The sequence below is a fragment of the Lepus europaeus genome, chromosome 7 (assembly GCF_033115175.1).
Source record: "Lepus europaeus isolate LE1 chromosome 7, mLepTim1.pri, whole genome shotgun sequence".
NCBI lineage: Eukaryota > Metazoa > Chordata > Mammalia > Lagomorpha > Leporidae > Lepus > Lepus europaeus.
Genome location: NC_084833.1, coordinates 15,784,920 through 15,929,098, shown reverse-complemented (window position 1 = coordinate 15,929,098; position 144,179 = coordinate 15,784,920). Strand labels below are relative to the sequence as shown.

Genomic DNA, 144,179 nt, shown 5'->3' with positions numbered 1-144,179 from the left:
AAGCTATAAGTTGTGGGCCTCAAAACAGAGTTTCAATTCAGCAGGTTGATGAAGGGACTGGAGAATTTGCAAACCTAAGAAATTCCCACATGATGCTGCTGTTGCTGCTGATTTCAGAATCACACTTTGAGAGCCATTGTTTCATACCATTGCTCACACAAAACTATTTCCTCTCTTTGTTTCTCCTTCCTATTCAGTTCTACTTTTCAGAATTAACTTTTTTTTTTCTTTTTTAAAATCCAATAGGAATCATAATGCTATTTCAAGGAAATCAAAGCAGCAGACCCCGTTTTATTCTCTTGGGATTTTCAGAATACCCACGACTCCAGCTTCCACTGTTTTTCTTTTTCTTGTCCATCTACACAGTGACTGTGGTGGGGAATTTGGGCATGATAATAATCATCAAGATCAATTCAAAGCTTCACACAATCATGTACTTCTTCCTTAGCCACTTGTCATTTATAGATTTCTGTTTTTCCACTGTAGTCACACCGAAACTGTTGGAGAACTTGGTTGTGGAAGATAGGAGCATTTCTTTTTATGGTTGCATCATGCAATTTTCTTTCATTTGCATTTTTGGAGTGGCAGAAACTTACATGCTAGCAGTGATGGCCTATGACCGGTTTGTGGCGGTTTGCAATCCCTTGCTCTACACGGTTGTTATGTCCCAGAAGCTTTGTGCTCTTTTGGTGGCTGGGTCTTACATGTGGGGAATTGTGTGTTCATTGACACTCACCTATTTTCTTCTTGGATTGTCCTACTGTGAATCTAGCATCATAAACAATTTTATCTGTGATCACTCTGTAATTGTTTCTGTCTCCTGCTCAGACCCCTACATCAGCCAGATGCTATGTTTTATTACAGCCGTGTTCAATGAGGTGAGCACTCTGATGATTATTCTTGTGTCATATATTTTCATTTTCATCACTGTTATGAAAATTCCTTCTGCAAGAGGGCGTCAGAAAACCTTCTCCACGTGTGCTTCCCATCTGACTGCCATCAGCATTTTCCACGGAACCATTCTTTTCATTTATTGTGCTCCTAATCTTAAAACTTCTTGGCTGTTAGTTAAAATGGCTTGTATGTTTTATGCAGTGATGATTCCCATGCTGAACCCATTGATCTATAGCCTTAGGAACAAAGATGTGAAGGACACATTAAAAAAATTGGTTGTCACCTATTGGATTGTCATTTGATATGATATTTCTACATTTATTTATTTTTTTACTTCTGAAAAAAAGATTCACCTATGCTATGCTACAGATTTCCCAATTTTTGTAGTGTAACTTATGATTTAAATAGATAATAATTGTATATATTTATGGGTCAGGTGGAAGGCTTTGTTATATTTTTACTTTGTGGAATAATAAAAGCAGACTGATTAATATACCCATAACATTGCATGCTTATTTTTATGATGAGAACATTTAAAATCTATTCTTTTGGCAATTTTCAACTTTGAAATGTATTATTAGCTGTGATCACCAACTGTGAAATAGATCATTAAAACTTTTTCTTCTTATTTACCTGGAGCTTTTGCCCTTTGACCACCATCCACTTTTCCTATCCACCCTTTTTCCTCTCCTCTTGTAATCACTGTTTCACTCAGATCCCGTGTGTTTGGCTTTTTAGATTCTAATAAGTCAGATCATATTGTCATAATGGAACTCATATGGTCATAAGGGAACCCTGTACTCTGTTGGTGAGCATATAAATTAGTGACATCATTTTGGAAAAATATATAAAGATTCCTCAAAAAAGTAAAACAAGATCTTCATGTGACCCAGCAATTCTCCTACTGGAAACAAGAACTGTAATCAGCATGTTAAACAGGTATCTTCCATACACACTCCCATGTTCATGCCAGAATTATTCATCTTAACCAACACAGGAACAGGCTGTGTCCATTAATGGATGAATGATGAAGGTAGTGCAGTACATAGACACAGTGGGTGACTGTATGATCTCAAGGAAGACATTATGTCACTATGACAACACAGATGAATTGGACGACATATTCACACTGAGCTTTCTTTTTCTTTTTACTTGTTGAACTATCTATTTAATGGAACATCAAACCTTTGACTATAATGTAAACTAAAAATATATTATTTCAAAAATTAAAAAGCCAGGAAGAAAGGAAAAAAGAAAGAAAAAGAATGGGAGGAAGGGAGGGAGGGAGAGAAGGAGAGAAGGAGGAAGGGAGGGAGGGAGGGAGGAAGGGAGGGAGGAAGGAAGGAAGGGAGGAAGGAAGGAAGGAAGGAAGGAAGGAAGGAAGGAAGAAAGAAAGAAGAGAGGAAAGTCATAGTAGAGAGAGGAAGGAAGGAAGGAAGTCATAGGAGAGAGGAAGGAAGGAAGGAAGTGCCATTATACTGTTAGGACTGTATCTTCAAGCTGCATTGAATTTGTTCTCTTTGTATTAATATCACATTAATATTAGAATTTCTGAGAACTATGTTGTAGTAACTATCATACATTTGCTGTGACCCTGAAAATCTAATGTACTAATAAAAAGTTATTATGGGAAGACTTTGCTCTGCAGTTATCTTCTGTATCCTCTCTGGAGTAGGATGTGATTGATGCATCAGAGAAAAAAATGAATAAGTGAATGATTGACATTGATTTCTATTTAATTTTTTAATTTATTTTCACTTTATTTGAAAGACAGAGATGAGAGAGAGGGACAGAGACAGAGTCAGAGACAGAAACAGAGATAGAGGAAGGGAAATAGCTTCTATACACTGGTTCACCCTCCATCCAGTCTTCCATGTGGGTGACAATCACCTCCTACTTTCAAAGGTTTGTATTAGAAGAAGCTTGATTAGAAGCAGAACCAGAATTTGAACATGGGCACTCTGATATAGGATGTGGGCATCCTTAGAGACAACTGAACCATTGTTCAAAGGTTACAGTTATGGAAAAAATTAACAGAATTTTCCTGTACCTAAAAATAATGTGTCAAAATATATATGCAACAAAGGTTTTTCAGATCAAAAACGCTAAAAGCATATGCTTCAGTGGAATTGAAGATAAATAGCTCATAAGGGAAGTCCTTCAAACAGAAGGAAACCAGATGGACCTTGGAGATGCCTATAGATATAGTAGGCCTTGAGTAGATAAATAAGGCTTAAAGCACACTTATTCAACTTAGATTGTAAAATGTGCTATTTTCCTCTCTACTTTTAAAGATAATCGAAAACAATTCACATTTTCATGGAATGGATAAAAGTGTTGATTTAGGATTTTGCCTGGGGATATGCAATCTTTCCAACTCTCATTATATATATTATTTTTATGATGAGAACATTTAAAATCTATTCTTTTGGCAATTTTCAACTTTGAAATGTATTATTAGCTGTGATCACCAACTGTGAAATAGATCATTAAAACTTTTTCTTCTTATTTACCTGGGGCTTTTGCCCTTTGACCAACATCGACTTTTTCTATCCACCCTTTTTCCTCTCCTCTTGTAATCACTGTTTTACTCTGAAAACATATGGGCCACCTGAACATGACACAGAACATTCCCCTCGTCCATTACATTGATAGTGTCATTCTAATCAAACAGGGTAAACAGATGTAGCTAGTATTCTGGGGCCCATGGTTAGGCTTAGAGGATACAGGAAGCTCTGTGACTGCCACTTCACTGATGTGGTTATGGTGCAAGTAATCTGGAGGCATTCCTGAGGATTCACTCCAAAACAAAGATAAATAAAGTGTTTTATTATTGGACCCCATCAGAAGTGAGGAAGCACAGCTCTTGGAAGAACTCTTTTTAAGGTTGTAGAGACAACATATCTCAGACCCTATAATACATTTGCAGTCCTTATTGATATCAGGCATGATGGTGAAGGTGATGACAGCCACTTTCTAACACATAGGTGACTGTGCATTCTCTTCTTATTGTGTGGATTGCTTCTAAACAGTACAATGCAACAAAGTCAGTCGAAGGCCCCTTCATTTGATTAGGTTAGTTGATTTTGATGTGATTTAGTAGAAAGTTATCATAGATGATTTTGATTTGATCATGGAAATCCCATAACAGAGAGACTGAGCCTTTACTGTCTATGAAGCAACTGCCATGTTGCAAGAGACCCTGGAGAGGGAGCTGATATGCAAGAACCTGCAGGTGGCTTGTGGCAGCTGAGAGTACTGCAGAACAGGTATCATGATGAGGGAACCTTACTCCAACATTTGCAAGGAGATGAATTCTTCTAACAACTTGAGGAGCTTGGATGTACTTCCTTCCTTAATCTAGCCTATGATGAAACTGTGGCTTAATTGCAGCCAGATGAAACTTTCAAGACTACCAAAAATCCAACTAAGATACGTATTGACTTCTACAGAAACTGTGATATAAAAGTGTATACTAATTTAAGCCACTGATCTGGTGACCTGTTAGTAATTTTGTTGTTGTTGTTGACAGGCAGAGTTAGACAAAGAGAGAGACAGGGAGAAAGGTCTTTATTCTGTTGGTTCATCCCCCAAATGGCCGCTACTGCAGGCACGCTGCCAATCCAAAGCCAGAAGCCAGGTGCTTCCTCCCAGTCTTCCACGTGGGTACAGGGCCCAAGGACTTGGGCCATCCTCCATTGCCTTCCTGAGCCACAGCAGAGAGCTCCACTGGAAGAGGAGCAACCAAGACAGAATCCTGCGCCCCGACTGGGACTAGAACCCGGGGTGCTGGCGCCACAAGAGGATTAGCCTCGTGAGCCACGGCACCAGCCAATTAATAAATATTAAAAAAAAAAAAAGAAATGGCCCGCCAATATTTTGATGAATGATTTTAATACCACATGTAACCATACCCTGATTATTTCTTTTAAATTATGAGTTCTAAAATAAGTCAGGTAGAACTGCTCTTTATATGTTTAAAGGTTAATTATGGTTCCTTTTTATGAAATATTTAATTGTGTCTTACTTCCATTTTTCAATAGGATTATCATTTATCACTTTATATATGTATAATAGTTTTCTCAGTTTTTAATTTCTTAACTAATTTTCTATTTTTTTCAAATAAATTCTACATGTTAATGTAATCTAAATTTTAGACTTTTATTTTAGAACTTTTTGTTGTGTATGAAATAAGAATGTGAGCTAATATAATGTTTTTTTATTTGGCTATGTATTTGTTCTAATATGATACTGTTTTAAAATAGAAATTTTATGATTTATGTCAAATTAAAGTTGGACATTTAAAAAAATTTACTTTAATTTTACAGTGTTATCAGATATTTATGTTTGTTTAGTCATACAAACCTTAGAAAATAGACTACAATATGGTCCTTCAGGAGTCGAGGTAAAATGTTTATTTGTGTTTATTTTGCATGAACTACATTAGACAGCACTTATGGATACTTTTAGACCTGATAATTGTGGAACTGCAACATTTTGAGAAATAACATACAAATAGAATTTAGAATTAATGCAATGGCTCCAGTGACTGTCACAATTTCTATGACTTACTCTAACAACACATGATTACTGAAGAAAAGTCACCTGATCCAAAATAACATGTTTAATTTCCTGTTTTAACTCAGTAATGTCAGTCATTTCTGGACTATGCCCTTGCACCTGTGTCATAGCTATACAACACATGTGACTGTGCCTGTCCCATATCCTCTTAGCAGTGTGGTGACAGGTTTAAGTACAAGCTTTCAATTCATAGAATTCACACAACTCTAAGAATAAGTGTAACAGAAAGGAATCACTCCACATTTTAACATAGAGCATATTTTTGTTTCCCAAGAAAGACACAAAACTTCAATGACAAAACTGTAAAGTCAAGGCACCTAATTTATTCATAACAAACCAGAAAAGCCTTTTCTATAGTAAGTTAACATTTTCTCCGTAACTTCATTCACAACATTGAAAGATAAATTGTAGTGCTGGCATTGTGGCATAGTGGGTAAAGCTGCGGCCTGAAATGCTATTATCCTTTTTGGTGCTGGTTCAAGACTCAGTTGCTCTCCTTAGACCCAACTCCTGCTAATGTCCCTGGGAAAGCAACAGAAGATGGCCCAAGTGCTTGGGCCCCTGCACACACATGGGAGATCCCAAAGAAGCTCCTGGTTTCTGGCTCCTGACTTTGGCCTGGCTCAGCCCTGGCCATCATGGCCATTTGTGAGTGAATCAGCAAATGGAAGACCTCTCTGTCTGTTTCTCCCCCCCCCCCCTCTCTCTCTGACTTTCAAATAAATAAAATAAAATAAGAAAGATAAATTGTGTTTAAATTATTTTTGTGTGTTCAAGACTTTGAAGACATACATATTTTTTATGGATTGAAAACCCATGGAATTCATCCCACAATTAAGCTTCTTTGGCTCCTTCCAGAGATTGACCTTACCAATTCATACATTACTGTCATCTAGAAAAACCTCACACAATGTGTAGCATAAATTTTTACAACATTTTAAGCTATGTTCAGGTTGCTCATTACAGCTGAAAGCATTTTTTAGGCGTTGGTTCAGTAATGTGGCATTTTTATGTCTATTAATTTCCGGAAGGCATCTTTCACATCTTTATTTCTCAGGCTGTAGATCAGAGGATTCAGCATGGGGTTGACCACTGTGTAAAACACAGAGGCCACTTTCACAGTTTGGCGAGAGTTTTTGGAGTTGGGCACACAGTAGAGGGACAGTATGGTCCCGTGGAAGATGGTGATGGCAGTCAGGTGGGAGGCACAGGTGGAGAAGGCTTTGCGATGCCCACTGGCAGAACGGATTTTAAGCACAGTCACAAAAATAAAGATGTAGGATGTGAGGATGATGAGTAATGTGCTCACCTCATTGAAGGTGGCAAAGCCGAAAAGCAGCAGGTGGGGGATGTGTGTATCTGAGCTCGAGACAGTGATGAGAGCAGTGTATTCACAGAAAAAATGATTGATCACGGAGTGTCCGAAAAAGTTAAGCTGGAGAGCATAGAAAAGGAGCACCAAGGGGCCAAACATACCCCAGAGGTATGACCCGGCCACTAGTAGGACACAGAGCCTCTGTGACATGGCCACTGTGTACAACAGCGGGTTACAGATGGCCACAAAGCGGTCATAGGCCATCACCGCCAGCAGAAAGGACTCAGTTACGACAGCAGTGCAGGACAGGAAGTACTGCAGCATGCAGCTAAAGTACAAGATGCCTTTATCTGCCACGACCAAATTCTCCAGCAACTTGGGAGTGATGATAGTGGAGTAACAAAAGTCCACGAATGAAAGGTGGCTAAGGAAAAAGTACATGGGAGTGTGAAATTTGGGGTTTACCTTGATGATCACTATCATCCCCAGGTTTCCTACCACAGTGATAATGTACATGAGCAGAAATAGGAGGAAGAGAGGAAGCTGCAGCTCTGGGTAATCTGCGAAACCCAAGAGGGCAAAGGAGATCTTCACGCTCAGATTCCTTGCACTCATCACCATAATTCCTTTTAATGAGAGGGTGGGGTTGATGAGACTTGCTCCCAATAAGGACAAGATCCTGACAATTACATCATGGTTTTCTGTGGTAAAGAAAAGAAAAGGAAAAGCAAGAATTATTAATCCCAGTTTTCTCCATGAAGGGTGTGCCTCTTGCAGAGAGCTGCTGTGCATAGAGCAAACCAAGCTGAGTCTCTGATGTTTCTTGGTGTTTCTGCTGCACTTTGTGTTTACATCCTCATTTTACCTAGTGTCAAATCAAGCACATAACTGATAGAAAATGTGAGTAAATGCATAAATACATAACCTAGTGTAAACATGAAATACCTCAAAGAATGACATGCAATGCTAATCTGTTTAGCTTTTATACATACATCAATCAAAGTATTTAAGATGCTATGTTTCCACTGTAAGGATGAAGTAAATATTAGAGAAATGCATGAAAAGAACATAGTAATCCCACTTTGACAATTTCTTTTCCACAAAGAATTCTTCTCTCATTGAATTTCTTAGTGACTTAGAGAAGTTGATGAGGATAATAGCCTACTTTGACCCTGGGAATAGAGTGTATATATATGTTTTTGGGGTTTATGGCCTAAGGGTTGGTTTCTATATCCCAGGCATCACACATCGAACTCTTGAGAGTAGCAAGCTTACCAGTTAAAGCAATAAGTTCATTACTGTGAAAATGTATGTATCAATGGATGTCACACATAAAGAGAATAAGGATAAATGTTCATTTCTAGGCAGGAATTTATTCTGTTCTTTGTGAAATGGTATTCATTGGACCTAAGGCCAAATAGTCACATGAACATTAACTTCTCTCTTTAATATTATTGGGTTCAGAATTGGATAAGCTTTATGGTGACAACAGAAACATAAAAATCAAAGAAAACTGCAGATATATTAGAAAAATAGTATTTTCATAGTTGCACAGGAAACTTGAATAAACTTACCCGTTACAGAGAAACAGGCCACCAACCTCCTGTTTCTCTGTAGGCTGAGTACAACTGGGGCAGGAGGCTCTTATGCATGACTTTATAGCCCTGGGGACTCGAACTCTGGAGACTTCCTCACATCTCAGTGCTCAGGAGCATCAAAACAGATCATTAAGGCAAATATCAGGTCCCTTGTACCATCTTGAATGACTAAAATTTCCTCGAAATCACACAGAAAGATTACAGCAGGAAGTCGACTCTCAGACATTGCACATAATCGAAATGTCCTTAGTTATTAATAAAGCCAAGCACTGAAATATGACCTCATTACTTCAAAAACCCAGTTATTCTCAGAATTTTGGACATAGCATGTGCCACATTTAGGCAAGTTATGCCAGCACATTTGCAAAGTTCGCCAAAAGACTGTTCATTCTGAGAGGACTCAAGACAAACATTCACAGTCTCACTTCTCCATGAAAGATGCTCTATTTGTGGCATGTGGCCTGGTGCATAGGATTGTCCTTGAAGTGCATCTGGCACTTACACACGGTTTAGAGGTCGCTAATGCCAATTTCAAGTCATGCCTTTAGGATTTTCATACAAATCAATAACTTTCTCCAAAGATCACTATTCATCTTTTGATAAAATGTTTCCGGCTTTTAATGGGCCTTGGTAGAGACTGAATGGTTGACAATAGGTCACAAAATTGCCATGCTACCCATGCTTCTCATAATTAGTGGAGCGTTGTCTATCCTACCATTTCATAAAATTGATAGGCCAAACAGGTGGCAGCACTCCTATTCCTGAACATGAAAGTAAGGAACTGAAGCAAGTGGTAAAAACACCCAGGGTCCATACCCTTGCTGTATTGCCTCCTTCTCAGCTTTGTTAGGATTCACTATTCTGTGAACTGACCAGTTGGTGGTTTGTTAGTCTCACCTGAGCTCATTCACTTTACTGCCATTCTATGGGCATTCAGCCAGGGCTAAATCGTCCAAGACTATAAGACCAATAGAGAAAAACTCAAGTATTAGTTTCCAAAATTTAGATAACACATGCATTTTTCATACTTCAAGTGTCCATCAACGTGTTTATATTTTCATAAGAAGACATTTGGACAGAGAAGGGGTGTGTGTGTGTGTGTGTGTGTGTGTGATAAATAGAACAGGGAACAATCTATAGTGAGCCACTCTCTGTATACTGAGAACTTGTATCTCAAGACCATTAATAGCTGATTTCTGACTTAGGGTAATCAGAGAAAAATAGCATGCTGTTATTCTTTATATCCATAGCTGAACTCATTATTGAGCTATTCCTTCATCCAATTTGTATAAATTAAGAAACTAAATAGATTTTGCTTCCTATGGAGCTCACAAAATTATTTTGCGAAACCTTACAGTATTTTCCATTTGATTTTGTAAATGTATTTTATTTATTCAACATTTACTTATTTTAAAGGAAGAGTGATAGAGAAGGAGGGAAAAGAAAGGAAAAGAGAGAAAAAGAAATCTATCTTCTGTCCACTGGTTCTCTCTTTATAGGCCACAACAGATGGGCTGATGTCAAGAGCCAGGAGCTTCATCCAGGTCTCCCACGTGGGTGCAGGGACCCAAGTGCTTGGTTCATATCTGCTGCCTTCCCAGGGGCATTCACAGGATGCTGGAGAAGCAGAGTGGCTGGGATTTAAACCACTCTATTGTCGAATGCCTGCATCTCAAGTAGCATCTTCATTTGCTGCACCGCAGCACCAGCCCCTGAAAGTGTATTTCTAAATGCCATTCAAGGGGTAGAGTGTTATGAAGCACACGTTTATTTTAAATTTCAATAAAGTGTACAAATGTTTTGACTGCTACCATGAATACAAATACTTACACAAACCTCTGCCAGTTTTTATAATCAGTTTAAGGACTTGTCACTAATATAACTGCAGCCTCCTGCCCTTTCTAGGAATAAGGAGCTGCTCTGCAGGCTGTTACTCTACAGGCCTTTACAGGAAAGATACTCACTCTTTTTTCCCCTACACTGTTCCTAAAGAGAGGCCAGTCCAAGTAGCAGAGAGCTGTTTTTAAAATCTTGATTTCCTGGAATGAGTTGTAGCAAATTTGCTTTATTCAGGTTTCCCAATAGCCTTATGGTATCCTTGTGCCATTCCCTTAAGGAAACATTAATCAATTTCTGAACTCATGGCCATATTTACAGTTTCTACTTAAATGCCTTTTAAAGGTATGAATTTTTAAAGGTTTATTTGAGAGACAGAGAGAGAGAGACAGAGGCGGAAAGAAAGGTCTTCTATCCACTAGTTCATTCCCCAAATGGCTGCAATGACTGGAGCTGGGACAATCCAAAGCCAAGAGTCAGGAGCTTCCTGTGAGTCTGCTACATGGGTGCAGGGGCCCAAGCACTTGGACCAATCTTTCACTGCTTCCCAAGCCATATCAGAGAGTTGGATCAGAAAAGGAACGACCAGGACATGAACCTGCATCCATGTGGAATGCCAGCAGAGTGGGTGGAGGCTTAATCTACTATGCCAAGGCACCGGCCCCAAATTTACAAATTTTTAGAAAGGTAATTAAATAGTTCCCTATTACTCAAAAATAAATTATACAAACTTAGTAGTTTCAAATAATACAAATTTATTATCTCACAATTTTGGAAGTCATTAAGTTCGAAACGTGTTGTATGGGGCTTGAATCAAGTTATCTGCAGCACTGGTTCCTCTGGAAGATGTAGGGGGGGGAGTCTGCTGCTTCCAGATTGTTTCTGCTTCTGGCCATTGTCGGTGTCCATGCCTTATGAAGTATTACTGCAGTCTGTTCCCACTGTCATGCTGCGTTCTCCTCTCTATCAAGTATCCCTTTACTTACTACTTATAAGGACATGGAAGGACATTCAGAACCCACCATATTTCAAGGATAATCTTCCATTTCACAGTCCTTAACTTTGTTTCATCTCTAACATTTCTTTTGGATACAAAGCAGCATTCACAAGTTCTGAGGATTAGGAGCTAGATGTCTTTGGGCATTCTTATTCATCCTACCATAGTAACCCTTAACTTTTGCCCACTGCAGAAGTTGCATCTTCTTCTCCCTTTTGTGATGCTGACAAATGTAAGACAGTCAAGTGATTTTAGACCATCCAGCTAAAACTAAATAATTAAAAGTAGACAAAAAAAACTTTACTGATTATAATAGTAGCATAAGCGTTTGTTTATATAAGCATCATGATCTTTCAGTACGTTATTTCTATTATTTGGTTTCTAAAATATTAGGTGTGAGAGCGCCAGCATTGTGGCATAGCAGGTTAAGCTCCTGCCTAGGATGCTGATATCTCAAATAAAAGTGCTGATTTGAGTACTGGGTGCTCCACTTTCTGATACAGCTCCCTGCTAATTCACATGGAAAAGCAACAGATGATCTAATTAATTGGGAACCTACTACCCACCCGGGAGATTGTTATAGAGTTCCAGGCGCCTGGCTTTGGCTTGGTACAGCCCTGACTGTCACAGTCATTAGGAGAGTGAAGCACTGGATGTAAGATCTCTTTATCTATGTCCTCTCACATTCTGTGTATTATTCTGCCTTTCAAATAAATGAAATAAATCTTTAAAAATATTAGTTGTGTGTTACATTCATTAACAAAATCCCCACAAGTCTTATCATGGTAACAGAACATAATACTAAGTAGCATAAATTTAGCCCCCAATTGTTAAATGTTTTTTCATTTATTCATATAGTAGGTACTCATTGAATGCTACAAGTGTGTTCTATGCCCTTTTAGAGGCATTGTAGCCTCAAATACAGTAAAATAATTTCCCTCTGACCTCTGAGTTCTTATATCCTATTAGAAGAAATACATAACAAATAATTACATCATCCCCTGTATTAAAAATATCTTCTAATCCTATGAGAATAAAACATATAAATCACATTAAGAGGGTGAGGGATGACTATCTTACATTCAGGGAAGGATTTCATGTGAAAGTAATATTTGAAAATAAATATGAACAATCCCATAGAAATAGGTTTAGAAAAAGCACTTTGAATACTAAAATACTCTGGAGTCTATTACCTTTCCATAAAGTTTCTCAGATTTTCATACCTCCTGTTTTAAGCCTGTTAGCAGACAGGTTAGTCCCATGTGCATCATGGATCCTGTAGTCACCATTCACCACGTGCTTTTGGAGTTAAAGGGTGATAGCAAGGTGGGAATGACTGAGATGTTCAGTGGTAGAATGTGTGGCTAATGACAGAGTGGAAAATGAAATTCATGAAGTGATGACTATAAGATTTCCTAAATCAATAGATTAGCTAAAGTGAAAAAGAAATACCTGGATGTAGTAAACAATATCCAGCAGAATATTCTCATGAAATGTATCGAACATGTTGGATCCACAATAGGTAATACACAGAGAAGCTGAGTATCCCGCACAATTCATTTTTTTGACAGGGTAGACAGTGAGAGAGAGAGACAGAGAGAAAGGTCTTCCTTCCGTTGGTCCACCCCCAAATGGCTGCTATAGCCTGTGTGCTGCCCAAATCCGAAGCCAGGAACCAGGTGCTTCCTCCTGGTCTCCCTTGCGGGTGCAGGGCCCAAGGACTTGGGCCATCCTCCACTGCCTTCCTGGGCCACAGCAGAGAGCTCGACTGGAAGAGGAGCAACCAGGACAGAACTGGCGCCCCAACCGGGACTAGAACCCTGAGTACCAGCACCGCAGGCAGAAGATTAGCCTAATGAGCTGTGGTGCTGGCCTCCAGCACCATTTTGACTGACATTCAATTACAAGGCAGGGACAAAAACCCATCAAAAGACCTGATTTACAATCTTTTATCCTATCTGACTTGCTCATGATAAAAACAAAACAAAACAAAACAAAAAAATCCAGAATTGTGGGAAAGGTAACTTGTTTTCACAATAAACTGTGAGCTCAGGAGGATGGAGTGAACACTCCCTGCTATTCTCATGGTAAATTTGGAAGCTCCCAAGGAGTGGGTAAGTGGGCTCTTCTGACCTTGCTAAGGAAACTTTTGGGTTAACATTTTCCAACCTTGATTTCCAGACTGCCTATTAAACCATGACTCCTCAAATTCTACCTCCTCAACAAGAATGGACCCTAACCTCAGTTAGGGGGACTGGACGATGGTCGGTCTGGCTGCTTCATGCTGAAAAGGGGTTTCATTGGAAATGGCAGTCAAGATGTAAAATTTTAAATATTTATAGTACCCTTTGTGTTAGTTAGTGACCCAGGATCTTGGGACATATCAGTGAACAAAACAATAAAGAATTGCTGCTTTCCAAGAAGGTTTATTCTGACAGGGGAAACAAACATTTGATATATGCAATAAATCAGAATTTTGTTTCAAATATATATTTATTTGTTTTCAGATCAGAGTTACAGAGAAAAGGGAACAGAGAAAGTTACAGAGAGAAACAGATATTCCAACACTGGTTTATTCTCCACATGGCTACAACAGTCAAGACTAGGACAGGCTAAAATCAGGGGGCAGGAGCTTCTTCCAGATTTTCCACCTGAGTGGTAGAGGCCCAAACACTTGAGTCATCTTCCTATGCTTTTTTCAGGCCATTTTTTGGGGCTGGATCAAAAGTGAAGTAGCCAAGACACAAACCGGCACCCATATGGGATGATGACATTGCAAATGACAGCATTACCAGCTATACCACAACACCAGTCCCATAAATCAGTTTAAAAATGGGGCCTAACTGGGGACACTGCTGTGCAGTAGCAAGTGGGGCTGCTGCCTGCAGTACAAGCATCCCATGTGGGAGTTGGTTCAAATCCTGGCTGCCCCACTTCTGATCCATCTCTCTGCTATGGTCTGGGAAAACAGTAGAAGATGGCCCAAGTGCTTGGGTCCCTGCACCTGTGTGAGGGACCCAGAGGAAGCACCTGGCTCCTGGCTCCTGGCTTCAGATCAGAGCACCTCTGTCCAATGAGGCCAATTGGGGGATGAGCCAGCGGATGGAAGACCTTTCTCTCTCTCCCTCTCCTTCTCTCTCTGTGTAACTCTGACTTTCGAATAAAGAAATGAATTTTTTTTAAAAAAAATAGGGCTTAACTATTCTAAGTACTTCAGACATTAAAATTTGATTTTAGGGTAATCCTTCCAGAATAATGGTGGTTCATGGAATATTTTACTGAAAAGAAGCATTTGAACAGAAACTTAAGGGAAATACTTCCAGGACGAGGAAACACTAGAAGAGAAGACCATGAGGAGACAGGGAAGGAAGAGTAATCAATAGGACAGAAATTTAATGGAAACTATGTCATGAATGTTTACCTTTGTAAATATTTCTGCTTTAACTTTCAATGAGTTATAAAGAACTGAATGATAAATATCCATTCTCTTCCAACATGACAAGTACATTGTAGGGGAGGGGGAAAAGGGCTGTATCTGTCGAATAATAGTCACTCAATCAATGTTTGATGATAATTATTCTGATAGTTACATATATTTTTGTATTCATGGAAGGGTATGGGAGTAAGCAGATGACCGGGGAAGGTGACTTTAAAATATAATATTTAACATGAAATACTCCTCACGGTGCTATAATTTTTCAACTAGTTTTCTGGTATAAAAGAATTACATCAGATAAGGGTGATTAATTTTAATTGTTTTGTGACCTCAAGAGAACTGGGTGATGGTCTCCTGGGTTCATGTCTCCAAGGCTGTAACTATACATATAAGAATGCATGTGTCAGTCCCAGGTAGGAGAGGTCCTACATTTGCCATCAGCAGGTTTGTAATAAGATTCTAAATTCAGATTTTTATTCATTTCAATCTTGAAAACAACTTAGGAGGAAGGAAATTACCCCTCTATATCCTGACTGTTCTTGGGAAATATTAGTGAAGGCACAAAAACAGATATTGAGCTTTCTGCAGTTTTGTGTAGAGGGCATAGTTGGTAGATCCTCAATAGTCCCATGGAAAACAGATGGCTGAGGTCAGGGAAGAGAAGAGTTTTGAAAATTTGTGGAATGTGTATTGTCTTCTTTTTGTAAATTTTTGGAGGTGTCATTAAAGTAAAATGCATAAGTATTTAACTAAAATAAAATAAAATAAAATAAGATTGAATGTACTAACAAATGAATAAATAAAAGCAGCTATCTTTGAAATTACAAAGCAAGAAACACAACTGAACCCTGACAGCAAAATAACAACCAAATCTGGGAACAAAAACCTAGGGGGAGATTTCATTAATTTTATTTCTTGAACCCAAAGAGTTAGAAACTTTTACCAGAAATTTGATATACAGCCTTAGGGATATAAAAGCTGTTACAATAAATTTAGCATTGGTTTAAGTAATGTTTTAAGTGCCTAAGATAGTTGAAAAAAACTAAGAAAAATGTGATAATTAAAATGTCTGGCTATTGCTTTTTAAAAATTTGTATTAATTTACATGAACAGATTTCATGTATTTTGTAGTTATGATTCTAAGAAGATAATAGTACTTCCTTGAACTTATCTTTACTACTCAAATTCAAAAGAATAGGAACATGGGTAGGAGCCGTGGCTCAATAGGCTAATCCTCCACCTGCGGCGCCAGCACCCCAGGTTCTAGTCCAGGTCAGGGCTCCGGATTCTGTCCCGGTTGCCCCTCTTCCAGTCCAGCTATTTGCTGTGGCCGGGTAGTGCAGTGGACGATGGCCCAAGTCCTTGGGCCCTGCACCCTCATGGGAGACCAGTGAAGCACCTGGCTCCTGGCTTCGGATCAGCGTGGCGTGCCGGCTACAGCGGCCATTGGGGAATGAACCCACGGAAAAGGAAGACCTTTCTCTCTGTCCCTCTCTCTCATTGTCTACACTGCATGTAAAAAAAAAAATGATTTATTTAAAAAAAAAAGAATAGGAACATAAAGGGACACGAGTGACTAGGTCTTTCATGTGATAGCTTTATTGATGGACTATCTGAAATCTACGTTTTCTGTTGTGTGCCTGAAGATAGCATTAACAGAAATAATAGAGAAAGAAATTTCTGGGATGAGTGGATCTGAGACGTTCTGGGCACCAATAGAAATCAAAATGGTTTTTTTTTCAGACAACTGTTTTCTCATAAAGTATCTCCATAGCTAATGTTTTTAATCCTTCAGTAATAATAGTGATGGAATAAATATTCCAGATATCTTGAGGGGACAGATGGAAAAGTGACAGATGGAAAAGTGACAGAGACAGAATGGCTAGGGAGATAAAGGTTTTAATACTGAACCCTTACTCTCATTAGTTATTCCTTGTTGAGAAAATCTCCCAAACTCCAGTTCTTATGTATTTGACATTCATGGTGATTTCAGGTCATGAAGACTCTCATTGGTCTATTTCCTTGAGGTTAGTCTCTTGTCTGTCCATTGACTGAAAGTATGATGACTAATATAGGAAGTATGGTAGTATCTTCTCTGGGAACAGGGAGCTGATTTTGATCTAGAGGGACTGAAGCCTGACTATGGAGTCTGAGCAAACATGCAGCTTGGGATTCATCTGCATATCAATGAGAAAGTTCAGGTTTTTTGGCTTCTGGTATGTCACTTCTGGAGTAAGGGAGTAAGCTACATTATTTTTTAGATCTGTTCTAATTTTATTATTCTTCTGACAAAGAGCAAAGGTTGAAACTCCCAGAACTAAGGAAGATAATTGCTGTAACACACAAGTGAATCTTACTTTTTATCAGCTTTCCTGCCTGAGAGACAGACAGGCAAAGATTAAGTTGCCTATGGAATTAATAAAGGCACAAACATTAGTGTTACAATCCTTCATTTATAAAGTAATTCTGTGAATATTTGATGTAAAATTAAGTTGTTTAGAAATTACTGATTTTATTACTGATTAAAGTGTTGTGATCATACATCATGTTATGTTAGGCTTATGGTTCATGAATGTTTTTATGAATGACAGATTATAATATTATATGAAGATTTGATCTAAAATGGCCATAAGTAATTTTATCTCAATTTCCTACATTTGTACAAAATTATAATTGAGAGCTTAAAATTTAATACTGTAATTGTTTTCTCCCAAGAGAAAATTTTATAATGATTATGACGTTTTCAACGTGCCTTTTGTATGAAAAATACTAAGAGATAACTGGGTTTCCTACTTCTTCACTCACTTTAATGTTTTTGTTTTCAGGACTAACTTTCAGAGCTTCAATTAGAAATCATGTTACTGTCAGGCAGAAATAAAAGTGGGGCCACATTTATTCTCCTAGGCTTTTCAGAGTACCCAGAGCTGCAAGTCCCACTCTTCTTGGTTTTTATGGCCATTTACAGTGTCATTGTTGTTGGGAATCTTGGGATGATGATGGTCATCAAAATTAACCCCAAACTACACACTCCCATGTACTTTTTTCTCAGCCATCTCTCATTTGTGGATTTCTGCTATTCCTCAACTGTTGCTCCCAAGATGTTGCTCAACCTGGTTGTCAATGACAGAACCATTTCATTTTGGGGATGCATCCTGCAATTCTTTTTCTTCTGTACCTTTGTGGTAACAGAATCCTTTTTACTAGCAGTGATGGCCTATGACCGCTTTGTGGCCATTCACAACCCTCTGCTCTACACAGCGGCCATGTCCCAAAAGCTCTGTGCCATGCTGGTGGTGGGGTCGTATGCATGGGGAATAGCATGCTCTCTGATACTTACATGCTCTGCTTTAAAATTAACTTTCCATGGTTTTAACATTATCAATCACTTCTTCTGTGAGTTCTCCTCTCTCCTCTCCTTGTCTTGCTCTGACACTTCCACCAACCAATTGCTACTGTTCATTTTTGCCACCTTCAATGAAATCAGCACACTCCTCATCATTCTCATGTCTTATGTGTTCATCGTTGTGACCATCCTCAAGATGCGTTCAGCCAGTGGACGCCGCAAAGCCTTCTCCACCTGTGCCTCCCACCTGACCGCCATCACCATCTTCCATGGCACCATCCTCTTCCTCTACTGTGTGCCCAACTCCAAGAACTCCAGACACACGGTCAAAGTGGCCTCAGTCTTTTACACAGTGGTGATCCCCATGTTGAATCCTCTGATCTACAGTCTGAGAAACAAGGATGTCAAAGACACCTTCAGTAAGATAATGGGCATGAAAGGCTTTTCTTGTTGAGGATATTATTGTAGTGGATGTTATCCCTGACATCCACTATGATTACCCATATAAATATCTATAAAAATAATGTTTAGAAATGTTGATTTTAAAGATTTTTTTAAATCTAATAGAGTGAATGTTGAGCCACCGAATGGAGATGAATTTGGCTTCAAAATGCCAAGCTTAGTTCTGCCTTTCAGCAATTTTTCTCATCCTTAATATTTCATTTGTAAAATTGGGATAATGTGTTTTAGCTTATAATCTGATTGTGATGATTTTTTTTAAAAAAATCACATATGTATCATGTGAGAAACCTCATACAACTCAATTCCCCTTCTTTTATGATATCAGAAGCGGAGTAGATTCTCAATAAACATATGAATCTCTGTTATAAAAGAGCAAATAGCAGTTACATGCCTTCAAGAATGTGAAATCCAGTGTTGGTGGCATGGTAATAAGGTGAGCATTGTGTAAAACAGAAAATTATAGAGGTTTAGAGAGAAGAGAAAATTCAAATTCATTTAGAGGTGTCAGAGTGATGTCTTCATGTAAAAGATAATCTTTGAACTTGGCCTTGGAAAAGAGAATGTGTAGAGTTTTAGGAAACACATTATAGTGAAGATGGATCCTAGGATAAAATGATGAGTAAACTCAAGGATGTAAGAATATAATATTAACTCAAAGGTACAAGAAATATTTTATTAACTTATTGGGGTACAATGTGTGTGTGTTATATTGTGTATGCAGGATACATGGCATAAAGAGAAATGTGAATAAGTTATGATCTAAATCTTGAACACATTTTGAGGGATCTTCAGTGTGCTGTATCTATAACAGACACAACCAGAGGTTTAGAAAATCTTATACTCAAAATCAAGTATGATAGATGCCTACTCAAGCTGTTTTTTCATCCTATGAAGATGTCACAAATAACAGTATTTTAAAACCTTTTTTTTTTTGCCATAGACATAATATTTGAATCAATATCTGAAGTTGCACTGACTTTAAAAAAAATTTTAGACTGTTTAAGTAGTGGAAACTTATTACCTATGTAAATTTATTCAAAATAAGAAGAAAATTAATTAATTTTCTATGCCATTTCCAATTTAACACCAGGTTTTTTTTTTTTCATTTCCAATTATCTTTATATACAGAAGATCGATTCAGTATATAATTAGTAAAGATCTCATCAGTTTGTACCCACCCAGAAACACAAAGTGTAAAAATACTGTTTCAGTACTAGTTATAGCATCACTGCACATTAGACAACACATTAAGGACAGATCCCACATGGGATGTAAGTACACAGTGACTTCTGTTGCTGACTTAACAATTTGACACTCCTGTTCATAGCGTCAGTAATCTCCCTACGCTCTATTCATGAGTTGCCAGGGCTATGGAAGCCTTTAGAGTTCGCTGATTTTGATCTTATTCTGATAGGGTCATAGTCAAAGTGGAAGTTCTCTCCTCCCTTCAGAGAAAGGTACCTCCTTCTTTGATGGCCCCGTTAAATTGGAAATGGCATAGAAAATTAATTAATTTAAAAAAAAATATTATGTAGGATCTCTGTCTTTAATGTGCTGTACACTCTTATTTAATGCTATAACTAGTACTCCAACAGTATTTTTTTTTCACTTTGTGTTGCTATATGGGGGCAAACTGTTGAAATCTTTACCTAATATATACTAAACTGATCTTCTGTATATAAAGAGAATTGAAAATGAATCGTGATGTGATTGGAAGGGGAGAGGGAGTGGGAAAGAGGAGGGTTGTGGGTGGGAGGGAAGTTTTGGGAGGGGGAAGCCATTGTAACCCATAAGCTGTACTTTGGAAATTTATATTCATTAAATAAAAATTTAATAAAAAAAAGAAAGAAAAAAAATAAGAAGAAAATGAGACCTAGTTAACAGGATGGATCAAATACAAGATCTCCCTTATCTTAATAATATGCTTTCACTAGAACAACTTGAAAATCTTCTCCATTCAAATCAAACAATGATAAATATCATACAAAAATTATTTCTCATGTTTATTCATAAGCAAGAAAAATAATCTGAGGCAGAATTTCATATGGACTCAAAAAGTTATTTGAAATGTTCATATTTTGAGCTTATAATAATTATTTAAATATTTCATATACATTATTAAAGAGTTAATAAATACTAGTGCACACAGAAGATAAAGGTAAGAAAGAGTTTTTTACATCCTGAGTGATGAAGAAATGTTTTCTTGTTGTATTGACTTCTTTTCCTCCAACTAGTTAATCTTTCACACACATCTAACACTCATGCATTTACTTGTTTTGTTTAAAATTGGGAAATGATAAAAAGATTGGGAATGATTTATGTTAATTTAAAATAGAATCAACAATTGGTAGTTCTTTATATGAAATTTTCAATTACTTCTACTTTGTTTAGATTAAGGATAGTAACATTCAGAGGTATAAATAACACAAACTACTTAACTTTTATCTTAGCAACCTAAGGGTCATATATTTAAGTAATTTGATACAAGTTGTAAAACCAACTGTTGGCCGGCACACCGGGTTCTAGTCCCGGTCGGGGCGCTGGATCCTGTCCCGGTTGCCACTCTTCCAGGCCAGCTCTCTGCTGTGGCCAGAGAGTGCAGTGGAGGATAGCCCAAGTGCTTGGGCCCTGAACCCCCTGGGAGACCAGGAGAAGCATCTGACTCCTGCCTTCGGATCAGCGCGGTGCGCCGGCCATGCTGAAGGGTGAACCAATGGCAAAAAGAAGACCTTTCTCTCTTTCTCTCTGTATCTCTCTCTCACTGTCCACTCTGCCTGTCAAAAAAAAAAAAAAAAAAAAACTGTTGTCAGAATTAAGACCATCTTTTAAGACCCCAGCCATATGAGCGATCATATATATTCCACTAAGTAATGACATACAGTCTTGTATTCTTTCGTTTACAATTCCTTATACTTCAGATTCTATATCCTAATTTGATGACTTCTATGTAGCATAGAACTTATCTTCACAGTCTTTGCCATTTGCTTCCTAACTTGAAAGGTAAATAACCAAGAATTTAGATTTTTAGGTTGACATTTACAACACTTTTTTCACAAGTTTAAAATAGAAAAGATATAATTTACATTACATACAAATCATAAATCATTTAAAATACATAAATAAGAATATTTTTAAAGATATATTTTATTTATTTGAAAGACAGAGTTACTGAGAGAGAAAGAACCAGAGAGAGAGAGGTCTTACGTCCACTGGTTTACTCCTCAAATGGCTGCAAGGGCCCGAGATGAGCTGATCCAAAGGATTCAGGAGCTTCAGAGTTACACAGAAAGAGTTACCCAGAGAGAGAGGGAGAGGTCTTCCAACTGCTAGTTCACAACCCAATTGGCCACAACTGTTGGGGCTGCACCAATCTGAAGGCAGGAGCCAGGAGCTTTTTTTGGGTCTCCCATGTGGGTGCAGGGGCCCAAGGACTTGGGCCATCTTCTACTGCGTTCCCAGGCCATAGCAGAGAGCTGGTTTGGAAGCGGAGTAGTTGGGACTCAAACTGGCACCCATATTGGATGCCTGCAGGTCAGGGCTTCAACCAACTGGATTCAAATCAGTATCCTTGTGGGATACCTGCATTGCAGGTGGCAGCTTAACTCTCTATGCCACCACAACTGTTGCATTTATGGCTTTTTTAGACCAAGGAATTTGTGTGTGACTGGGTAGTTTACACATGTATGAGCTTTGGTCACTGGTAGCTTTGGGATCCGCAAGGAGGGAAGGCCTACACTTCCGGGAATGGAGAGGCCTACTTCCAGGGAAGAAAGTCCTTGTCAAGATCCCTGCGGGTGCCTAAAGGTCAACCAATGAGGATCAGACCCGCCACAACCTTTAACCCCCATGCCCTGAATCTACAAAATGAGCCCTCCCAATCTCTGACGCGCGACTTCCCTGGCCCCTGCTCTGTTTCTCTGTTGGGACCGGGGAACATCGCCCAGGAGCGGAGCCCCAATAAAAGCCTGTGAATTAATCGATTCGTCTGCCTGGGAAGATTGTTACGCACCAGACACCTTACAGGCACCTCATTTATGATGAATGGGGCCATGGTGATCTTCATATTTTAATAAAGATTCAAAGTACTAATAACTGCACTTAGAATAATAACTTGTACTTGGTTACAACTGTGAAAATGTGAGTAACTTTTATTACTTTTAGTAAATGGGGTTCATCATCCTCACTTCTTTCTGGTATTTCTGGGATAGCTTTAGCCCTCATGCCCTCCACAAAGTATCTGTAACAGAGAGTGAATAATAAGTCCCGTTTTTCTGTTTCCTAAGGCGATGTGAGTACTGGCTCATAGACGTGAGGCTGGAATGCAGCACGCAATACTCTGAGGTGCATCATGGACTCCCGATGGAACCATGCGTGATGATAATAAGGATCTCAAAGTGGAGAGTTTCACCCTGTGCTGGTTCCATCGTGATCCATAATTGACTCCCAAGATAGTGTGGTTTCCTTGATATCCCACAGAGATAAGTGGTTACTTTGGGAAGCTTGTTGAACAAGCCTCCCAAGAATACACACATGAACATAAAGCCTTAAACATTTTCCATCACAGCATCTTCAGAAATAGTAGAAACCACTGTTTCCCATAGGTTGGTTATCCCACACTTTGTTTTTAGTAATAGACTTGAATGATATTTTTTTGGAAACAGGAATGTTGTTCTTAAGTTTGTCATGGGGAAATTTATTCTAGGTAGAAGGAGGATTTGTGTAGTAGGGAGACTTGTTTTTAAATCTGTTTTCTTTCCTAATTAAAGAATATTTTGAGAATTCCATGACTTGAATATTCTTATGAAAATATTTTTCTCATTATATTTTTGGGAAAAATATGTATAGGAAACTGGAACAATTTAATCTGCAGAACCAAATATGTAACAATAGCTTTTTATGAGAGGGAAATCAGTGTGAACAAATTGGAATGAATGACCATTTTCTGTCTCCTTCCCCCTTTCTTCTTATCTCTTCCATGTAACATGGTAACCACTGCTGAAGATCTTACTGAGAGTCACCATGATGACTAGAGTGGCTGTAAAAGGGTGGCAGAACTATCTGTGAAGGTACAGGGATATGTGAACTCCCTCTGAAAACACAGAGCAAACGCGTTATTTTGACTTTGTACAGAAGACTTTGAAATGTCTCTTTATGGTAAGTTTCTCAACTATCGTGCTAATGGCATTTTAGTTCAGGTAAGGTTTTGTTGTGTGTGTTGAAGCTGGTGGTGGAGCCTGGCATGTGCATTTAGAGCATCTGGTAGCATCCCACATTAGATGTCAGTCACACTTTTTCTTTGTTATGACAATCAAAATGTCCTATTGCCTTTGGGTTCAAATTTATTCCTTGAAAGAAAGGAATGTTCTGTGGGCTATCCACAGACTGAAAACAAGAGAGTTTTCAGAACTATGTACCATTTAAAAACCGTCAAAAGATAAACAGCTTACTTTTCCTGGCCATTTGGAAAGAGAAAGTATTGTAATTATAGCGATTATTTGTTTTCAAAGTATTATGTGTTAATGTGTATATCATGTAATGATAATATACGTATCATCGATCACCATTTAGGTGATCCGTGAGGAAAATACCTTGTTCTGTTGGTCTCCATTCCCAATTATTTTTCCTCCAGAAATGCCTGACTGGTGCCCCTAGACTCATGGATGTGTCTATGAAGGGCCAAAGACAGAGAGTGAATGAGAGTGTCTCATTCTCCTCTTGTACTTGCTGTGTGTCAAGGCCTTGAATATGTGTGTCTTTCATTTTGAAAAAAAAAAAAAAAAGTCTCATTCTCCTTTCCTACTCTACTCCATGATACTTTTATTCTGTGAGAATTCAGGTAAATTTATAGATTACATTTTAGAAAATAATGGGAATGCTTTGATGATTAAATTATATACAATGCTTTTTGTTGTACACATAATGTACCTGTACAATGTGGCCTTCTTTTTCTAGATTTTCTACCACCATCATTTTTTCTGCCATTAAACATAAGTAAAATTATTATTTTAAAGATGCTTAGTTTCTAGCAAGTATTTGTATATATATAAATACAGAGCTCATTTCTGAATGTTAACATCACATATAATGTTTCAATGCAGCAGTGGACATTTTAAATAATTTCTTTTGTATTTCTTAATCAATTATTTACATAGATTAATAGCAATAAACTGATTCACCAAATAACCACAAATTGTTATGTGAAGTTTGTGTGTAGGAATATACAAACCATGAGTGGTCTGAACAATGAGTCATACTAAAGAGTATAATTTACAAAATAACGATGTCAATTTGAGAAAAATGTTAGTATTGAGTATAAAATTTATTTTCTTCAACTAAAATATTTCAATAAAATGTAAACATTGTGAGTTAATAATCCCAGTTATATTTTTTATCACTTTAGGGGAAAGTTCAGGGTAAGGTAATAGATGTGTTAAAATTATTTTCCTTTTTTAAAAAAAAATTATGTATTTATCTGAAAGTCAGTTTTTCAGAGAAAGAAAGGGAGAGACAGAGAGAAAGATATTCTGCCAGATGGTTCACTTCCCAATTGGCAACAGTTCCAGTGCTGGGGTGATCTGCTGCCAGGAGACAGGAGTTTCTTCTGAGTCTCCCAGATGGATGGCAGAGGCCCAAGGACTTGGATCATCTTCTGGTGCTGTCCTGGGCAAATTAGCAGGGAGCTGTATTGGAAGTGGAGTGGCTAGGACATAAACCAGAGCCCATAAATCATCCTGGCACTATAAGTAGAAGCTTAACCCGGTATGCACAGCACCAACCTTAAAATTATTTTTTAGGTACTAAATACTTGGAGTATTGCTTAAAGAGTCTGCCAGGGAAAAAAGATTTTAATTTTACACAGCAAGAAGGCTAATCAAATTATTCATTGATCTCTTTAATAGGGGAGTAATGTTAGGCTTTAAATTTTAAATAAATTAATTGAATAATTATATACTTTTACCTTCTTTGTCAAAGACTAGTTGGTTTTACATGTATGGATTGATTTCTGGGGATTTTATTGTATTCCATTGGTATACATGTCTATTTCTGTGCCAGTACCAGACTGTTTTGATTATAACTGTCCCATAGTATGTCTTGAAATCTGATCTTGTGATGGCTCTGGCTTTGTTTGTGTTGTTTAAGATTGCTTTAGCTATTCAGGGTCTCATATGCCTCCATATGAATTTTCACATTGTTTTTTCTAGATATGAGAAAAATGTCATTGGTGTTTTGATTGGGATCTGGTTGAATCTGTAAAGTACTTTCAGTAGTATGAACAGTTTGATGATATCAATACTCCCAGTCCACCAACATTGAAGATTTTTTACATTTTTTGTATTGTTTTATATTTCTCCTTTCTTTCTTCCTTCTTTCCTTCTTTCTTTCCTTCCTTCTTTCCTTCCTTCCTTCCTTCCTTCTTTCCTTCCTTCCTTCCTTCCTTCCTTCCTTCCTTCCTTCATTCCTTCCTTTATGTATCTTTAATTTTTTTTTGTAATTTTCATGGTAGAGATCTTTCACCTAGTTGGTTAAGTTTATTCCAAGGTATTTAAATTTTTTAGCTATTGTGAATGGGCTGATCTTACAAATTCTTTGTTAGTCATGTCCTTGTCTATGTATACAAAGGTTATTGATTTTGGGGTGTTATTTTTATATTTCACAACTTTACCCAGCTCTTATAAGTTCCAAAAGCCTCTTAGTTGAGCCTTTTGGTTTCCCTATATATATACATATATATGTGTGTGTGTGTGTGTGTATATATATATATATATATATATATATATATATCATATCATCTGCAAATAGGGATAATTTGACTTCAACCATTGAAACTTCTATCTCTTTATTTTTTTTCTTCTCTAATGGCTTGGCTAAAACTTCAAGGAATATATTGAATAACAGTGGTGAAAGTGGGCATCCTTGTCTGGTTCAGAACTTAGTGGAAATACTTCCAACTATTTCCCATTCAATATGATGCTGGCTGCCAATACCTGGAGAAAGGATAGTCTGTTCAGCTAATGGTGCTGGGAAAACTGGATCTCCACATAGAGAAGTATGACATAAGATCCCTACCTTACATCTTATACAAAAATCAACTCACAATAGATCAATGATCCACATAAATGATCTGATATCACTAACTTACTAGAACAGAACACTGGGGAAACTCTTCAAGACATTGGCATAGGCAAATACTTCTTAGAAAAGACCCCAGAAGCATAGGATATCAAAGTAACAATAGACAAACGAGGTTACGTCAAGCTAATAAGCTGCTTCACAGTAAAAAAAAAAAAAAAAAAAAGCACTCAACAAAGTTAATTAGTAAGCATTTGAAAAACTGGAAGAAAATATTTGCAATCTACGCAACTGATAAAGGATTAATATCCAGAATCTATAGAGCTCAAGAAACTCAACAATCATAAAAATTAAAAAAAATACTAGTTAAGAAATGGGCAAAAGACTTGAAAAGGCATTTTTCAAAGAGGAAATTCAAATAGTCAACACACACATACACACAGATACAGAGCACAGGATCATTAGTCATCAGGGAAATGCAAATAAAAACCAAAATGTGGTTTCACCTCATACACGTTTGAATGGACCACACACAGAAATCAAAAAACAATACCTGCTCGTGAGGCTGTGAGAAAAAAAAAAGCTCCCAAACCTACTGTTGGTGGAAATGCTGGCTAGTACAGGCATTGTGGAAGACAATACGGAGTTCCCTCAGAAAGCTGAAAACAGATCTATCATATGACCCAGCCATCCCACTCTTAGGAATTACCCAAATGAAATGAAATCAGCATATGGAAGAGTTATCTGTACCTCCATGTTTACTAAAGATCAATTCACAATAGCTAAGATATGGAATAAACCCAGATGCCCATCAAGTGATGACTAGATGAAGAAAATGTACATATACAGTATGGAATATTATTCAGCTGTTAAAAGAAGGAAATATTGTCTTTCATAACAAAGTGTATGCAACTGTAAATCATTATTCTTACTGAAACAATTCAGTCCCAAAAAATAAACATCATATGTTTTGTCTGATCTCTGGTAACCAATAGGGTACCAGAATATAATGTATAGTTATTTCCTTTGCAAGGCTGCATAAAATTATTCCTGTGCATAAACTGCTGAGAGGAAATGACTTACAGCCAAAATGAACTTGATCAATCTTTTATACCTGCACAGGGTATATTTAGATGTCACATTATCATTGGATATGTTTCATTGAAAGAAATCGTGAAAAACTAATTGATCAAAAAAACTGTATATGAGTGAAATGATCATTTATTCATTCAATTATTGTTTGTAGTTGTTCTGTAATTCCCACTAAACTTGGGTCCTTTTGCTTTTTGCTTGTTAAATTTCCTATTCAATGAAGTATTACATCTTTTCTATTTTAATGCATTTTTAAAGTGTTGCCTTAAAAACTAAAAAAAGAAAAAAGGTAGAAGAAAGGATGGAGGAGAGTAGTTAGGAAAGGAATATAGTTGTATTCTTACTTGTATCTACAAACTACAGTGGACCTGCTAAAATTAAAGTTAAAAATTAAAAAGGAAACATTTGCCTAAGTTATAAATTGTGCTAAAGTTCTAAAGTCAAAAAGGGTGTTTGTCAGTTTTGCTACAAATACAGTCTTTGTCAGATTTCATTTTAAAAGATTACATATTTTTAAATATTAATGATTTTTCATGATCTCTGAATGAAACTCTGGGCTTTTTGCAAAAAGAAAGTAAAAGGTAAGTTTATCAAAAAATGGCCCAAAATTTTGAGATAAAAGCATTGTTTTTTCATCATAGGCATTTTCATGAAACTTTGCCACTCTTGTACAATGTCTACATTTTGCCTATTTTTGTATTAAAAATATCCTGTTTATATACTAGAAAAGTTAACTAATTTACTTCTCCTTTTGTCTTATTTTAGGAGAGTGTCTAAACTAAATTTTAGATCATAAAATGGAGGGTAAACTTTAGATTTCTATTGCAGCTAACATATAAAGTGGGAACATGGTTGAGGAAAACTGCACCGCGGTGACAGAGTTCATTCTCCTGGGATTATCAGACATTCCTGAGTTGAGGGTCTTTCTCTTCCTGGTGTTTCTTCTCATCTATGGAGTCACGGTTTTGGCCAACCTGGGCATGACTGCACTGATCCAAGCCAGCTCTCAGCTTCACACTCCCATGTACTTTTTCCTCAGCCATTTATCCTTCGTGGACTTCTGTTACTCCTCAACCATTGTGCCAAAGATGCTGACAAATATCTTCAACAAGGACAAAACCATCTCTTTCCTTGGCTGTATGGTGCAATTCTACTTGTTTTCCACTTGTATAATCACTGAGGTCATCCTGCTGGCGGTGATGGCCTATGACCGCTTTGTGGCCATCTGTAACCCCCTGCTGTACATGGTCATCATGTGTCAGAAGCTCTGTGTGGAGCTGGTTTTTGGCTGCTACCTCTGTGCTTCACTGTGTTCCCTGATCCACTTGTGCTTAGTTTTTAAGATCCCATCCTATAGGTCAAATGTGATTAATCACTTCTTCTGTGATCTACCCCCTCTCTTAAGTCTCGCTTGTGATGATGTCACTATGAATGAGTTGCTTTTGTTCACCGTGGCCACATTCAATGAGTCGATTACTATTGTGGTCATCCTCACCTCCTATTTGTTCATTCTCATCACCATCCTGAGGATGCGCTCTGCAGAAGGAAGACGCAAAGCCTTTTCCACCTGTGCCTCCCACCTCACAGCTATTGTTGTTTTCCATGGTACAATCCTCTCCATTTATTGCCAGCCCAGTTCAGGCAACAATGAAGATATTGGCAAAGTGTCCTCTGTGTTCTACACAGTAGTGATTCCCATGCTGAACCCCTTGATCTATAGCCTGAGGAATAAGGATGTGAAGGAAGCTTTCAGGAAACTGGTGGGCTCCAGACTATGTCTCTAGGGAATATTTTTTTTTCTTTTTATTTATGTATTTATTTATTTGATGTGAACAGTAAGAATCTCTAATTAAAGGGTGAATCTTCTTATTCCCTCTTCTTTTTGCCTTTTTAATAGGTAAGCGTAGATTTGAACACATTTCCAAGTTTAAAGCCCATTTCTTTGCTTTTCTTCAATACATTGATACAGATGATAGTGCTATTCAAGCACACACATTTAGTTACCTCTACAACACTCATGAGTCTCATGAAACACTCCCAAAGTCACACTTCATTTCAGTATCTACTATAGAAACAATGCTTCTCTTCAAAACAGAATTGCTGTTGTGTTGTAATGAAGATCACAGTGTAGTCCAACAGTGTACGCCCAGAATGAGGATTTCATACACAAATGCAGTTTCTTACTCATTTGTTTTCTTTTGTTTCTTTATGTTTACTTATTTTATTTTCTCTTTATCAGATTTTGTAGTTGTTTTTCAGTTTCTAGTGTTCTTTAAAATTTGGATCCTACATTGTTTGATAAATGGAGAATATTAATAATAGCGATACACACACAGGAGCTTTGAATATATCCTAGAATATAACTACTTCCACTTCATTCTGTCTCTCCTTTTCTGACCTCATAGCTAATTCAGAACAGTTGTTGAAGAACAGCATTTCTGACTCATCTTCATTCTAACTCTATCATCATGGGTAAAGAGTTCACTGAAACTTGTAAGAGGATTTGTCACATCTCTTCATCTTCCTTACATATGTTTTATGAAATGACCTCTCGTCCCCATTTTTTCCATGTAAATAAACCGCATCCCTTCATTCAGTCCTCATTCACATGTACCACTAATGCTTTATTTGTAGTTCTGCTATTATTTAAATCAATTCATAAGTTTCATGCACTTGTTGAAATGAAGCTTCTCTCCTTGGATGTATATAGTGTTGGAAAACTAACAGATTTCAGTTTATGAAAACAAGAATGATGCTTTGATCTTTTTTTAAAATTTTTTTTGACAGGCAGAGTGGACAGTGAGAGAGACAGAGAGAAAGGTCCTCCTTTTTCCGTTGATTCACCCCCCAATGGCCGCTGCAGCCGGTGCGCTACGGCCGGCGCACCACGCTGATCCGAAACCAGGAGCCAGGTGCTTCTCCTGGTCTCCCATGCTGGTGCAGGGCCCAAGCACTTGGGCCATCCTCCACTGCACTCTCGGGCCATAGCAGAGAGCTGGACTGGAAGAGGAGCAACTGGGACAGAATCCGGCGCCCCGACCGGGACTAGAACCCAGGGTGCCAGCGCTGCAAGCAGAGGATTAGCCTATTGAGCTACGGTGGCGCTGGCTGATCTTGATTTTTAATTGGGTGAATATTACCTATTTCAACTCCAGTCATCCTCCATTTTGACAAAGGTTAAAATTGCTAACATCATGGACTTTTGCTGAGATTAAATTTTCAAAATGCTTATGTACTCATTGACACTGAGGAGATACTTACTCTGTGTACAAATGAAGCCATGAAGTGAAGAGTTATTTAGTCATTTTTCTGGTTTACCATAAATGGAACATGACAAGTTCTCGCTATTTTTCTTTTTTATTAAATGGGAGAATATATAAGTACTGGTGAATTAAAGATATGGAATTATTAAATGAGTCTAGAGCACATAGGATCTATTAATAATTTTGAATTGGCTCTGCATTATCCTACAGTATCATAAGATTTCTACCAATGTGGTCCACTTAAGAAAAAAAAATCCTCAGAAGGATTTAATATAAGAAATGTTAGATATTAGAGGACTGAGGGAATATACAGATTTATTAATTGAAGGACTGTTAACAGCAGGATGTAGCCATGGCTTTTGATGTTGGTGATCAATAGGAAAGAATCACTGTCAGTCAGAACCTCAGAGTTAAGAAGACCCACTCCATTCAGCTGCTTTTAATCTGCTGGAGAAGACACACAGCTCTCAGGGTTTCTGTGCCTCTGACACTAGGTCAGGATTTAGCACTTTTCAGGCATTGCTGATTGCCTTCATAAATGCCAATGGGACCATGCCAATGCTACACCTACTTCTGAAGAAAGCATCATAACTAATTAAAAGACGGCATTAAATATTTTGTACCTGGATTCACAACAATGGAAAATTAAAAGTATAGCTATTCCTTTGTTTTCCCTTATTTCCTTCTTTATTTTTTTAACTTTTATTTAGTGGATATAAATTACCAAAGTACAGTTTATGGATTAAAATGTCTTTTTCCCCAAAAAAACTTCCCTCCCACTCGCAACCCTCCCATCTCCTGCTCCCTCTCCCATTCCATTCTTCATCAAGATTCATCTATTATCTTTACATACAGAAGATCAATTTAGTATATATTAAGTAAAAATTTCATCAGTTTGCCCCCACACAGAACACAAAGTGCAAAATACTGTTGGAGCACCAGTCATATCATTAATTCACATTGAACGACACATTAAGCACAGAGATCCTACATGAGGAGTAGGTGCACAGTGACTCCTGTTGTTGACTTAACAATTTGACACTCTTGTTTAAGGCATCAGCAATCTCCCCAAGCTCTAGTCATGAGTTGCCAAGGCCATGGAAGCCCCCTGAGCTCTCCGACTTTGATCTTATTTTGACAAGGGCATAGTCCAAGTGGAAGTTCTCTCCTCCCTTCAGAGAAAGATACCTCCTTCTTTGATGGCCCGTACTTTCCACTGGGATCTCACTCACAGAGATGTTTCATTTAGGTTTTTTTTTTTTTTTTTTTTTTTTTTTGCCAGAGTGTCTTGGCTTTCCATGCCTACAATACTCTCATGGGCTCTTCAGCCAGATCCAAATGACTTAAGGGCTGATTCTGAGGCCAGAGTGCTGTTTAGGCAATCTGCCCTTCTCTGAGTCTGCTGTGTATCCCGCTTCCCACGATGGATCATTCTCTCCCTTTTTGATTACATCAGTTAGTATTAGCAGACACTAATCTTGCTTATGTGATCCCTTTGACTCTTAGACCTATCAGTATGATCAATTGTGAATTGAAATTGATCACTTGGACTAGTGAGATGGCATTGGTACATGCCAGCTTGATGGGATTGTATTTGAATCCCCTGGCACATTTCTAACTTCACCATTTGGGGCAAGTCCGATTGAGCATGTCCTGAATTGTATATCTCCTCCCTATCTTATTCCCACTCTTATATTTAACAGGGATCACTTTTCAGTTAAATTTAAACACCTAAGAATAATTGTGTGTTAATTATATCATTCAACAAATAGTATTAAGTAGAACAAAAAAATACTAAAAGGGATAAAGTATTAAATTACACATCAACAATCAAGACAAGGGATGATCAAGTCACTCTTTCTCATAGTGTCCATTTCACTTCAACAGGTTTCCTTTTTGATGCTCAGTTAGTTGTCACCGATCAGGGAGAACATATGATATTTGTCCCTATGGGTCTGGCTTGATTCACTCAGCATGATGTTTTCCAGATTCCTCCATTTTGCTGCAAATGACTGGGTTTCATTGTTTTTGACAGCTGTATAGTATTCTATAGAGTACATGTCCCATAATTTCTTTATCCAGTCTACTGTTGATGGAAATTTGGGTTGATTCCAGGTCTTAGCTATTGTGAATTGAGCTGCAAAAAACATTAAAGTGCAGATAGCTTTTTTGTTTGCCAATTTAATTTCCTTTGGGTAAATTCCAAGGAGTGGGATGGCTGGGTTGAATGGTAGGGTTCTATTCAGGTTTCTGAGGAATCTCCAGACTGACTTCCATAGTGGCTTAACCAGTTTGCATTCCCACCAACAGTGGGTTAGTGTCCCTTTCCCCCAACATCCTCGCCAGCATCTGTTGTTGGTAGGTTTCTGAATGTGAGCCATTCTCACCAGGGTGAGGTGAAACCTCATTGTGGTTTTGATATACATTTCCCTGATTGCTAGTGATCCTGAACATTTTTTTCATGTGTCTGTTGGTCATTTGGATTTCCTTTTTTGAAAAATGTCTATTGAGGTCCTTGGCCCATCTCTCAAGTGGATTGTTTGTTTTGATTTTTTGGAGTTTCTTGATCTCTTTGTAGATTTTGGTTATTAACTCTTTATCTGTAGCAGAGTTTGCAAATATTTTTCCCATTCTGTTGGTTGCCTCTTCACTTTCCTGACTGTTTCTTTTTCAGTACAGAAACTTCTCAATTTGAGGAAATCCCAAATGTTAATTTTGCTTTGACTGCCTGTGCTTCCGGGATCTTTTCCAAGAAGTCTTTGCCGGTGCTAATATCTTGCAGGGTTTCTCCAATGCTCTCTAATAATTTGATGGTGTCGGGTCATAGATTTAGGTCTTTAATCCACGTTGAGTGGACTTTTGTGTAAGGTGAAAGGTAGGGGTCTTGCTACATGCTTCTGCACATGGAAATCCAATTTTCCTAGCACCATTTATTGAATAGACTGTTCTTACTCCAGGAATTGGTTTTAGATCCTTGATCAAATATAAGTTGCCTGTAGATGATTGGCTTGATTTCTGGTGTTTCTATTCTGTTCCATTGGTCTATCCATCTGTTTCTGTACCAGCACCATGCTGTTTTGATAACAACTGCCCTGTAGTATGTCCTGAAATCTGGTATTGTGATGCCTCCGGCTTTGTTTTTGTTGTACAAGATTGCTTTAGCTATTCGAGGTCTCCTGTGTATACATATGAATTTCAGCATCATTTTTCCAGATCTGAGAAGAATATCTTCTGTATTTTGATTGGTATCACATTGAATCTATAAATTGCTTTTGGGAGAATGGGCATTTTGATGATATTGATTCTTCCAATCCATGAGCATGGAAGATTTTTCCATTTTTTGGTATTATCTTCTATTTCTTTCTTTAAGATTTTATAATTCTCATTGTAGAGATATTTAACATGCTTGGTTAAGTTTATTCCAAGGTATTTGATTATTTTAGTGGCTATTGTGAATGGGATTGATCTTAGAAGTTCTTTCTCAGCCGTGACATTGCCTGTGTATACAAAGGCTGTTGATTTTTGTGCATTGATTTTATATCCTGCTACTTTGCCAAACTCTTCTTTGAATTCCAATAGTCGCTTAGTAGAGTTCTTTGGATCCCCTAAGTAGAGAATGATATCTTCTGCAAAGAGGGATAGTTTTATTTCTTCCTTCCTAATTTATATTCCTTTAATTTCTTTTTCTGGCCTGATGGCTCTGGCTGAAACTTCCAGAACTATATTGAATAGCAGTGGTGAGAGTGGGCATCCCTGTCTGGTACCAGATCTCAGTGGGAATGCTTCCAACTTTTCCCCATTCAATAGGATTTTGATAGTGGGTTTTTCATAAATTGCTTTGATTGTATTGAGGAATGTTCCTTCTATACCCAGTTTGCTTAGGGTTTTCATCATGAAAGGGTGTTGTATTTTATCACATGCTTTCTTTGCATCTATTGAGATAATCATATGATTTTTCTTCTGCAGTCTGTAAATATGATGTATCACATTGATTGATTTGTTAACATTGAACCATCCCTGCATACCAGGGATAAATCCCACCTGGTGTGGGTGGATGATTTTTCTGATGTGTTGTATTCTATTGGCGAGAATTTTATTGAGGATTTTTGCATCATTGTTCATCAGGGATATTGGTCTGTAATTCTCTTTCAATGCTGCATCTTTCTCTGGCTTAGGGATTAAGGTGATGCTGGCTTAATAGAAACAATTTGGGAGGATTCCATCTTTTTCGATTGTTCTGAATAGTTTGAGAATAATTGGAGTTAGTTCTTCTTTTAATGTCTGATAGAATTCAGCAGTGAATCCATCTGGTCCTGAGCTTTTCTTTGTTGGGAGGCCCTTATTTACTGTTTCAATTTCTGTTTTAGTTATGGGTCTGTTTAGGTTTTCTATATCTTCCTGGTTCAATTTATGTAGGAGTATGTGTCCAGGAATCTATCCATTTCTAATTGATTTCCATGTTTGCTGGCATACAAGTCCTTGTAGTAATTTCTGATGAATCTTTTTTTTTTTTCCTGTGGTGTCTGTTTTTACGTTTCCTTTTTCATCTCTGATTTTCTTGATTTGGGTCCTTTATTTTTTAGTAAGTTGGGCCTATGGGGTGTCAATTTTGTTTATTTTTTCAAAAAACCAGCTCCTCATTTGGCTGATTTTTTTGTAATTTTTTTATTCAATCCTGTTGATTTCTTCTCTGATTTTAATTATTTCTCTTCTCCTACTAGATTTGGGTCTGGTTTGCTGTAGTTTTTCTAGATCCTTGAGTTGCATTGAAAGCTCATTTATTTGGTGCTTTTTCAATTTCTTGATGTAGGCACCTATTGCTACATACTTTCCTCTTAACACTGCTTTTGCTGTACCCCATGTTTTGGTATGTTGTGCTGTTGTCCTCATTTACTTCCAGAAATTTTTTGATTTCCCTTTTGATTTCTTCTATGATCCAGTGTTCATTCAGGAGCATGTTGGTCAATCTCCATGTGTTTGCATATGTTCTAGGCATTCCTGAGTTGCTAATTTCCAACTTGATTCCACTATGGTCTGAGAAGCTGCATGGTATGATTCTAATTCTTTTGAATTTGTTGCAACTTGCTTTGTGGCCTAGTATGTGGTCAATCCTAGAGAAGGTTCCATGTACTGCTGTGAAGAATGTAAATTCTTTATGTGTAGGATGAAAAGTTCTGTAGATACCTGTTAGATCCATTTGGGCAATAGTGTTGTTTAAATCTACTGTCTCCTTGTTGATCTTCTGTCATGCTGATCTCTCTATTTCTGAGAGTGGAGTATTGAAGTCCCCCAGTACTATTGTATTGGAATCTAAGTCTCCCTTTAAGTCCCTTAACGTATCTTTTAAATAAACTAGTGCCCTGTAATTAGGTGCATATACATTGATAATCATTATATCTTCCTGTTGAATTGATCCCTTAATCATTATCTAGCGCCCCTCTTTGTCTCTCTTAACAGTTTTTGTGTTAAAGTTTATTTTATCTAATATTAAGATGGCTATGCCCGCTCTTTTTTCATTTCTGTTGGCATGGTATATCTTTTTCCAGCCTTTCACTTTCAGTCTGCATGCATGTTTGTTTGAAAGATGTGTTTCTTGTAAGCAGCAAATAGATGGGTTCTGTACCTTAACCCATTCAGCCAATCTATGCCTTTTAACTAGAGAGTTGAGGCCATTAACGTTCAATGTGACTATTGATAAGTAGTAACTTTGCCCTGCCATTTTCCCAAAGATATTCTCTAATATATGCTTTGAACTTCCTGTGATCTTCTGCTGCGAGGTTTCTTTACTTTACCTTCTTTCATATTGATGACCGTGTTTCTGTGTTTCCGTATGTAACACATCTTTAAGCATCTTTTGTATGGCTGGACAAGTGGTGATAAATTCTTGCAATTTCTGTTTGCTATGAAAGGTCTTTATTTCACCTTCATTCACAAATGAGAGCTTTGCAAGATATAATATTCTGGGCTGGCAGTTTTTCTCTCTTAGTACCTGGGCTATGTCTTGCCATTCCCTCCTAGCCTGTAGGGTTTCTGATGAGAAGTCTGCTGTGAGTCTAATTGGAGATCCTCTGAGACTTATCTGACGTTTCTTTCTTGCACATTTTAGAATCTTTTCTTTTTGTTTCACTGTGGTGAGTTTGATTACAACGTGTCGTGGTGAGGATCTCTTTTGGTCATGTTTACTAGGGGTTCTATGATCTTCCTGTACTAGAATGTCTGTCCTTCTCCAAACCTGGAAAGTTCTCTGCTAGTATCTCACTAAAAAGGCCTTGTAACCCTTTCTCTCTCTCCAAGCCTTCAGGAACTCCTAGAACCCAAATGTTGGCTTTTTTAATAGTATCCTGTAGATTCCCAACAATATTTTTTTAGATTTCTAATTTCCTCTTCTTTTCTTTGGTTTGACTGTATACTTTCCTGTGCTCTGTCTTCTAAGTTCGATATTCTCTCTTCTGCTTACTGACTCTGTTTTTAAGGCTCTCTAATGTGTTTGTCATTTGAGCTATTGAGTTCTTCATTTCATTTTGATTTGTCTTCACTATCACACTTTCCTGTTCTACTAGTTTCTGCATTTTATTTTGATTCCTCCTTAAGATTTCATTTTCATGAGAGAAATTTTCTATCCTGTCCAGTAAGGATTTCCATAGTTCAAGAATTTGTTTTTGAAAACTTCTAAATGTTCTTATCATAAATTTTTTGAAATCCATATCTTGCATTTCTTCCATCTCATCATCTTCATAATCTTGGCTTGGGGTGTGTTGTTCATTTGAGGGTGTCATAATGTTTCCCTTGTTCTTGTTTCCTGAGTTTCTGTGTTTGTTGCTTGGCATTGTGTAGATATTCTTTGAATTCTTCTTCCCTCGCTGTGGTGTTTTTTCTTGTTAAACTATGACTGTATTAAGTGGACTGTCTTCTTTTGATGGAGCCTTAGAGCCTTGAGATGGGTGTGGCCAGAGAGCTCTGCTTGGTTCTTCAGGGTTAAGGGTGTGCCACAGGTGACACACTCAGGTTAGGCGTGGTAAATGTCTCTCTATTTATTTATTTATTTATTTTGATTCAGAAGGGAAGTGATACCACACAGCTGAGTGGAATTGAAGGTAGTCAGCTTCCAATCTCTGGCTTCTGTGGGTGTATCATTCGTCTGCTTTTTCCCAAGGTCCACACAAAGAATCTGTGCTGCCCTCAGTGTGGGCTCAGATTCTCCTGCAGTCTCCCACCGGGTTGCCAAGGTTACCAAATTGTAGCATCTCTGGAGAGTACTCACATAAACTCCGTGAGTCCTCTCACCCACTGTATCTTTTTTCACCACCTCAGTTCATTAGCTCCACCCGTCCACTAGGTCCTAACCTCCTGTTATTTCACCCCCCTAGAGTCAGGTTTTTCTGCTTGACTGAGGGCGGGTGCAGCTCTGAGGTCAAGCACAGCCCTGAGGTTGGGCGCCTTTTATGTATGTCCAAAATGGCAACTGCCCTTTGTCTCTTGCTTGCCTTTGCGAGGTGGGCGGAGAGAAACTCGTCCATACCTGTCCTTTTTTTTTCTCTCTCTACTCTAGTTAGCCTGGTGAACTTTCCCCAGTGGGGCTTCAAGCCTAGTTCCCTCTAGGCTCTATCTGCTGTTTCTCGTCAATGTCTCGGGTTACTGACCTCACCTCCCCTTCCAGTGCAGATGTGTAGACTCTGCTGTTGGGCTCCAGAGTCATGGGCATTCTTGCTCTCCCTGCAGGTTGTCCGTGTCACATCCACTAGTCCCAGAAGAGTTTCTTCAGCAATTTTTTCCCTGAGCTTTTCCCTGAATATCACATTCATTGCTTCCGGCTTCCAGGGACTCCAGGCATCGTTTCAGGGCCCTGCGCTGAGGGAAGTTCAGGGTAGAAGCATCTGAGCCCACTGGGGCTCTCTCAGGAGCAGAACCAGAAGCTGAACTTAGCGGCAACAGGCATTCCCTTATTTCCTACTTATCTTTTTTCTTTCCCTACCTCCTCTTTTCTTTCTTCCCATTAGCAAAATTGAATAGGAAGCCAGCAAGAAAGGGAATCAGAAGAATGCAGTTGGATAGTCTCTAGGCACTATCATAGCACAAATAGGAGAGTGAATGAGGAAAAGAAACAAGAGGCCACAAACCCAGCTTCTGAAGTACTTGCAATTTATGAGCAAGAATGATTTTTTTTAAGATTTATTTAATTATTTGAAAGACAGAGTTACAGATTAAGAGGGTGAGTCAGAGGGGGAGATCTTCCATCTTCTCACTCATTCCTCAAATGGACACAAGGCTGGGGCTGGGACTGGGCCAGGCAGGAGCCAGGAGCCAGGAGTATTCTTCTGGCTATCCCACATGGGTGAAGCAGCCTGAGAATTTGGGCCATCCTCTGCTGCTTTTCCTGGTGCATTAGCAGGGAGCTGGATTGGAAGTTTAGCATCTGGGACTTGAACCAGCACCCATATGGAATGCCAGGTGTGGCAGGTATGGCTTTACCCACTACCCTCTATCTTAATACCTAATTGTGTTAATTAATTAATTAATAATTAATTGCTTAATTATATAGATACAACTGATTCTAGATACCATTTGTAAACCAAATGCAGCATAAATTGTTGGTCAATCTTTAAAGTCAAGTATAGGAAGCTTCCATGGTGCAAATAATATGGCAAAACTAATACTTTCTCCACAATTTTGATAAAGTAAGGAAACTTACATTTTCCTTGGTTGTTCATGGAAAATACTGTGAAAACACTATGCATTGATTTCAAAACAACTTTGCACCAAGACAAAGTTATCTGGTAACTCAATTTTTCCAGAAAGCTTTGCAATATTCTCACATTAACGTTGATGAAACATTACAACTTCTTTCACAAATATAATAAATTCTAATACTTGTGGACTCTTGTTAAAAGTCTTTTGAGGGGCCAGCATTGTGGCACAATGGATTAAGCCTCTTTCTCTGCAATGCCAGCATCATATGCAGGTTCCAATTCAAGTCCTGACTGATTTTTAGAAACCCTGATGATACTCCACTGAGACTAATTATTTTTGAGTCTTAGATCACATATATTGTAGTTCAATATTTAGTTATGTTGTTGTAACTTAGAGGTTAATTATTTCACATTAGGGGCCCATTTCCCAGGAGCTTAAATTAGGTGATAAGTGTCTAACTGTGGACTCTACACATCACCATCTTCAGCATGAAGGAGTGAATGTCTGTACCTCAGGTTTGTACATGAGAACTAGACTCTGGAGATTAAACATTGAAATGAATGTATTTGCCAAGCAAAAAGTAATTACAAAGATGAGTCTAACGTTTTTCTTTTCTAAATAGAGACTGTCCCTCTACTTTTACTCTTAAAAATGATTTTCTACTTTTTTTTAGCTTAAGAAAGTTTTTATGAAAAAAATTTTCTCTGTTTTTGTTTCTGTTTTTGTTTTTCTGGACAGGCAGAGTTAGAAAGTAAGAGAGAAAGACAAAGACAAAGGCCCTCCTTTTCTGTTGGTTCACCCCCCAAATGGCAGCTGTGACCGGTGTTTTGTGCCGATTTGAAGCCAGGAGACTGGAGCCAGGTGCTTCCTCCTGGTCTCTGATGCAGGTGCAGGGCCATCCTCCACAGCCCTCCCTGGCCACAGCACAGAGCTGGACTGGAAGAGGAGCAACTGGGACAGAACTGGTGCCCCAACTGGGACTAGAACCTGGGGTGCTGGTACCGCAGGCGGAGGATTAGCCAAGTGAGCCGTGGCGTTGGGCTGAAAAAAATTCTCTCTGCAATATTAATACCTGAATGCATTTGTAAAAAATAGAGTAAACAAAGTTACAGACATTTTCCTTCCCTGTCTCCTCTTCCCTCATTATTCTACACCAACTTGTTTTATAAAAACCTATAATGACAAGAGAACTCCTAATTGTCTCTTTGGTTATGTAAGTTGAGTTAACGTACCTGTAGGCAGGTCATATGGAGTGAGAACCTGTGAATTTATTTTTAATATTTATTTATTTGAAAGTCAGAGTTACATAGAGAGAGGAGAGACAGAGAGAGAGAGAGAGAGACAGAGACAGAGAGAGAGAGAGAGAGAGAGAGAGAAGTCTTTCATTGTCTGGTTCACTCCCTAGTTGGCCGCAATGGCAGGAGCAGTGCTGACCTGAAGCCAGGAGCCGGGAGCTTCTTCCAGGTTTCCCACATGGGTGCAGGAGCCCAAGGAGTTGGGCCATCTTCTACTGCTTTTCCAGGCCATAGCAGAGAGCTGGATCGGAAGTGGAGCAGCCAGGACTTGAACCAGCACCCATATGGGACACTGGCACTGCAGGCAGCATCTTGACATGGCATGCCACAGCACCAGCCTCCCTTGAACTTTTTATTCTCACTAAAGGAGATGAATTGTTTGGATGCAGTTTAGATTCATAGGTTATTGTCTTTTTACCAGCATACAATATTGCAAACAAAAAATGCCAAGAAAATTTTCTCCCTATCCAAGCAAATATATCACCTTTTTTAGGGCTGGGGTCAGGTGATGAGAGACCAGCCCTGACTTTGAGACCATAATTTGTTGTCATTTCTTAAAAATTTGTTAAATATTGTTAGCAGGTAATCCTGATGCTGAAAAATGAAAAGCAGGTGCCGTACAAGAATGAAAGAGTTTAGGTGACTCACATATGGGATTCCAGATGGAGGTGGTAGGTGCTGCAGGTGTGGCGGCAGCAAGGCTTGCTCTGCTTCTTCCACAGAATAGTCAGGGTGCAGAGATTTTACACCTCTACAAACCTTAGGGATCTGGGGGTAGGAACGTGAGTCACAGCATCCTTTATCATTCTTTAGGAATGGCCCTTTCAGTATCTTATCGGGGTGTCCCAACTTAACAGAAAGTCTCCTGATAGCATTTACACTTTATGGCTGGAGAGAAGTTCCAGTTAGGACAACAGGCGGTCCACTTCCTTCTGTGAGAGAGGGAGACCCAATCTTGTGGCACTGTGGTTTGTTGTCACAAAGATATGGAGAAAATACCAAGTTGTATTGCTGGTCCAGGATGTCTCACTCAATTTTCCTCTCAACCTATTATTGAAGCCATGTAAAATTGTTCAACCTCTGTGTGTCTTTAACTTAAGGGAAAAGCCTGGGTGGCAGTTGGTCCTAAACAAACAACTTAACCACTTTCTTTTTTTTTTTATCTTTTTTAACTTTTATTTAATGAATATAAATTTCCAAAGTACAGCTTATGGATTACAATGGCTTCCCCCCCCATAACTTCCCTCCCACCCACAACCCTCCCCTCTCCCGCTCCCTCTCCCTTTCCATTCACATCAAGATTCATTTTCAATTCTCTTTGTATACAGAAGATCAATTTAGTATATATTAAGTAAAGATTTCAACAGTTTTTACCCACATAGAAACACAAAGTGAAACATACTGTTTGAGTACTAGTTATAGCATTAAATCAAAATGTACAGTACATTAAGGACAGAGATCCCACATGAGGAGCAAGTGCACAATGACTCCTGTTGTTGACCCAACAAATTGACACTCTAGTTTATGGCGCCAGTAACCACCCTAGGCTGTCGTCATGAGTTGCCAAGGCTATGGAAGCCTTCCAAGTTCGCCGACTCTGATCATATTTAGACAAGGTCATAAAAGACAGGGTGAGGGTAGTAACCAATGATCCTAAGAGTGGCATTAACCAGGTCTGAACAATTATAAAGCATTAAGTGGGGAAGAGGACCATCAGTACACACATGTTGGGAGTAGAGCCATTGGAGGTAGAGTAGAGTTTATGATTATGAAGGAATGAGGCCCAAGTGCGCTAGACAGGGTCTAGAACAAAGGACAGAGTCATTATTAGAGGAGCTAAGAAAGGTGCTAAGCTACAATTAAGTTTTCTGATTGAAAGGCAAATAGAACCTGACAGAAGGAGCTTGATAATAATCTGGTGGGCTTTAGGCCTTGTAAGTTAAGAGGCATAGACCTATCTATCTCTTCACATGGGGTACATCCTAAGGGAGGTGTGAAGCTCCTAGGGGAAGGCACTCTACTACTACAGAACATGCCTATGACTATAGACTTGTAGTTCAGGCCACCGAGATTAGAGATGGGACTTGGGCACTCCCTTGACTTGCATCCTCTGGTCTGCTTGAACAAAAACCAGGAGGAAAAGAAAGCTCGGCATCAGAAGCAATGGGTGGCAGGCCTATTAATGGCTGTTCTGTACAGTGATCTGCCCTCAAGGAGACCCAACAGGCCAGTCCACTGCAGTGGCATTCAATGTGGTAAGCCTGGGCTTCAGCAGAAGTCAACTTGTGAAGAGCCCTGGCAGCTCTGCCAAGAGTTGGATCACTGGAAATGGACCTGCCCTGGAGTCGAAGGATGCCCAGGTCAGAGCCACAGATCTTATTGGCTCTAAGCTGAAAAGCCCTTCACTCAGCCCAACTTCCAAAGTGACCACTGCAGCTGAGGGGACGGCCAAGTAGGGTCAGACACATTGAAGGCAGAACTGTAAATTTCTTGTTAGAGATGCCACCTGCCTTTACCTGGCCAGCTCTCCTCCCAGGCCAGCTAAGTAATGAAAGTCAACTTAACCACTTTCTAAATCAAAATTTTTATAAGAGTTTTGAGAGTTTCCACCTACTTCTATCTTAGTATACATTCATATTACAGGGTTGTGGCCCAATAAAATCATAACACGATATATATGTATGTATACCGATTTCTATATATACATTTAACTTTGTATCTACATATATACACATAAATATAATATGAATATCTACTTTTAAAAATCAAATTCCAACCGCATAATAATAAAATAATAAAAATAGAAATAATAAAACCAGAATAATTTTATACCAAAATGTGGTGCACTGGGTTTAACAATTCATCCACATTTCATAGGTTTTTTATTGTGAAAATCAAACAAAGATGCAATGGACCTCTTAGCATAGTTTTTCACAGCTATTTCAATATATTGTTTATCACATTAGGAAGACTAAACTAGCTTAATAAATCATTTATAATTTATTGTAATTATTCAGTTTGCACAAATATTAAGTAATGGCTTTTGCAAAAAGATTTACACAAACTTTCCATTTCTCTGAGTCATTGTAGACCTTCATAATTATATTTATTTTGAATTAAATAACCTTGTAAGTTAAAAAATAAAAATATGAATTCCAGTGTATGCTTTATAATCTCCCTTTTTATTATGTAAAATTAAAGATAAAGGTAAGAAGAGTGTTTTACATACTGAGTGATGAAGAAATATTTTCTTGTTGACTTCTTTTCCTCCAACTAGTTAACTTAACCTTCTATACACATCTAACACTCATGCATTTTCTTGTTTTATTTGAAATTGGGAAATGATTTATGTTAGTTTAAAATTGAATCAACAATTAGTAGTTCTTTATATGAAACTTTTATTTTCTTCTACTTTGCCTAGATTATGGATAGTCACATTCAGAGGTAGAAATAAAACAAACTACATAACTTTTATCTGAGCAACCCAAGGCTCATACATTTAAGTAATCTGAAACAAGTTGTAAAACCAACTCTCTGCTGTGGCCAGGGAGTGCAGAGGAGGATGGCCCAAGTACGTGGGCCCTGCACCCGCATGGGAGAGCAGGAGAAGCACCTGGCTCCTGGCTTCGGATCAGCATGATGTGCCGGCCGCAGCGGCCATTGGAGGGTGAACCAACGGCAAAGGAAGACCTTTCTCTCTGTCTCTCTCTCTCACTGTCCACTCTGCCTGTCAAAAAACAAAAACAAAACAAAACAAAAAAAACTAACTCTTGGCAGAATTAAGACCATCTTTTGAGACCCCAACCATATGAGCAATCACATATTCCACTGAGTAATGACATACAGCCTTGTATTCTTTCGTTTACAATTCCTTATACTTCAGATTCTATATCCTAATTTGATGACTTCTATGTAGCATAGAACTTATATTCACAGTCTTTGCCACTTGCTTCCTAATTTGAAAGGTAAATAACTAAGAATTTAAATTTTTATGTTGACATTTGCAACACTTTTTTCACAAGTTTAAAATAGAAAAGATATAATTTACATTACATACAAATCATAAATCATTTAAAATACAAAGATACAAAGATATAATTTACATTACATACAAATTAAATTTACATTACATACAAATCATACAAAGATACAAAGATATAATTTACATTACATACAAATCATAAATCATTTAAAATACATAAATAAGAATATTTTTAAAGATATATTTTATTTATTTGAAAGACAGAGTTACTGAGAGAGAAAGAACCAGAGAGAGAGAGGTCTTACATCCATTGGTTTACTCCTCAAATGGCTGCAAGGGCCTGAGATGAGCTGATCCAAAGGATTCAGGAGCTTCAGTGCTACACAGAAAGAGAAGGAGACAGAGAGAGAGAGAGAGAGAGAGAGAGAGAGAGGGAGAGAGGTCTTCCAACTGCAGGTTCACTCCCCAATTGGCTGCAATGGTAGGAGCTGCGCCAACCTGAAGGCGGGAGCCAGGAGCTTTCTCCAGGTCTCCCACATGGGTGCAGGGGTCCAAGTGATATCACAAGGACTTGGGGCATCTTCTACTGTGTTCCCAGGCCATAGCAGAGAGCTGGATTGTAAGTGGAGCAGTTCGAACTCAAACTGGCACCCATATGGGATGCTGGCAGGCCAGGGTTTTAACTCATTTTGCCATAAAGTCTGCCAATATTAACATTTTAAACAGTAGTATTTTCTTTCTTTCTTCCTTTCTTTCTTTCTCTCTTTCTTTCTTTCTCTCTCTCTCTCTCTCTCTTTCTTTCTTTCTTTCTTTCTTTCTTTCTTTCTTTCTTTCTTTCTTTCTTTCTTTCTTTCTTTCTTTTTTTTGACAGGCAGTTAGACAGTGAGAGAAAGAGACAGAGAGAAAGGTCTTCCTTTTTCTGTTGTTTCATTCCCCGAAAAAGCTGCTAAGGCCAGTGGGCTATGCTGATCCAAAGCCAGGAGCCAGGTGCTTCCTATTGGTCCCCCATGTGGGTGCAGGGCCCAAGCACTTGGGCCATCCTCCACTGCTTCCTGGGCCACAGCAGAGAGCTGGACTGGAAGAGGAGCAACTGGGACAGAACTGGTGCCCCAACTGGGACTAGAACCCAGAGTGCTGGTGCCGCAGGTGGAGGATTAGCCTAGTGAGCCATTGTGCCTGCTGAACAGTAGTATTTTCACTTTTCCTTCTCTTGAATTAATTTCAGTTCTAAATCCCCAACAACATTATAGCTTTATTAATTAGAATTAAACATTTTATTTTTTGAGATTATGTCGAACTCTTTTACTTAGTGTAGGCTTAACCTTACAACCATTTAGTAAACTGTAAGTAGATTTTAGTAAAATTAACAATGGGAATGGGAGAAAGAGAAGGAAGCAGGGTAGGAGCATGGGCAGGAGGGAGAATAGGGTGGTATTACTATGTTCCTAAATCTGTAAATATAAAATACATGAAACCTGTGTAACTTAAGTGATATTTAAAAACATAGTGACCATACAATAAGTGGGTGTTGCATTTATATTTTAATTTATTTATCTATCTGACAGTCAGAGTTAGACAGTGAGAGAGAGAGAGAGACAGAGAGAAAGGTCTTCCTTCCATTGATTCACCCCCAAATGGCTGCTACAGCCGCCACACTGCGCTGATCCAAAGGCAGGAGCCAGGAGCTTTCTCCTGGTCTCCCATGCGGGTGCAGGGCCCAAGGACCTGGGCCATCCTCCACTGCCTTCCCAGGCCACAACAGAGAGCTGGACTGGAAGAGGAGCAACCGGGAAAGAACTGGCGACCCAACCAGAACTAGAACCTGGAGTGCTGGCGCTGCAGGCGGAGGATTAGCGTAGTGAGCTATAGCGCTGGCCAGGTTGTTGCTTTTAACCAACAACTTTCGTAGTGGCTTGCTATTCAATGGTTGAGAGTCACTTTCTCAAATTTTGGAAAAACTATCACAATGATTTTCTGAAATTGTATCATACTCTAATTAGAGATTTTTTTTAATCTTCAACTTAAAAGTTATTTATTTGCTGCATCACAATTAAAAGGTATCATAAGCCGGCGCCGCGGCTCACTAGGCTAATCCTCCGCCTTGCGGCGCCGGCATACCGGGTTCTAGTCCCGGTCGGGGCACCGATCCTGTCCCGGTTGCCCCTCTTCCAGGCCAGCTCTCTGCGTGGCCAGGGAGTGCAGTGGAGGATGGCCCAAGTCCTTGGGCCCTGCACCCCATGGGAGACCAGGAGAAGCACCTGGCTCCTGCCATCGGATCAGCGTGATGCGCAGGTCGCAGCGCGCCTACCACGGCGGCCATTGGAGGGTGAACCAACGGCAAAAGGAAGACCTTTCTCTCTGTCTCTCTCTATCACTATCCACTCTGCCTGTCAAAAAAAAAAAAAAAAAAAAAGGTATCATAAATATAACTTGGTTTTTCCCTAATTTTGCTAAGTAGATTACTTATATTGTGTTAAATGGCTTAAATACATAATATCAAAAATTTGAAATAGTTACATTGCTTTATTTATGGATAGTGGTCATGAATTGCATTCAAATCAAAATTTTTTTAAAGATTTATTTATTTTTTTTGAACAAAGAAGGAGAGGCAAAGAGAGAAAGATTGAAATATTCCACCTGCTGGTCATTCTTCTAATGGCTGCAATGACCAGGGCTGGGCCAGACTGAAGCCAGGAGTCAGGAGATTCATCTGGGTCTCCTACGTGAGTGCAAGGGCCCAAACACTTGGGCCATCCTCTGTTGCTTTCCCAGGAGCATTAACAGGGAGCTGGAAGGAGGTGTAGGAGCTGGAACTGGAACTGGAACTGGCTCCCCTATGGGATGTCAGCACTGCAGGTGGTGGCATAACCCGCTGTGCCACAGTGGTGCCTCTCTAGTCAATTTTTAGAATTTAAATCAGCTTTTAAGACAATTTCCAAGATAAACAGAACTCGGACACTACTGTTATGATGTTTTTTGTGCACATGTGTTGGCCGTGTAGCCATGAGTTCTCTCTTTTGAGAGGAATGCATATCTGAGAACAGTTTGAGGGTGCACATAGAACAAAGTGAGCAAATATTAAACAGATATTTTCATCTCAGTGCAATATATCTCATTTTAAGACACTCCATTGGCTAAAGTCATTGTTTTCCATGTAAAGAAATTTACACACACCAGAGAGAAACAAGAAGTCAGACTATAGGCTTGAAGTATTTTGATCAGGGAGAACTTTAAGACTCAAGGGGAACAACTTTCCTGTAACTCTTGGTTTTAGGTTTTGTTTTTCTAATCAGGGTTATTTACATAGTAAGGTAGGTGAAACCCCTTGTTGTTAAATATTGAGAGAAAAGGGGTTGGGAAATGTTCAATATTCAACAGCAAGGGGTTTTTCCTACCTTACTGTGCAAATAACCCTGATTAGAAAAACAAAAGCGAATGCTTAAAACCTAAAACCAACAAGCCAGGGGCCTGGAACTTCTGGGTCTTCCACATGCTGGAGCCAAACACTTGGATCATCTCCAGTTGCTTTCCCAGGCACATCAACAGGGAGCTGGATGGGAAGTGGAGAACCCTGGATTCAAATCAGTACCCTTTTCGGATGCTGGCATTTCAGGTGGTAGCTTAACTCTCTATGCCACCAAGGAGGTTGCATGTATGGCTCTTTTGTACCAAGAAATTTGTGTGTGAATGGGTAGTTTATGTGTGTATGAGCTTTGGTCACATCACTTATGACGAATGGGACCATGCTGATCTACATATTTTTATAAAAATGCAATGTATTAATAACTGCACTTAGAATAATAACTTGTACTTGGGAAGTTCTGTGCAAATGTGAGCAACTTTTATTACTTTTAGTAAATGGGGTTCATCATCCTCACTTCTTTCTGGTATTTCTGGGATAGCTTTAGCCCTCATGCCCTCCACAAAGTATCTGTAACAGAGAGTGTATAATAAGTCCCGTTTTTCTGTTTCCTAAGGCGATGTGAGTACTGGCTCACAGAAGCGTGGCTGGAATTCAGCATGCAATACTCTGAGGTGCATCGTGGACCCCGATGGAACCACACACAATGATAATAAGGGTCTCAAGGTGGAGAGTTTTCACCCTGTGCTTGTATTCCATCGTGATCCATAATTGACTCCCAAGATAATGTGTTTTCCTTGATATCCCACAGAGATAAGTGGTTACTTTGGGAAGCTTGTTGAACAAGCCTCCCAAGAATACACACATGAACATAAAGCCTTAAACATTTTCCATCACAGCATCTTCAGAAATAGTAGAAACTACTGTTTCCCGTAGGTTGGTTGTCCCACACTTTGTTTTTAGGAATAGACTTGAATGATATTTTTTTGGAAACAGGAATGTTGTTCTTATGTTTATCATGGGGAAATTTATTCTAGGTAGAAGGAGGATTTGTGTTAGTGGCAAAACTCGTTTTTAAATCTCTGTTTTCTTTCCTAATTAAAGAATATTTTGAGAATACCATGACTTGAATAGAAATTGGAACAATTTAATCTGCAGAACCAAATATGTAACAATAGCTTTTTATGAGAGGGAAATCAGTGTGAACAAATTGGAATGAATGACCATTTTCTGTCTCCTTCCACCTTTCCCCTTATCTCTTCCATGTAACATGGTAACCACTGCTGAAGATCTTACTGAGAGTCACTTGATGACATGGGTGGTCATAAGGGTGGCAGAACTGTCTGTGAAGGAACAAGGATATGTGAACTCCCTCTGAAAACATAGAGCAAAGGCATTAATCTGGCTTTATACAGAGGACTTTGAAATGTCTATGGCAAGTTTTTCAACTATGGCGCTAATGGCATTTTAGTCCAGGTAAGGCTGTGTTGTGTGTGTTGGGGCTGGTGGTGGAGCCTGGCATGTGCATTTAGAGCATTTGGTGGCATTCCAGGTTAGATGTCAGCCACACTTTTTCTTTGTTATAACAATAGGAATGTCCTATTGCCTTTGGGATGAAATTTATTCCTTGAAAGAAAGGAATGTTCTGTGGACTATCCACAGACTGAAAACAAGAGAGTTTTCAGAACTATGTACCATTTAAAAACCGTCAAAAGATAAATAGCTTACTTTTCCTGGACATTTGGAAAGAGAAAGTATTATAATTATAGCTATTATTTGTTTTCAAAGTGTTATGTGTTAATGTATATATCATGTAATGATAATACATGTATCATCGATCACCATTTAGGTGATCCATGGGGAAAATACCTTGTTCTGTTGGTCTCCAGTCCAGATTATTTTTCCTCCAGAAATGCCTGACTGGTCCCCCTAGACTCATGGATGTGTCTATGAAGGGCCAGAGACAGAGAATGAGTGAGGGTTCCTCATTCTCCTCTTGTACTTGCTATGTTTCCAGGCCTTGAATTTTGAAAAAAATCTCTTTCCCCTTTTCCACTCTGATCCATGATACTTATATTCTGTAATAATTCAGGAAGGTTTATAGATTACACTTTAGAAAATAATGGGAATGCTCTGATGATTCACTTACATACAATGCTTTTTGTGCGTACACATAATGTACCTGTACAATATGGCTTACATTTTCTAGCACCATTTCTACCACCATCATTTTTTCTGCCATTAAACATACGTAAAATTATTGTAATAGTTACTTAGTTTCTATATATTTTTTGTGTGTATATATGTATATACATATTTATAGAGTTCACTTTTGAGTGTTAATGTCATAAATAATATCTCAATGCTGCAGTGGACATTTTAAAATAATTTCGTATTTACTCGTTAATCAATTATTTAAATAGATTAATAGCAGTAACTGAGTCACCAAATAAACACCCATGGTTGTGTGAAGTTTGTGTGTAGATATATACAAACCATGAGTGATCTTAACCATGAGTCATACTAAAGAATATAACTAACAAAAGAATGATGTCAATTTGATTTAGAAAATGTTAGTATTGGGTATAAAATTTATTTTATTCAACTAAAATATATCAATAAAATATAAACAATGTGGATTAATAATCCCAATTATCATATTTTTATTACTTTATTAGTGGTAAACTCAGGGTAAGGTAATAGATATGTTAAAATTATTTTTGTTTTTTAAAAAAATATTTATTTACTTATCTGAAAGTCAGAGTTATAGAAAAAGAGAGGAAGAGACAGAGAGTAAGATAGTCCACCAGCTGGTTTACTCCCTAATTGGCGACAGGACCAGAACTGGGTTGATCTACTGCCAGGAGCCAGGAGTTTCTTCTGAGTCTCCCAGGTGGGTGGCAGAGGCCCAAGGACTTGGATCATCTTCTGGTGCTTTCAAAGGCCAATTAGCAGGGACCTGGATTGGAAGTGGAGTGTCTGGGACACAAACCAGAGCCCATAAAGGATACTGGCATAGCAAGCAACAGCTTAACCTGGTATGCCACAGCACCAACCTTAAAATTATTTTCTAGGAAATAAATGCTTGGAGTATTGCTTAAAGAGTCTGCCAGGGAAAAGAGATTTGAATTTCACACAGCAAGAAGGCTAATCAAATTATTCTTTGACCTCTTTCATAGGGGATAAATGTCAGGCTCTAAATTTTGAATCAATTAATTGAAATAATGATATATTTTTACCTTCACTGTCAAAGACTAGTTGGATTTACATGTTTGGATTGATTTCTAGGGATTTTATTTTATTCCATTGGTTTACATGTCTATTTCTATGCCAGCACCAGTTTGTATTGATTATAACTAACCCAAAATATGTCTTGAAATCTGATATTGTGATGGCTCTGGCTTTGTTTGTGTTGTTTAAGATTGCTTTAGCTATTTAGGGTCTCCTGTGCCCCTATATGAATTTTAGTGTTTTTTTTTTCTAGATCTGAGAAGAATGTCATTGGTATATTGGTATTTTGATTGGGATCTCATTGAATCTGTAAATTGCTTTCAGTAGTACAAACATTTTGATGATGTTAATTTTCCCAATCTACCAACATGGGAGATTTTTTACATTTTTTGTGTCATTATATATTCTTTCTTTTTTTTTTATAATTTGCATGGTGGAGATCTTTCACCTCCTTGGTTAAGTTTATTCCAAGGTATTTAAATTTTTTGTAGCTATTGTCAATGGGACTGATCTTACAAATTCTTTGTTAATCATGTCATTGTCTATGTATATAACGTTTATTAATTTTTGTGTGTTATTTTTATATTCGGCAACTTTACCAAGCTCTTATGAGTTCCAAAAGTCTCTTAGTTGAGTCTTTGGTTTCCTTATATACATAATCATATCATCTGCAAACAGGGATAATTTGACTTCCACCATTACAATTTGTATCTCTTTAATTTCTTTTTCTTTCCTAATGGCTCTGGCTAAAACTTCAAGGAATACATTGAATAACAGTGGTGAAAATGGGCATCCTTGTCTGGTTCAGAACTTAGTGGAAATACTTCCAACTATTTCACATTCAATATGATGCTGGCTGCCAATACCTGGAGAAAGGATAGTCTGTTCAGCTAATGGTGCTGGGAAAACTGGATCTCCACATAGAGAAGTATGACATAAGATCCCTACCTTACATATTATACAAAAATCAACTCACAATAGATCAATGATCTACATAAATGATCTGATATCACTAACTTACTAGAACAGAACACTGGGGAAACTCTTCAAGACATTGGCATAGACAAATATTTCTTAGAAAAGACCCCAGAAACACAGGAAATCAAAGCAATGATAGACAAATGGGGAACACCAAGATTATAAGCTTCCGCACTGTAAAGAAAACACTCAGTGAAGTGAATTAATTAGCCATTGACAGACTAGAGAAAATACTTGCAAGCTATGAAACTGATAAAGGATTAATATCTAGAATCTATAAAGAGGTCAAGAAATTCAGTAACAATAAAATTTTAAAAATCCAGTTAAGAAACGGACAAAGGAGTTGAAAAGACATTTTTAAAGAAGAAATTCAAATGGTCAACACATACACACACATACACACACACACAGAACAGGATCATTAGCCATCAGGGAAATGTAAGTAAAAATGAAAATGTGGTTTCACCTCATACACGTTTGAATGGCTCTCCTACAGAAATCAGAAAACAACTCATGCTGGTGAGGATGTGAGAAAAAAGTTCCTGCGTCCACTGTTGGTGGAAAATCTGGCTAGCACAGCCATTGTGGAAGACAATATGGAGTTTCCTCAGAAAGATGAAAACAGATCTATCATGTGACCCAGCCATCACACTCTTGGGAATTACCCAAATGAAATGAAATCAGCATATGGAACAGTTATCTGTATCTCCATGTTTACTGAAGATCAATTCACAATAACTAAGATATGGAATCAACACAGATGCCCATCAAGTGATGACTAGATTAAGAAAATATACATATATAGTATGAAATATGACTCAGCTTTAAAAAAGAAGGAAATATTGTTTTTCACAACAAAATGGATGCAACTATAATCCATTATTCTTACTGAAATAAATCAGTCCCCAAAAAACAAATATTTTATATTTTGTCTAATCTGTGGTAACCATGAGAGCACAAGAATATAATGCACAGTTATTTGCATTGCAATTGTGCATAAAATTAGTGCTATGCATAAACTGCTGAGAGGAAATGGCTTACAGACAAAATGAACTTAACCAATATCTTATAACCACACAGGGTATATTTAGAATGAAATCATGAAAAACTAATTGACCAAAAAAATTGTATATGAGTGAAGTGATCATTTATTCATTCAATTATTGTTTGCAGTTATTGTGTATATTCCCACTAAACTTGGATCCTTTTAATTTTTACTTGTTCCATTTCCTATTCAATGAGGCATTATACCCCCTTTTTTTTTTTTTTACTGTAATTTATCTTTAAATTATTTTCTTAAAAACTAAACAAAGAAAAAAGGTAGAAGGAAGGATGGAGGAGAGCAGTTAGGAGAGGAATATCATTATATATATTTTTTTGACAGGCAGAGTGGACAATGAGAGAGGGAGACAGAGAGAAAGGTCTTCCTTTGCTGTTGGTTCACCCTCCAATGGCCGCTGCAGCCAGCGCGCTGCGGCCAGCGCACCGCGCTGATCCGAAGGCAGGAGCCAGGTGCTTCTCCTGGTCTCCCATGTGGGTGCAGGGCCCAAGCACTTGGGCCATCTTCCACTGCACTCCCTGGCCACAGCAGAGAGCTGGCCTGGAAGAGGGGCAACCAGGACAGAATCCAGTGCCCCAACCAGGACTAGAACCTGGTGTGCCGGCGCCGCAAGGCAGAGGATTAGCCTGTTGAGCTGTGGCGCCGACCTATCATTATATTCTTACTGTTATCTACAAACCATAGTGGACCTGCTAAAATTAAAATTAAAAAATTAAAAAGGAAACATTTGCTGAGTTATAAATTGTGCCAAAAATTCTAAAGATAAAAAGGGTGTTTTATCAGTTTTGCTACAATCTTTGTCAAACTTTAAAAAAAATTATATATTTTTAAATATTAATGATTTTTCATGATCTCTGAATGAAACTCTGGGCTTTTTGGAGAATGAATGCAAAAGGTAAGTTTATAAAAAAATGACCCAAAATTTTGAGATAAAAGCATTGTTTTTTCATTATAGGCATTTTCATGAAACTTTGCCACTCTTGTACAATATCAACATTTTGCCTGTTTTTTGTGTTAAAAATATCCTGTTTATATACTAGAAAAATTAACTAATTTACTTCTCCTTTTGTCTTATTTTAGGAGAGTGTCTAAACTAAATTTTAGATCATAAAATGGAGGGTAAACTTTAGATTTCTATTGTAGCTAACGTATAAAGTGGGAACATGGTTGAGGAAAACTGCACCGCGGTGACAGAGTTCATTCTCCTGGGATTATCAGACATTCCTGAGTTGAGGGTCTTTCTCTTCCTGGTGTTTCTTCTCATCTATGGAGTCACGGTTTTGGCCAACCTGGGCATGACTGCACTGATCCAAGCCAGCTCTCAGCTTCACACTCCCATGTACTTTTTCCTCAGCCATTTATCCTTCGTGGATTTCTGTTACTCCTCAACCATTGTGCCAAAGATGCTGACAAATATCTTCAACAAGGACAAAACCATCTCCTTCTTGGGATGCATGGTGCAATTCTATTTGTTTTGCACATGTGTGGTCACTGAGGTCTTCCTGCTGGCGGTGATGGCCTATGACCGCTTTGTGGCCATCTGTAACCCCCTGCTGTACATGGTCATCATGTGTCAGAAGCTCTGTGTGGAGCTGGTTTCTGGCTGCTACCTCTGTGCTTCACTGTGTTCTCTGATCCACTTGTGCTTAGTTTTTAAGATCCCATCTTATAGGTCAAATGTGATTAATCACTTCTTCTGCGATCTACCCCCTCTCTTAAGTCTTGCTTGTGAGGATGTCACTATGAATGAGCTGCTTTTGTTCACTGTGGCCACATTCAATGAGTCGATTACTATTGTGGTCATCCTCACCTCCTATTTGTTCATTCTCATCACCATCCTGAGGATGCGCTCTGCAGAAGGAAGACGCAAAGCCTTTTCCACCTGTGCCTCTCACCTCACAGCTATTGTTGTTTTCCATGGTACAATCCTCTCCATTTATTGCTGGCCCAGTTCAGGCAACAGTGAGGATATTGGCAAAGTGTCCTCTGTGTTCTACACAGTAGTGATTCCCATGCTGAACCCCTTGATCTATAGCCTGAGGAACAAGGATGTGAAGGAAGCTTTCAGGAAACTGGTGGGCTCCAGGCTATGTCTCTAGGGAATATTTTCTTATCAGGATTCCAAGTTGAGACAGAGGAGGGGTCGTGAGGTACACTGTAGTGTTGATGTGAACAATAAGAAGCTCAGTAAGTAAAGGGTGAGTTGTAGTCACTCTTCTTCATGCCTTTTTAGTATGTAAGTGTACATTTGAACACATTTCCAAGTTTGAAGCCCATTTCTTTGCTTTTATTCAACACATCAATACAGCTGATTGTGGTATTTAGGCACACATGTTTAGTTTCCTCTACAACACTCATGAGTCTCATGAAACCCTCCCAAAGTCACACTTCATTTCAGTATCTACCATAGAAACAATGCTTCTCTTCAAAACAGAACTGCTGTTGTGCTGTTGTGTTGTAATGAAGATCGCAGTGTAGTCCAACAGTGTATGCCCTGAATGAGGGTTTCATACAGGTATGCAGTCTCTTACTGTTCTATTTTGTTCCTTCATGGTCACTTATTTTATTTTCTAGATATTAGATTTTGTAGTTGTTTTTTCAGTTTCTAGTGTTCTTTAAAGTTTCGATCCTACATTTTTTGATAAATGGGGAATATTAACAATAATGACACACACAAAGGTCTCTGAATAAACCCTGGAATATAACGAGTTCCGCTTCATTCTGTCTCTCCTCTCCTGACCTCATAACTACTTCAGAACAGTTGTTGAAGAACAGCATTTCTGACTCATCTTCATTCTAACTCTTTGTCGTTATGGGTGAAGAGCTATCTGAAACTTGCAAGAGGATTTGTCACATCTCTTCATCTTCCTTGCATATGTTTTCTTGAAATGACCTCTTGTCCCCATTTTTTCCATGTAAATAAACCACATCCCTTCATTCAGTCCTTATTCACATGCATACTGATGCTTTATTTGTAGTTCTGTTATGATTTATGTCAATTCAAAAGTTCCATACACTTGTTGAAATCAAGCTTATCTCCTTGGATCTATAGAGTGTTGGAAAACTTACAGATTTGAGTTTATGAAAACAAGAATGATGCTTTTATCTTGATTCTTAATTAGGTGAATAGTACCTACTTCAACTCCAGTCATCCTCCATTTTGACAAATAACTTCATGGACTTTCGTTGAGATTAAATTTTCAAAATACTTATGTACTCACTGACACTGAGAAAATACTTACTCTGTGTACAAATGAAGCCATGAAGTGAAGAGTTATTTAGTCATTTTTCTGGTTTACCATAAATGGAACGTGACAAGTTCTCATTATGTTTCTTTTTTATTAGATGAGTGAATATGTAAGTACTGGTGAATTAATGATATGGAATTAATAAATGAGTTTAGAGCACTATAGGAGCTGTTAAGAATTTTGAATTGGCTCTGCATTATCCTACAGTATCATAAGATTTCTATTAATGGTGTTCACTCAAGAAAACAAATCCCCCCTTGGCCGGTGCCACGGCTCACTAGGCTAATCCTCCGCCTGTGGAGCTGGCACTCCAGGTTCTAATCCTGGTTGGGGCGCCAGATTCTGTCCCGGGTGCTCCTCTTCCAGTCCAGCTCTCTGCTGTGGCCCAGGAAGGCAGTGGAGGATGACCTAAGTGCTTGGGCCCTGCACCCGCATGGGAGACCAGGAGAAAGTACCTGGCTCCCGGTTTTGGATCCATGCAGCGTGCCAGCCATAGCGGCCACTTGGGGGGTGAACCAATGAAGGAAGAACTTTCTCTCCGTCTCTCTCTCTCTCACTGTCTAACTCTGCCTGTCCAAAAAAATCCCCAGAAAGATTTAATATAAGAAATGTTAGGTATTAGAGGACTGAAGGAATATACAGATTTATTACTTGAAGGACTGTTAACAGCAGGATGTAGCCATGGCTTTTGATGTTGGTGATCAATAGGAAAGAATCACTATCAGTCAGAACCTCAGAGTTAAGAAGACCCACTCCATTCAGCTGCTTTTAATCTGCTGGAGAAGACACACAGCTCTCAGGGTTTCTGTGCCTCTGACACTAGGTCAGGATTTAGCACTTTTCAGGCATTGCTGATTGCCTTCATAAAGGGCAAAGGGGACCATGCCAGTGCTACTCCTACTTCTGAAGAAAGCATCATAAGTAATTAAAAGACGGCATTAAATATTTTGTACCTGGATTCACAACAATGGAAAACTAAAAGTGTAGCTATTCCCTTGTTTTCCCTTCTTTCTTTCTTATCTTTTTTCTTTCCCTACCTCCTCTTTTCTTTCTACCCATTGGCAAAATTGAATAGGAAGCCAGCAAAAAAGGGAATCAGAAGAATGCAGTTGGATAGTCTCCAGGCACTATCATAGCACAAAGAACAGGAGAGTGAATGAGTAAATGAGACAAGAGGCCACAACCCAGCTACTGAAGTACTTGCAATATATGAGCAAGAATGATTCTTTTTACTGCTTCTCATATCACCGAATTGTTTTGTGAATCTTTACTATTTTAAAGATTTATTTAATTATTTGAAAGACAGAGTTACAGATTAAGAGGGTGAGTCAGAGAGGGAGATCTTCCATCTGCTCACTCATTCCTCAAATGGACACGAGGCTGGGGCTGGGACTGGGCCAGGCAGGAGCCAGGAGCCAGGAGCCAGGAGTATTCTTCTGGCTCTCCCACATGAGTGAAGCAGCCTGAGAAATTGTGCCATCCTCTGTTGCTTTTCCTGGTGCATTAGCAGGGAGCTGGATTGGGAGTTCAGCATCTGGGACTTGAACCAGCACCCATATGGAATGCCAGGTGTGGCAGGTATGGCTTTACCCACTACCCTCTATCTTAACACCTAATTGTGTTAATTAATTAATTAATTAATAATTAATTGCTTAATTATATAGATACAACTGATTCTAGCTACCATTTGTAAACCAAATGCAGCATAAATTGTTGGTCAATCTTTAAAGTCAAGTTTAGGAAGCTTCCATGGTGCAAATAATATGGCAAAACTAATACTTTCTCCACAATTTTGATAAAGTAAGGAAACTTATATTTTCCTTGGTTGTTCATGGAAAATACTGTGAAAACACTATGCACTGATTTCAAAACAACTTTGCACCAAGACAAAGATATCTGGTAACTCAATTTTTCCAGAAAGCTTTGGAATATTCTCACATTAACGTTGATGAAACATTACAACTTCTCTTACAAATATAGTAATTGTCCAGTAAGTGTGAACTCTTGTTAAAAGTCTTTTGAGGGGCCAATATGTGGCACAATGGATTAAGCCCCTTTCTCTGCAATGCCAACATCATATGCAGGTTCCAGTTCAAGTCCTGACTGTTCTAATTCTGATCCATCTCCCTGCTGGAAAGCAGTGAAAGATGGCTCAAGTCTTTATGACCCTGCACTCACATTTGAGACCTGGATGGAGTTTCAGGCTCCCAAATTCTGCCTAGGCAAACCCACACTGTTGTGGCCACCTGGGGAATGAAACAGCAAATGGTAGATCTTTCTCTTAGTCTCTCCCTCTATAAGTCTCTCCCTCTCACTTGTAATCTACCTTTCAAATAAAATAAATAAATAAACATATTTAAACATATTTTCTTTTCTTTTTTTTTTTGACAGGCAGAGTGGATCTTCCTTTTTGCCGTTGGTTCACCCTCCAATGGCCGCTGCGGCCGGCGCATCTCACTGATCTGAAGCCAGGAGCCAGGTGCTTCTCCTGGTGTCCCATGCGGGTGCAGGGCCCAAGCACTTGGGCCATCCTCCACTGCACTTCCGGGCCATAGCAGAGAGCTGGCCTGGAAGAGGGGCAACCAGGATAGAATCCGGCACCCCAACCGGGACTAGAACCCGGTGTGCTGGCGCTGCAAGGCGGAGGATTAGCCTATTGAGCCATGGCGCCGGCCCATATTTTCAAAAAGAGTCTTTTAACCACCAGGTTCTGATTTTGAAGGAATCTGATAGAGGATTTATATAATCAGCCTTGTCAGAAATCAGGGGATTTGGTTATATTATGAGATAAGGAAGGTTCTTGGCACCAATTCATGTTGTTCCAGAATGACAGTGTGAGCCATGGCTCAGATACTCAACTTCAGTTTATAGAATTCCATAATAAACCATAAAACATGGAAGGAGACATTGTAGATTTTAAATAACTATTTCCCTGGCCGGCGCTGTGGCTAAACAGGCTAATCCTCCACCTTGCGGCGCCAGCACACTGGGTTCTAGTCCCGGTGGGGCGCTGGATTCTATCCGGTTGCCCCTCTTCCAGGCCAGCTCTCTGCTATGGCCCGGGAAGGCAGTGGAGGATGGCCCAAGTCCTTGGGCCCTGCACCCGCATTCGAGACCAGGAGAAGCACCTGGCTCCTGGCTTCGGATCAGCACGATGCGCCAGCCGCAGCGGCCATTGGAGGGTGAACCAACGGCAAAAAGAAGACCTTTCTCTCTCTCTCTCTCTCTCACTATCCACTCTCCTGTCAAAAAACAAACAAACAAAAAAACTTTCCCACATATAGGTAATTTTTAGAAAGCCTGATGATACTCCACAGAGACTAATTATTTTTGAGTCTTAGATCACATATATTGTAGTTCAATATTTAGTTATGTTGTTGTAATTTAGAGGTTAATTATTTCACATTAGGGGCCTATTTCCCAGGAGCTTAAATTACGTGATAAGTGTCTAACTGTAGACTCTATACATCAGCATCTTCAGCATGAAGGAGTGAATGTCTGTACCTCAGGTTTGTACATGAGAACTAGACTCTCGATACTTCAACATTGAAATGAATGTATTTGCCAAGCAAAAAGTAATTACAAAGATGAGTCTAACGTTTTTCTTTTCTAAATAGAGACTGTCCCTCTACTTTTACTCTTAAAAATGATTTTCTACTTTTTTTTAGTTTAAGATATTTTTTTAAGAAAAAAATTTTCTCTCTAATATAAAAACCTGGATGCATTTGTAAAAAACAGAGTAAACAAAATTATAGACTTTTTGATTCCCTGTCTCCTCTTCTCTCATTTTTCCACACCAACTTCCTTTATGAAAACCTATAATGACCAAAGAATAACTCCTAATTGTCTCTTTGGTCCTGTTAGTTGAGTTAATGTACCTGTAGGCAGGTCATATGGAGTGAGAACTTGTGATTTTTTTTTAAGATTTATTCATTTATTTGAAAGTCAGAGTTACACAGAGAGAGGAGAGGCATAGAGAGAGAGAAAAGTCTTCCATCTGCTGGTTCACTTCCCAGATGGCCACAGCGGCAGGAGCAGTGCTGACCTGAAGCCAGGAGCCGGGAACTTCTTCTGGGCTTCCCACATGGGTGCAGGAGCCCAAGGAGTTGGGCCATTTTCTACTGCTTTCCCAGGCCATAGCAGAGAGCTGGATCGGAAGTGGAGCAGTCAAGACTTGAACCAGCACCCATATGGGACACTGGCACTGCAGGCAGCATCTTGATGTGGCATGCCACAGCACCAGCCTCCCTTGAACTTTTTATTCTCACTAAAGGAGATGAATTGTTTGGATGCAGTTTAGATTCATAGGTTATTGTCTTTTTACCAGCATACAATATTGCAAACAAAAAATGCCAAGAAAATTTTCTCCCTATCCAAGCAAATGTGCCACCTTTTTTAGGATTGGGATCAGATGATGAGAGACCAGCCCTGAATTCGAGACCATAATTTGTTGTCATTTCTTAAAAATTAGTTGAATATTGTTGGCAGGTGGTGTTGGTGGGGCAGGTTTTATAATGTCCCCTGAACTGACCAACAATCCTGATGCTGAAAAATGAAAAGCAGGTGCCGTACAATAATGAAAGAGTTTAGGTAACTCACATATGGGATTCCAGATGGAGGTGGTAGGTGCTGCAGGTATGGCGGCAGCAAGGCTTGCTCTGCTTCTTCCACAGAATAGTCAAGGTGCAGAGATTTTACACCTCTACAAACCTTAGGGATCTGGGGGTAGGAACGTGAGTCACAGCATCCTTTATCATTCTTTAGGAATGGCCCTTTCAGTATCTTATTGGGGTGACCCAACTTAACAGAAAGTCTCCTGATAGCATTTACACTTTATGGCTGGAGAGAAGTTCCAGTTAGGACAACAGGTGGTCCACTTCCTTCTGTGAGAGAGGGAGACCCAATCTTGTGGCACTATGGTTTGTTGTCACAAAGATATGGAGAAAATACCAAGTTGTATTGCTGGTCCAGGATGTCTCACTCAATTTTCCTCTCAACCTATTATTGAAGCCATGTAAAATTGTTCAACTTCTGTGTGTCTTTAACTTAAGGGAAAAGCCTGGGTGACAGTTGGTCCTAAACAAACAACTTAACCACTTTCTAAATCAAACTTTTCATAAGTTTGTAAAGTTTCCATCTACTTGTATTTTAGTGTACATTCATATTACAGGAATGTGCCCCAATAAATCATAACATGTAATATATATGTATGTATACAGATTTCTATATATACATTTAATTTATATCTACATGAATACACTAAATATAACATGGATATCTACTTTTTAAAATTAATAATTCCAAAAACATAATAAAATAATAGAAATAAAATAATAAAAAATAGAAATAAGAAAAACAAAATAATTTTCTACCAAAATGCGGTGCACTGTGGTTTAACATTTCATCCACATTTCACAGGTTTTTTAAATTGTGAATTTCAAACAAAGCTGCAATGTACCTCTTAGCATAGTTTTTCATAGCTATTTCAATATATTGTTTATCACATTAGGAAGACTAAAATAGCTTAATAAATAATTTTTCATTTATTGCAATTCAGAATTTGCACAAATGTTATCTAATAGCTTTTGCAAAATGAATTATACAAACTTTCCATTTCTCTGAGTCATTGTAGACCTTCATAATTATTATTATATTGAATTAAATTTCTTAAATAATTTAATAACTAAAAAGTACAAATTCCACTGTATGTTTTAACTCTTCCTTTTTATTTCATATAATTACAGATTTGAAAGGAATATATGAATATTGAAGCAATTTGTCCTGTAAAGAATTGTAGAAAACATGGTTTTCTGCAAATTAGCACTATGGGTGGATTGAACAACAGCAGGGTAGCACATATCATATACTATCAGAGTAGCTACTAGTATGTGTGGGCAGAAACTATTAACATTTTCAGGAAAGTGATTAATTTGCAAGTGACATGAAATAATGTCACTGAATCAATTTCTACATCCATCAAACTATCCAAATTAATTGATCATGTTAATTCTGCCATGGAATGAAGTGTTTATGAATCATCCAATATTATTGATGGATCAGAAATCAATTTTACCTCTAAGATCCACTGAAATATTTCACATTTTCAATTATCATAACCATTGTTTAACATTTGGGAAACAATGACAATTGTGCTTCTCTTATGCTTCATACATACATTGCATTTGAAATTAATTTTTTTTCTGAAATTAGCCAACAACAACTGTTTTCACTTTTGTTCTCATCTCAGAAACAGCAAGAAATGTATTTGATGTCCCTGGTCTGATTATAGTTACAATGGATGAGAAGAATTGCACTGTTGTGACAGAGTTCATTCTCTTGGGGTTGTCAGATGTGCCTGAGCTGAGACTGTTTCTCCTCCTGGTGTTCCTTCTCATCTATGGAGTCACGGTTCTGGCCAACCTGGGCATGATTGCACTGATTCAGATCAGCTCTCAACTTCACACTCCCATGTACTTTTTCCTCACTCAATTGTCCTTTGTGGATTTCTGTTACTCCTCAATCATTGTGCCGAAGATGCTGGCTAATATCTTAACCAAGGACAAAAGCATCTCCTTCCTGGGATGCATGGTACAGTTCTATTTATTTTGTACTTTTGCAGTCACTGAGGTCTTCCTGCTTGCAGTGATGGCCTATGACCGCTTTGTGGCCATCTGTAACCCCCTGCTATACATGATTGCCATGCCTCAGAAGCTCTGTGTGGAGATGGTGTCTGGTTGCTATCTCTGTGGAACCGTTTGTTCTCTGATTCACTTGTGTTTGGCTCTTGAGATCCCATCCTACAGATCAAATGTGATTAACCACTTTTTCTGCGATCTACCCCCTCTCTTAAGTCTTGCTTGCTCTAATGTCAGCATGAATGAGGTATTATTGTTCACAGTGGTCACTTTCAATGAGATCATTACTATTGTGGTCATCTTCACCTCCTACTTGTTCATTCTCATCACCATCCTGAGGATGCGCTCTGCAGAGGGAAGACGCAAAGCCTTTTCCACCTGTGCTTCCCACTTCACAGTCATCATCATCTTCCACGGAACAATCCTTTTCATTTATTGTCAGCCTACTTCTGGCAGTAGCCTGGATATTGACAAAGTGACCACTGTATTCTACACGATAGTGATTCCCATGCTGAATCCTCTGATCTATAGCTTGAGGAACAAAGATGTGAAAGATGCTCTCAGAAAAGTGGTGGGCTCCAAAATATTTTCTTAGAGAATATTATTAGTAGTACTTGGGACTGGAAAAATGAGTGAGGGGGGAATAGATGGGCTGAAAATTTGGAGTAAAAAGAATCCTCAGAAACTAGATAGTTATGTGTCTTTTGTTTCACTTATGTTTGTGTATCTACAATGAAAAATAATTAGATTAAGCATTCTCAAAATTTGTATTGTAGTTATTTGCTGTTTACAATCTGTAGTGCTTTAAACTGATATGGTTAATAACACTGTCAAAATGCAAATGATTATTTTATTATAATCTTTAAAAGTTTAATCAATAACATACATGATTCATACTTTCAACTAAATTTATGAAAATGCACTTTTCAAAAAATTAATTTCTGATATTTTACATTGAAGAACACTCCTGGATCTAATGGCTTATACAGAGAGTAACAATCTAAAATTTCCACATATACTGTTATTTGCTTATTTCATGTTTCCTTTATTACTATGTTGCAGTTAATGCAGCGTACACTGCTTTTGGGACTTTAGATACTGTCTAAATTGAAAAATGGGGACAATACTAATTATTTCAAAAATGTTGGAAAATACATTATGTGCAAAGAGCTTGGAAGAAGTTAGATGCATAATTTCCAGCAGAGAGCTGCATCTGAAGAGGAGCAACTGGGACACAAAGTAGAGTCCACATGGGATGCCAGTGCTGCAGGTGGAGGCTTAGCCCACTGTGTCACAGAGCCAGCCCCCACATTGACATTTAAAATTCCACAGAAAAGAAACATTGTTAGTTAAGCAATGGCATAATGCAATCTGTACTGTTAATTCTGAGGTATATTCAATTACAGATGTTTTAATAGATACATGTATGTCTTAGAATAGATTAAATGTGATACAAATCAAGTTACTATTTTTTTTAGAATTCTATCTTCAAATAAACAATAATTCTATCATCAAATAAACAATAATTCAGTCCATATTATTGTAAATTTTGTTTATGTTTAAAGGATTTATTTTGAATTCAGAGTGAAAGAAAGGGAGAAAGAGAAGAGAGAGAGAGAGAGAGCATATCTTGTATTGGCTAGTTCCTTCCCCAAATGATTGCAATATCTGGGGCTAGATCAGGCTGAACACAGGAGCCAGGTGCTCCATCTGAGTCTCCCACATAGGTGGTTAGAGACTAAAGTTGTTGAGCCAACACCCACTAACCACCAGGTTGCACATAAACAAGAAACTGGATGATAACTGGGGTGCAACCTGGATACCCTGATATGTGATGCAGGCCTCTCAGTGCCAGCTTAGCCAGCTGCACCACAGTGCTCAAATATGTATTTTAAACTGACTTTTCATAGCTCAATCAATACTTTCCAACTCATGACTATTGGATATTTAATCTGGGAACCTAATGTCAGAATGATGTAGAAAAATCCCAGAAGACGAGAACTTAAGATTTATGATGCAGTCCTGGCTGTGGGGATTCATACATTACTTTTTTTTTCCTTTGACAGGTAGAGTTATAGACAGTGAGAGAGAGATAGAGAAATGTCTTCCTTCAGTTGGTTCACTCCCCTAATGGCTGCTATGGCCAGCGCTATACCTTTCCAAAGCCAGGAGCCGGGTGCTTCCTCCTGGTCTCCCATGCGGGTGCAGGCACCCAAGCACTTGGGCGATCCTCCGCTGCCCTCCCAGGCCACAGCAGAGAGCTGGACTGGAAGAGGAGCAACTGGGACAGAATCCAGCGCCCCAACCAGGACTAGAACCCAGAGTGTCTGCGCCGCAGGCGGAGGATTAGCCAAGTGAGCCACGGCGCTGGCCCATACATTACTTTTAACTATGTGTATATTCATACTCCCAATACAAAGTATACTCAAGATAGAGCAAATATTTTAGGTGAAAAAAATAAATATAATCATTCTGTTTTGTATCTTTTACACAGATACATCCATTCTCAAGTAGACATAGAACTAAGTGTTGAGTATATTTAGGTGAAAATGCAGTTGCTGTGTTCTCCAAGAATCCCCACTTTAACCAGAATGAAATCACGCAAATTTGTAAACAATTACCTACCACACACCATGGCCTCAGAAATAATCAGATAACAACAGATTCACAGAAATTGAGACTATCAATAAATCATGAGCTTTGGAAGAGGTAGAAACGTTTCATTGAGTATTTCACACATCATAGTGTTAAAGCATTATTGGTATCAGACCCTAAAATTACAGAAAACAAAAGCAAAAATCGACAAATGAGATATTACCAAACCAAAGAGCTTCTACACTGTAAAGGAAGCAATCAACAGAGACAAGAGATGACATGCATTATGGGAGAAGATATTTGAAAGCTACAATCTGACAAATTGTTACTAATAAAAATATTTAAGGAACTCAAATAACCTAGCAGCAAAGACCCAAATAATCTAATATAAAATGGGTAGTATTTAAACAGACATTTTTTAAAGTAAGATATACAAATGGCTATCAGGTATATGAAAAAATGCTCAATATCACTGAGCATGAGTGAACTGTGAATCAAAGCAACAATAAAAAGTTTCAAATCATCCTTGTTGAACTGATTTTATCAGAAATGCAAAAGATAACGCATAGTGGTCTAGAGGTCGAGAAAATTCAACATTTGTACACTGTTTTGAGGGAATATAAATTAGTATATACTAGGTAAACAGTATGGCGGTTCCTCAAATAAACTAAAATTTGAATTACTATACTATCCAGAATCCCATTCATGAATACGCATCTAGGAAAAATAAAATCATTTCTGTTGAAAAATTACCTACATGCTCAATTTATTGTAGTACTATTTATAGTAGCTAAGAATGAAAACAATTAAGTGTCCTAACATTGACAAATAAATAAAGAAAATAGATAAATAAGATGTGGTACTTGTACACAGTGAAATTCTTCTCAGTCATCAAAAAGGATAAAAGCCGGTTGTTCTTGACTACATGGATGGACTTGGAGGCCATATGTTAGGTGAATTATACTAAGCGCAGGAAGAAAAGTATCATATTATCTCACTCTTCCACAAGGTCTAATATAAGGTTATCAGTTAGAAATTAAAAGAGAAATGGTTGCCATTCGAGGCTAAGAGGGAAGGGAAGAGGAAGAGATGGGAAATATGGATTAGGTACTGACTTAGAATTAGGAACAGGTAACAAGTTCTGGGGTTCTATTGCATAATATTACAGTTTGTAATAGTAATGCATTATATAATCCCATGCCAAAAACTGGAAGATAGGCTTTCAAATATTTTCATCATAAATAAAAACTGTTAAGGGTATGCATTTGGCTAAGGTGCTACTTAGGATTCTCACATCCCAGTCGTGGTGCCTTTGTGCAAGTCACTACTCCACTTTTGATTCAGTTTACTTTTAATGCACACCTTAAGAGGCACCAGGTAATGATGGTTCAAATCCTTGGAACCCTGCCACCCACATGGAAGACCCAGATGGAGTTCCAGGTTCTTGACTTCATTTTGGCCCAGTCATGGCTGCTGTAGATATTTGTGATTTAAACCAGCGTATGGAAGTTCTCTCCATGTTGAAAGGTATAAATGTGAAACAATAAAATTTGATTAAAAATGTCAATGATGACAGAGAAGATAATCAGGAATTTAATAGTACTGTCAAATAAGAATAGTCCAATGATTCAATGAAAAATATATGACAACTCAGATACAAAGAAGAGACCATAGGGCCCGCGCCGTGGCTCACTAGGCTAATCCTCCACCTTGCGGCGCCGGCATCCCGGGTTCTAGTCCCGGTCGGGGCGCCGGTTCTGTCCCGGCTGCCCCTCTTCCAGGCCAGCTCTCTGCTGTGGCCAGGGAGTGCGGTGGAGGATGGCCCAAGTTCTTGGGCCCTGCACCCCATGGGAGACCAGGATAGGCACCTGGCTCCTGCCATCGGATCAGCAAAGGAAGACCTTTCTCTCTGTCTCTCTCTCACTGTCCACTCTGCCTGTCAAAAATAAATAAATAAAAAAAAAAAAGAAGAGACCATTGTATGAAAAGTTGACATTATATTTGTTCATAGGACATCTGAGATTTTGAGAAAAAAAATTTGATACCCTAGTAAAGTATTTCTAGCCCGATGTAGCTTATCTTGGAATACTGGCAAAAAAAAAAATCACAAACATTCGTGGTTTTACTCTCAATAAATATGAAGAGTTGCTATGTACATAATATCCTTTGTCGGAAGGAAAGTAAGAAATCGAGAGACTGAATGGAAAGTCTCCTTGCTTCTCCAGTGTGATTAGTGGAATAAGGGGATGTTAAGTACGGGAAAGACCAGGGGTATGATAGATATTTTACAAAATAACTGTTGAGTAAGTAAACTATTGTTTTCATTATACCAACAAAAAATTCAAGATAATAACTTGGTCATAGAGCACAAAGAGTTGACATTTAAACTTTACAGTAATTTTTCATATAAAATGTTTCTCATAATTGTCTTCAGGGATTTTTTTTTTAATGAAGCTAGAATTAGATCAGAAAGGAGTACTCAATTTTAATTGTTTCCTTTGAGGCCCCTCCACACTAAGACAATCAATGATCTTTAGGTTATAATGCTGGAGGGAGGGAGTAGAAAAATGAGGTTTGGAATCTTCCCTAAATAAGATCTTCAGTGGCAGGAGGAAGCTGATATTTCCTTTGGCAGGTTTACTTGCAGGTGAGAGAAAATGGAGAGAATCTTTTTCATGGAAATTATCTAGAAGCAGCCTTGAGTTTTGTTGATTCCTCTCAGGAAAAATAATTTCTGTTGGGGGGGGGTGGATTTAAGCCAATATGGACATAATGTATTTGCATGGTAGTAGAATGGGAAGCACTGTCTATACACCTTTGTCCTGGGGCCCTGGCATAGATGATTTCTGTTACAAAAGTGTCATCAATAATTGTTTCCTAGGATTAGTAGAACGGAATGGCTTTCATAAGTTTCCAGGAATACATGTCTCCTTGTTTCTGAGAAGTTTTAGAAGAGTTGTACAGGAAGATGTATTTTAAAAATTGGATTGGAAAGAACACAATGCAGATGAGTCTTCTGGAGACGAATAATGAAATAAGATTTTAGAACATGGAATATTAAAAAAATTAGCTCATAAGGATAAAAAAATGAGAAGAAATTAGAGGGTAGATTTTAGAGATAATGTTTCCCAGATTCAAATATAATACAAATCATTTAATACACAAAATACCACCTTTAGAGAGATAAGGAAAAATTATATTTAAGTTGTGCTTCAACCTTAGGCTGAAGTCAGTTTGAAGAAACTATAGATCTGTCAGAATCAAGGCATAAGGCATCGGTGGTATTTTAGAGTAGATTATGCAATACCTCCCTGTGTCCCCAAAGGAAACTTTGACAAGGCCTGAAGACATTGATGACTTTCACAACACAGTGGAGTCTGTGAAATACTCAGCTAGTGAACAGAGCCAGAGATGCTGTTACACAAGGAACAGTTTACAAGGTAAATTCCCAAAACAAAGAATGTCCCAGTAGAAAAAAAAAATCAGTATTACTCATATATAGAAACTCTGAAATAGAGTGATAATCGATTATGAGTTCTTATCCTGCTCATTCCTGTGTTGGGACATTTCTTTCACAGCAGTGAGAAGACTGTCTTTCCTTTGGTCCTTGAATCCTTGGACCTTTGAATATTCATGACCATGGAGAGGTTCTCCGTGTTGCATGGGATCTTAGTTCTTCAGGGAACAAACACCTAGAACAGATTTCTGTGATTCTAGAACCAGACATACCCTTATCAGAAGTGTTGCCTGAGTAGGAAATGCTCATTCTAAGGGAATGTGTTTGAAGTTATTCCTGGTGGGTGTGAATAGCCACTCTGAAAAGAGAAAACTGAGATGTGAACTTGATGTGCTGGTTGCGGTGATTTTCTCAATTGTGAACATAGGTTTGTTAGATTTACCAAATAAACATATCGGATGCCCAATTAAATCTGAACTTCAGGTAAACAAAAGGTGGATTTTTTTTTTTAAGTGAGAGCATATGTAATGTGGGTTCTGAGACTTACTACAATCAATTTATTTATGTGAATCTCAGACTTAACTGGGGTTTGTAATTTATTGAATTACCCTCCCTGGTACCATTTAGGGAACGCCCAGCATTCTTGTTTATTAAGAAATCCTTTCTCAGGATCATTTGTAGATTGTGATTACATCTTTAGTTTCTCATTCATTTTCTTGTGAAGCCATAGAGAGACAGAATAAAGATTCCAGGAGACTTACGAGAGAAGGAAAGTGAGTCCTAGAAAAAAGGAAGTGATTTTTTTCAATATGTATAAATTTTTATCATACTTATTCCTAGAGGGGAAATTTTTCTTATTTCTTTCCTGTAGGTTTTACTTTGAAAAAAGTACTCAGAGCATTTCGAGACCTTCACACTATCAATGAATTAATTTTCAGACATTTATATCTTAAAAAATATTTTCCAGTTAATCAAAAGTATTATCAAATGAAATATGAAAACATGATTTTCACTAAGTAAATTGTTAAGATCTCTTTTTAAAACGTGTGTCAGATGCTGTCACAGAGAAGAGTGCATGCCTGGAAATCTGGGAAACTGATTTCACTGTACATCAATACCTATCTTTCAATGGGAAGTCATGATATTGACTTCTGTTTGTTTATCTATACATATAGTAAAGGAAAGTCGATAAGAGATCTCTATTGAAAACCATTGGTGTTTAACCTACTTAGAGAAAATGTTAATAATAAAAATGCTAAACTGATAACTAAACCACATATTTAAATAATATTTAGATGGACTATTCTTTAAACATATTAATATTTGCAGATATCATTGTTACGTGGAAAACTGTTATGATTTCAGAAATTATTTCAGGTGTATCTCTTTTCATTAGTCACTGTAGGATGGTCAGAATGAATGATTTCCTTGCATAAGAATTTGCAGGACTCATGAAGTTCAGTGAGAGTTCAATGCTTTATATGAGGATTTTATTTTATGTCACCACCTAAATAGAATTAATAATTATTACACATGTATGATTTTTATACTCATTTTTGAAAATGAGTCAGATTAATTTCATAATTTTTGAGAGAATAGCATTTTAATAGCTTTTTTCTGGACATTTTGTTTTGGCTGTCTTATTAGTAGCACTTGTCAACATTATAAAATATATATTCTGCCTCATTTTATATTCTACTGAGGGGTAGTTAAGCATGTTTTCTTCGTTAATGACTTTCTGTATTTTATTTCCAATATTTATTTCAGATTCCAGCAGAGAGAAACATGTCTCTGAGAGGAAGAAATATAACTTCTGAAGCCATATTTGTACTCTTGGGCTTCTCAGATTACCCGGAATTACAGGTTCCTCTCTTCTTGGTTTTTCTGACAGTATATAGCTTCAGTGTGGTAGGGAATCTTGGGATGATTGCACTCATCAAAGTTAACCCCCAACTGCACACCCCCATGTACTTTTTCCTCAGCCATCTCTCATTTGTGGATTTCTGCTATTCTTCTATCATTGCTCCCAAGATGCTTGTCAACCTAATTGTAGAAGACAGAACCATTTCATTTACAGGTTGCCTAGTACAATACTTTCTTTTTTGCGTTTTTGTGGTAACTGAAGCATTTTTGTTATCTGCCATGGCCTATGACCGCTTTGTGGCCATTTGTAACCCTCTGCTCTACACAGTGGCCATGTCCCAAAAGCTCTGTGCCATGCTGGTGGTGGGGTCATATGCATGGGGAGTAGCATGTTCCTTGACATTCACATGCTCTGCTTTAAAATTATCTTTCCACGGTTTTAACGTGATCGATCACTTCTTCTGTGAGTTCTCCGCACTTCTCTCCCTCTCTTGCTCTGATACTTACATCCACCAGTTGCTGCTGTTCATTTTTGCCACCTTCAATGTAGTCAGCACACTCCTCATCATTCTCATGTCTTATGTGTTCATCGTTGTGACCATCCTCAAGATGCGTTCAGCCAGTGGACGCCGCAAAGCCTTCTCCACCTGTGCCTCCCACCTGACCGCCATCACCATCTTCCATGGCACCATCCTCTTCCTCTACTGTGTGCCCAACTCCAAGAACTCCAGACACACGGTCAAAGTGGCCTCAGTCTTTTACACAGTGGTGATTCCCATGTTGAATCCTCTGATCTACAGTCTGAGAAACAAGGATGTCAAGGAAACAGTAGCCAAAGTAATACATACACTTTTCTTTTGCATTTGAATGTATGTACTAGTACATGTTTAATTTGTTGATTACAGAAATATTAGTCTTTAGTAAGTTTGTACTTATATAAATCCGACAAGATTTAATGTCCTTTGCTTCAATCTTTTTCTGCAAAACAATAATGAGTTCATACAGTGTTTTTATGAAAGAAATTATATTTACAATATAATGGAATATCACATACATATAGGGAAGTCTCACTGAAAATTCATAGATTGTAGGCACTAAGTAGATAACAATATGCTTTTATATACTTAGTGATATAAACAACAGAAGAAATTAGTCTCACTTTGTAGAACTAGAAAAATCTAGTGGTATTGATAAACAACAGAATTCACGGGCATAGTTCAAATCCATATTTGCATGTAAAATTTACTGCTCCATCTTTGCATACTCTTTTAACATGGCTTGAACTATGGGCAGATTTGTAGGTGAACAAAAGATCAAGACAGAAGAAAAGAGTGAATGATGTTTAGGGAATTACTATGGATAAACAAGTCAATAATTCAATATGTATTTTTATGAACACTTAATCACAAAATATTATTTTACTAATCATAATAGCTTTAATTTAATGCAGGTATATGTCAGATATATTATAAGATGCTCCAAGAAATTCACATCTGAAAAAGATGTTGCTCTTCTTCTAAAAAGCCAGTATAGAGGATGAAAGAATTTAGAGTTTTTGTAATATCAAATTGCTAATTATAATATTAAGTACAAAACAGAAGTGATGTGTTAATTTAAATGTTTATACTTCTTTTTTATAACCTACCAATCAAAACAAATATTCATTATGTCAGCTATAACAAAGACATAGAATACTTCTTCTCATTTAGAATTTAGAAAATCTGCATAAAACACTGGTATCACATAGCTCTAAGTATTGGTGATTGATTTTCTTATTTGGACTTGACTATTGTCTTAAATTAACTGTCATTTCTAACAAACAAATGAGGATTGAGATTATTGTATTGTGTGTAAGCTTGATGAGTTTGTGTTAGGAAATTGTGATACTCCTCTAACTTTTGCAGGTAGATTCCTGCCTACACACACACACACACACACATTGGAGACCTAAATTGAATTTCTGGCTCCTGTCTTTATCCTGACCCAGCCCTGACATTATGGTTATTTTGTGAGTGAATCAATGGATTTGTAGGCATTTGGGGAGTGAACCAAGTGCTCAAACCGTGTCTCTTTCAGCTCTCAAATAAATAATAAATGAATACATAAGTCAACAAAATTTTTTTTTAATTTTTTTTTAAATTTTTTTTTTTATTTTTGACAGGCAGAGTGGACAGTGAGAGACAGAGACAGAGAGAAAGGTCTTCCTTTTTGCCGTTGGTTCACCCTCCAATGGCCGCCGCGGTAGCGCGCTGCGGCCGGCGCACCACGCTGATCCGATTTTTAAAGATTTAATGTTGAAAATTTATATAATTATTAGAATTTTCAGAAAACTTCAAAAATAATGTCCTACATATGCCTAAAAATAAAATATAATTTTCAATGTGTATCAATGTGTATCATAGCAGTCATTTGGGGGGTGAACCAACGGAAGGAAGACCTTTCTCTCTGTCTCTCTCACTGTCTAACTCCGCCTGTCAAAAAAATTAAAACATTTTGGATCCTTCCGTATTTCAACAAGGCCATGGGCAAAGTGAAAGCTCTCTCCTCCCTTCAGAGGAAAGTACATCCTTCTTTGGTGGCCACTTCTTTCCACTGGAGTCTCCCCCACAGATGTCCCTCATGTAGAACATTTTTTGCCTCAGTGTCTTGGCTTCCCAGGCCTGAAATGCTCTCATTGGCTTTTCAGCCAAACCTTAATCCCTTAAGGGTTGATTCTGATATCAGAGTGCTACTTAGGGCAATTGTCATTCTTTGAGTCTGCTGTAAGGACTGCTTCCCACGTTGGAGCATTCACTCCTTTTTAATTCTATCTATTATCATTATCAAACATTTAGTCCTATTTATATGAACACTTTAATACTTAATCCTATCCACATGATCTCTATAACACTTGGAATGCCATTTTTGTCATCCAGTTTATGGGATTTTGGGGCCCCATGGCAAATTCTTACTTCAATGAACTTATGCTTCTGAATCATATCCTATGTAACCATGTGAATTTATTACTTTTATTTTCTGTGGTATCTACCTTGAATAATCTTTAAAAAATAATTAGCTATGTAGTCACAATTTTTAGGTAAAAATTTTAAAGAAAAATATAAAGAGTTTACTGAAGATATAACAGTTAATTATATTCATTAGTATGCATTTAATTTTAAAAATTTATTTTAGTATATAAAATTATTTTGAATGACTATTTTTACTAATAGAATAATATGATTTTCAGCACTCCTCACCTTGATCATATGGAAATCAAGATGGCCAGAGATTTTTGTGTTTCTATAATAACACTGTCATTCACTGTTTTTAACATCACTCATATCATGATCCTTATCATCAATGATTATTTTAATAATTAAAAATGTCTTATTTTGTTATTTTTATTTGTTGGTTAATGTACATGTGATAGTATCCTTGTTTTCAAATGAATTAATATTCTGTCAGAGACTTTCACAAGACATTTACAGACAAGTTTATAGTACAACTTATTAAATGGCAATTATAAAAGCAAGTTTCATTTTTTTTGAGGTTGACTCTTTTAAAAGCAATATTATCAAAATTATAAATTCAATTCAAAACATACCCATCTATAAAGAGATTTGTACTAACATCACAGCACCAAATTCTTCTAGAATTAGATATTTTGGAAACTAACAATTTTTCTTGAACCCATTAGAGAGCTGAGGTCACTGGAAAACCAACTAGGACAAGCATAGAATGGCCCATAACCATATACCAATGCTAGGGACGTGTGAAGTACCTGAAGATTAACTATATATTTCCTTATAAAAAGTAAAGATAATATGTTTAATGTTTTCACAGTACAAAATGTTAAATGCTTGAGAAAACAGACATATTTACTTGATTGGAAATTAAACAATATATACATTACAAGGTACCTTATAAATGTGTGCAATTTTTTTTAGCAGGGTATGACTTTGGCACAGCAAAGATGCCATTTGGGATGTCTCCATCCCATAGAGAGTTTGGATCCTTGCTCCAATTTAGATTCTAGCTTCTTGCTAAATAAAGCACACTCTGAGAGGCACTAAGTGAGATGTTTCAAGTACTTGGATCCAGCCACATATTTCAGAGTCTGAATTAAGTTCCCAGATCATGATTTCAGCTAGTTCATCCTGAGCTTTGTGGCTACTCGGGAACTGAACCAACAGGTGGGAGACCTCTGTCTCTCTCTCCCTCTCACTCTCTCTTTCAAATAAATAAAATAAATTAAAATTAGAAAAATAACCAGAAATGTTTCACACCTCAGCACTATTTTTATGTGTAAATATAAGTGATAAGATAAAGATATGTAGGATAATGTGTCATTATGTAAATATGGAGGTATGTATTTATGAAGAATGAATTTATAGAGAAAAATGAGTAAAAATAAGTGTAGAAGAGAAAATATTTAAGATTATTAGTAGTATATTTTTCATGGAACCCAAGGCATTTAATTTAGAAACATAGTCCAATTTTTCTTCTTTCTCAGCCAATTGAAAAATATTCACTATGAAGTATCTAAAAATTAAATTAGGAAGATGGGATTAAAAGATGTCTTTGTGCAAGGAAATTTGAAAAATTCATGCCAGTTTCTTTTTAATGCACACATCTATAAACTTCTAAAGATCTTTTGGAAATATGAATTTCAAATCCTATGAACCAAAATAAAATTCCATTTCATTGTATTTAATAAAGGTTTTGTAATTTATTTGAAAGTTAGAATTAGAGACAGACAGAGAGAGAGAGAGAGAGAGAGAGAGAGAGAATGTTCCATTCACTGGTTCATTCCCCCAAATGCCCACAATGGCTAGAGCACAGCCAGGAGGAAGTCAGGCGTTAGGAATGCCAGCCGGTTTTGCCACATGGATGTCAGAATCACAAATATTTAAGTCATCTTTTGCTATCTTCCCAGGCACATTAGCCTGTAGCTGAGTTGGCAATGGAGCAACCAGGACTTGAAGCGGTGCTCATATGGGATATGAGCTTTGCAGGCGGTGGTTTAACCTGCTGTGTCACAATGCCAGTCTCTTTTCATTCTATTTTCCACAAATTTTTGAAGTGTTCTAATATATACATCAATAGATATACAAATACACATAAATATATAAATATATATTCATTTCTTTTGTAAAGAGTCATTTTACTGGCCATGTGGCAGACATGTATAAAAATATAAGAGAATGAATTTACAATGAATTTATTGAACAGTACAATCATGAAACAATAAAATATGACAGAAAGAAATGTCAATGATCATAGAGATTACAATTAAGAATTCAATAGAAGGTGAGATTTTTGAGAATTTGGTGAGTTGGTGACAACAAATCATAAGCAAACAGAGGCCATTCTAAGAAGAGTAAATCATTCATTTGTCTATAGAACATCTGGATTGTTTGCAGACTAATACATTGTTTCTAGCAAGGTTACTGCTCTTCTGAGAACAGTAATAAACAATCAACAAAAGTTGGTTCTTATCTTCAATGTATATGAAGAGATGCTATGAGCATGCTGTCTTTGGCAAGAATTCCGATTCCTTTGTATAGTTAGTGTAAAGGGAGGAAGCTGTGTTTCCCAAAGAATAGAGGACGATAGGTATATTCAAAACACACACAGTGTTGGGTAAACATAAAAGATAAATCCTGTTATGATTTACATTAACACATACATAAGAAGAGACTCTAGGAATAATCATAATCACAGAGATGGAATTTAACTTTCATATAAAATGCATCAAACAAGGCTGTTATCTTAAGTTTTTCATGAAAACAGAATTATGTCAGAAAAGAATATTAATTGCTTCTCTTGAAGTCTTTGGAGAATAAAGCAATCATTTTTTTTTCTCTAGGTTACGATGCTACAGGGAGTGTGAAAAGAAATAAAGAGTTGTCATCTCCATTAAATGTGCTCTCTTGAGGCAGGAGGTGTCTGGCATTTCCACTAGCAGGTGTATTTGCAGGTGAGAGAAAATATAGATATCTGTTCACACTAGGTACATAGATGAAGCCTTAGGTTTTGTTGTTTTTTCACAGAAAAGTAGCCTGGGGGACATAATGCCAACCACTATAGACAAAATCTTACTGGATGTTGAAGTACAGAAAGTAAACATGTTCTATAAGCCTTTGTATGGGGTCCTGGCATAGCTGATTTCCATAACAACAAGGTCCAAAACAGTTGTTTCCTTTAAATGGGGGATTGATGGACCATTAGAATATTCAGGAACATGTGTTTCCTTCTTTATGTGCATTTTAAACGAGTTATCAAAGTTAAAAAATATTTAAAAATTGAATTGAAAGGATAGTATGTCTTCTATGGAAACAATATAAATAGAACTCAGTCTGGTAAGGTTTTAGAGTATGAGCTAAAAAACAAGACTCATGAGGGCAAAGAGGGGAAAAAAAAGAGCAGAAACTAGAAGACATAATTCAAATAGCACATTCCCCAGAATAAAAGATAAGAAAAACTGTTTTATCCATAAAATCCATAATTTGGGAACTAAGAGAACATGATATTCAAAGTGGTCATAAGTCTTGGGTTGAAATCAGAAGGAATATAAAGTCTACAAGAATGAAGGGAATTGGGAAGTCATCCTTAACTATAGTAGACTGTACAACACCGCCCTGCCCTGCCCTGACCCCACTTCCTGAAGGAATCTTTGACAAGGTTTTGTAACATTGCTGATTTTCACAGCTCACTGAGGTTAGTGAGACGTCCAGCTATGGACAGAAGCCAGAATGCCGCTACTCAATTCACAGACCAGCTTCACACATGATCTGGTTGAAAACATCAGTACTGCTCAAACTTAGAAACTCTTAAGTAGAGTGATAATAAAGAGATTATGAATTCTTCATATCATCTTACATGGGGACATTCTATTCTCAACAGTGAGAATTAACTGGAAGATGGTCTCTCATTCGTTCTTAAATCCTCAGCTGAACATGCAGGACTGTAGAGAGTTTCTCAGCTGTGATTGGGACCTCAAACTTTTAGTACCCGTATATCTGAAACTTACTGCTTGGATTGTAGAACCATAGATGGACTTTCCAGAAATGGGCATTTGAGTAAGAAATGCTCATTTTTAAAGGCATATGATTGAGAGAAATCCTTGTATATATGACTTGGCAGTACTAGAAAAAGAAGACCTCCAAGTGAACTATATGTGCTGATTGCAGTAACATTCTGTCACTGTTTATTCCTACATGGGGACACTTCTGTGATTTCCATTTTGTATGTTGGACTGTGAAACACACATTCAAAACATCTCCAGGCACACAATACTTTCATTAGGCTAATTTTCATATTCCACATGTATAAAACAAATACTATTTTTACAGATAGTCAAAATAATTATTATATGAAATATGAAATGTGATCTTTACAAAGCAAAGTTTTAAGAGCTGTATCTACAATGTACATCAGATACTGATATATATCGGATACTGGTATATAAGATGGATATGTGACTGGGACTCAAGAGAGACTGGTTCACTGGTTACTCACTACCAACTGTCACAGGACAAGTTTTGAGTTCTTCAAGCTTCCACATATGCAGCTGTATACAAGTGCTGTTCAATAAATAACACCTATTGAACAGCATAGATAATATTGCTGAAAAACATTGACGTTTGATCTATTTAGTGAAAAGAATATTAATTAGAATGTTAAACTAATGAGAGCCTTTTATATAAATGATAACTAGATGAAGTATTCTTTAGATATATCACAAAATGTGTACATATCATTGTTATATAGAAAATATTTTAATCATGAAGTTATTTAGATTTTTTTACATTCATTATAATTGGAGAATTGACATAACAAGCTATTCCATTGCTGTATTTTTCTTTGTAAGCCTTATGAATTTCAGTGCAATCTGAATATTTACATGAGTATTTAATTAGACATTATCACCCAAACTGACTTCTTTAGTTATCATTATCTCTAATGTTTTTAAAACTATATTTTTATATATCTTTATCTGTATATAAAGATAATTGGAAATGAAAAAAAAACAAAACCTGGTGTTAAATTAGAAATGGCATAGAAAGTTAAATTATGTAGGATCTCTGTCTTTAATGTGCTGTACACTGTTATTTAATGCTATAACTAGTACTCCAACAGTATTTTTTTTCCATTTTGTGTTGCTATATGGGGGCAAACTGTTGAAATCTTTACCTAATATATACTAAACTAATCTTCTGTATATAAAGAGAATTGAAAATGAATCTTGAAGTGAATGGAAGGGGAGAGGGAGCGGGAAAGGGGAGGGTTGCGGGTGGGAGGGAACTTATGGGAGGGGGGAAGCCATTGTAACCCATAAGCTGTACTTTGGAAATTTATATTCATTAAATAAAAGTTTAATAAATGAAAAAAATTAAAAAAACTATATTTTTAAGAGTGGGTATAGTTGACAATTTTTGGAAAGTAACACTTTATAATAATTATACTTCTGAATCTTTATTCTTTCATATTTTCATCATTAACATCTTTCAGGAGTATAAAAAATATCTATTTGTCTCATTTTATATTCCATGGAGTGGGTATTTAATTATGTTTTATGTTCCAATCACCTTCCATATTTTATTTCCAAGACTTATTTTCAGATTACAGCAAAGAAAAACATGTTTCTGACAGGAAGAAATATAACTTCAGAAGCCACATTCACACTCCTGGGCTTCTCAGATTACCCGGAACTGCAGGTTCCCCTCTTCTTGGTATTTCTCGCGGTGTACAGCTTCAGTGTGGTAGGGAATCTTGGGATGATGGTGATCATCAAAATTAACCCCAAATTGCACACCCCCATGTACTTTTTCCTCAGCCATCTCTCCTTTGTGGATTTCTGCTATTCCTCTATTATTGCTCCCAAGATGCTGGTGAACCTCATTCTAGAAGACAGAAGCATTTCATTTACAGGATGCATGCTGCAGTTCTTTCTGTTTTGCACCTTCGTGGTGACTGAATTAATTCTGTTTGCTGTGATGGCTTATGACCGCTTTGTGGCCATTTGCAACCCTCTGCTCTACACAGTGGCCATGTCCCCCAGACTCTGTGCCATGATGGTTGTCGGATCCTATGCATGGGGAGTGGTGTGTTCCTTGACACTCACGTGCTCCGCTTTAAGATTATCTTTCCGAGGTTTTAACACCATCAATCACTTCTTCTGCGAGTTATCCTCACTGATGTCCCTCTCTTGTTCTGATTCTTACCTCACTCAATTGCTTCTTTTCACTGTTGCCACCTTTAATGAGGTAAGCACTCTCTTCATCATTCTCATGTCTTACGTGTTCATTGTTGTCACCACCTTGAAGATGCACTCAACTAGTGGGCACCGCAAAGTCTTCTCCACCTGCGCCTCCCACCTGACCGCCATCACCATCTTCCATGGCACCATCCTCTTCCTCTACTGTGTACCAAACTCCAAGAACTCCAGACACACAGTCAAAGTGGCCTCAGTCTTTTACACAGTAGTGATCCCCATGTTGAATCCTCTGATCTACAGTCTGAGAAACAAGGATGTAAAGGACACAGTCAGCAAAATAATGCACATCAAATTTTTTCCTATCTGATGTGTGCACTTGAATGCATTTCAAATGTTTATTGCACATTAAAATTTTCTTTTTTTGGATGGACTATGAATCAAGAATTCATTGTCTAAATATTATTTCAGATTTTCAAGAATTAAGAATATTTTACAATAGAATGAATATGAATTATGAGTTTTAGGACAGGGAGGCTTTACTTAGGACTGCTTACTCTTCTATGAATCAGACAGATTGATTGACTTTGACCACAGTCTTTGTCCACAAAATCATATATATGATTCATTTCATATGATGGCTTTGTGGAGTAATAGCAAGATTAGTAAGCACATATGGCATATAGTATGTATGTAATGAATTCTACCTGTCCTTATCTCCTGATAATTCATAGATTTACACGTGATAAATTAATAACAGTTTTCTACTGTAAATTGAAAGGAGTAAGTGACTGGAGAAGTTAGTCTCACATTCTGGTACCTCGAAATACAGTGATAACATATACATAATAATAATAAATACAGTAAACACCACTACCTGGGAACTTAATTCAGACTCTGAAATATGTGGCTGGATCCAAGTACTTGAAACAATGCAAACACATTTTAGGATCTTAGATGTATGTTTCATCCTTGCATGCTATTGGATGGATGCTCAGCTTTTTCTGAAAACAAAAGATCAAGAAAGAAGCTTGATTCAGAAGTTAAGAGCTTGAATGTTCAGTAAGTGACTCTGTATAACTAAGTTAATGATTCAATAAATGTCTGTGAATATTTACTAATATTATACTATTTTCTTATTAATAATAGCTACTATTTAATGTCATGTATATATACAGTATATTGTATTGTGTTCCAAGAAATGCATATTTGAATATGATGTTGCTGCTTTTCTTGTGTGCATGAAGATAAGTTTTATAAGAGATTTGGAATTGCTAGATAGATAGAATAGAATGAATAGAAATGTTACATTTGTTTTCAATGTTTATTCTTCTTTCCATCATCTATGTACTAAAATAAATACTCACGGGGCTGCTTAATGAGAACATAGGATGCTTTTCCTGACCAGTACTCTTTAGATATCTATACATAGCTATAGATAGCTATAAGTATCAGATTAACTTTAAAGTTTGGAGATCTATCTATTTTTTAAAGATTTATTTATTTTTAAGTCACACTTAAAGAGAGAGAAGGGGAGAGAGCTAGAGTGAGGGAGACATCTTCCATCTGCTGGTTCACTCCCCAGAGGCCACCAGCCAAGAGCTTCATTTGGGTATCCTACTTGGAGAGCAGGAGTATAAGCACCGGAGTTATCCTCTGCCACCTTCCCAGGCCATTAGCACAGAGCTGGATCAGAAATGGAGCAATTAGGACACAAACGTGTGCCCACAAGGGATGCCAGTGTCACAAGCAGCAGCTTTACCCACTACACCCACAATACTGGCCCCTATAGTATTTTATATTAACTGTCATTTTTAGCTATCATCTCCACAAAAAAATGAAAAGCCCCAGAATCCTGCTTAAAGATTTGATCAATGTGTGGTGGGGAGTTTTTAATTTCCTCTAGTAATTGTAATGTTTATTAGAGGAAGCCCTCACAGTCTGGCTATCAAGTTTAGAAATTTTTAAAATTGATACTTATCTTTTTTTAATCACATCTCTATAAATTCTACTTGACCATCTTTTTCTTTACTTGAATTTCTTATTTTTTCTGTGTTTTTCACATTAAACAAAGCTTTCCAACCTCAGCACTGCTGATGTTTTGTTTTGAAAAATGTGGGTTGTGGGTGCTAACCTGTGATTTATAGGGTACCTAACAGTCTCCTTTGTCTCTAGACGCCAGATACTATAGTGCCTCATTCCTCTACAAAAAGAAAATATCTATATTTTGCAGAATTTCCGTGTTTCTGTGAGTGGTTGGATTACAAATTCATCTCTACCTTAAGACAAGTGATCTAGTAAAAGAAAAGTAAAGATTGTAGCAGCTTACTTGTCATAAGCTGTGAAAATTAGGAGTACAAGGAAAGATTTCAAAACTAAACATTTTGAAGGGGAAACAACAAATCTATAGATCCAGATTTGTGTGTAATATAAAAATACCTTTCAAATCCTAAAGGTAAAGAATACATTTAAATCTAACAAAAGTTGAGAAAATTTATATCCAACAGAACTCCACAACTAGGAATGTTAAAATAAATTATTCCAGAGGACAAAAATTATCCTAGATAGTAATTTGAAACCACATAATATGTATAATATATATTATTGGCAATTATATCAAAAATATAAATTTGAGATTCATGTTTGTGTGGCAGCAGGCATTGTGGCACAACAGGTGCACCTGCTACTTGGAATGCCTGCATCTCATATCAGAGTGCCTGAGTTTGACTCCAGACTCTGCTTACAGTTCAGTCCCTGCTCATCTGTACCAAGAGAGGCAGTTGATGATGGTTCATATGGGGGTAACCTAGATGGAATTCTGGATCCTGGCTTCCAAGCCCAAGTGTTGGGGGCATATAAAGAGTGAAAAATTAAATGGAGGATCTATTTAGTCTTTTTAAGATTTTATTTATTTATTTGAGAGGTAGAGTTACAGACAGTGAGAGGGAGAAACAGAGAGAAAGGTCTTCCGTCCGTTGGTTCACTCCCCAACGGCCGCAACAGTTGGAGCTGTGCTAATCCAAAGCCGGAAACCAGGTGCTTCTTCCTGGTCTCCCACGCAGGTGCAGGGGCCCAAGGACTTGGACCATGTTATTCTGCTTTTCCAGGCCACAGCAGAGAGCTGGATTGGAAGAGGAGCAGCCGGGACTAGAACTGGCACCCATATGGGATGCTGGTGCTGCAGGTGGAGGGTTAACCAACTATGCCACAGCGCTGGCCCCCTATTTATTCTTTATCATTCTGCCTTTCAAACAAATAAAAATAAACTTAAAAAGTAATATTTCTCATTTTTCAAATATTTATATTTTTATTAGAAAGGCAGAGTTTACAGAGAAGGAGACACACACATGCACACTCACGCACACATAAGAGAGACAGAGAGAAAGAAAGAGAGGGAGAGAGATCTGACTGTTGGTTCAATTTCCATCAATTCCCATCTAGGTCAGGTCCATGAGAAAGCCAAATGCCAGGAACCTCCTCCAGTTCTCCCATGTGGGTTCAGGGGCCCAAGGACTTGTACTATCTTTTGCTGATTTCTTAGGTGCATTTACAGGGAGCTGGATCAGAAGTGGAGCAAACAGATCTCAAACCGATGCTCATATGAGATACTAGCTTCACAGACAGTAGATTTATCCATTACACTACAATGCCAGTTCCTTGTTTCTCATGTTATATTAAAAACATATCTAACTCATGTCTTCTATTTAGAGAATATTTATAACTCTTCCTGTGTACCTACTCTTTTTTTTTTTTTTTTTTTGGAAAGGCAGAGTGGACAGTGAGAGAGAGAGAGACAGAGAAAAGGTCTTCCTTTTCCATTGGTTCACCCCCCAATTGCCGATGCGGCTGGCGCGCTGCAGCCAGCACACCATGCTGATCTGAAGCCAGGAGCCAGGTGCTTCTCCTGGTCTCCCATGCAGGTGCAGGGCCCAAGGACTTGGGCCATCCTCCACTGCACTCCCAGGCCACAGCAGAGAGCTGGACAGGAAGAGGAGTGACTGGGACAGAATCCGGAGCCCCGCCCTGGATTATAACCCATTGTGCTGGCGCTTAAAACACTTAAGTGTTTTTGCCTTTTAGTTTTGAGAGGTGGTTGATGGAAATTTGAACATTTCCTCTTTATTAACAAATATTGAAATGTAGGAAATAATACACAGTAAACAAAATTATATTATCTGTCTCTATATCTTTCCTGCTTCATTTGTCCAGACCATATCATAGAATGTAGAATTTTAGACTGTACCAGGGTGCCCTAATTGTCACCAGGATTCTGACAGTTTAGTTAATGTGCCTGTAAGTTGACCAAGTAAGATCAAGCTATTGGAGCTTTCTCTCTCAAAAAGGAGCTGAACTTTTTTTGCTTTTACTTTGCATTCACCATAGATAAATTTCCTATTATCCATCTGCAACAAATGACAACACAATTTTCCAAATTGGATTTCCTCTCTTTTAACTTAATTTTAAAAATATTTTACATATTTATTTTGCAGACAAAGAGAGAGAGGTACATCACACACATACACACACACACACACAGAGAGAGAATGAGAGAGAGAGAGAGTGCTTCCATTCGCTGGATCACTCCTCAGATGGCTGCAACTGCTAGTGCTGGGCCAGGGCAAAACAAGAGACAGAAAGGGTACAGGGGCCCATACACTTAGTTGTTTTCACAGGCCATTAGCAGGGAGCTACATCAAAAGTGGAGCAGCCAGGACACTAACCAGCTCCTATATGGGATGTCAGTGTCATAGGCAGTGGCTTAACCCACAATGCCACAATGCCACTACCCATTTGCTTTATTTTTAAAGCAGATAAAATGTTTAAATGTTTTTTCAAGGCTTTGTCAAATTGAAGTGATAATTTGATATATTCATGTCTTCATTCCTCTACACATTTATGCTAATTCAAGTCTACTTAAATGAAACAACATGCCCTTCAGTAACTTTTTTAATTAATCATTTCCAAAGCATCATTTCTAATAGATGATAATTTTCCACCATAAATATTTTTCACAATGGCTTATCCTTTCCTTTAGTTTTGACAATTAGACTTTTTCCTATTGTCAGCATTATAAATGATGTAGCACAGTAGCTTCTAATGTCATTTTCCATGATGTTTTTGAGGTGAACTTTTCTTATATAATGTTACTATACTTAAACATTTATTGAAAGCAAAAGGGTGATTCAGCTTTGATTATTGCCTGGATTAATTATGTCCAAAAAGTTTTCATATGAAAATGTCTTTCTGAGTCATTATAAACATCAATCGTGGCCGGCACCATGGCTCAATAGGCTAATCCTCCGCCTGCGGCGCCGGCACACCGGGTTCTAGTCCTGGTCGGGGCACCAGATTCTGTCCCGGTCGCTCCTCTTCCTGTCCAGCTCTCTGCTGTGGCCCAGGAGTGCAGTGGAGGATGGCCCAAGTCCTTGGGCCCTGCACCTGCATGGGAGACCAGGAGAAGCACCTGGCTCCTGGCTTCGGATCAGTGCGGTGCGTCGGTCCCATGGCAGCAGCCATTGAGGGGTGAGAAGAAGGAAGACCTTTCTCTCTGTCTCTCTCTCTCTCTCACTGTCCACCCTGCCTGTCAAAAAAAAAATCAATCGTTATCATTAAAATTAATATAAATCACTGTTAATTATATAAGTAAAAATTAATATGGCTTTTAGGATAAATATGTATCATTTACTTTTATTTTATCTTCATTATATAGAATTTGAATGATTTTCCTCACACCATTAATCCAAAAAATATTTGTTACCCTCTGACAATAGAACTGTAAAGCAACTCAGATGCTACAGTTAATGTTATCATACACTGAATTAAGACCAAAAATGAGCATTTTATAATAATCACAGTAGCTGTAATTCTGTATATATAGAAAATAGATATTAACTTCTCAGGCTGTAAAAGCCCATTTTAATATAGTTTTTTACCAGTGATTTGATTAAAGATTTATTTAGTTATTTAAAAGTCAGAGTTACACAGAGAGAGGAGAGGCAGAGAGAGAGAGAGAGGTCTTCCATCTGATGGTTCACTCCCCAATTGGCTGCAATGGCCGGAGCTGTGCCGATCTGAAGCCAGGGGCCAAGAGTTTCTTCTGGGTCTCCCACCCGGGTGCAGGGGCCCAGGGAGTTGGTTCATCTTCTACTGCTTTCCCAGGCCATAGTAGAGAGCTGGATTGGAAGTGGAGCAGCCAGATCTCGAACCGGTGCCCATATGGGATGCCAGTGCTTCAGGCCAGGGTGTTAACACACTGTGCCATGGCACTGGCCCCACAGTCATAGTATTTTATATGAATAACTTCTGGTTGGAAAATTGAAGTTAGGTTGTGCTTATAACATGAATAAGGCACTGAATGGATTTACAAGTGTATAACAGGGTTGAGATTTTTTTTTAAATGTAAAGGGAACAAATTTCATATATAGATTTTTTAAGATCTACTTTTATATATTTGAAAAGAGGAATTACAGAGGGAGAGAGAGGCAGAGAGATAAAGGTTTCCCAAATGATGGTTCACTCCCCAAATGGCCACAACCGCCAAGGCTAGGCCAGGCCAAAGCCAGGAGCCAGGAGCTTCTTCCAGGTCTCCCATGTGGGTGCAGAGTCCCAAGCATTTGGCCATCTTCTGCTGCTTTCCAGGTGCATTGGCAGGGAATTGGAATGGAAGTGAAACCGTTGGGACTGGGACAGGTGCCCATTTGTGATGCTGGAGCTGATCCCCATATATATAGTTTTAAGAGCACAATGATACTTTCTGCCCCCCACACACTCTCCCTCACTCTCCCACCCCCTTTCATTCTTCCTTTCTTATTTTTCTTTAAATTTTTACACTTATGCACTTTCAGTTTACTTTATAATCACAAGCTTAACCCTCCACTAAATAAAGAATTCGACAAGCAGCAAGTAGAAAAACCACTGTTCCACAAGAGTATGTCACAGGTGAGTTTTTGAATTTTAAGATGAAGGTAAAAGAAAAAGCTTTCACCTTGGCTCCTGAATCTGAACAGGATCCCTCAATTTTGGTGCTACTGATATTTCTGAGGCAAATGATTCTGTGCCAGGACTAGAATGTTAGTGTGTATCCTATGAATTACAAGATCTTTACTAGCATTCTAGGCTTCTACCCATTGGATGTCAGTGTAGTGCCCCTCATTTGTGATAAGTGAAAATGTCTCCAGACATTGCCAGATCTCTGCTGGAGGGCAAACTTCCCACAGGTGGAGCCACTGGATACTGCTTTAACATAGGAGAGCCCTAGTCTCTTCCAATAAAGCTCCACTATTGAAATTCCCTGCATTTAAGAAGTTTACTCACCTCCCTCACTATGCTCATCTTAGTCAGACACTAATTTGCTCTTCCTCCAGAATCCAAAATGTGTATTTAACAGATCACAGATTTCAGGACTTCAAGCACATGATAACTTTCAGTTTAGTGTGGATAACCATCAGTCTCCGTATCACATTAAGTTATCGGTGTGATTTTCATTTCCAAAGGCTCACTGTCATGTTAGCAAAAAGAAGGTTTGCTTTTTATCAGCTTCATGCACAGAAGATTAAGAATTGTGCTTCTCTTCCCTCACAGTGATACATCACAATAACTCCCCAGCTTACTTAGTGAGATAACCCAGGCACACTGCGTGCTTCTAGACAGGTGTAAAAGCAACCATTCACAAATCATTTTTGCATCATTTTTGGATACACATCCTGGAACATACATACACATATTTTATTGTGTCCCCATGTATATATATATATATATGAAGAATTAGGTACAAAATTGAATTAAATGGTAAGTTTATTTTGATGCAAAATCTTTGGAAGTACACACTTTTTTTTTTAACAAAACCCATTTTTCATGAACTTTTCAAGTACCTTTCTCTCTCTTGTGTATGTGTATATATATACATACATATGCATAGATCTGCTTCTGTGTATGTATTTATGAAATAATATGTATACCTCTGACTTAAAAACTGAAGAAATCAACATACATTTCTAATTCTCTTACTAATATTACCTTAGACTTCCTGTAAGAATGTGCATTCTTCTATTTTTGTGAATCTCTTTCTTTGCAACCAGTAGGAAGTGTTCATGACCAGTCATCAACCAAGACACGTGGAGCTAGAGGTCAAAAGCATGGCAGACAGCTGGAAACAGATAAATACCTGACATTACATTGTTTTGAACATTTGCATCCTCTCTCAAATTTCCTACATCCACATTTTTAAAGTAATATCAGCCAAAATTCTTGCTTATATTTAAGCCATTGTAAAATCATATGCTGCTACTTTCAAGCAAAAGATGACTAACACATCTTACATATGTCCTCTTTATTAATTAATGTTCAAGTTCCTTGAAGCTGATTCTAAGGCAATTTTAGAAATATACCCTCAGATGTAATATGCATTTCCAACCTTACTTATCTTTGTTTTGTTAGGCTATATATGCTTTCTAAACCTCTTTTTCAATTCCCCATTTATGCCATGGACTTTCCCTTGTAAATGATTGTATTTTCCCCTACTGTCTCTCATTCTTTATACTATTCTTGACAAAGTTTTAATGCACAGTTAAGGTCAGTCTCCCCTTCTCTGCTTTTGACCTTGAATGATGCCTGAAACAAAATATTCACAAAGTAAATATAAGTGTTGAAGAAGATTTTCTGACATAATATCGTTTTGTGTGACTAGAATTTAATTTGAATATGGATGTAGGGGTAAGCAGTTAGACTAGCAGTTGAGATGCTCCTTAGGATGCTTACATCTCACATTGGAAAGCCTGGCTTTGAGTCCCAGCTCTGCTCCCAATTCCAGCTTCCTGCTAATGTGAATCTGGAAGACATCAGGTGATTCCATTAGTTGTGCTCCTGATATCCCTGAAGGAGATCCAGATTGATTTCCTGACCCCTGATGTAGGCCTGGCCCAGCCCCAGCTGCTGCGAGTATGTGTAGAGTCACCCAGCAGATGAGACTTCTTTCCCAAATGTCTGTATCTCTGCCATCAAATTGATACAATTAAAATTTTAATAATAATAATGCAGTATATCACAGTACATATCAGAGTAAGTAAATTAGTCATTATTGGTTTTCCTTTAACATGTCGACTCTGAAGATCTAGTTCTCACTTCTTAGATATGAATGCTTTGTTTCTTTTCAATTTATTCCACTGTCAGTTGACTTAGAATATTGTGACAATTATTTGATAAATTATTTTGAGTTGGTTAAACCAAATTAGAAAATAAGTGCCATAATCTAACTTTATACATAGTAATTTATCATGTTGAAAGCCTAAATAACCATAAGTAGTTTCAACATGTAGAAAAACACATTACCTCATTGTATTTTGTTTAATAAATCCCTGGGTGGAATTCTTTAATTGTTCACATGTCTTTTTCCTCTGAGAATTTGGATATATGAGTTTGAGTTCCTGGTATCTTTTGGAAGATCTAAAAGTTGATCTCAAAAGCCTGAAAGCAACATATAAAAGAATAGCTTCCACTGAGCAATCGCAGCCTTCTTAAGGGAGGCACAAAATTCTTCTGTCAATGTAGAAGACCTGTTCCAAGGGATTATGATCAATATTGCAATGGATTGATTTTTGTGTTGTTATTCTGGAAGTGCTAACTTTGTTCTGTGGGAACTGAACTGAGATATACTACAGCAGAGTAGGAAGATGATTGAAAGCAGAGTAGTGACTTGGTGAGTATTCTCAGCATAATTCCAGCATATTACAGTTGGATAGGATTTTATGTGCATATTTCCTTCTATTCAGTTTTTTTTTTCCACACAGGAAACTGATGTTTTAAGAGTAAACTTGCCGGTGCTGGCGCCGTGGCTCACTAGGTTAATCCTCCGGCTGCAACACTGGCATCCCATGTGGTCGCCGAATTCTAGTCCCGGTTGCTCCTCTTCCAGTCTGGCTCTCTGCTGTGGCCCATGAGGGCAGTGGAGGATGGCCCAAGTGCTTGGGCCCTGCACCCGCATGGGAGACCAGGAAGAAGCACCTGGCTCCTGGCTTCAGATCAGCACAGCACCAGCTGTGGCAGCCATTTGGGGAGTGAACCAGTAGAAGGAAGACCTTTCTCTTTCTCTCTCTCTCTCTGTCTATAACTCTACCTGTTAAATAAATTAAAAAAAGAGTAAACATTCCTAGAATACATTTTTTAAATCTTCAATTTGTTTCCCATGAAAACACTAAAAACAACAAGTAAGCATTCATAGCACATGCTATTCTTAAAATAATCCTCAGCATTATTATAAAAGATGTTGTTGCACTCATGCTTTGGATCTTGCTAATCTTTTGTTTCCTGTAGTCATTTCCCTTCGACTGATCCATTTGGCTTTCATTTTTGATTTTGCATCGTGTAGTTTGTCAGTTCTGAAGCATGGGACGTCCTTGAAAGAATAATACTACTAATATTTCCTGTATTAAGTTGGTATCTTTGCCACCTTTAATTCTGAGTTTGATATAAAAATATTTTAACCAAAGAAATGGTTTTTCTCCAGTGGTCTAGCCCCCAATATTATTTAAGCATTTTTCTTAAAGATGCCTACTTCAATGCCTACTTTTTAAGAGCCATTAATTATAATCACAAAATAGAAAACTATCAACAAGAACTCCCTCTAACCTTCATTTGCTAGCCACTTGTATAATCATATTTTCTCCTTAGCTACACAGCAGGGCTATGGCTCTGTTTATTAGTTTTCAGTAATGTTTTATTTTATTGTATATCTGGAAGCATGGATGATATTTTAAGGTATAGTTTAGCTAGGAAGAGTACATGGTAAAAGGAGAAGCAAGTCAAGAAGAAGCCCTGGGAAAGTACTACCATATGTGCAGGAAATTGAGTTGGCTCATATTGAGATTAGCAAAGATCAAACAGGCAGCTAAAAGAGGTAGGGATTTTAAGTTTTAAAGGAATCTATTAACATGTATGGTACATATTTATGGCTCACAGTGTGACGTTCAACACATGTAAACAATATGTATGATCAAATCATTTCCCCCTTCCTGGCATTATTTTATGATTTGAGCCCTGGTGTACCTATTTTCAATTTACTTATAAATTACATAATAGATTATTGTGAGCTTCAGTCACTTATTCCTTAGAGTAGAAACGTATTCTTTCTATCTAATTCTGAATTGGTGCCTATAATCTAATATATTCCTATCACCCCATGCCCTTCCCAATCTCTAATAATTACTCGTGCTTTGACATTGAATTTTTAAGAAGATTTATTGATTTATGTATTTAAAAGGCAGAGTGACAGAGGGAGAGGAGAGGGGGGAAGGAGAGAGAGAGAGCAAGCGAGAGAAATACATTCCATTGACAATTTCAGTTTCACTCCCAGATTTCCACAATATCCAAGGTTGGGACAGGCCAAAGTCAAGAAATTCATCCATGTCTTCCTTGTAGGCCACAGGAGCACAAATACTTGAGTCATCATCCACTGCCTTACCAGGCTCATTAGCAGGAAGCTGGATTGAAAGCAGAGTAGCTGGGACTTGAACCAGCACTTTGATATTGAAAGCTGGCATTGAAAATAGAGGGTGGACCTGGTTCACCACCATGCTGATCCCTTTCAGACTTAATTCTTGCAACTTCCACATTTGAGAGAGAATATGCCTTTGTCTTTATGTGTCCGACTTATCTCACATAACATGATGTCCAATTCCATCCATTTTGCAGCAAATGACATATCCCAATATTTTACACAGCTGAATAATATTCCATTGTGTATTTATAACATGCTTTCTTTATCCATTTATCTTATTGTTGTTCACCTTGGTTTATCTCCAATATTTGTTGTTGTGACTAATGCTACAATATGCATGGTGGTACAGGTAACTTTCTAATATAATGATTTCATGTTTTTGGATTGATACCCAATAGTGGGATCTATCTTTCATGTGGAAGTTCTTATTATAGTTTTTTAAGTACTCTATATTGTTTTCCATACTAACTGTACTACTTAAATTCTTATATGGGGGTTTAATGAAAGAAGTCATCACACGGTGCAGGGAAATAAAAGTATCTCACATATTTAAAAGTATTTGAATTTGGCATCTAGGATGCAGTTTGAAATTTTTAAAAAGAAATGGACTTTAATTGAATTGCCAGAAAAAAATCCTATCTCAGTAGGCTGAATTGAGAATGTGAAAACCTGAGGAGATGCCTATAAGGACACATCAAAATGAAACTAGTGAAAATAAAGGGAAGTGGATGATACAGGATTATGTTTTAAAAATGAAATCTTCTTCAACATTCTGCATTGAAAATTATGGCAGAACAATTAGTGCTAATGGTTTAAGTGACTTAATTGACCATAGGATGACCTGATGAAAAGATTGAGAGTATTCATGTTTGTTATATTTTTGTCTAGCAAAATATAAATTATTTTCCAGGAGTGAGAAGAAAGTTGAATAGTAGAGTATTAAACAGAGTAGTAAAGATTTGAAAGTGAAAGTTTGAAGCAGCTATCACATGAAGGAAATAGCTCTGTGTAATATGAGGTACCGAAAATAATTATATGTTGTGTGCATGTAGGTACAATTTTAAATTGTTATTCAGTTAATAGAATCATTGTAATTGATACAAAAGAGACAAAAATAGTATGCACAAGTAAATTTATAGATAGGTACAAAATATTTTTCTCACAGAGATGAGAGAAATCAATTGTCTTTACAGTAGATAAAATGCATATCGTGGACAATATATTTGTATTGGGGTAGATAGTTTACAGAGTAGCACACTACAGCAAGAACAATGAAAAGAAGAAATAAATTATAGGAATAGGTGGTAAGCATATTTCAAAGTGGTTTTTTACACTTTTTCATCATAGAGAATCTGGAAATATTTTTTGGTATCAACAACATACATATCTAGATTGAATATATTAAGGTTGTAAGCATGAGTACTTCTCTAGTTTTATTCATAGCTTGGATTACAGATAAAAGAGAGAGGGAGAGAGGAGGAGAGGGAGAGAGGAGGAGAGGGAGAGGGAGAGGGAGAGGGAGAGGGAGAGGGAGAGGGAGAGGGAGAGGGAGAGGGAGAGGGAGAGGGAGAGGGAGAGGGAAGAAGAAGAAGAAGAAGAAGAAGAAGAAGAAGAAGAAGAAGAAGAAGAAGAAGAAGAAGAAGAAGAAGAAGAAGGGAAAAGAGAGAGACAGAGACAGAGAGAGACAGAGACAGAGAGAAAGAAGAAATTGACCCAGAACTGCTTTATGGTCACTTTACAACAGTAGATATACAAAACAATGAGCATAGTGATGATGTAGAAAAATTATTTAGCACTTATAATTTCATGAGAATGATGATATTATTTTCATATTATGGATGATGAAACTGAGTAATTTGGGCAGTCCAAGATTTTGAAACTCCTGAGTAATAGCTAGGACTCAGCCTTTTAAGTAATTCAGAATTTTTACATCTATTTTATCTGTAGACTTCAAACAAGTCTGAGTTCCTTGGTTCTTCAGAGGGAAAGCCATGCGTCACAGTGATGTACGTAGACATTCTGCTCCTCCAGCCACAGGGTTTCTCCTGGAACAGCAGTGTTTTTATCTATTGCAGAAATAAGCAAAAATAATATGAATGAAAACAGGGAATCTGCATTCAAAGCTTAGGGTTAGCAAAGTTGGTTACACTATCAGTTCACATTGGTGGTAAACAAGAGTTGAAAAAATTAAGGATAGAACCCTGGATTCTAGTTTGCGAATTTGCTTGTTGGTTTTATTTAATCTGAAAAAAATAGCTTTAATGAATACAAATGGTAAATTAGTGATTTGATTTTAAAAATTGAAAAAAACTATTCATTAAACTCCAGTGACTACAGACATGCCTAGTTGCTATTCAAATGTCAGCGTGGATTTAGAATCACTGTTCTATTTATTCTTGAAACTTTACTTTGTTCTTTCCTTTTTCAGTGCCCAGGTTTTGTTATCATTCCCATTATTGCTCTGTCATGACTCCAGAAATGCAGATGAACCATAGACAATGGAGTTGGAGAACGGGACTGTGAAGACGGAATTCATTCTTCTTGGATTTAGCAACCATCCAGAACTTCAGAGTCTTCTTTTTGCTGTGTTCTTTTCCATCTACTCTGTTACCCTGATGGGAAACCTTGGGATGATTTTGTTGATCACAATCAGTCCCCATTTGCACACCCCAATGTACTTTTTCCTCTGCCTTCTGTCTTTTGTAGATGCATGCTACTCGTCTGTCATCGCCCCCAAATTACTTGTGAACCTGTGCTCTGATGAGAAGGTGATTTCTTACAATGGCTGTGCTGCACAGTTATACTTTTTCTGCTCCTTGGTTGACACAGAGTCTTTCCTCTTGGCTGCCATGGCTTATGATCGATACATAGCAATCTGCAACCCACTGCATTACACAGTTGTCATGTCCAAGAGAGTTTGTTGCCAGCTTGCAATTGGAGCATTTCTGGGAGGCACCACAAGCTCAGTTATTCACACCACTAATACTTTCTATCTGACTTTCTGCTCTAAAGAAATTAATCATTTCTTTTGTGATATCTCCCCACTCTTCTCTCTGTCCTGCACTGACACTTACATGCACGACATTATCCTGGTGGTCTTTGCCAGTTTAGTGGAAGCTATCTGTCTCCTAGCAGTTCTTCTTTCTTATATCTGCATTATAGCAGCGATTCTTAGAACAGGGTCTGCCGAGGGAAGAAGAAAAGGCTTCTCCACTTGTGCTTCTCACCTGATAGTAGTCACTATTTACCATGGTACCCTGATCTTCATTTATTTGCGCCCCAGCACAGGTCATTCACTGGACACTGATAAAGTGACTTCTGTATTCTATACATTGATTATACCTATGTTGAATCCACTGATTTATAGTCTAAGAAATAGAGATGTCAAAAATGCCTTTAGAAAAATGATTAATTTGGGCCAATGCTGTCGCACTGCAGATTAAGCTGTGGCCTGCAGCACCAGCATCCCAAATGGGCCACACTTTGAGTCCGGGCTGTTCCACTTCTGATCCAGCTGCCTGTTCATGTGCCTGGAAAGGCAGTGAAAGATGGCCCAAGTCCTTGAGCCCCTGCACCCATGTAGGAGACTCAGAGGAAGCTCCTGGCTTCAGCCTGGTGCAGCCCTGGCCATTGTGGCCATTTGGGGAGTGAACCAGTGGATGGAAGATCTTTCTCACTCTGTAACTCTGCCTTTCAAATAAATAAATAAATATCTTAAAAAAAGAAAAACTATTAACTGAAAATTGCTTTTGTAAGATGTGGTGGAACATGCCTGACAGCTTGAACAAGGTCAGTTATTCACCTTTCGTTCTAACTGCTGGAAAAGTAAATTTAACATAGACATTCCCAATATGTGAGTGATGAGGCCTCAGCCACAGAATAGGCAGGTCCTAACATTAAATGGGGCCTCCTCACTTCACTTATTTCTCTTATATTTTAAACTTGAAAATTCACTCTCTATTGAATCCCCTACATTTCATGCTCTTACTTCATTCACCTTCCCACCCTAAACTTTTATCACAATTACTTTCAAAATGTTTAAGTCATTGATATATAAAAATTCCCTCTTGGTGAGAGAAAAAGTATGCAATTTGTTCAGCGTGTTTGTACATTGATTTAAATTTCCAAGTAACTGTGTGTACATGGGAACTTATCTTTCTGAATCTTACACTAAAAATTCTTCCTCAAACCTTAGCATCTATGTTTTTTGTTGGAATGCTCTGCTAATTTCAGGTGATAGTTCATATTCTAAATATCACTGGAGTGTTGTGTTGTGTTTTTCTTTTAAAGCTCTCATTATTTTATATTTTATTTTGCAGATGTTTGTGTCTGTTGTCTTTTGCCAGAGTTATTCGTTAATTCTTCGTTATATAAACCGTTGCCTCTGTATCATGGTACCTTCTACATTGCATTTATTTATTTATTTATTATTTATTTAGGTTGGTGTTTTTCAAATGTTTATAGAGAGAGAGGGAAAGACACACACACACACACACACAGAGAGAGAGAGAGAGAGAGAGAGAGAGAAAGAAGATAGAGAGAATCTTCCATCTGCTGGTTCACTACCAAATGGTTGCAATGGCCAGGGCAAGGCCAGGCTGAAGCCAGGAGCCAGAAGCTTCTTCCAGGTCTCCCACAGGGGTGAATGGGTCCAAGGACTTATGACACCCTCTTATGCTATCTCAGGTTCATTAGCAGGGAGCTGGTTTGGAAATGGAATAGCAGGGATTTGAACTGGAGCCTATATGGGGTGCTGCCATTACAAGTAGTGGCTTAACCCAGGACATTGCAACACCAGCCCCTCAACTGTATTTTTTGAGGGATTTTTTTTTATAAGCTAAATATGAAGAAGTTTACATTCAATTATTTTAGTTTAGGTTACATGCTTCCAATATGTAGAAATTATTCCTCTTTTAGTGTTTTTCAGTCCTTCTCCAGATTGATTCTGGACTCAAGAGTGACTATTATAAGGTATTGTCACGTACAATTAAAAATAATTTTTATATACTGACTATATTAAACTGTGGCTTATAAACATTTTCTTAAGAATATGTGGAATCTCAAAAAAGTCTTCATTGTGTGCAAATAGGTGACATTTCTGATGTGAGTTCTGTTCTAAAACCATCGATAAGAAGTGAAGCATATGAATGGTGGAATTGTAAAGTAGCTAGCTGGCGGGGCATGGTTTGCAGAGAAGGTATGACTGGAACATATGTTTACAGAGTGTTAAACTCAAAGCTGAGGTTTAATAGTAGGAGAGAAGGTAAACTAGAGCGGAAGCCTTTTGGTTAATCTAGGTCATTATTCCATTCACTGCAGTGGATGTGTTTTTCCAATATGGGATTTGTCTATACAGGTCAATGGTGAGGTAGGGCAATGACTAATGTGGACTTTCAATAGTGAAGACGAGAATGATATCCTGAGACTGATAGGAACTAAATGCTTCGTCCTAAATACTGACCAGGAAATATACTGTAACATGTAGGGGTTTATCCCAATAGTTCCTTTGTAGCTAAGGGTGCCATTGCAGCTATACCCTCGGGAGAGGGCCACAAAGGATAATGCAAAATGAGGCACTCTGAGATTAATTATTCAAAATCACTTATCAGAAATGTGCAATCTGGGACTCAGATCAGTTAGCAAGGTTGCACACATCTGTCCTGAACACGGTCATGGTGTGGTCAGCACGGGTAGCCATGGGGAAGTTTCTATTCAGTTCTAATCCGGGGTGAAGACCGAGTTAGGATAAAAGTCCCAAAGTGGCTCTACGGCCATCTACAAACCTGGCCTGTAGCTGGAATCTGTAGCTGGAATGTCCAAGTAGGTGAGCAGACCCTAAGAGGAACAGACAGAACATGGAGCCTGGAGGCTACGTTTCATGATGTGTTGCTATGAACAATCCCATCATTTTAATAGCACCAAGAGATTCACCACCATAGTTGGTTCAGTATGAGCTCAGAAAGCTTCCAGACCAATATCATGTGTATCTATATACACTGGATGGATGGACAGATAGACAGTCATTAAACCTGTGCAAGAGATGAGGAAACTGAAACCTAGCTATGATCACATAGCTGACAAGTCAATGACAGATTTGCACCCATGTATGTCTCACTTTAAAGTCCAAGCTTGTATCTTAAACTTTCTTTCATGTTTATCATTTTCTTAAAAGTAAAAGAATTCCACAACATGATGGATTCCTGACAATGTGTAAAGACTATTAAATCATTATTGTCAAAGGGAAAAATAATTAAAAAATAACCAACAAATCCATTTTTCCTTTCACACATATATATGAATGATGGGCACTGAAGTGAATTTTATATAACATGAATATGTTTAATTTGTATAAATATGAATATATTCAATATATTTCCAATAAAATATATGGAGTTTAAAAGGGATTTGGACAATAATTGAGAAAGCCTAATAAATGATGTATTCTATGAAAAACAATATGTTATTTGAGATTTAGAGGAAATAATATTTAAGAGAGAGGAAAATACTTGTTTGTGTTTTGAACTCTGATCACTCAGTCAGTAATGACAAATGTTTGTTTTCATATATTGTTTCTTTCCTAAGATATTCTGAATTATCTAGTTCTCAGCAGACTTACCGGCAAATGAGACATTGAATAGTACTTAAAAAGTTTGTGGAAAATGGAAGGAAAAGATGTTTGCTTTGCCACAATTTATTTTAAAATCCCATGAACATAAGAAGTCTTCAAAGAGTTAACCAAAAATGTGTATTTAAAAAAAACTGCATAGATTTAAAAATTATTACTAGAAACAAGCTTATATTTTAATTTCAAATTTTCCATAATCCTTAGAAGTACCCTTGTAAAATTAAGGTAGAAGAGTCATATGAAAAGCTTTTATAACCCTCCATGTTCTTTTCATGAAAACAATCTAAAATAAAATAATTTTGAAAAACTGAAATTCTGTATGTTTCATTACATAGTTAATTGCTTAGTGATTACAATGAGAAAATATATGCAATCATACTAATTAAATTATATATTAAATATATTAATCTGTTACCTAATGTCCAACCACTCAGAAATCATCACTTTTAATGTTCTTTTTCAAATAGAACTCCAGTTTATTCTTCAGATACACAGAGAGAAATTATAAATCATTATAAAGGAAATATCAATACAAATACTATTTTCTCAGCTCAGTATAGGAATATTCATGTTAATAACTCTTCCTTTACAACTAAAATTTATCAGTTGCTCAGTTGTTTTTATTTTAATTACATCCTAAATACTTCTAATTCTAGAAACTCATGAAAGGAGACAGGTGCCTTCAAAGAGGGTTCAGATCCCTCTCCATTAGCTTCTGCATGTGTAACTGCTTTGCAGGTGTCGAGAGCACCACATCTGTTCTGCAGGATGAGAGCAGGAAGGGACGTGCACAGCCTGGTGCTACAACTCTGAGGTGCAATAAAAACCTGGAGCTGCCAGTTCTTGGATGTCTGCTGATAGAATTGAGGCAGACTGATGAGAAATAGATTCAAGAGAAGTTTTTTTTATATCAAATGATCCATATGTCTGATAATTTATTTCTACCTAGGACACAAGACAAGAAGAGGTACAGGCAGGTTCCATCTAAGGCAAACCTATTGTAAAAGGAAAGGGAATTTTCTCCTGATTAATATACAAATGATCTTTTAACACCAGTTTTGCAGGGGACATTTAATTGTTTATTGAGTGACTTTTTAATTGATATCCCAGAGTCATGCATTATAGACAAATAATGGTGAACAAGGTATGTGAGGATGCTTCCTCTATGTAACTCTTGAATCTAAGACAGGAGATTATCTCTTTATTCTTATTAATTTACTACTTATTCTAAGAGTAACAACGGAGCATTTATATGCTGATACTTGTGCATAGGAGGAACATGACTAAGTCTGATTCTTTAAAACTTCCTTTTGGCAGAGAATCTATACCCATTAAACTTATTTTACTAAGCTGGAAACTGAAGGATGGTATATTGAATTGTAGTGGGAAAAGGGACTTCCCCATAGCCCAAGCATAGAGGTACAAAAAGACCTCGTCGGAAACACAGCACAATGAACCTGTTTCTGTTCTTATTAGTTTAGAGGGAAGGAAGACAAAAATTTCTGCTTCCTATGCTCAGTTTAGGTGCAATTGAAATAACTGAAAATATCTGGGAGATTGTACTGGCAAAATTATGGGAACTTGTGCCAAAGTAATTGTACCTGAACTTTAATACTCAGAACCCTTAGGTAATTTCAGATGGAAAGCCAGTTTCATCCAGAAGAGAGTGTAGTGCTGATCGCTTTCTTCAGGGCAGCTTTCACATCCTTGTTCCTTAAGCTATAGATCAGTGGGTTTAACATAGGGATGACAACGGTGTAGAAAACAGAGGCCATTTTGTCTGTGTCCATTGAGTAACTTGAGCTGGGTCGGAAATACATGAATAGGAGAGTTCCATGAAATACAGCTACAGCCGTTAAATGGGAGGCACATGTAGAGAAGGCTTTGTGCCTGCCTTCGGCTGACTTCATCCTAAGGATGGTCGCTATGATACAACTATAGGAGAGTAGGACAGTGACGATGCTGCAGCCCACCACACAACCAATGAAAGTGAACATCACTATCTCATTGATGGATGTATCTGAGCCTGAGAGGGCTAGCAAGGGTGGAATGTCACAGAAAAAGTGATTGATGACATTTGAATTGCAGAAGGACAATCGAAATGTGCAGCTAGTATGGATTGCTGAATCCACCAAGCCTACAATGAAGGCAGCAGCCACTAGCTGCATACAGATTCTCCCAGACATGGCAATTGTATAAAGAAGCGGATTGCAAATTGCTACGTAACGATCATAGGCCATGACAGCCAACATGAGACATTCCATGTCTGCAAAAGCCCCAAAAAAATACATCTGAATGGCACATAAATTATATGGAATCCTCTTTTGCTCCAATAAGAAATCAGCCAGCATCTTGGGAGAGACAGTGGAGGAGTAGCAGACATCACAGAAAGACAGACTGCTCAGGAAATAATACATGGGCGTGTGAAGTCTGGAGTCCATCTTGATCAGCAATATCATCCCTAGATTGGCAGTCACAGTTATTCCATAAACAAGGAGGAAGAGAACAAAGAGCCCCAGCTGCACATCTTGCTTGCCAGAGAGTCCTAAGAAGATAAAGTCAGTAAACACAGTGCAGTTTTCAATCCTCATTGCTCAGATCTGGAAATCCCTGGTTGTGAAAGGAGATGGAAGTAGAAGGTTAACATCATTTTACTACATTAACACTTAACCTACTGGGTTAAGAGATTACAGCAAAAAAGAGGTAAGCGATAGCAGGATTATTTAAAGTAAACTGACTTTACCAGTGCAATGCAAATTAATAAGATGACAGTGATAATCATGTTTCTTATATTTGTATCTTACTGTGGAGAAGTTGTAGCACTTTCATCCAAACCAACTGTGTTATTTCTATGGAAAGCTATATAGTACTTATGATTTTTTGGACTACTTCCATTGTGTAGAATAAGAAACTCATGTACTCAAATTCAAGGTAAAAATTCTTACAATCAATTCATCCAGATAGCCATGTTTTCTGACAAAATTGCTACAAATTTTGTAGAAATATTGTTATATCCTGTGATAGAGAAGACATGTAAGTGAGCAGTGTGAGTATAGAGTATGTCCCATTATTTTCTCCTTGTCATCCAAAATTTGGAGTAAACAAAGCCATAGCAGATTCCTATATATAACATCACTCCACTTGCCCAATCTAGCTTCAGTAAGTGAAGCTCCATCCCACTGTTCCTGGGATACAGACTGCCTGTGATTCAGCATTCAGTGGCATAGAAAGTGTGGCGGATGCAGGAGAAGCAGGTGGAAGGGGCTCAGCGAACAATAAGCTGGAGCGGGGAGATAGAACTATGTCAGGGCTAGCCATGCCCTCCTCTGAAATCTACTGATGCCCAGCAGAAATAGAACATTTTCAGCCCAACTACAGGAATACTAGTAGCATAAGCAACAGGGAGCCACAAAAGGCACCACTTTACTGTATGAATCCCTGTGCCCTAATCAACAGGAACACACATGATCTACTCACCAGCAGAGTGTGTAAGAAGTGTGATAACAATGCTTGTATGTTCACAGCCCCATAGCCTCTGAGAGATTGGTTTCTAAACTATGTTCCCCATTCCAGTTTTCCAGAAAGTATTTTGTTTTCTTGGTCCAATATATTTTATTGTTTTTCTCTTAGTCCTTATTTATTTTGTATACCTCTGAAGTCTTCTAACCTTTGCTTAAAAGAGAGTTAATTGTCCTTAGAATACCTGTAGAATTCTAGATCCTATTGTTATATTTTAACTGAAATAATTATACTATACAATGACATACACATCCTCTTATATTCTCTCAATATATAAAAATGTGGACTTGAAAGTAGAAGGAGAACAAAAGCAAAGACAAAAAATGATATCTGAATAAGAATATAATGATCAGTATGTGAGTCTCCAGTACTTTGGCCTAAACTCACTTAAATGTTTATCTCTGTGGATAGATTTTCAAAAATAATTATTTTATTGGTACTATAAGAACATATTAAAATACAGGTAAGAGATTAAAAGTGATAAAATAATGTCTGAGAACCTCAATAACCCATGGTAGTATTTATTGTATTCACTTATAACTATATACCTATTTAAAATGCTAGGGGCTGCTGTTTGCAATGCTGGCATCCCGTATTGGAGTGCCAGTACAAGTTCCGGCTCCTGTGTTACCATTCCAGCTCCCTGCTAACGTGCTCAGAAGGCAGCAGTTGATTGTCCAAGTACTTGGTTCACTGGATGGGATTCCTGGCTCCTGGCTTTGGCCTAACCCCTAGCCCTGGCTATAGAGGTGATTCGGAAAGTGAAACGATGGATGGAAGTTTCTCTCTCTCTCTCTCTCTCTCTCTCTCTCTCTCTCTCTCTTTCTCTCTGACTTTTGAATAAATAAAACTTCAGTTTAAAAAATAAAATAAACATTAATAATAAAAATACATGTTTGCATTAAATTACATAGTCTCCTTTGTTTTGTAACATATTCAGTGGAAAAAAAGGAGAAAGGATTAAATACATATACACAATAAATTAGAAAAATAGCAAGGATATTTTTACCTGATAGAGAATCACCGATTGCTTCGCTGGATGAAGTTCTACCTACTCAAGTGTTCAGCATTGTCCCCTGATTGACCTAGATTATATAACCATCTCTGTGCCTAGTCCCTTGGTGTTTAACTCTTAGTCCCTTAGGAATAAGTAAGAAATATAATAATATGTTTTAACATCTTATATGTTATACAGGTAGGGTAATTGAGACATAATGCAATATTTATATTTTTTTCTTTTGCCTTGATCTAGCTTAATGGCAAAAGCTGTACATAATTAGCAAAAGAGAAATGACTCCAGTCAGCAAGTATTCAATATTTCCTGTTCATCAATAAATCTGTAGGATTTTGTTTTAATTGTATAATGTACTAAACAAGTACACATCCACCCACATTTGCATATGCTTTCATGAACATATATATACAACAAGTTTTCCTTAAATGCATTCACAAAGATGTTTATAAGCAGAACTAATATTGTTAACACACCGCTTAGGTATAACCAGATTTTGTTGTCAATTCTATTGTATTTCTTATATTTAAACAATCCAATTTTTAAAATGACATTAGAAGAACCACATTTTATGTAAGTAATGTCTAGATCCAATAAATTATATTCTATTTACTTGCAATACTTTATTTAATCTATCCTCTGTCATCTGGTTAATATAGAACTCTTCGAATCATAAAATGTCTTATTTGAGTAAAATTATACATATATAATTTATCATATCCTGAAAAATGGACAAAGGTCTTTAACAGACATATCTTTTTTAAAAGATTTATTTATTTCATTTGAAAGGCAGAGTTACAGAAAGGGTGAGGCAGAGAGAAAGAGAGAGAGGTCTTCCATCCACTGTTCATTCCCCAGATGGCTGCAATGGCCGGAGCTGAGATGATCTGAAGCCAGGAGCCAGCAGCTTCCTCCAGGTCACCCACATGGGTGCAGAGGCCCAAGGACTTGGGACATCTTCTACTGCTTTCCCAGGCCACAGTAGAGAGCTGGATTGGAAGTGGAGCAGCCAGGACTCCAACTGGTGTCCATATGGGATGCCAGTACTGCAGTTGACAGCTTTTCCCACTACCCCATATCTCTGGTCTCAATAGACATTTTATAAAAGAAGAAATACAAATGATCATTCAATGTCTTTTTATTTTTGACAATTACATTGGATGATCAAGAGTTTTGTCGGATAATTCAGGTACATTGCCTTACCCACGTTTTTTCAGTAAGCTTAGCCAATGCCCTGAGGTGAAATAGATGAAGTAGGTGGATATCAGGAAAGTACCCAGATACCCAAATCTTTGTAGATTAATAATCTTAGCATCCCTAATATCACAACATCAAAGCTTGAGTTAATTAAACTTTACTATACAGCACACACTCAAATATTTCACATGTGTTGGTTTTTTTCAACTTTTATTTAATAAATATAGATTTCCAAAGTACAACTTTTAAATTATAGCAGCTTTTCCCCCCATAACCTCCCTCCCCCCCACAACCATCTTTAATTATTGGTTGGCTTTCCATTTATTTTTCAATTTGTGTACCAGACATAAAGCAGTTTGACAGATGAGAGCCATAAATCCTACAGTTCTCAAGCAAAGAGTATTCGGTTATATTGCAGACAGTGATTTAATAAAAGGAGTGGTAGAATAATGACTTCAGGAGAATAATATTTATGAGCCATAAAGAGTAGCTTTTAACAAGAATTAAGAATGAAGAAGTGGGAAGAAAATCTGTTTAAGTTAATTGAGTTGAGACTTTCTGGACAGCAATGGAATTTGATGACACTGTTCACCTTGCTCTTTAATCCAGAGTTGTAGAACTTCCTTTCCTCCAAAAAGACATTAGCATGCAATCCACAGGATTTCTATTTCCCAGCCCCTTTGTCTAGAATTCTTCCAAGTCTTCATTTCCCAGCTAGTATCTATTTATTGTTTAGGTCAGAAACTGTCTCCTTTTCAAAGAATCTTTTATTATCTACACTCTATATTTAGATGTCTAGTTCATATGTAGGGTTTTGACTTCATGATATTTCATAGCTTATTGCATATTAAGCTTAATGAATTAGTGTAGAATTCTCTAGCATATAAACTAGTGGATTTGTCATGAAATGTGAAGACAAAATTATATAAAAGATTCATACTAAATACTCAGTAACCCTAAGAATAATTTAATGAATGAATAAAATATTCTTCAAAGAAACAAAATTTTGCAATGCTAACATGAAAACTATAAATACATGTATATTTTTTTGAAAATAGAGGGATACTTATTTAAATTGGAGACACATAATAAAGCATAACATATTTCAGAAACTGTGAAATATTGGTATGTTGTAATAGAGAAAATATGCAAAATCCATTAGTATCTTCACTTGGTACCAGGACTTTCCTTTGATAACAAAACAAAGAGATGGTCAAATTCCTAATATAAATTGGCATCACACTCACACACACATATTTTGTATATATATAGATAGATAGATATAAAAGTTCTGCAATGCTTCCATGCACTTCAGATCACTTCTAGAATATTTAAAATACCTACTATAAATGCAAATGTTATGTAAATAGTTGTCAAGGTAATTTTTTTGGAATATTGACAAGAAAAGTAGTCCTTATATATTCATTGCCTATTCATATTTTTGAATGAATATTTTCCACCTGTAGATGTTTGAATCTGGTGATGCAGGGCCCTCAGGTGTGAAGGATCCAATACATTATATTACAATATTTGTTACAAATTTATTTAATAGTAATAAAGTTGAGGAAGCTAACCAAGAGCATAAATGTGTGTGTAAATATAAATTTATAGTGCATGCCTAACTACTTAAATCAAAATTCTATTCTTCATTTTCTTCAGAGCCTCTTTCACATCCTTGTTCCGCAGGCTATAAATCAGAGGGTTCAACATAGGAATCACTAGGGTGTAAAACAGTGAGGTCATCTTGTCCTCATCTAGGGAGTAGGAAGAACTTGGCCTGAAGTACATGAAGAGCATGGTGCCCTGGAAAATGGCAACTGCAGTTAAGTGGGAGGTGCAGGTGGAGAAAGCTTTGAACCTCCCCTCAGCAGAGTGGATCTTTAAGACTGATAAAATGATATAACAGTAAGAGACAAGAACTCCCGAAATAGTACTCAGTTCAACGAAACCAAAAACAGTGAAGATTGCCAACTCATTGACCTGTGTGTCTGAGCAGGACAGTAGTAGCAGAGGAGGGACATCACAGAAGAAATGATTAATTTCATTAGACCCACAGAAACATAAGCGGAATGTCAATGTTGTATGTGTCAACGCATCTACCATTCCCACCAGATAAACTCCAACCAACAGTTGGAGGCAAGCCTTGCTGGACATGTTGACTGTGTAGAGCAAGGGGTTGCTGATGGCCTTGTAGCGATCAAAGGCCATCACTGCCAGCAGCAGACACTCTGCATCTGTAAAGATGCAGAAGATGAAGAATTGCAGAGCACAGCCAATGGCTGCAATTGAATTGTTTTCGACAAGTAGGTCCACCAGCATCTTTGGCCCAACAGCAGTGGAGTAGCAGAGGTCAGCAAAGGAGAGGTGGCTGAGGAAAAAGTACATTGGGGTGTGCAGCCGGGAATCCAGTCTAATTAAAATGATCATTCCAAGATTTGCAGAGATAATAACGAGATAAACAACTAGAAATACAGAAAATAGGGTCACTTTCACCCCAGAGTTATTGGTAATTCCCAGGAGAAAAAATTCAGTTACGGAGGAGCAATTTCCCTTGTCCATTCTTCTTTGTTCTTGTTCTAAGCTCTAAGAAAAATCAGCAAAAGAAGAATGGGTTAGGATTTATCTTTTCCTGACTTCCAAACAGTACATGAGAGTGGAAGATTTGTGTAGAAGTTAATTTGTTGCTTAGGACACTTACCTGCTTTTGGGGTGCCTGCTTTCAGTCCAGGAACCTTTATTTTGTGTCCAGCTCTCTGCTCTTGCACACTCTCGGAAGCAGCAGGTGATGGCTCAGGTTCTCAGGTCCCTGCCACCCATTTGTGAGATCTGGACTGAAATCTGAGCTGCCTGGCCCAGATTTGGCTGTTGTGAACATTTGGAGGGTGAACAGCTGGTGGAAATTCTCTTTTACTGTATCTCTGCCTTTAAATAAATGAAAATCTAAAAATAAGGCAGAACATGTTTTATTTCTGTAGATTATCTTCTTATTCTGAGAAAATAGCCCAGGCAAGTAGTACTTTCTATGAGACATTTTCATGTGAATAAAAGGCAATATTTGTCTATCAAAGTCAGTTCATAAATAAAATTAAGTAAGACTAAAAATAATTCTTGAAATGTGAGGTACATCTTAGCCACTTTCATTTAATTTCAGGGTCAGATTTGAATAAAATTAATGCTGGCTCTAGATTTAAAATAATATGAAATAAATTGAATGTTAGATTAACAGAAAGGAAATATAAGACTGAACATCTCTTGTATTTGATATAAAAACCATATTTATTACATGGTTATTAAAATAAAATTCATTTTATCCTTGAAGATTGTATGGTATAGTGATGAATTAACATATTATGCTAATTTTCAGATGGAGAATCTTTAGAGTTGACTGAACTGTGAAACACATTTTTATGCACTATTCTATCACTCTTCAGCACTATTATATCACAGTGTTTATAACCTCTTTGTATTACTCAAATTGTTCCATGAGAAATCCCAAAGAGAAGTGATAAAAAACAGCAAACAGCAGAATAGAATGAGTATGTTTTTTTGGGTTGCTTTTAGATAGGTATTTTCATTAACATGAGAATGGAAAGAAAAACAATGATTATTTTTAATTATATGGGCTCCTATTTCCTATGATTGTACATGCATTTATACATGTATTGGAGGTGTATGTATGTGTGTGCTTACCCGTTGATAAATGAACATTAGAAGGCTTGTGATGGTCTGACTCTTATTTCTCCCAGACTTAAAAATTTTGGTATAATATCCATTTGGACTTGAGTTTACTAATATTTGTATTTGTAATATGTTAACTCAGTTATTTGAATAATAAGAGAACACATTTTAAATTTAAATGCACATTGTCACTTGCATGAATGTTAATGATTTACTTATGAGTCTTGACTAACATATAAATAAATGAAAATTTTGTGTTCTTTATACAAAAGGCAAACTAGTGAATCCATATAACATGAAAATATCATTTGCCCAGTAGATTTCAAGTTTAATTAATTGTGTAATTAGGTATAGAATCATTCCTTTACAAATTCCTAAATACTCAATTCCTCATGTTTCCAAAATAAGGACTAGTTTTTCTCTCTGCTTTACATTATCTATTCGTTAACCTACCTGAGACGAAAAAGTCCTTTTGTTCTCTCTGGTACCTGAACAACCAGCTCTCATTTTACCTCTACCTTGTGATAGTTGGAACTGAAATGTATTATGCTTCTCTCTTTATTCTTATGTGTTACTCAGTGATGGTTAATTAGGTTACTATTTCAGCATTTTCCCCTGTGAATATATGCAACAATTTTAGCAGAGGTTGAACTTTTAGTTATTTAACTCTAATTTATATAATTGTTCAATGGCAGAAGTTTATTCTGTATAAGGTTGCACTGTGAAACACTATGCTTATTTGTCACAATGCATTTCAAGTAAATATAATTTTTTTTAAATTGAATGTATGTTGATTTGTTATTATTAAAAGTTTGATTAACTTCCTAGAGGTATTTATTTTTCCATGGTGATGGCTTTCTTAAATCATGAAAGAGAATTACTTGCAGTTTAGGACATCTAGAGATAAGCAAGTGAGAGAAATATTATAATATGTGTGAACCTCCAGATCATATTTTTTCTTTTTTTTAGTTTTTGTTTATGGATTTTTGAAGTATATTATTCATTTATTTTTTATACACATGCACTTTGTTTTTTTACTCCATATATTAGCTACCACAAATCAGGAAAAAAAATGTCTGTTATTTGTCCTTTTGGATCTGGCTTATTTGACTATGAATAATGGTCTCCAGTTGCATACATTTTGTTACGAAAGACAGGATTTCATTCCTTTTTGTGACTGAGTAGCATGTGCGTGTGTATGTGTGTGTGTGTGTGTGTGTATGTATCACATATTCTTTATCCAGGAATCAGTTGATGGGCATCTGGTTTACTCCATATCATGGCTATTGTGGATTGAGCTGCTATAACCATGGGAGGTACAGATACTTCTATCATATGCTCTTTTTATTTCTCTTGGCTATATTCCCAGAAATGGGATGGCTGGGTCATATGGTAGATCTGTCTTCAGATTTCTAGAGAGTCTTCATACTGTCTTCCATAATGGTTGTATTAGTTTATAATCAGACTAACAGTGTATTAATGTTCCATTTTCTCCACATCTTCACTGCATTTGTTATTTTTTTTTTTGATTTTTGAATGAAAGCTATTTTAATTGGGTGAATTGTGGTTTCTATTTACATTTCCTTGATGGCTAGTGGACCGGATTATTTTTTCATGTTTCTTTTGGTCATTTGTGCTTCATCCTTTGCAACATGTCTGTTCATGCTTTTTTCCCATTTCGTAATTGGATTTTTATTCTGTCATTGTTGAGTTTTTTGAGATTTTATATATTTGGGATATTAATCCTTTATGAGATGCATATTTTGAAAATCTTTCCTCTGATTTTGATGGTTGCCTCTTCACTTTGTTGAGTGTTTCCTTTGCTGTGCAGACTCTGCAGACATTGATGTAATCTCATTTGTCTATTTTTGCTTTTATTGTCTGTGTTTCTGGAGTTTTATCCAAGAACTCTCTGCCTTTGTCAATCAGACTGATTTCTTTTTTTAGATTTATTTATTTGAATGACAGAGTTATAGAGAGGCAGAGAGAGAGAGACAGAGACAGAGACAGAGAGACAGAGAGAAGGAGAGAGAAGTCTTCTACCAGCTGATTCACTTCCCAGATGGCTGCAATGGCCAGAGCTGCACCAATCTGAAGCCAGGAGCTTCTTCCAGGTCTCCCATGTGGATGCAGGAGCCCAAAGACTTGTGTCATCTTCCACTGCTTTCCCAGCCATAACAGAGAGCTGGATTGGAAGTGGAGTGGCCGGGTCTTGAGCTGGCCCCAACATGGGATGTTGGCACTTCAGGCGGTGGCTTTACCTGCTGCACCACAGCTCCAGCCCCAGTGAGACTGATCTTACGAGTTTGTTCTCAGCCATGACATTGTTTGTGATTACAAATTCTATTTACTTTTGTGTTGGTTTTATATCTACAACTTTGGTAAACTCTCTTATGTGTTCCAATAGTCTCTTAGTGGAGTCTTTTGGTTCCCTTCTATATAGGATCATGTTATCTGCAAACAGGGATAATGTGACTTCCTTATTTTTATTTGTATGTCATTTCTTTTTCTTGCCTAATGGCTGTGGCTAAACCTTACAAAACTGTATTGACTACTAATTATGAGAGCGAGCTTCCTTGTTGGTTCTTGATACCAGTAGACACACTTCTAGCTTTTTCCCATTCAATGTGATGCTGGCTATGGGTTTTTCACATATTTACTTGATTGTTTTTAGTTGTATTCCTTCTATATCCATTTTGCTTAAGGTTTTTATCATAAAAGGCAAATTTTGCAAGTCATAGTATTCTATTTTTGATAAATTTTAACTTATATTAAAGTGTATTTATTTTATTCTTATTTATTTGAAATTTAGAATGATAAGGAGAGAAAGATGCTTACACACACACACAGAGAGAGAGAGAGAGAGAGAGAGAGAGAGAGAGAGAAAGAGAGAGACATGTTCACAACATCTAGAGCTGAGTGTGGCCAAAGCAGGAATCTGGGACTCCATTTGGGACTTCCAGTGGGTAGCAGGGATCAAGGTACTTGAGTCATTATCTTTTGTCTTCCAAAGTGCACATTAGTAGGAAGCTGGATGGGAAGTGGTTGTGAGACTCAATCAAAAGCACTCAGGTATGGGATGCCAGCATCCCAACAGGCCGATTAAACTTCTGAATCTCAATGCCCACCTCTAATTAACTGTAAAGAACTTCATCTAATGCCTATATTTGACTTCTCTTTACTTCACACAAGAGAGTTAGATCTTAAAGATCCCTATATAAATCAGATCTGAGTTTTCATATGTTATAATTTTCAAATGGGTGAGCAACGTGCATCTCTTTAGTTTTGAGACTGATGACAACTTAATTTTAGCTTTAACACAACTCAAACACATTCCTGCTGTGGTGCTGCTTCTGAAATTATATATATATATAAATATATTATAAATAAATTATATATATATATGTATATATATATATATGTATATATAACACACAGTAAAACTTCCAATCGGCATGGTTTGAGGGCATATCATGAATGAGAGAAACATCTCTCATTTTTTTTTTATATTGCTGTGGTTTCCATACGCTGTCTCCGAATCCCAGAAATAATATCTTCCTAGAGATATCATTTGCCTGTTGAGCTTTTCCAGAAAATCAAAATGTTTTCACTCAAGGCTTTCATGGCGGCACATTGATATTCTGAGATTTTGAATGACATTAACAGGTGTAATTGTTGCTGAGTCTTATATAGTCCTTCTAATGTATAGTCATGTCTAATTTATTATGAAGCCACTTCTAGTCTTTGATCTCAGTAAACTAGAGTAGGACCATGGACATTTATAAAATATTTAGGAGTACTGGTTGTTGTCCTGGTTGTTCCTGGGAGACTCAGATGAAGTTCCAGGACCTTTGTTTTTGCCTTGCCCAGTCTTGACCATTGAGGTCACTTGTGAAGTGAACCAGTGAATGGAAGATCTCTCGCTCTGTCTCCCTCTCCTTCTCTCTCTTTCTCTCTCTCCTACTCTCTCTATAACTTTGACTTTCAAATAAAAAAAATCTAAAAATAATTTTGATTGCAGCTAGATAAGTGTCCTTTGGTTTAACTATTTCCAAAGAATACATTTACAAAAATTTAACATTCATCACTTTAATATTCATAGCTACTGTATGTGCTTTAATGTGTGTGTGTTTATTCCACCGACACTACACACTTAGCACATTATTATTTTAAAGATTTGTTTAGTTATTTGAAAGGAAAGTTACAGAGAAGCAAAGGCAGAGAGAGAGAGAGAGAGAGATCTGCCCTCTGCTGATTCCCTTCCCAAATGGTCACAATATCTGGAACTGGGCTGATCCAAAGCCAGGAGCTTCCTCCAGGTCCCCTACAAGGCGGGGTGAGTACAAGGGCCCAAGCACTTGGGCTATTTTCCACTGCTTTCCCAGACCATAGTGGAGAGCTGGATCAGAAGAGGAGTAGCTGGGACTCAAACTGGAGCCCATATGGTTTGCTGGCATTGTAGGTGGCAACTTTACCTACTACACAACAGCACTAGCCCATAGTACATTATTTTTGTTGTTGTTTTACAAGTAATATATTCTCAAGAAAAAATAACTGGTGCTTTTGCTTCTTTTTATATTCCCCTTTTTTGTTCAGGTGCTATGCTGGGCTTAGGTGGAGTCCAAAGGCACAGTCATTAATCTTAGTGTGTTTCTCATATTAAAAGTAATGAGTAAGAAATCAGAGCCATTCACTCAACAATGTTCTGATGAACACTGCTATTTGAACCAAGCTACTGTCTGGCAGGGATATTAGATGGAGGAAATGATGAATTGAGAATTTCATTAGAGGAATCTCCTCAGGCCAATCCATTTTCCTTTCTGAAACCCAGCCAACACTTTTTTCATTATAATTGAAGTGGAATAGTCTCCTCTGTTGCTGTGCATTTGTTCTGAAAGGAGGAGCGAGGTAGAGGCAAGAGGCGAGGAGTCACCACACAGACACCGGGAGGCGGGTGAAAGCAGACCAGAGGTGAGCAGCCTGCAGACTCATTTATTTCAGTTGGTATAGCAGCTTATATAGCCGTGGCAGCCAATCTGGTCAAGGGGAGGTTTATACCCTAACCAATCACAGCCTGTTGCCAGGCAGGCTCCGTTGCCAGGTGGTTTCCCAGGGGGTTTCTGAAGCCATTCCTTTATAACTGACGCTCGCTTGCCAGTGGCCATCTTGGCATGGCTTTCTCATTCCACCACATTCCTCCATTTTAGGGCCTCATGAATTGTTGATCCATCTTTCTATGATGTTCTATGATCTTTCTACTCATATGCATGCCAGTTAAATCAAATTTACCTTTTTTTTTTTTTTACAGGCAGAGTGGACAGTGAGAGAGAGACAGAGAGAAAGGTCTTCCTTTGCCATTGGTTCACCCTCCAATGGCCGCCGCGGTAGGCGCGCTGCGGCCTGCGCACCGCGCTGATCCAATGGCAGGAGCCAGGTGCTTATCCTGGTCTCCCATGAGGTGCAGGGCCCAAGGACCTGGGCCATCCTCCACTGCACTCCCGGGCCACAGCAGAGAGCTGGCCTGGAAGAGGGGCAACTGGGACAGGATCGGTGCCCCGACCGGGACTAGAACCCGGTGTGCCGGCGCTGCAAGGCGGAGGATTAGCCTAGTGAGCCGCAGCGCTGGCCAAATTTACCTTTGATTTCACAGGTATTTGAAGGGAGCACTTTTTAACTCTTTCTATATTTTAACAATGTAATTGAACTTATACTGCCCTGTCTCACTAATTCATTTAATTAATTCATTGTCTGGTGTACCTGAACAAAACATCAAAAGGAGAGGAAGGATATCAAAGAACAAATAATTAATTGCAACAAATCAACAAAAACCTAAGCAAAAATGTTGATATTTTATCTGTTTTAATATCCAAAATTCCCACTTTTTTACAGCCATGAGCACAGGGAACATCCTGCTGGGCAGGTGGACTGTATAAAGCAAGGAAAACATTGCAAATGCCCTTGTACTGATTAAAGGTCATCACTGGCAGCAGTAGATAATCTGCATCTGCAAAGATACAGAAGTTGAACAATTGCAAAACAAAGCCATGGAATCTCAGTGAAAGGAATTGATTCAAGAAGGAGCAATTTCCCCATTTACTTTATTTGCTATTCTTCTGAAATACTGAAAAAATGGTCAAGAAAATGATAGGTGAAATTTTTAACTTCTCTTAATCTTCAAAAATATAGAATTTGTGATTCATGATTCATTTCAGTTTATCACCATCTTTATTCTCAGAAAAGAGTACAGACATGTTTTACCCTTGAAATAGACATTGCCGTGTTGTTGAATTTATTTCTGACATCAAAATAATGAACACTAGGATATTTCTGTTCTTCTTGATTATGTTTACCAATTACTTAGGCATTTAATGCATTGTAATGAGGGGCTGGCACAATTGTGTTGCTGGTAAAGAGGCCACCTGCAGTGCTGACATCCCATTTGGGTGACGGTTTGAATCCTGGTTGCTCCACTTCTGATCCAGCTGTCTCTTATGGCCTGGGAAAGCAGTAGAAGATGAACCAACTCTTTGGACCCCTGTACCTATGTGGGAAACCTGGAAGAAGCTCCTGACTCCTGGCTTTGGATTGGCGCAGCTCCAACACTTGCAGCCAATTGGGGAATGAACCAGTCGATGAAACACCTCTCTCTCTATCTGCCTCTCCTCTTTCTGTGTAACTCTGACATTCAAATAATTAAATAAATCTTTAAAAAATATTGTAATGAAATTTTCTATGTAAATGAATCAATGTTTGGCTACCTTATATTTATCTATTTGTAAGAAAAAACTGTCATCAAAGGACTTATTACTTGTACTACAAAAGAGAAACACTGACATAAATTGGAATCAACAGAATACTCTATATTTATCTATATCTTTGAAATTTAAACATTATTTTCACTTAAAAATAGAACTATAAAGAGGAGTAACAAATATGTATTTTGTATATTGGCATTCAGAAGTGCTCTTTTGTGACTGAACATTTGAACATTATTAACAAAATAAATCTAAATTAAATACAAAAGAATCCAAAGCTGTTTCCTATGTAGGAAAGTGCAACTTAACATAATATGTAAAAAGATTGTAATTGAGGAGTATATTTATATAATGAATAGGTGAGTCTCAGTCATTGAAAATAGCTGAGCTTCAGGCAGTCCTAAAATGCTAATTGATCACATGACACTAAAACAACTGCTTCATCACACCATGCCTTAATAGCACAATGCCTAGCTACAATAAACCAATCAACATTTTTTTATATGGAACTTCCTTTTCCATCTGTCTATAAATACTAGCAGTCCACACTGCCACGTGGAGCTCTCAACAGCTCTATTAGATCAGGTTTCTGCCAGTTTCATGAATCATTCTTTGCTTAAACAAACTCTGCTAAATTTACTTTATCTAATTTTTTCTTTCAATGGTGTAAAATGAAAATACTATGGCTGGCCAACTTATTGCACAAACCAGGAAATAACTAGAAAATAAGAAATTTTTGCCAAGTGAAGTATGCAACTTGGAATTCTTGCAGAAGCTCTCTGTATTAGTCAAATTCTCAGTGATATTCTAAAGTGTGTGAATCATAAATTACATTAGATAGGTTAAATATTTACTACTGATTGATATTTCAAGATAGTGTTCACTAACTTTGGATATAGTGTATACTGCAAATCTTAAAATAGTTATTATAGTTGTCATTAAGCCAATCAAGTTTAGGGCAAAATAAAGATGGCACATTATTTAAATTGAAGATACACAAGAAATTTATTATATTTAGGAAGCTCAAAAATATGGAGGAGTTATAGGTTTGGAAAGTACAATTTCAATTAAAATCAGATATTTGATGTTATATTCTAATGTATAATTTGAAGAAATCAAAATATTTATTTAACATGTGTGTGTAAATACACATATTTATTTAAAGTCTGCCCATTTACCTTAGCACACACGGATTCTCAGTTTTTCGAGAGCCTCTTTCACATCCTTGTTCCGCAAGCTATAAATCAGAGGGTTCAACATAGGAATCACTAGGGTGTAAAACAGTGAGGTCCTCTTGTCCTCATCTAGAGAGTAGGAAGAACTTGGTCTGAAGTACATGAAGAGCATGGTGCCCTGGAAAATTGCAACTGCAGTTAAGTGGGAGGTGCAGGTGGAGAAAGCTTTGAACCGTCCCTCAACAGAGCGGATCTTCAAAACGGATGAGATGATGTAACAGTAAGAGACAAGAACTCCCGAAATGGTACTCAGTTCAAGGAAACCAAAAACAGTGAAGATCACCAACTCATTGACCTGTGTGTCTGAGCAGGACAGTAGTAGCAGAGGAGGGATATCACAGAAGAAATGATTAATCTCATTGGACCCACAGAAACATAAGCGGAATGTTAATGATGTATGTAACAATGAATCTGTCATTCCCACTAGGTAAACCCCAACCACGAACAGAGAACACATCTTGGTAGACATGTTGACTGTGTAGAGCAAGGGGTTGCTAATGGCCTTGTACCGATCAAAGGCCATCACTGCCAGCAGCAGACACTCAGAGTCTGCAAAGATACAGAAGATCAGGAACTGCAGAGCACAGCCATGGATGGAAATGGATTTATTCTTGGCCAGTAGATCCACCAGCATCCTGGGCCCAATTGCAGTGGAGTAGCAGAGGTCACAGAAAGAGAGGTGACTGAGGAAAAAGTACATTGGGGTGTGCAGCCTGGAATCCAGTCTAATTAAGATGATCATTCCAAGATTTGCCAGAAGATTAATGAGATAAACAACTAGGAATGTGATGAATAGGGTCACTTTCATCCCTGGGTTATTGGTAATTCCCAAGAGAATGAATTCACTTACAGAGGAGCAATTTTCCTTATCCATTCTTCTTTGATTCTCAATCTAAATTCTAATGAAAAACATCAAGAGAATGACACATTTGGGTATGACATTTCTAGATATTCATAACTATTTTTCCATGAGGAAATACATGACCTTTTTCTGTATATTTTCTTCTTTACCTTCAAAAATCTCCCAGGCAAGTCCAGTTTTAAATAGCCTTTATTGTGTTAGAAAGCAATCTAAAAATGTCTAGCAAAAGAAGTTGAAAATCTTTATTTCTATATGTCATTCTGGAGGTGAGTGGCTTTTCTTGGCCCCCTCCCTTACATTCAGACAGTGGATTTGAATAGACTAAAAGCAGGTTCTTCTCATGATGATATGAAATATATTTTGCGGGGGGCTCCAACCGAAAAGGAAGCAAAGTTGCTAAGCCTTCTCTCGACAAGGCCTCTAAGCCTTTGCTCGAGTTTGCTGCACTTCAGCATCCCAGTGACTCAGCATTTCCAACAATCTACGATGGGCCCCGGGGGAGGTACCTAGCCTGACAGGAGACTTCTGTATTTGTGGACAGTATGTGTCCTCAGCTGTGATTGGCCCTTGAGGGCATGCCTGGCTCCTGTCCTGCCTTACCTTTCTGCTGGTTGGCTCGGTTCCCTTGTGCCCTGGACAGCCCCCTTTCTGTGTCCATAAAAGCTCTCCCCCTCCCTATAAAGCCGAGAACCCGGCTGTGCCCTGGGCGTTGACTGATCTCCCAGCTCTGGTGTGGTTCCTTTGCCACTGACACTCATCATCCCGCTCGGCCCCTGAGCTCCCCAGGCTGGCCCTGTGGAGCTCTATCAGACCTGCTGCCCCGTGATGAGCAGCAACATTTGATGCTTATGTGACCAGCCAGAAGACAGGAGTAAACATGTCATATTTTATATCAAAAGGATCATATATATTGCATCATTTAAATACACTATTTGTTTTATTACTGACAATGAGAGTGCATGTAAAATAATTCAATGTTCTCATATTACCGTCTTGGTATGGTATTTTGGCTTTGCTGGGAAATAAATCATGATGGGGCTGACACCATGGAGTAGTAGGCTAACCCTCTGCCTGCAGTGCTGACACACATATGGATGCCATTTCATGTTCAGGCTGCTCCTGTTGTGATCCAGCTCTCTGTTAATGGTCTTAGAAAGCAGTGGAAAATGGTCCACGTCTTTGGGCCCATGCACCTGAATGGAAGACCCAGGAGAATCTTGGCTCCTGGCTTCAGGTCAGTCCAGCTCCAACCATTGCAGTGATTTGGAGAGTGAACTGACAGATGGAAGACCTCTCTGCCTCTCTTTCTGTGTGTAACCCTGCTTCTCAAATCAATAAATAAATCTTAGAAAAGATGAAGCATGCTTTATGGAACTGATATTTCATTCTTCCTCACCGGCTTGTCACATTACACTTTGTGTAACACTTCATTCCAGTGGGAAAACAAATGGGAAAGCCAAAGTGAGAAATAGAAGTCTAAGCAACAGAATATAACAAATATATGTGCCTATTGCCAGCTTTTTAAAAAAGATTTATTTATTTATTTGAAAGATGGAGTGTGTATCTGCTGGGGGGAGAGAGAGAGAAAGAGAGAGAGAGAGAGAAAGGGAGAATGGAGACAGAATGGAGAGAGAGAGAGAGAGATAACTTCCATCTAATGGTTCACTTCCTAAATGGTCTCAATGGCCAGGGCTTTGACAGACCAAATCCAGGAGCCTGGAGCTTCTTCCAGGTCTTCAACATGGGTGCAGGGGCCCAAGCACTTGGGACATCTTCCTTTGCTTTCCCAGACACACCAGTAGGAATCTTGATGGGCAGTGGAGCAGCAAGATATCAAACAGGTGCCCATATAGGATATAGGTTTCACAGACAGTAGCTTAACCCTCTATGGCACAGCGCCAGCCCTGTTAGTTTTTAAATTGACCCATTCAGTAAGATAAAAATAAATGAGAAATAGCAAATGTTCCTGAGATATACAGTCTTCTGTTTTCTGTGTGTTATGTGTACATGGCTGTAGAACTGGGTCTAAGAGTGTGTTTATCTGTTGAGAATTGAAAATTGGAATGTGGTTGTGGTCTGATTGTTACTTCTTTGGCAAACAGATATGGCCTATACTCTGTTTGAACTCAAATATATATGTATATATATATATGTAATACATTTCTTTTATTATTAATTTTACTAAACTATAAAATATTTTAAATGTAGATGCACAATATAAATTAGGGTCAGTTTTTTAAGGTAAATGTTTGCTTATGAACCTTATTAAAATATACATAAATAAAATCTATATTATACTCACACAAGTGACAGATGGCATAAACCAAAATCACCCTGCTATGGCAAAGAAATATCACTGTTTGGCAATTAGGTGACTGAATTTATTAAATTGATCAGGTGGGTACAAAATCATTCACTTATAAAGTCCATTGTTGCTCAGCAGAGATAATGAAGAATATTTTAACCTAATCATAGGAATACTGGTAGCAATAGTGTCACGGTGCCACCAAGTGCCCTGTTTTACTGTACATACGAATCCTTGTCCTCTAGTCAACAAGAAAGCATAGGATCTCCTCACAGATGAGTAATATATGTGATAAAAATGCTTGTACATACACAGTCCCTTAACCTCAGAGAGCTTGTTTTCTGTATTGGTTCCCCATCCCAGTTTTCCAAAAGTCATAATACTATTTTATTGTTTTGTTTTTTTTTTTTTTGCTCCTTATTCATTTTGTATAACTCTGAAATCTTCTTTCTTTGGTTGAAAAATTAACTATCCTTGGAACACCAGTTGGATTCTAGATTCTATTGTCACATTTTAATCAAACCAGTTAAATGCTATACAATGGTATACATGATTCTTACATTCTGTAAAGATGTAAAAGTGGAATTTAAGGTGGAAGAAGAACAGAGAAACAAAAAATGATATCTGAATAACAATATAGTGATCACTGTGTGGGTCTCCAGAACCTTGGCTTAAACTCACTAACATGTCTATCTCTGTGGACAGTTGTTTTTAAAAATAATGATTTTCACTGTACTAAAAAACACATTAAATAATAATAGTATGGATAAGAGATTGAACATGATAAATAATGACTGAACACCTCAATAATACATAGTAGTATTTATCATATAACTATGCATAAACCTATTTTCTTTTTTTCTTTTTTTTTAACTTTTATTTAATGAATATAAATTTCCAGTGTACAGCTTATGGATTACAATGGCTTCCCCCTCCCATAACTTCCCTCCCACCCGCAACCCTCCCCTCTCCTGCTCCCTCTCCCCTTCCATTTGCATCAAGATTCATTTTCAATTCTCTTTATATACAGAAGATCAATTTAGTATAAAGATTTCAACAGTTTGCACCCACATAGAAACACAAAGTGAAACATACTGTTTGAGTACTAGTTATAGCATTAAATCAAAATGTACAGCACATTAAGGACAGAGATCCCACATGAGGAGCAAGTGCACAGTGGCTCCTGTTGTTGACCCAACAAATTGACACTCTAGTTTATGGCACCAGTAACCACCCTAGGCTGTCGTCATGAGTTGCCAAGGCTATGGAAGCCTTCCAAGTTTTTGCCGACTCTGATCATATTTAGACAAGGTCATAAAAGACAGAGTGAGGATAGTAACCAATGATCCTAAGAGTGGCATTTACCAGGTTTGAACAATTATACAGCATTAAGTGGGGAAGAGGACCATCAGTAAACACAGGTTGGGAGTAGAGCCATTGGTGGTAGAGTAGAGGTTATGATTACAAAGGAATGAAGCCCAAGTGCGCTAGACAGGGCCTAGAACAAAGGACAGAGTCATTATTAGAGGAGCTAAGAAAGGTGCTGTCTAAGCTACAAGTAATTTTTCTGATTGAGAGGCAAATAGAACCTGATAGAAGGGGCTTGATAATAATCTGGTGGGCTTTAGGCCTTGTAAGTTAAGAGGCCCAGACCTATCTATCTCTTCACATGGGGTATATCCTAAGGGAGGTGTGAACCTCCTAGGGGAAGGCACTCTGTTGACTTTCATTACTTGGCTGGCCTGGGAGGAAAGCTGGCCAGGTAAAGGCAGGTGGCATCTCTAACAAGAAATTTACAGTTCTGCCTGCAATGTTGCTGACCCTACTTGACCATCCCCTCAGCTGCAGTGGTCACTTTGGAAGTTGGGCTGAGTGAAGGGCTTTTCAGCTTAGAGCCAATAAGATCTGTGGCTCTGACCTGGGCATCCTTCGACTCCAGGGCAGGTCCATTTCCAGTGATCCAACTCTTGGCAGAGCTGCCAGGGCTCTTCACAAGCTGACTTCTGCTGAAGCCCAGGCTTACCACATTGAAAGCCACTGCAGTGGACTGACCTGTTGGGTCTCCTTGAGGGCAGATCACTGTACAGATCAGCCATTAACAGGCCTGCCACCCATTGCTTCTGATGCCTAGCTTTCTTTTCCTCCTGGTTTGTGTTAAAGCAGACCAGAGGATGCAAGTCAAGGGAGTGCCCAAGTCCCATCTCTAATCTTCGGTGGCCTGAACTACAAGTCTATAGTCACAGGCATGTTCTGTAGTAGTTTTTCTAAGGTAGACATAACCTATGTAATGCATAAACCTATTTTAAATGCTAGAGACTGTTTCTTTCAATGCTGGCATCCCATATTGGAGTGCTAGAACAAGATATGGATCATATACTGCCATTCCAGCTCCATGCTAATGTGCCCAGAAGGTAGCTGGTGGTGTTCTAAGTACTTGGTTCACTGCCACCTATATGGGAGACCAGGATGGGGTTCCTGGCTCCTGGTTTCAGCCTGGTCACCAGCCCAGACTGTGAGGAGATTTGGGGAGTGAATCAGTGTATGGAAGATCTCTCTTTGTATGTCTCTCTGTCTTTCTTCCTTCTCTCCCTGCCTTTTGAATAAAATAAATCTTAAGTTTTCCAAAATAAAAATAATAAACAAATTGAAATATTTTAAATAAACACTTCCATTAAGTTACATAGTCTCTTGATTTTATAGCATAATTTTAGTGGAAAAAGGGATAAAGGCATTAAATAGATATACAATAAAAATAGGAAAAAAACAGCAAAAACAAAGTTACCTGATAGTCACTAATTTCTTTGTTGGATGCACCTCTACATTTTCAATTGTTCAGCATTGTTCACTGACTGACCTAGATTATATAACTGTCTCTGTGCCTGGTCCCTAGTTGTTTAGCATTTAGTCCCTCAGGAATAAGCAACAGATCTAATAATATGTTTTAACATCTGGTATGACATACAGTTAAAGGTAACTGAGAAAAAATGTAATATTTATTAATTTTTTTCTCAATCTAGCTTAATAGCAAATATTATGCCTAATTTGCAAAAGCGGAATGACTACAGTCAGTAAGTATTCATTCTTTCTAGTTCATCCGTGCCTCTATAAGACTTTTCATTAATTACACGATGCACAAAACAAAAACATATCCACAAAGATTTTTCCATCCTCGCACAGACATGTATATGCAACCACTTTTCCTTGAAAACATTCATAAAGTAAAGATTTTTGTAAAGAGAACAAATACTAACCACTGCCTATGTATAACCAGATTTTGTGCCAATTCTACTGGGTTTCACACTTTAAAAAAATATTGTTAGAAGAAACACATTATACTTAAATAAATGCCTAAACCCAACACATTTTCTATTGATATATAGTAATTTATTTAATCTATCCCCTGCCAATTGGTTTAATACAACTACTAATATCATAAACATATGAGTAAAACTAAACATACATAATTTAGCATTCCAAGAATTTCTTTAAAATGGAATCTAGGAAATATTTTGTAAGGACTTCATCCTAAATAAAAGGAATGTTGGCCTTATCAGTGTCAATTTTTTATTATATAACTTCAATCACATATTACTCTATTTTGATATATTCTTGCATGCGTACTGAGTTTTCCTGAATAGTCTCATTATGTTATGTATTATCTGAAGCAGGAAAGTATTGGGAAAACTTCTAGAGTCTCATAGACATGAAGCATCATTTATTCAACAGAATTTTTCCATGGGAAATTTCTTAATAAAGTAGAATTCAGCAGATTTTTTTGCAGAATAACTCTCTTAAATACTCTCCCAAATTGTGTTTATGTTAATGTGTGACATTTGAAAACACAAAATTAATGATCCATAGACTACTCAAAAGTCACTTCAGTACCTCTTCATGGCAAGATCACCAAAGTGATAAAGACAGAAAGGAACAAAGAGAAATGTTTGCCACATTAGAAAATAATTTGTTTTATCAATACCAAGCAGGCACTTGGATATTAGACATATCAACATTAATAAGAAGTAAAGTGGACAGTCATGTAATTGTATAATTTCAAGAACCAAATAGGCAGTTAAGAAATTAGAACCCTTGAAAACATACAGGCTGGCAGCCTGCAGGTATTCTGTATGATTTTGGCTTCTTGTGAGTTGTGCTTTACAGTGCAAGGACCATTATAGCACACTTACAGACATAGGTTGCTATGTGACCCTTAAATGTCTACTGCTTATTGTAGGACAAGAAAAATGTCATATATATATATATATATATTTCCCACAAATTCTATCTATGCAAAATATGTACAAAAAACAAACAGAAAATGTCAGTATGATTTGTAAGGCATATATTTATTTACTCATTCCACTACTTCAGGTAGTTTCATGTTTCTTCTGAAAATTTCACCTGAATATATTTTTTGCCATTTTTATCTTATTTGCTGTTTTTGTATTTTCCTTTTTTTCCCATAATCAATCTACTCATCTGGCAAAATTCATTGAAAATATGTATCTTCAAAAAATTACTTTTATGATAATCTGTAATACCTTTTAATATTTAATTATCAATCCTTCTGTGATAAATTCGGTCCTAAAATATCATATGTACACCTGTGGGAGATTATTGAGGCAACACTCAAACCACCTAAGTAATTGTCAATAGTTTTCCATCAGGTAAACCCAGGAAAGTAACATTTTTATTACCCAAGAGGTTTGCCACCATTATCTAAATCTCTGGAGTTATCCTTTTGCATTTTCTTCTGAATCCTTTTGAGTCTCATTTTTCCTTCTGCTTCTTATATTCTCAAGGGAAACCAACTTTCCTTAGATGCAAATTCTGTTTAGGCTGAATCCAAACTTCAATTTTAAACACAGCTTATCCTCTATACCAGTTACTATTCCTTCCACTCCTCATTAATACCAGAGTTTGATAGAAACTAGACATTTGATAACTTAAATTATTTTCCATGGGGATTTGTTTTTAATGGATCATACTTTTTTTAAATAATGGAGGAAAGGACTAGGTGGAGTTTAAGTTTTCGGAGCTAAGTATGTGAGTAGAAGACAAAGACAAAAACATCTATATTCTAATGGCATTTTTGATGTTCCTGGTGCCCTCAATTAGGCAACTGTCCCTTTAGAAAAGCTCTTCTCCAGAAGAGGGGTGCCTGGCCCTGAATCATGAATCATTATCAAGTAAGCTCAGTGCATGATATGGACACCAAGGAAATCCAGATTCATCAGTCTCACTGTTGGGGAAGCCAAGGAAAGCAGTGCCTTTGTAGCACTGGCATCTCAGGTCTATGAGCAAGGCAGCACTTTTTAGTTAAATAAAAAATAATTATTTAATAAAATATTTAAGAGGGTTTTGTACTTTATTACTTGTAGAACCATGGCTTGAATAGGTAGCACGTACAAGGAACTGCTGGGAGTTTTAAGAAATAATACTAAAATATTTCAGTTGTCTACAAACTGATTCCACATGACCTGTAATTTTTGAAAGCCCTTTAATGTGAAAACATATTCTGAAGTATATACACACTTTCCAGTATGTGTGTGTGTGTATAACAAATAGCAAGTGAGTTTTCAGAAAGGAAAACATTCCTGCACCCCAAGCCCACACCAAAAAGCAGAAATACAGCCAGCATTTCAGACTGTGGGACATAACATGAATTAACTGTCAATATGGCATTTCTAAAATCCACATGTACATGAAATTATTCACTCTACATACTTTTTTTGTAAATATTTATTTTATTTATTTGAAAGCCAGAGTTATAGAGAAGTACAGAAAGAGAGAGAGAAAGTCTTCTGTTCTGCTGTTTACTCTTCAAATGATAGAAAAGGCCAGAGCTGAGCTGATCCAAAGCCAGGAGCCAGGAGCTTCTTCCAGGTCTCCCATGTGGGTGCAGGGGCCCAAGGACTAGGGCCATTTGCTACTGCTTTCCCAGCCCTTAGCAGAGAGCTGGATCGGAAATGGAGTAGCCAGAACTCAAATGGAAGACCATATGGGAAGCTGGAGCTGCAGGCTTCAACCTGCTGCACCACAGCACGGGCCCCTCTACATACTTTTATGTTTAGATTTGTTCACACATTATAGGCGAGATTCCTTCATAAGGTTGCATGCAGTGTAGTTCATTGACTTCCTTTGCTGTAGACAGTGTATTAAAAAATATACTATATTTTATTTATAAAATTCCAAATACTACTACTGTTATGAAAATTTAGAATACATGCATTTGCTCAATTCTCTTGTGAATAGAATGGGATTTGGCAGTCATGAGTTCATGGGGGTAGATGCAGACTAATTCCAGTATTTTTAGAATCTTGAAATACACAGCCCATGCTTGACTTGACTCCCACGTTGTCTTAGGCAGTCTTTGACATCTACCCGATAGAGACTGCACCTTTATAGTCCATTAACTTGCAGTCCACATGGCTTCTCTCAGGATTCAAACGGATGCCAATGGCTCTCCTAGGCATATATTGCATATGGCTGGTCACTATCTGTTTGGAATCCCCTCCTTGGCTCCACTCCAACAGCTCCACTGGACATTGCCCCATCAGTGGATTCTTGCAGGGCTCCAATGCTGTCACAAATGTTTGATTGCCTTTTCAGGCTTTCCTTTTAAGTCTTGGCAGAACCACCATGGAGCCATAACTCTCACAGTTTGAGTGCCTGTGAAATGAACTACCACACGAATGACTTCAGGTCAGCCACCATCATGAGTAACACCTGTGCTACTTGAAGCATGGCTCCACCTGATGACCATTTCACTGGCTGGACTCAGGGAAAGGCATCTAAATGCAGTCTTGAATGAACCTGTTGGAAGCACCACAGAACTTCATGAGATCAAACTGCTCTTCAGAGCTTCTGGGGTGATCTTGAATTATAAGCTTCTCCCACCATCTTTTTTTAAGATTTATTTTATTTATTTGAAAGATATAGTTACAAAGAGAGAGGTAGAGACAGAGAGAGAGAGAGAGAGAGAGAGAGAGAGAGAGAGAGGTCTTCCATCTTTGATTCACTCCCCAGATGGCTGCAAAGACCGGAGCTGTGCCGAACCAAAGCCAGGAGCCAGGAGCTTCCTCCAGGTCTCCCATGAGGGTGCAGGGGCCCAAGCATTTGGGCCATCTTCCACTGCTATACCAGGCCATAGCAGAGAGCTGAATTGGAAGAGGAGCAGTGAGGACTAGAACCAGAGCCCATGTAGAATGCCTGAGCTTCAGGCTAGGGCGTTAACCCCACCCCCCACTGTCTTGAAGATAAGATAAGCACTTTCTCCTTTTCACAGTGATAATCTCTGTAGGAAGCAATTTCTGCAACACACTCTCCTGTCCTGAACGTGCCTTTTCTTCTTTCTTTCTCTGACCAAGCTGTGAATTTTCAAAATTTCCCCATTCTGTTCCCCTTTTACTGACACATTTTACTTTTAGGACCTGCCAGTATTTCTGAATCCTGCTGTTTGCAATTAATAGTGACCAAGAAGCTGCTTCAATGCTTTGTTGTTTAGATATTTTCTCTTCCAGATATCCCAACTAATCTTTTTAAATTTCAGGCTTCCAGGGGCCAGTGTTGAGACACCACTGGGACTCTCCCCAATGTGTGTGGAGTATAATTCCTGAAATGTTCTAAAGACTTCAAGAATCTAGACAATATTTTATAATTAAATAATCTTGATTCATATAATTACTGCATAATCATGCTAATGAAGTGAAATATAAAATTGCAGACTAAAATGGTTTACTTATGAATATTGATTAAAATATAAATAAGTGTAATTTTTATGTTCTTTTCACAAATGGCAAGTGAATTTGGTGAAATTCACATATGTATAATAGTAAAATATCACCTGGCCCTTAGATTGCAAGTTTATTTAACTGGGTAATCGGTGTAAAACCATCCCTTTACAAATTCCTCAATACTCAATTTCTCAGGTTTCAAAAAATCAAGCATTTTTTTTCCCCATGTTCTTTACATTGGGCCATGTATTAACCTACCTGAGATGAAGTCCTTCTGTTCTTTGCTTTGGTACCTCAACAAGCAGCTCTCATTTTACTTCTAACTACTGACTGTTGGGACTTCAATATATTATGCTTCTGTCTTCACTCTTTGGTGTTAGTCAATGATTTTAATTAGATTCCTTATCCAGCATTTCCACCCTAACTAACCCCCATGAATATGGCAACTAAACTCTAAAGAGTAGAGGCTGAGCTTTTAATTATTTAGCCTCTGTCATCAAATTAGTCAAGATCAAATGTTTATACATTATTTGAATACTTCTATATCCACATTCTTTCTCTCATTTTATATAGCATTTCTCCATACTGTTGCACCTATGGTAGTTAATTTACACAGTTGGGTAACTGTATAAAAATGAACATAATTTAGGCTGTTTGCCAAAATCCAGTAATGCTACTATAATCATTTTTGTTCAAGCTTTGAGTGAACAATATTATCCAGTTCTACTGGGAGTAAAATAAAGGATGAGATTTTGGCATCATGATGTATGTAATTTCAGCTGTAGTAGATAGCGATACTGTCAGTTTTCCAAATTTGAATGCCAATTTTCACTCTTACTGTTAATATGTAAGAGCTATAGCTATTACACATATACACTAACGCTTGAAATTAATAATGTCAATCACTTTTCATTCCAGTCACTCTTTGATGAGTAATACTACTTCACTGACATTTCATTTATTTTAACAAAACAGTAATAAGTATATAATCACTTCTGTGATGTTGTCTATTGAAGTTGTGTTAAACAGTATTCAATCATTCACAATTCATATTGTCATTGGCATTTTAGCCCAAATGAGTCTAAGTACTCAATGCAGTTTGTTTGTACAAATATAAAACCATTCATTGTTTTTCTTGCTGCTGTTACTTTTTAAAATACATCTAATATACAAATAGGTTTACATAGCCATAGAGTCACAGATACTTAAGAACAATATGGCAAGTGGAAATTATTAATAATCTAGTCTGAGCCCCACTTTTACAGAGGCAAGGAGACTAATGCTTAAGGAGGAAAGGTAATTAAACACCATAGTAACCTATAGTTGAGTTTGGTGCCTAGTTCATATAAAATTTCTATAAAGAGGCTGGCTCTGTGGCTCAATAGGCTAATCCTCAGCCTTGCAGCACTGGCACACTGGGTTCTAGTCCCGGTCGGGGCGCCGGATTCTGTCCTGGTTGTCCTTCTTCCAGTCCAGCTCTCTGCTGTGGCCCAGAAGTGCAGAGGAGGATGGCCCAAGTCCTTGGGCCCTGCACCCCATGGGAGACCAGGAGAAGCACCTGTCTCCTGCCTTCGGATCAGCGCGGTGTGCCGGCCGCAGCATACCGGCCGAGGCGGCCATTGGAGGGTGAACCAACGGAAAAAGGAAGACATTTCTCTCTGTCTCTCTCTCTCTCTCACTGTCCACTCTGCCTGTGGGGGGAAAAATTCTATAAAGAAATGTTCAAGAAGGTTCAAAGTTATTAACATAGGACCTCCCACTTCCTGAGTCATTGAACATTATCATGTCTGTATTCTGACAAATGAAAACAAATGAATCTCATCAGTAAGTGCTCACTGTGTTATATACATGTCTGAAACCACTTTCACAATGGCATTTTTATGTTTAAGCATTTAAGTGCCAGGGCTGAAGGAAAGGAGTTAAAATACACAAACATTTCTATGGTGTTAGCTCCTTACACATAGTCATGGGTAATATCAAACTTGAAAACTACTGTTTTCTATAATCTCTGGTGGATGTGTGAGAAGGGTTGGGTATGGAAAGATGGAGTGGCGACAAGTGATGGAGATTGAAGTGGACAGTCTAGTGAAGATCAAAGCATTTTGAAATATGGTTTAGCCTATTTGTGGAATATCATAATGGAAGGATTAATGTAGGCTATCTGCCCCAAAATACGTTTAAAGTTCTGAATCTTGTGGGCAATATTCTGACCAAGGGCTTTTTCTGCCTTTCTTTGAACAAATTCAGAGAAATGAAGCGTATAACTCATCAATTTTATGTCTTCCGTTTTTTGATGTATATTTATTGAGCTGAAGATCCTTCACATTTTGGGCTGATAGTATTCTTTCTAGGTCATGCTCATAAGACATTATTCAAGTGAAAAATAGATAAAATTTTTAAAATTAATCTTTAAAAATTGATCTTTAACAAAACTGTTAAAGTGTATAGAAGCAAGATGACAGGTTTATATCTTGTGAATCAGTCATAGTACATGGACACACCAATTTGTTTCAACTTCAATAACATGTCATCAATGATGTCTGTCAGGATCTCCCCCTCTGGGAACTGGCCAGGTTACCATGAAGGAAGAGTCCAGGAGACTGAGGAAGGTCAAGCTAAACACACTTTATTGATACTCTAGGCGACTAGGAGGAGAGATCGCTCAAGCCTACTCCTGCGGGCACTAGGCACTATGGACTACGGATGGGGGAGAGAGGCTGAGCAACCTCTGCTTTGTAGCTTCTGAGGGTCCCCTTATATACAGTTTCTAGAGGCTAGCCCCGCCCACATTCCGACCTCCCAGGGTCCCGTAGTCCAGCCAAGGACAGTTTGTGGTTAGGCCATCTAGTTAGGCCGTCCCTTTTCAAATCTTACCAGCTAGCGTGGTTACCTTTCTTCTTTCAAGCTGCGCTATTGCTCAGTTACTTTCTTTCAAAAGGTGCTACAGTTACTTTGTTTCAAATGGCTCTACAATTACTTTCTCCATGAATGTTACCCTAACAATGTCTGCATTCCACTGCTAGTCAGCAATCTTAAACAAAACAATGGGTAAATTTAGGACATGTGGCACAACTTTTCCAAAGGTATCTCTTCCTTTGGTTTTTGTTGTTGTTATTATTGTTTGATTGGTATTTGTTTCCCCATCACCTTATTTTCCTTTTACCTGTCACAGTGCCCTTCCGTTGCCACTCTGAAAAACAAGCAATGTTCTTGGGCTTTTATTGATTGTGAATTTTTTTTTCCATGAGAACAGTTTACAGTGGCATCAAGAAAGGCTAAACCTAAGATATTCAATGTGTTTTCTCTTATTCAATTATCATAGGTAATTAATAGTATCATAGATGATTATGTTATCTTGCAAATGGGTAGGTTTGTCTACATTTTCTTAATACGACTTCCCCTTGGTTTTCACATTAGAAACTTGAGCAGAATGACTGAATTAAGTCAGTACCAAGAAATTATGTAGGTGAATGTTCTTTATTTCCTGTGTAATGAACATGCCTGTCTTTTAGACTCATTGCAGTAGTATTCACAACCATTTTGTTTACTTTCCTAAAAGTTATGCAACTCATATGTGAAACACAAGTAATCTGTGTTAATTAAATTTAGAATTAAATCTAATGATTCTTTAAAATGTTATTATATGTTCACGTTTCCTATTTAGTTGCTTTTTTGTTTTCTATCTGAGACACAGAGCAAGGTAGTTGGATAACAGGAATAAATAATAAAAAAAATCTCATATTGAATGCAATGGTTTAGTAAAAAAGAATGAGAGATGTAATAACATCCTTAAGAGAATAGCATTTATGAAGAGGGGCATTTAACTGGAGTTGAATAACAGCAAGTATGGAAGAAAAGCAAAGGCAAGATGGTTGAGTGGAAAATTTCAGCATATGAATGATTTAGTGAGGCCCTTCTCTTGCAGTTTATTTTCTCTTGTTTATAATTGACCAATAATAATTCTACAAATTTGTGTTGTGCAAGTGTGATGTTAAGATGTGTATATACATTGTATGATGATCAAGCCAAAGCATTCACATACCCACAAAGTAAAACATTTATTGCTTCTTCATTGTGAAACATTTCAATTCCACACTCCTGCTATTTGGAAGTATGCACTATTGTTATTGACTATTCCTGACTGTTGTCAACCTACCATACAGAATATCAGAACTCACACATCCTATGGAACAAAAAAAATAAAATTATAGTAACACAAAATGAAGTATAATATATATAGAAAACTACGAAAACATGGGTATGTTGTTGCTTAGAAAAATAAATACTACCTAAAATAAAATATATAATAAAATAAATGCTATATTAAATTAAACATAAATATTATATTAAATTCCAGCTATGTATATATATATATATATATATATATTTAAGATTTTTTTTAATTTGAAAGACAGTGTTGCAGAGAGAGGGAGAGCCATAAAGAGAGAGAGGTCTTCCATCTTCTGGTTTACTCCCCAAATGGCTGCAAAGACCAGAACTGGGCAGACCCAAAGCCAGGATCCAGGAGTTTCTTCTGGGTCTCCCATGTGAGTGCAGGGGCCCAAGGACTTGGACCATTCTCTACTGCTTTCCCAGGCACATTAGCAGAGAGCTGGATTGGAAGTGGAGCAGCTGGAACTCAAATTGCTACCCATATGAGATGCCAGCACTGTAGGCTAGGTCTTTCACCCACTGCGACACAACGCAGGACCCTCAAACTTCATATATATATATATATATATATATATATATATATATACATATATACATATATATGTATATATAATTTACTTGAAAAGAACAGTGACAGAAGGAGACAGAGAGCAAGAAAAAGAGATCATCCATCAACTGGTTCACCCGCAAAGTGCCCACAAGAGCAAAGGTGGAGTGAGGCCAAAAGTGGCAGCACTGTACTCCATCCAAGAAACTGGAGATTTCACATGTTTTTTTCCCATGCACATTAGCCAGAAGCTGGACCAGTAGCAAAGATAAAACTTGATGCTAAGCACTCTCAGATTGGATAAATGTGTTACAAACAGTTGCTTAATACCATATTGTCCCTATGTCTGTCCCAACAACTTTGTAAACTAATAGGAGATTGAAGAAAACTGCATTTTTGTGTGTGTTAATATATATATGTAGAAATATTTATTTAAAGTATTTATTATTCAGTTTATTCAGGGCCACTTTTTACATTCTTGTTCCGTAGACTGTAAATCCGAGAGTTCAACATGGGAATCACTAAAGTGTAAAACAGTGAGGTCATCTTGTCCTCATCTAGAGAGTAGAAGGAATTTGATGTGAAATACATGAACAGCACAGCACCCTGGAAAATAGCAATTGCAGTAAAGTGTGCAGTGCAGCTGGAGAAAGCTTTAAACCTTCCCATAGCAGAAGGGATTTTTAAAAAAACTGATAAGATGTTGTAACTATGAGAACTCCTGAAATAGTACTCAGCTCAATGAAACCGAAAGCAGTGAAGATTGCCAACTCATTGACCTGTGTATCTGAGCAGGACAGTAGTAGCAGAGGAGGGACATCACAGAAGAAATGATTAATCTCATTAGACCCACAGAAACATAAGCGGAATGTCAATGTTGTATGTGTCAACGCATCTACCATTCCCACCAGGTAAACTCCAACCAACAGTTGGAGGCAAGCCTTGCTGGACATGTTGACTGTGTAGAGCAAGGGGTTGCTGATGGCCTTGTAGCGATCAAAGGCCATCACTGCCAGCAGCAGACACTCTGCATCTGTAAAGATGCAGAAGATGAAGAATTGCAGAGCACAGCCAATGGCTGGAATTGAATTGTTTTTGACAAGTAGGTCCACCAGCATCTTGGGCCCAATAGCAGTGGAGTAGCAGAGGTCAGCAAAGGAGAGGCGGCTGAGGAAAAAGTACATTGGTGTGTGCAGCTGGGACTCCATTTTAATTAAAATGATCATTCCAAGATTTTCCGGAAGATTTATTAGGTAAACAACTAGGAATGTGAAAAAATAGGGTCACTTTCATCCCAGAGTTATTGTTAATTCCGCCCCTGCAACACATACATACTTTCTGTAAAGCAAGACTACTGGTGAGGCTTAGGTCAGTGGCATTTTTATTTGATGAACTGTGATCTTTAATGGTACCTTAAAGAGTATTTAAAATTGCATTGTCTTTGTTTATGAGTTGATATGTGCTAAAATACCAAATGTACTCATTGGGCGATGTTACTGAAGCAAAACAAACAAACAAAAAAGCTACCTAATTGCCAATAATTGTTTATCAGGGAAACCCAAGAAATAAATGCATTCATGTTACCAAAAGCTTTACCACCACTATCCCATTATTTTCTTCTCTGGTGTCATCTTGGGGTACCTTCTCCTGATTTCTGTCCAAACTTATTGTTCTCAAAGGTGTTTCCTCTGTCTCTAGGGATATTGGATTTCTTTGGGGATTTCTGTTAACTCCATAAACAGAGCTGCTCATCCAGACATGTGTTCTAATTCCTACTCCTCATCAATACCAGAGCTTGGGAATATTTACCCTTGGAATCTGAGTAATTTAATTACCTCATGAGGCTTTGTCTTCTTATAGATAATATGTTTTAAATCAAGTAGGAAAAACAGGCTTAAAGTGGGGTTTAAGATATCAGTGAAAAACTAAGAACAAAAATATACAGAACCAAAAATGCTGCCAATATGGCTTTCCTGTTGTTATTGGTGTCTATGGGCCATTCTGGTGAGGGTGGTGACAGTTTAGTCACTTCCATTGCTGTGTTACAACCTTATAAAAGCATACTATGTGTTATTTATTACCCTCCAAATAATGCTACTGTGATTATTTTCATACGAGCTTTGAGGATATATGTTCACCCAATTCTCCTGGGAATGAAACAAGGAATGGAATTCTGGGTTCATAAAGTATGTGTGTAAAACTATAGCATAAACTGACAAAAAACTTTCCAATGTTGAATGCCAGTTATGACTTCTATTAGTACATTAAAGGCATAGTTATTGGGGCCAATGCTGTGGTGTAGCAGGTAAAGCTGCTGCCTTCAGTGCCAGCATCCCACATGGGCGCCGGTTCGAGTCCCAGCTGCTCCACTGCTGATCCAGATCTCTACTATGGACTGGGAAAGCAGTAGGAGATGGCACAAGTGCTTGGGCCCTTGCACCCATGTGGGAGACCCAGAGGAAGCTCCTGGCTCCTGGCTTCTGATCAGTGCAGCTCTGGCCATTGTGGCCAATTGGAGAGTAAATCAGTAGATGGAACATGTTTCTCTCTCCCTGCCTCTCCTTCTCTTTCTGTGTAACTCTGACTTTCAAATAAATAAGTAAACTTTGAACAACAACAACAACAAAACCACATAGTTATTACATACCCACATCGATACTGGACATTAGTATTGTCATTCGTTCTCAGTTCAGTTCTTCTTTTGGTGAGTAATGGTAATTAACTGATGTAGTACTTTCCATTTTCCGGAAGAGCAGCATTTACATAATCACCTATGTGATGTATCTGTTCAAGCCTGAGGCGATTAGGAGATCATTTGTAGGGGTTGTGTCTAAAATTATTTAATCTTTCACAAGTTGCATGCTCCAGTTGATAACAATGACATTGTCCCTTTAGGACAAATAAATCTAGAGACCTAATGTTAAGTTTTTTGAATGAATATGCAAACACTCATCACCTTTTTTGTTGTTTTTCATTTTGTTTGTTTTGCTCATTTTGTTCATTTTATTTTGTTGTTTTTGTCCATTTTTTCAACATCTCTTATAATGAGCATGCATTTACATGACTATAGAATCATAGATAAATCCTGAGAGATGTGACAAGTATAATGGACTTTATAAATAAATTATTGTAGATTTGGGCAGGGAGATAGGATTAGGCTCAGGAGCTGGAGACCACGCCCCCTGGTTCATCAAATCCACCCACCTGTCAATCAGACTACCTAACCATAAGCAGTCCACTTCTGGAGGCAAATAAGAGGCACAGAGCAACCTGAGCCTGCCCCTATTCTCCTGTGTGCCTCTCAGACAAGTGGGCATTTGGCCATTTTTCCCCACTGTTCACCCAGGGCCTCTTGGTGTACAAGGCTGGTTGGCCATTTCCCTCCTGTTTCTCCCACTCAGCTCTATATTTGTGGTCACTCCTGCCTGCATGTTTTTTTTTTTTTTTTTTCCACGTGGCTCCAGCCTGTGGATGCCTGCATGTGGCCCCTGATCTGCTGTCTGGTATGGAACTCCTGGTTCACCTTTCCGAACTTCCTCTCCCTCAAATAAAGCCCACATGTTCCCATGTATTTCTCTCACTCTCTAAGTAAATGTTAAACCTCACCATGTTGTCTGCTTCATTTGAGCTCATGTTTGGAATTCTTGTCTACATAAACGTCAAGTACCTTTGAAATATTAATTTAAAAATAGGCCCACAGTCAAAGAACTGATGTCTAATGAGAAATAGTGGCTTGATAGACACCATGGTGACTCAGAATTGCTTTAAGTGCGTGGCTATGGCATGTTTCTGTAGGGAAATGCCAGGGAGGTTTTGTAAAAATACACATTAAGTGAAACTAAGGAATATGGGATGACTTTATATTCTAATTTAATTTGAAGAAATTTACAAGGATACACTTTTTTGTGTACATAAATACATATTTATTTACAGTCTGCCCATTTACCTTAGCACACACGGATTCTCAGTTTTTCTAGGGCTTCTTTCACATCCTTGTTTCGCAGGCTGTAAATCAGAGGGTTCAACATGGGAATCACTAGGGTGTAAAACAGTGAGGTCCTCTTGTCCTCATCTAGAGAGTAGGCAGAACTTGGTCTGAAGTACATGAAGAGCATGGTGCCCTGGAAAATGGCAACTGCAGTTAAGTGGGAGGTGCAGGTGGAGAAAGCTTTGAACCTCCCCTCAGCAGAGTGGATCTTCAAAACGGATGAGATAATGTAACAGTAAGAGACAAAAACTCCTGAAATAGTACTCAGTTCAAGGAAACCAAAAACAGTGAAGATCACCAACTCATTGACCTGTGTGTCTGAGCAGGACAGTAGTAGCAGAGGAGGGACATCACAGAAGAAATGATTAATCTCTTTAGACCCACAGAAACATAAGCTGAATGTTAATATTGTATGTATTAAAGCATCTGTCATTCCCACTAGGTAAACCCCAACCACGAACAGAGAACACATCTTGGTAGACATGTTGACTGTGTAGAGCAAGGGGTTGCTGATGGCCTTGTACCGATCAAAGGCCATCACTGCCAGCAGCAGACACTCAGCATCAACAAACATACACAAGATGAAAAATTGCACAATACAGCCAGTGATGGAAATTGATTTGTTCTTGGTAAATATGTCGACCAGCATCCTGGGTCCAATTGCAGTGGAGTAGCAGAGGTCACAGAAAGAGAGGTGGCTGAGGAAAAAGTACATTGGGGTGTGCAGCCTGGAATCCAGTCTAATTAAGATGATCATTCCAAGATTTGCCAGGAGGTTAACAAAATAAACAATAAGGAATGTGATGAACAGAGTTACCTTCATCCCAGAGTTATTGGTAATTCCCAAGAGAAAGAATTCAGTTACTGAGGAGCAATTTTCTTTGTCCATTCTTCTTTGTTCTTGTTCTAAACTCTAAAACAACAACAAAAAAAATCAAGTGAATAATGTATTTGTATTTGAAATTTCTGTTTATTTATAACTATTTTCCATAATGAAGTCTGTCATCCGTTTCTGCAGGTATGTTTACCTTCAAAAATTTTCCAGACAAGTCCACTTTTTAATAGGAATTACAATGTTCAAAAAGTATATAAGTATATCTAGCAAAATAAGTTTAAAAATTTGATCTTAAATTTGTATGGGATTCCTAAGGTGTGTGGCTTTTCTTGGCCCCTGTCATTTACTTTCAGGAAGTGGATTTGAATAAACTAAATGCTGGCTCCTCTCAAAATCTTATGAAAGATATTCCAAATTTAGCGACACACTAGAAACATGGTATATATTTTACCAAAAGGATTGTATTTACTGTATTATTCAAAAAACACAGTTGATTCTATCACTGGTAATGATATTGCATCTAAATCAATAAATCCACATTCTCATATTACTGTTTTGGTGTTTTATTGTGGTGTTTTATTTTTGCTGAACATTGAAATGTATTTTATTGCATTAATCTATCATTGTTCATCACTGGTTTGCCATGTACTTATAACTACTTTGTGCAATATGCCTCAAAGAGTAACCTGTGAAAAATCCAAAGATAAGTGCTAAAAAGAATCCTGAACAATAGGATATAACAATAGTTGCTAGTTTTAAAATTGACCTTCGAGTAGAATAAAATCAGAGAGAAGTAGTAAATGTTCCTGGGATAGAGAGGCTTCTGTTTTCTGTTGTTATGTGTACTATTACACATGGATGTGGGGTTGGGTGTGTGTTTATTTGTTGATGAATTAAAATTAGAATATGGTTGATAGTTTGATTGTTATTTCTTTGACACTTAGATATGGTGTACACTATATGTGGATTTGAATTTACATATATTGATTTTTGCAATGATTACCTCTATTATTATTTGGATAAAACAAGAAAACATTTCAAATATTGATCCACATTATCAGTGGCAGAGCAATTATTTTTAAAAAAGTAATAGTTTACTTATTAATCATGATAAAAATTTAAATAAAAATCTATATATCCTTATAAAAGTGGCATTTGACACAATTCAAAATCATCCTGCTGTGTCACAAAAATATATTTTCTCATTAGATTGTTGAGTTTATTAAATTGAGTAAGAGGTATGAAATCACTAATTTAAAATTTTTTCAATACTTGATTCCTCAATTTTCCATAAAAGTAAGATCTTATTTTTCCTATATATTTTTAAATTAATATATCATCAGCCTACCTGAGTTGAAAGTCTTTCTGATTCTCTCTGGTACTTGAACATTAGGCGATTACATTTTATTTTTACCTTTTACTGTTGGGATTTAATTCTCTTAAGCATCTATCTTCACTGTTGCATGTTATTCAAATGTGATTAATTAGATTCCTGGCTCAGCATTTCCCTTGTGAATCCTGCAACAACTTTAGCAGACACTGAATAGTTAGTTCTTTACTAGTGACTACATTGAGCAATGTCAGAAATTTACTGGGGATTATTTAACATTATGCTTCATGGCTACCATGGATCTACATCCTCCTCTAATGAAATTAAACATCAACTCTACAGAATAGATACGTATTCAGTGCTATTCATGTTGTTTTCACTGTTCATCCTGTCTCTCCCATTTCTGAAAAGATCTGTTCACTTTATAAATATGCTAATTTTATGTTGCATTTTCATCTGATTCCTCTCTTCCACTTGTATGTCTGTTGCGTTTGTTTCAAGAGGTTCATGACTGTCCACCACACCTAGAATACTGTTTATTGACTTTTGTGTTTTCTATCTGTTTATACACTTCTTACTAGTTTTCCATATTTTCTAGCATAGACTTTCACCAAAGAAACAATTCAGTAAATGTGTGAGGTCAAAAATTTGTCATTAGGCTAGTGTATGTTAGATATAGATGATACATATGTGTATTATATATATATATATATGCACATCTCTATTTTATATATACACATCTCTTTATATGTGAGAATAATTAAAATATTCAAAGGTAGACAAATCATAAAATAAGAATGACATTTGAAAAATGATCCAATATTGATGGTCGGGTCCCTAAAATATTGTATTAAACTCACTTAACTATCTGTTCCTATAGAAACATTTTTAAAAATTATTTACTGAAAATTTATTGTTAAAAATAATGTGTGTAGGCCAGCGCCACGGCTCACTAGGCTAATCCTACGCCTTGCGGTGCCAGCACACCAGGTTCTAGTCCCGGTCGGGGCACCAGATTCTGTCCTGGTTGCCCCTCATCCAGGCCAGCTCTCTGCTGTGGCCCAGGAGTGCAGTGGAGGATAGCCCAAGTGCTTGGGCCCTGCACCCCATGGGAGACCAGGAGAAGCACCTGGCTCCTGCCATCGGATCAGCGCGGTGCGCCGGCCGCAGCGCACCAGCCGCGGCAGCCATTGGAGGGTGAACCAAAGGCAAAAGGAAGACCTTTCTCTCTGTCTCTCTCTCTCTCTCACTGTCCACTCTGCCTGTCAAAAGAATAAAAATAAATAAATAATGTGTGTATAGATATATGTAAGTACCAGTAAGAGGATAAAGTTAATCTAAATTTCTGTCCATGTCTATCATAGTTGCCACATTTTATTATATTCCCTGCTTTCTATGGATGCCAAATTAAATAACTAAAAATAAAGTTTATATAATGTTTCAGATATCCTTCATTTATTTTAAATAATTTTAGTGAATAAAGAAAAAGTAACAAGGAAATGAAAGTATGCATTTAAAAATATAGTAAAAAAAAAAATCACTGCTGAAGTATGACTTAACACTTTATTTCCTAGGTGCAATTCTTCATTTCTGGCATCAGAATTGTATCTTGAATAGCTGAAATTATGTATCTCTCTTGTGTCTGTTCCCTGGATTTTAAAATTTTTGTTCCCAGAAAAGAGAAATTTGTATATTCTCAGGGCTTGTCATCTAATATTGCACAGTGGTGAAATTATTGAGAAAGACAGACAGAAGATGTCTAGCTTTATTTGATTGTTTTTGTCTACCTTTATGTCCAAATTTATATTTGATCAAAATTCAACCAACACTCTTTTACTTAAGCTTCATCAACCTATATGCGTTTCATCTAATTAATGCAAACATGAGACTGCACAGGCACACTCCAATTGTACACGTTATGATAATTAAGAATGATTTTATACAGATAAAAGTTGATTTATAATCATACTATGCAGAGATCATACAATTTTCTTGTATACACTATTAGATTTTTAGGCAAAATTATTCCTAATAAGCACATTTATTTATATAATATTCATATTATGGATATTGTGTTTCTAGCTATAGATGAATATTCATTTTTTATCTATTCTCTGTTGTATATATGGATATTTATAGCTCTTTTGCTGTTATAAACTTTATGGGAAATCTGTAAAATTTATGTGAAATATCCCTATACACAACATCTCATATGAAAAATAACTGAGTTGAGTGAAACTATCAATCTAAAATTCAACATATTCAGACGTTTCTTAATAGAAGTCCTTAGAAATGCATTTTAGGGACAAGTAGAGATCCTTTCAGCATTCTTCCCAAGTTCTAGTTGTTTTCATGTATCATCTAGCTTTTATTAGAAACTATCACATATACCATGTTATCTTATTTGTCTAGATTATTAACAGTCTCATTGAAATTGAGTCTCACACTTAGTAAGCTTTTCTGATGTCAAAGGATTTGCTCTCATAAATTCCTAACTTTTTTAAAAAGATTTATTTATTTATTTGAAAACTAGATTTACACAGAGAGAGGAGAAGCAGAGAGAGAGAAACAGCTCTTCTACCCGCTGGTTCACTCCTCAACTGGCCACAATGGCCAGAGCTATGCCAATCCAAAGCCAGGAGCCAGGAGCTTCTTCCAGGTCTCCCATGTGGATGCAGGGACCCTAGGACTTGGGCCATCTTTTACTGCTTTCCCAGACCATAGCAGAGAGCTGGATCAGAAATGGCGCTGTCAGGTCTCAAAACAGCACCCATACGGGTTGCCAGCACTTTAGGCCAGGGCATGCACACGCTGTACCACAGCGCCGGCCACATAAATACCTAAGTTAATGTAAAGAAATTAATTTAGCTTTGATAATTTTTTGTTTTCTCTCAAAGAATGCTAATGTGAGTGTATGTTAAAATCCTGCTTGAGAGTGTGGGAGAGAGACCTGGAAGAAGCTCCTGGCTCGTGGCTTTGGATAAGCGCCGCTCCAGCCGTTCCGGCCAATTGGAGAGTGAATAATCGGATGAAAGATCTTTCTCTCTCTCTCTCTCTGCCTCTCATCTCTCTGTGTAACTCTGACTTTCAAATAAATAAATAAAAATCTTTAAAAAAAGAAAAAAAAAGCCTGCTTGAAAATTTACAAAATTTGAGGCTGGTGCTGTGGTATAACAGGTAGAGTTACTGCCTGCTGCACTGGCATCCCATATGGACATCAGTTTGAGTCCTGGCTGCTCCACACCTGATCCAGCTCTGATAATGGCCTAGGAAATGCCATGGAAGATGGTCCAGTACTCGGGCCCCTGCTACCCACAAGGAAGACCTGCATGAAGCTCCTGGTTCCTGGTTTCAGACAGACCCAGTTCTGGCTGTTGGGGCCATTTGGGGAGTGAACCAGCATATGGAAGATCTCTCTCTCTCTCCCTCTTTCTCTGTATTTCTGCCTTTAGAATAAATGAATGAATGAATAAATCTTTTAGAAAAATAAAGAAAATTTACAAGATTAGTAATACAGATGTTTTAGATTTTAAAGAACAAACTGATAAATCACCAGGTCTTATATCTAAACAGAGCCAGGTTTTAACCTTGGGGACTGACAGCAGAAACTTTCATATAAGTAAAATATATTTTCATGTAAATAAAACGTGCATAAGTAATATTTTAGTTATTTTGATTGAATACTGGACAGTTGAACATTTTTAATATTAGTGTTGTTAAATTATATTTGGTCGAATTTGGATACATCCATTTTAACTGCCGCCTAACCTAGTAGGTGAGCAAACTGTAACCTAACTGGAGTATAGCTGTGCCTTGATTTAAGACAGGAATAACTCTGGAGAATGCATCATAAGGTGATTTTGTCTTTTTGTGAAATCATAGAGAGTGTTTATACAATAGTAAGTGGTATAGCCTCCTGTGCACCTATGCTATATGGCATAGCCTATTGCTGCTAGGCTACCATCAGCCTGTACGAGAACATTTCAAACATTTCATGAAAATAGAATTAAAAGAAAAACTGATTCTGTTGCAAAACTATTTTGAAATTTATATATACATCTTCTAAAATTTCATGGAAAATGCATATTTTGAAAAAAGCTATGCATATATTTCAAAAAGGTTTTACACACAAATCAACATATTTTACTTCTATTTTTCACAAAATTTGAAGTTACCTGGTATGGCATATTACTGTACTGAGTACTATAAACAATTATAATACAAGTTTATTGACAATTGTTTGACATCCTAACCAGTGTGTGATATTTCTTCTTTTTAGAAACAGATGTCAGCTTCCTTTATTTTTAATCTTTCTTATTTATATAAGGAGAACACATTTCAAGTATTGCATAGATAGATAGATAGATAGATAGATCCTTCCTCCTTCCTTTATTATTTTTATCTTTACAATGACATACTTTTAGTTCTGATCAAAGTCAATTTCACTTCAGTTATTCTATGGTTGGTTTACAATATGGTGCTGAGGCTTTCATTGCTATGGACTTTTGCAATAATAAACTTGGATGTCTGCTACTACAACACATCTATGAAGTTCTGAATTGGAATAAGAGGCCTGTTCACAAGATCGTATTTTAAAACACGGACCTTCTGAAACTCAAGCTACCTAATGAGCATCATTGTAACTACTATTTCAGGTAAAAACAAACAAACAAACAAACAAACCACTAGAGATATAGTGCATTTCTTTCGTATGAACAAATAGTGACTCATCTTTTTAAAACAAATTCCAGTGTTGAGAGTTGGTTTACACAGAAGCAGAATCATAACTCTTAGATAATGAAGGTAGCACCTGGAAAGGACATCAACATGATCTAAACCAGGCCTCTCTTTTGTATGAAATAGAATTGAAGTAGACAGTGTTATACATATCTACAAATACCACATTGATTTTTCATTACTAAGTACAGGAATTTAGCAGCAAGGATGAAGCAAGGAATGGAGGTATAGAAACCTAACAGCAGCATTAATCTACTCCACAAATCTTTGGTAAGACTGCATTTGGATTGCCATATCAGTCCTTTGTGGATGGGAAAGAAAGATATAATTTAGAGAAACTAGATTGAAAGGAAATAATGAAAATAGAAATGGAAACCCTGTGCTAGTTCCAACCTGTGTGAAGTCCTATTCCATATTTCTATAGAATTTGTGGGACAGAAACACTCTAGTTCATCATCCCAGACTGTTCTTGGAGTCATCAATGGCCTTAAAATGCCAAATAATGTGATTTCCAGCAATGATTTCTGCTTTACATTTTTTATTAATATAAGGAAGACAGATTTCATAGATACAATTCTAACAGGGAAATACGGTTATGAAACAATGGTTTATGTCATGCTACTATTTGTTATAGCTTGTTTTAACTTCTATAGCAAACACTAATTATCTTTTAAATGATGGAAATTTATTAATCACAGTTTTAGAGACTGGAAAGTCCAAATCAGAGCTCTGGCAGATTTTGTGTCTGGTAAGAACTCATTTCAAAAATCATTTTTAAAATGATTTATTTACTTGAAAAGCAGAGTGACAGAAAAGAGGGAAAACACAAACACAAAGAGAGGTTGTCTGTCACTGGTTTACTCCCCAAATGGCTGCACCAGTAATGTCTGGTCTAGGCAGAAGCCAGCAGCCAGCAGCCAGGAACTCTATCCTGGTCTCCTAATAGGCTAGCCCAATTACTTGGGCTGTATTCTGCTGCCTTCCCAGTACATTAGCAGGCAGCTGGATCAGAAATGGAGTAGCCAGGACTTGAACTGGCACCATGGTATGGGATGCTAATGTAGCAAGCAGCAGGTTAATATGCTGAGTCACAACTCCAGCCCCTTGGTGAGGATTCTTTACCAGTTCACGGAAAGCTCTATCTTTTTGTACTCCTGCCATGACAGAAGATATGGAAGCACTCAGGAAATATTTTATAGGGAGCTTATCCCATTTGTGAGCACTATGCCTTGTAAAATCATCACCTTTCAAAAGCTCACTTTATGAATTAGAATTTCAACATATAGGAAAAAACCATAGTGGTAAGTCATACTTGCAAAACAGCATGGGTTAATTGAGAAAATAACGGTATAGGCAGACACCCATAAAGCCTTTTGTCTAAAACAAGAATCTGTCAGGTTTTTCCCATTATGATACCTTCTAAAACCTATGGCATTTCCCCTCAGTCTCCTGGAAAGTGGAGGAACTTCTTGGGCTTTACTTCTATTCTGAAATGTTTTCCTTGAAGGATATTTCTCATTGTCATCTGAAAAACCTGAGAAGTCCAGTGGCTTTTAGCTGCTGTAATTATAAAGTATAATTAAGAGTGGCCCTGTGTCTTATACAGTCCTTCAAACATATGGCCATATCCATGTTTTCTTAACAATTTAGAGATCTAGCCCTTAGGAAACTAAAGAGAATG

At 37.6% G+C, this 144,179-nt stretch overlaps 13 protein-coding genes and 1 pseudogene across 14 annotated transcripts; 8 read left to right on the top strand and 6 right to left on the bottom strand.

The window, feature by feature from the left end:
• Positions 1-254: 254 nt before the first annotated feature.
• Positions 255-1,196, top strand: LOC133763666 (olfactory receptor 5D13-like). The gene has a single exon (XM_062197462.1). It carries the CDS (start codon positions 255-257, stop codon positions 1,194-1,196), a length of 942 nt encoding a protein of 313 aa, XP_062053446.1.
• Positions 1,197-5,030: 3,834 nt separating this feature from the next.
• On the bottom strand, positions 5,031-7,411 carry LOC133764289 (olfactory receptor 5D14). Of its 2 annotated transcripts, XM_062197960.1 has the most exons (2): positions 6,492-7,411; positions 5,031-5,061 (listed from the first exon to the last, which is right to left on the bottom strand). In XM_062197960.1, exons 1-2 carry the CDS (start codon positions 7,409-7,411, stop codon positions 5,031-5,033), a joined length of 951 nt encoding a protein of 316 aa, XP_062053944.1. The 2 variants fall into 2 exon arrangements, with proteins under 2 accessions (XP_062053944.1, XP_062053945.1); XM_062197961.1 differs by lacking the exon at positions 5,031-5,061 and having other exon boundaries at positions 6,467-7,411.
• A 10,101-nt stretch (positions 7,412-17,512) lies between these two features.
• On the top strand, positions 17,513-18,454 carry LOC133763665 (olfactory receptor 5D18-like). The gene has a single exon (XM_062197461.1). It carries the CDS (start codon positions 17,513-17,515, stop codon positions 18,452-18,454), a length of 942 nt encoding a protein of 313 aa, XP_062053445.1.
• A 10,018-nt stretch (positions 18,455-28,472) lies between these two features.
• Positions 28,473-29,408, top strand: LOC133763664 (olfactory receptor 5L1-like). Its single transcript, XM_062197460.1, has one exon. It carries the CDS (start codon positions 28,473-28,475, stop codon positions 29,406-29,408), a length of 936 nt encoding a protein of 311 aa, XP_062053444.1.
• Positions 29,409-54,645: 25,237 nt separating this feature from the next.
• Positions 54,646-55,581, top strand: LOC133763663 (olfactory receptor 5L1-like). The gene has a single exon (XM_062197459.1). The coding sequence runs from the start codon at positions 54,646-54,648 to the stop codon at positions 55,579-55,581; it is 936 nt and encodes a 311-aa protein (XP_062053443.1).
• Positions 55,582-63,024: 7,443 nt separating this feature from the next.
• LOC133764284 (olfactory receptor 5L1-like) lies at positions 63,025-63,960 on the top strand. The gene has a single exon (XM_062197957.1). The coding sequence runs from the start codon at positions 63,025-63,027 to the stop codon at positions 63,958-63,960; it is 936 nt and encodes a 311-aa protein (XP_062053941.1).
• Positions 63,961-71,202: 7,242 nt separating this feature from the next.
• On the top strand, positions 71,203-72,147 carry LOC133763662 (olfactory receptor 5D18-like). Its single transcript, XM_062197458.1, has one exon. The coding sequence runs from the start codon at positions 71,203-71,205 to the stop codon at positions 72,145-72,147; it is 945 nt and encodes a 314-aa protein (XP_062053442.1).
• A 7,754-nt stretch (positions 72,148-79,901) lies between these two features.
• LOC133764283 (olfactory receptor 5D16-like) lies at positions 79,902-82,821 on the top strand. The gene is given in 2 exon segments (XM_062197956.1): positions 79,902-80,821; positions 82,791-82,821. Coding segments are annotated over 2 exon segments (951 nt in total).
• An 11,644-nt stretch (positions 82,822-94,465) lies between these two features.
• Positions 94,466-95,410, top strand: LOC133763661 (olfactory receptor 5I1-like). The gene has a single exon (XM_062197457.1). The coding sequence runs from the start codon at positions 94,466-94,468 to the stop codon at positions 95,408-95,410; it is 945 nt and encodes a 314-aa protein (XP_062053441.1).
• A 4,834-nt stretch (positions 95,411-100,244) lies between these two features.
• LOC133763660 (olfactory receptor 5AP2-like) lies at positions 100,245-101,183 on the bottom strand. The gene has a single exon (XM_062197456.1). It carries the CDS (start codon positions 101,181-101,183, stop codon positions 100,245-100,247), a length of 939 nt encoding a protein of 312 aa, XP_062053440.1.
• A 4,763-nt stretch (positions 101,184-105,946) lies between these two features.
• LOC133764282 (olfactory receptor 5W2-like) lies at positions 105,947-110,714 on the bottom strand. The gene is made up of 2 exons (XM_062197955.1): positions 110,699-110,714; positions 105,947-106,896 (listed from the first exon to the last, which is right to left on the bottom strand). The coding sequence occupies exons 1-2, from the start codon at positions 110,712-110,714 to the stop codon at positions 105,947-105,949; spliced, it is 966 nt and encodes a 321-aa protein (XP_062053939.1).
• A 5,218-nt stretch (positions 110,715-115,932) lies between these two features.
• LOC133764281 (olfactory receptor 5W2-like) lies at positions 115,933-116,865 on the bottom strand. Its single transcript, XM_062197954.1, has one exon. The coding sequence runs from the start codon at positions 116,860-116,862 to the stop codon at positions 115,933-115,935; it is 930 nt and encodes a 309-aa protein (XP_062053938.1). The 5' UTR covers positions 116,863-116,865.
• Positions 116,866-132,061: 15,196 nt separating this feature from the next.
• Positions 132,062-132,901, bottom strand: LOC133763659 (olfactory receptor 5W2-like; annotated as a pseudogene).
• A 2,654-nt stretch (positions 132,902-135,555) lies between these two features.
• LOC133764280 (olfactory receptor 5W2-like) lies at positions 135,556-136,488 on the bottom strand. The gene has a single exon (XM_062197953.1). It carries the CDS (start codon positions 136,483-136,485, stop codon positions 135,556-135,558), a length of 930 nt encoding a protein of 309 aa, XP_062053937.1. The 5' UTR covers positions 136,486-136,488.
• Between the last annotated feature and the right edge of the window lie 7,691 nt (positions 136,489-144,179).

Bases quoted from the DNA above. Each gene is read 5' to 3' on its own strand.
- LOC133764289 (XM_062197960.1), bottom strand. From the start codon at position 7,411: ATGGTGATGAGTGCAAGGAATCTGAGCGTGAAGATCTCCTTTGCCCTC. The intron at 5,062-6,491 runs AGACATAAAAAT...CAAAAAGTTCTA, and splicing joins GATGCCTTCCGGAAATTAAT to AAATAAAAGTCTAAAATTTA.
- LOC133763662 (XM_062197458.1), top strand. From the start codon at position 71,203: ATGTCTCTGAGAGGAAGAAATATAACTTCTGAAGCCATATTTGTACTC.
- LOC133764280 (XM_062197953.1), bottom strand. From the start codon at position 136,485: ATGGACAAAGAAAATTGCTCCTCAGTAACTGAATTCTTTCTCTTGGGA.
- LOC133763663 (XM_062197459.1), top strand. From the start codon at position 54,646: ATGGTTGAGGAAAACTGCACCGCGGTGACAGAGTTCATTCTCCTGGGA.
- LOC133763661 (XM_062197457.1), top strand. From the start codon at position 94,466: ATGGAGTTGGAGAACGGGACTGTGAAGACGGAATTCATTCTTCTTGGA.
- LOC133763660 (XM_062197456.1), bottom strand. From the start codon at position 101,183: ATGAGGATTGAAAACTGCACTGTGTTTACTGACTTTATCTTCTTAGGA.
- LOC133763664 (XM_062197460.1), top strand. From the start codon at position 28,473: ATGGTTGAGGAAAACTGCACCGCGGTGACAGAGTTCATTCTCCTGGGA.
- LOC133764281 (XM_062197954.1), bottom strand. From the start codon at position 116,862: ATGGATAAGGAAAATTGCTCCTCTGTAAGTGAATTCATTCTCTTGGGA.
- LOC133764284 (XM_062197957.1), top strand. From the start codon at position 63,025: ATGGATGAGAAGAATTGCACTGTTGTGACAGAGTTCATTCTCTTGGGG.
- LOC133763665 (XM_062197461.1), top strand. From the start codon at position 17,513: ATGTTACTGTCAGGCAGAAATAAAAGTGGGGCCACATTTATTCTCCTA.
- LOC133763666 (XM_062197462.1), top strand. From the start codon at position 255: ATGCTATTTCAAGGAAATCAAAGCAGCAGACCCCGTTTTATTCTCTTG.